Source organism: Lampetra fluviatilis, chromosome 53 (assembly GCF_964198595.1).
Source record: "Lampetra fluviatilis chromosome 53, kcLamFluv1.1, whole genome shotgun sequence".
NCBI classification, from domain to species: domain Eukaryota; kingdom Metazoa; phylum Chordata; class Hyperoartia; order Petromyzontiformes; family Petromyzontidae; genus Lampetra; species Lampetra fluviatilis.
Genome location: NC_136327.1, coordinates 9,214,637 through 9,357,183, shown reverse-complemented (window position 1 = coordinate 9,357,183; position 142,547 = coordinate 9,214,637). Strand labels below are relative to the sequence as shown.

The window sequence follows — 142,547 nt, the reverse complement described above, 5'->3', positions numbered from 1 at the left end:
CAGGTAGGCAGGGGTGCTGGCCAGGGAGGCAGGTGTGCTGGGTTGGCAGGTGTGCTGGGTAGGCAGGTGTGCTGGCCAGGGAGGCAGGTGTGCTGGGTAGGTAGGTGTGCTGGGTAGGTAGGCAGGTGTGCTTGGGTAGGTAGGCAGGTGTGCTGGGTAGGCAGGTGTGCTGGGTAGGCAGGTGTGCTGGGTAGGCAGGTGTGCTGGGTAGGCAGGTGTGCGGGGGTAGGGTGCTGTCTCGACCACGTGAAGTGGGCGTTAGGAGGTGAATTAGCTCCATAAGCGACGCAGCAGTGAAAGTGAAAATCATTCGGTGTTAACCGAACCTGTACCCCGCACAGATCACACCGCCGACAACCGCAGGAGCCCATCCCCATCTGAGTGTGGGACTTTGGAGAGAGAAGGCTGAGCAACATCAAAACCGATCGTCGTGGTGCATAGCAACACCCTCTATTTGTTGCACGCATCCTTTGAGCTAATTGTCTGGATTGTATGGATAGTCCCTGGACTGCACGGGTTGTCTATGGAATCTCTGGACTGTCTGGGTTATATGGATAGTACCCAGACTGCATGGACGGTCCCTGGACTGTTTGGAACGTCTCACGTGTCCGTCCCACGCGTTAATACCACGTGTCTGTACCGCACGCTCCGGGGGCTGCGTCTCACTGGAGCCACTGGTGCCATGACCATGAATTATTCATCCCCTGCACAATGAACGTGCTGGGGTGGGGGGGGGGGCCTCCTTCCCCTCTAATTGTGTGTGCGGGGCCGACTCCGTCTCCACACGGGGCCAGTCTGGGTGGTGCCGGTCTGGGTGGTGCCGGTGCCGGTCTGGGTGGTGCCGGTCTGGGTAGTGCCGGTCTGGGTGGTGCCGGTGCCGGTCTGGGTGGTGCCGGTGCCGGTCTGGGTGGTGCCGGTGCCGGTCTGGGTGGTGCCGGTGCCGGTCTGGGTGGTGCCGGTGCCGGTCTGGGTGGTGCCGGTGCCGGTCTGGGTGGTGCCGGTGCCGGTCTGGGTGGTGCCGGTGCCGGTCTGGGTGGTGCCGGTGCCGGTCTGGGTGGTGCCGGTGCCGGTCTGGGTGGTGCTGGTTTGGGTGGTGCCGGTGCCGGTCTGGGTGGTGCCGCTGCCACGCGAGGGACGAGGGGAGGAGAAAGAGAAGATCTCCGCTGGCACTGCGGCCCCCCGACTCGTGGCACGCTCGCTGCTTTGCGTGCTCCCCCCCCCCCCCCACTGGGCCCGGGATGAGGGGACCCTGGGTAGCGGGCGGGGCCCCGTGAGCTTCCCTGCACCTGGTAGCGGCTGTGGCTCTACATCTGAGATCGTTTCGCAGAGAAAGTGTGCGGCGGCTGTGGCGGCGTGCAGGCACTCGCTACATGGGGAGCGGTGGTTGCAGCGGTGAGTGCGCTGCACTACGAACCCGGCGACCCGAGTTCGATTCCCGCTCGTGGGAAAGCACCAGTGACGATTATTTGAACTCGGCCTCTCCTAGGTCGGCTCGGCCTTAAAATAAGTAGCTGGTACAACGTGTACACATCAGCACTGGGGAGACAAAGGTGGCCGGGCGTGGTGCTGGCCACCCACCCCTGTCGTGTGCTGTTCCAGCCTTCACAGGTGCTACTCGCTTAACAGCACTTGCCCCAACAGTCTGTTAAGGCTATATGGAGCATGTTATTGTGTAGGCTGGGTGGTGAGTGTGTTGTTGAGTGCCAGGCATTGTTTTACACTCTGCACTTTAAGCATCCAGGAAGCTGAGGAGGCTCCACTCTTTCAGCTTCACCACAGCCCCCACCCGAACCCTGCCTCCCCAACAGCCACGGGGCCCAGCCACAGCCCAGCTCCGGTCACGCAGATGCTCTGAACACAACCCGTGCCCCGATTACAGACGTCGTCGGAACCCATAACGTAACGCTCCCTAACCCTGACCCAACTGCTAACCATGACCCCATTTCTAACCTAGCTGTAACCCTAAACCATAACCCTAACCCTCTGGCCCCGGGTCCGCCGTCACCCCGGTGCTCGTTGCGTTTGGGCTTTGTTGCCGTGCGTAGAAATTGCTCGGGAATCGACTCTCAGGCCGAGGCCAAACGCACAATGGGAGGAGGGCGCACCGTCACTTCCTGCTGATGTCCGCGGGTGGGGTGTGTATGCGTGCGTGTGTGCGTTTTGGGAGCAGTGGTGTAGCGGTCAGCGCGCTGCGCTACAAACCTGGCGACCCGGGTTCAATTCCCGCTCACGGCCAACACCAGTGACAATTATTTCAACCGGCCCTGGGACTCCCCTAGGTCGACTCGGCCTCAAATGAGAACCTGGTGTGATGTGTAAACATCGCTGCTTGGGAGAGAAAGGCAGCCGGATGTGGAGTTGGCCACCCACGCCTTTGTGTGCCATGCCGGCCTTAGTAGGTTGCTCGCTAGCAGCACTTGCCCCAATAGTCTGTTATGTTAAAATGGAAGATCTTTGTCATTGTATTTGTGGGGGTTTGTGCGCCTGTGGGTTTGTGCACGTGGGGGTTTGTGCACGTGCGAGCGCGCGTCTGTCTGTGATTCCCGCACGTGACGCGTCCACGGGAAATGCTGACTGCGCTCCACTCGGCCTTCCTCCTCCATTTCCTCCTCGTCCACCGCCCTCGCTCCCAGAAGGAAATCGCGTCAAGGTTGTGGTTCTGGTCATAACGACATGGCAACTGTGCCTGACCCCACCTGTGCGTGTGTTTGTGCGTGCGTTCGTGCGTGCGCGTGCAGTGGTGCTGATTGGAGACTCGGGCGTCGGAAAGAGTAATCTGCTGTCGCGCTTCACGCGCAACGAGTTCAACCTGGAGAGCAAGAGCACCATCGGCGTGGAGTTCGCCACGCGCAGCATCCAGGTGGACGGCAAGACCATCAAGGCGCAGATCTGGGACACGGCCGGGCAGGAGCGCTACCGCGCCATCACCTCCGCGTGAGTCGCCTGCGTGGGAGCGCTGGTGGTTGCGGTAATGGCGGAGAAGGTGGTGGCGCCGCCGGTTGTGGCTGTCGCTGCGGCGGTGGTGGTGGTGGTGGTCGCAGAGATGATAGCTGTGACGATTCCTCGGTGGTAGTCGACCCCGTTACGCGATAGTCACCCCAAATCGGGCAGTGGCGTGACGGAGACAACACACGCGGCCAGTAATCCATGCTGTGCCGCACCGGCAGGTACTACCGGGGCGCGGTTGGCGCGCTGCTGGTGTACGACATCGCCAAGCACCTGACGTACGAGAACGTGGAGCGCTGGCTCAAGGAGCTGCGCGACCACGCTGACAGCAACATCGTCATCATGCTCGTCGGCAACAAGAGCGACCTGCGGCACCTGCGCGCCGTGCCCACCGACGAGGCCAAGGCCTTCGCAGGTGACACCAGCCACCGCACCACCACACATCTCCGCGACTACCGCACCACCCCGCACCTGCACCGCACCACCACACATCTTCACCACCACACATCTCCACCGCAGCACCCCGCACCTCCTCCACCACCCCACACCACCGCTGCACAACCCCACTACCCCACACCACCAACGCTTGCCACTCCACCCCCTACAAGGGTCCTGCCGTTCTGCACCCCATCGCACTACCCTCTCAGCCGCATCGCGCAACTATAGCCGCGCCCCGTGGCGCCACGCTAACCGCACAGCACGAGCGCTGCTGTGCCACCGTTCCCGGGTGGGCAGCAACCCCTGGGGCGGGCGTTGGCTCGGCTGCCTCTCAGCTGTCGCCCCTTCTCCCACTCCCTCTCGTGCCTGCCGCGAGTTCCCAACTCGGTGATGAGTGCCTCAGTCTGGCTCCCTGAGCCGACGGCGCCGTCCCACAAATAATTCTGGCCCGGCCACAGCCACCGGGGCCGCGTCACGGCCGCCCACGCGCCTCAAGCGCGTGCAGCAGCTGAAGCCGCACCCCGGCTGTAGTTCAGTTGCCACCTCCCGAGGCTAAATAACCATGACACAGCCGTGAGAAGAATAGAGGTGTATTCTGTGAAAGCCAGGACAGGTGGCAACCCCGCAGAGTGTCATTTCCAGCAGCTGGTAGCTTCAGGAGCCTGGGTGGTGCGGTGTGTGGGTTGTGTGGACAGCATGGCACGTGCGTATGTGGTGTGCAGGTGGCGTGCAGTGTGCTATGGACAGTGTATCTTTGGTGTGATCATGCTGAATTGATCAGGGAGAGATGGCTTCTCATTCTGGAATGTGGAACGACCAGCCGGGATGACGCCGATGACGCATCCGCAATTAAATTTCCTTGCCCGAGTTTCCCAGCACTGGAAGAGGGGGGGGGGGGAGCTGAACGGCAGGGAGGCAACAAGTGACTTCAACAGATCCCTCACCCCGCCCTCACCGCACTCACCATTGCCTCGTAACAATTATACCGAAGGGCCGGTTTCTGGCTCATGCAGCCAGCGTTCTTCCCATGGTGAAGTTCTGCCGACTCGGTCACGGCAGCCGCTCTCAACCTGGCGATGAATGAAGGCCTCCTCCACACGGGCGAGGTCCCCGTTCCGTTCAAATGCGTTCGGAGTCGTGTCAGAAGTTGCGTCGTAAATCGATCCATAGTTGCAATATATAAACGTAAATGTGGATCGTTGTAAATTGGACCGCCCTAAACCGGAGACTGCCACGCTGGCCAGTCGGTGAAGGTGGGCAGAGGGGCGTTTGTAACGGGACCGGTTCTCAGATCACTGACCACCTCCGCCAACGTTGCCGTGGCCGGGCATCGAACTTGGCCCGCCGGGTTCGCAGCGCGGCCGCTTCAGAAGCTTCCCCCACACAAACACACACGCGCGCGCAAGCGAGCTCGCGTCGTGTTCGCGTGCCCACCGCTCGCAAACTCGGCCACTTGTTCCGTGTTTGTGAAACTGTCGGTTGTCACCTGACCTATCGTGAGAGTGCCATCTCTCATTAAATGTCAGCCTCGACGCCCTCTCGCTCTGTTGTGAGCGATGAGTCGTGCACGTGTCCGTTGCGTGACGTGCGCTCGGGTTGTGCTGCGTGCTGTTCGGCGCGAAGTCTGACGTTTCGCTCCCCTGTACCGGGAGCTTTCTTCAGGAACCGTTCGGTTCTTGTTCCTGAATTAAACTCCCAGCGCACAGGGGGAAAAACGTCATGCGTCGAGCCCAATGGCGATCGTGCTTTGTGTTTGTGCTCGGGTAGCACCGCTGAGCTCGCTCCGTCCCGGAGTTGAATTCAACAGCGCAGCGGTGGCTAAAGAAGGGGATTGCGATCCACGGGTGGGTGATCCGCAATAGATAGGTCTCGGCACAAATCAAAACAGACATTTCTAACATCAGCACACAACAGAAATTCTCAATATGGCTGAAGGCTAATAAACAATCGCGACAAGAATTCATACATTAAACGCAGACTGACTTCTACCGATAGATGGCGCCAGTACTCTAGTTTTACTATTCTACCAGGTAAGGCCCACTGAGTTATAAAGCGCTTTTTCAGAAACTCAACGAAGTGGCTTATGTGGACGTTTATAGCACTCAAATGCTCTAAATGCATGTTGAATCTAAATGTGGAGGGAAAAACAGGAGGACCCGGAGAAGAATCCACGCGTCTACGGGGAGAGACACGCAAACTCCAAATATAAAGCAGGCATCAAGGTCGGGATCAAACTCGCGGCCTCCTGCATGCCAAGCGAGGGATTTAACATCTCGCCATGGCGCCCAGGGGATCGGGAGCTACTCTGGACAGATCCACCTCCACCTCTTTTTACACGCTTTTTATTAACTCACTCTGTTGTTGTTGTTATCGTATCCTCAAATCTTGTAACTCAATTTTAACCCACTTCCCAATGTGGTATCGACTGTAAAATTGGTATACTTATGTCATACTGATGACAATACTATATTCTATCATAAAAAAAGAAAACATTTTTAAACAATCTTTTTACACGCTTTCTATTAACTTACTCTGTCTGTTGTTGTTGTATCCTCAAATCTTGTAACTCAATTTTAACCCACTTCCCAATGTGGTATCGACTGCAGACTTGGTATACTTATATCATACTGATGACAATACTATATTTTATCATAAAAAATATATTTGTAAACATTATTTTTTATATGTTACTAGCATAAGTACCCGGCGTTGCCCGGGTGAAAAATATATTTCTTAATAACCTTACATATATACACAGATGGGCTGCTACCCCTGCCCCCCCCCCCAGGCACGATCTCCTCGGCCGCTGTGCAGTAATATGTACGGCCTATAGTGTGGTGGGGTGTCGAGGCCTAGTACCGTGCAGAGCCTCCGGCCTCGCCTAGATTGCCCACCCGGCTGAGGCTGGGTACCGGGGCCGTTACCCCCCCCCCACCCCGCGCTACAATAATACTGTCTAATCGCTATAATTTTATAATCTACCGACCCTATAATAGTAATTGCACACATTGTGGTGGGGGGGGGAGTGAAGAGGACGTGAAACTTTGATGAATTTACCTCAGAGTCGCGTGTTAATGCGTGCGCATATTTTTAACGGGAATTAGAAATGGCGTCCACCCCGCAGCGAATGCGTCGCTACCCGTTGCCAGGGGCAACCGCCGTCCAATGAAACTGCGTATGGTCCGGCGACACACAGACAGACAGATTTGCGATTTTATATATATAGATGTTTCGGTTTGGGTCTAATTTTCCACGCTCAACTGATGTTAGCTGTAAATGACCACGGCCCCTTACGTTATGGCAAGCTTCGGGGCCACTTCCTGGAGTCTCGTGGCGTTCTGCCATTACGAGTACGGTACATTTCATGAAAGCGTGTTTTAAAAAAAAGTTTTTTAAAATATTACTTATTTGTAATGCTCCGAGTGAAATGGAGCACCCCATTCGTCGCTGTGGTTTGTGATCGCGTGCAGACAAGCGGAGGGTGAGCAAGTAGGGGTGCCGGTCACAGCAGGTTGTGGGTCACGGTGCAGGTCACAGCAGGGGTGTGTGGGTATTCATTAGCTGTGGCTTTCTGATGGATCGCATGCGGAGTAGCACCCACCCCCCCCCCCCCAATGATATTCACCAGAGTGGAGCACCACAGCACTTTGGGGGACTGGCCACCATCCGTTGCAGGAGTGACTGGAGCCCCCCATGGCACCACACCTTATCGGAGGGATACGTGCGCACGAGGCACTGACGCGGCGTGGATGTGCGCGCGTTTGTGTTTTGCAGAGAAGAACAACCTGTCCTTCATCGAGACGTCGGCCCTGGACTCCACCAACGTGGAGACGGCCTTCCAGACCATCCTCACAGGTCAGAGGGTGGTGCACAGTATCCACCTCCTCGTCGCCCCGACCTCTGCCTTCTCTTCCCTCTGTAGCGTTCCTCTCGCCACCTGGTTTTGATTTGCGATTGTACGGTACCAAGGGTTAAGAGGCAGAAGCGGATGGGACGAGCTGGCGGTGGTTGGGGTGGTGGGTATTGAGCTGGTTGTAGTTGAGGCGGTGGTAGTTGGGGTTGTGGTGGTGGTGGTATTGAGCTTGTGGTGGTATTGAGCTTGTGGTGGTTGAGGTTGAGGTGGTTGGTCGAGGTGGTGGTGGTTGGGTTGGTGGTGGTTGCGTTTTACGATCGTGACGATGTCACTGCTCCTGTCTTGGGGGGTGAGGAGACTCACCTTTCCCGTCTGCCCACCCTCATCCCTCTCCCCATCACGCAGAGATCTACCGGATAGTCTCACAGAAACAGATGTCGGACCGCGCCGGCCACCACGACTCGCCCAGCAACAACGTGGTGGACATCACAGTGCCGCCCACCGATCCCAGCAAGACAAACAAGTTCCAGTGCTGTCAGAACATGTAACACTCATCCTCCCGTTCCCCTCGCTTACACACTCACGCGCGTCGAGAGCCCCGTATAGATCCCCGCTCCCACTCCACACCCCCACGCACACGAGAGCACATGCACCCCCGAGCGCACAATGCCGTGATGGAACGGCAGTGCCAGACACGACGGCTCCCGGGCACCACGTGTGGAGGTCAATTCACTCGACGACGTCTTTGGCCTCGTTTCCTCGCCGGTGACGTTGCGAGGGGGGGGGGGGGCAGGATTTTTGGCCAGGGTCCCCTTCTAGTGCTCACCCTCCCACCCGCCACTTCGTCTCATCGTCCATGATTCTCACTCGTAGCTTCGCGCACCAATTAACCCCGGGCTCGCCCCGTCTGCTTGGGGTTGTACATATTCTTGTGAGGGCGGGTGGCTGATGGACTGTGCCACTCTGCCGTGAGGAATAAGGGGTTTGTGCCACCACTTAAAAAAGCTATGGGAACCGAGTGTGGTGCCTGCTAGCTGCTTTCCATCAGCTCAATTGGTACAGCCCAATAGGTCCTATGGGCTGTGACCTCAAGTTGGTAGAGTCCAGAAGGGACCATGGGCTGCGATCCCCAAGCTGATCCCATGCACCACCCCGTGGTCTCGGCCATCTGTGCTTTGCATTGGAACCGTTTTGATCGTGTGTAACCAAGTGACTATACACCTGCAAATATATTGATTCGTATCCACAGCTCACTGCCTCTCTCTCTGTGGGGTGCCACTGCCTGTGTCGAGTGCATTATGTACACAAAGCACCTCGCTTGCACACAATTCCACAGCAGTGAACACCAAGACAACCAACTAGAGGCTACAATTTACAGTAATTTTAAGTACACATCTTTTATGCCTTCCATTAGCTTTGGCACCTGCTGGGAGTGCTTTTTCATCAACTGTATCGTTATACAAGGTGTTTCAAAAAGATGGACCCGATTTGAAATCGCTATATCTCTGCAACCACGAACCACCCATGAATGAAACGTACCACTTGAAAGGGCGGGGCATAGAGTTTCAAATGATTACTGCAAGATGGCTCTCCCAGCGCACAAACAGCCCCTAGCCTCAGTCATTCGCAAGATGGCGACCCTGCAACACAAGGCGTTTTGCAATTCAGCAAGACTGAATCCGTAATTGCTGTGCAGAATGTTTTTCATCACACCCTGCAACTTTCTTGTGGGGATACGTCAAAGACCGTGTTTTTGTGCCATTAGTGACTAATCTAGAAGACCTCAAACAGAATCATGGCAGCGGTGACTTCAGTGGAAGACACTTTGAGTGGCGTTTGGGACGAATTCAACTATCGTCTCGATGTTGTCTGTACAGCAGGTGGAGGGCGCATAGAGCATTTATAAAATGGTTAGTAAAACTTGATAACTCAAACCGTTTGTAACTTTTCGTATAATTGTAACATGTTGCTATCGTAAAATATACTGCTTTGAAATTGGGTCCATCTTTTTGGAACACCCTGTATTAATCCAATACCGATTCATAATTAGTATTCATTTGGGTTAGATGGTTGGGCAAGTGTGCCAATTTTTTTTAAGTAGTCCACAATGACAAGATGGCCGCCTCCTCGCTCGCTGTGGATAGTGAGCGAGGAGAAGACCCGAGTGGCAAATATGTAAGGAAATGAGTGTGAGGGAGCGTGGAGGGAAATGAGTGTGGAGGGAGCGTGGAGGGAAATGAGTGCGGAGGGAGCGTGGAGGGAAATGAGTGTGAGGGAGTGTGGAGGGAAATGAGTGTGGAGGGAGCGTGGAGGGAAATGAGTGCGGAGGGAGCGTGGAGGGAAATGAGTGTGAGGGAGTGTGGAGGGAAATTAGTGTGAGGGAGTGTGGAGGGAAATGAGTGTGAGGGAGTGTGGAGGGAAATGAGTGCGGAGGGAGCGTGGAGGGAAATGAGGTTGTGAGGGAGTGTGGAGGGAAATGAGTGTGGAGGGAGTGTGGAGGGAAATGAGTGTGGAGGGAGCGTGGAGGGAAATGTGTGCGGAGGGAGCGTGGAGGGAAATGTGTGCGGAGGGAGCGTGGAGGGAAATGAGTGTGAGGGAGTGTGGAGGGAAATGAGTGTGAGGGAGTGTGGAGGGAAATGAGTGTGAGGGAGTGTGGAGGGAAATGAGTGTGAGGGAGTGTGGAGGGAAATGAGTGTGAGGGAGTGTGGAGGGAAATGAGTGTGAGGGAGTGTGGAGGGAAATGAGTGTGAGGGAGTGTGGAGGGAAATGAGGTTGTGAGGGAGCGTGGAGGGAAATGAGGTTGTGAGGGAGCGTGGAGGGAAATGAGTGCGAGGGAGTGTGGAGGGAAATGAGTGTGAGGGAGCGTGGAGGGAAATGAGTGCGAGGGAGTGTGGAGGGAAATGAGTGTGAGGGAGTTTGGAGGGAAATGAGTGTGAGGGAGCGTGGAGGGAAATGAGTGCGAGGGAGTGTGGAGGGAAATGAGTGTGAGGGAGTTTGGAGGGAAATGAGTGTGAGGGGTTAGGGGGAGTGTGAGGGAATGAGTGAGGGGTTAGGGGGTGACAATAGTCGTGGAGTCCCAGCTCTGCGGCCTGGTGTTTCGGGGAGCCTCAGTCACGCCTGGGTTCAGCTCGAGCTCTGAGGCCGCTTCGGGCTTGGAGGATGAGGGATAAGGCGCTGGGCGTGCGTGCGGCCTCGCAAGAGGCAGCGGCTCCCGCATCTCTCTGCAGAAGCTCCTGCAACGACGCAGCCTCCTGGCCGTGATGGCGTGCAGTGGGCGAGAGCCAACGGAGCCGGGGAGCCGAGGCCGTGATACACTCACTCGTATCATACTCACAACCACGGACTCATTCACTCATCATGCACTAATTCACTCATCATACGCTGACTCACATCATACACTGGGAGTGTAATGCTGCCAGCTATGGCTGCAAAGTTTGGTCGTACATGTTATATATGGTTTATTGTTCAATTTAAATAATTTATTACTGTTGTTTTTATAGCATTATTTTGATTTTAAAAACATGGGTAATCTAAATTGTTATGGTTATTGTTTGACTAGCATCACACTGGGATCTTTGCACACAGCGTTTTTTTTTTAAAGATTTGCTGGTTTATCCAGGATGTTTCTGTTGCGCGTCGTCGCTTTAAAGCTTTCGTGACTGCAGGGTTTCATCTTCTTGACTTTACCGAAAGAACCAAGATGTTCATATTTTGTTTGCAGTTGCACCCGACTTAAGAGCCGCATGGCTCACAGGGCTATACCAAATAAATGAAACTTGACAAATGAAATTTGACACCACAGGGACAGAGCAAATCAAATTGTCTGTGGGAAAATGTCAATTTGATTTTTTTACAGAAAAAATCGAATTGACATTGTTGACAACGTTGTGATTGCATCCAATACCCAGTTCACAATCTCAGTCCACATTTAGATTGTTTTCATCTTAACACACAGACAAGCAGCATAGCAAGCTTCCAATAGTCCACGGTTTTTATTGAAGAGTGGGGGGGAGGGGTGGGACTTCACTCCTTCTTGGAGGCGGCCTTCCTCATGGCGGCCAGGATGTTGCTGAGCTCCTCACGCTTTCTCTTCCCACGGGTGTGGGTGCCAAGCTGGTGGAGACAAACGGCACGGATCGGACACAGCACAAATCCCGAGCAGCGCAACTGAGGAGGGGGTGAGTGTTTGGAGGAGGGCGTGGGAGGAGGGGACGAGTGGAGGACAGAATGGGGGGAGTGGGTGTTTGCAGGAGAGCGTGGGGGGCGAGTGTTGTGAGGAGAGCGTGGGGAGGAGGGGGCAAGTGTTTGGAGGAGGGCGTGGGAGGGCGTGGGGGGGGAGGAGGGGACGAGTGGAGGACAGAATGGGGGGAGTGGGCAAGTGTTTTGAGGAGAGCGTGGGGAGGAGGGGGCGAGTGTTTGCGCGGAGGGTCAGTAGCCGGGGCCGGGCCCTCACCCGCTTCTTGATGAACTTGAGCGCGCGCTTGTCCTTGGACACCTTGAGCAGCTCCATGGCGCGGCGCTCGTAGGGCGCGTGGCCGCACACCTCGCGGATCAGGTCGCGCACAAACTTCGTGTGCTTGGTCAGGCGCTGCGGGAGGCAGGGGAAGGCCACGTTTCACAACGCAGAGAGTTACTATCGCGCCAACGTGGGGAACGCATCTCGCCACTCAGAACGGCTCGAGGAGGAACCACAAGAGAGGGGAAGTAACAGCAGCCACGTGGTCGAGGAGCCAGTGCTACCAACAATTGCCCAAGCTCTGCGGTTTTATAAATATCAAGGTGTTATCAGCCAATTAATTACATGCATGGGAGGAGACCGAAGCACCCAGAGAAAACACTATCCCATCCAGGCAGAACAGGTGGCATCCACATTTTGCTGTACCACCACCTCCTGGCGAGTCAGGGTATGGATCACTCCACGACGCTAAACGGAAGGAACTTTGACATTGGTGTGTGGTCCACCAACCCTGGGCTGCCTCGACAGTGCTGTATTACAGGCCTCAAATGAGCATTGGTGATCATCTCCCCCAATCTAACTCAGGCCTAACTTGAACCGGCCGATGGCTATTACATGACCAAGCCCCCAACCGTTCAGATGTTTGTCTCCGTCATTGGTTGGTAATCGATCACTTGAACAATCAGAATATGCCGCAGCTGTAGTGCCAATGGCAGTTTCTATTCCATGATGGCAGCAGCAATATGTACAGGAGCTAGATGCCATTGTCGATGTCATGCCATCTGCTGCTACTGCTACAACAATAGGGGTGCAGGAGAGTTTCGTGCAGTTTTGCTATTCCTCCTCCACTTAAGGAGTTACATGACCACAAGCGCAAGACTGTGGTTTGTCAATGTATGTTTGGTCTCTATTAAGTCTTTATGGGACTGTATCTGTGAGTCTGTTTCTGGGTTTACTATTTGGTCCACAGTTTGGGCTGCATGGCCACAATCGCACGACTGTGGCTTGTATTTAAAGCATCTCCATGTATCTGTACGAGTCTACGTATTTTACCTCTGTATCTGTGCCTCTATGGGTTTAACTATATATGATCCACAGTTTGGGTTGCATGGCCACAACCGCACGTGTCGCTTGTCTTCAATATATCTGTCTCTACGGGTCACTCGTGTCTTTAATGGCAGAAAGGACCACGTGTAGTGAGAGGGCCTTCAACTCTGCAGCCATGTGGAGCAGCCCCTCGGCTGTTCCAATTAACAGCCGAGGGGAAATAATCTACAGAATCAATTAAAAATGTCTTAAGCCTTTAAACAATTCACACCCTCATCGCTGAGACAGAACTTCCTTCACCCTGTGTAACCGATTCCATCCAATCGCAGTTCGAACTAAAAAGCTCAAACATTCAATAACACTGCGTGGTCTCACAATGAAACATATGTAATGGACAACGTTTCGCGCAATGACCCTTCTTAACAGCGCAGTTATCATTCAATAACCGTGCAAATCACAGCGCCGCGAGAGGCGTGATGGAAGAAGCCGCTCTACTTCTCAGTGTAAACCCATTGGTGAGTGAGCGAAGGCAGAGAGTTAAGAGGGGTGAGCGTGGAGTCACGTGTGTGTGGACCATGGTGAGCGGTGGGCAGCAGTGCGCCGAGGGCGTTCTCAGTGTGGGCGATTGAAGAGGTGAGCGTGGAGAATATTGTTGGAACGGACGACGGTGATCGGTGGATTAGTGAGTAGTGATGTTCTGTGTGGTCAACTTTTTTCATACGTAGCCAACCGTGCTAATTGGATGTGCAATGTCCAGTGGTTTATAGCGAGGGTGGTTTACGGTTATTTATTTGATGGGGGTAGTCGATGGAGAGTATCTGAATGCATAACCGTTGAATGCGCGTGGTAGTGATGGCGAGTGGTGCTGGTAAGTAGTTGAATGTGTGTCGTAGAGGACGGCGAGTGGCGAGTAGCTGAATGCGCGTGGTAGAGGATGGTGAGTGGTGGTGATGGCGAGTGGTGGAGTTGATCGCGCGCCACTCACCCCACGGCGGCGGCACTGCCGCGGCTTGGCGACGTTCTTGGTGGTCGGGTGGCCTTTGTTGAGGCCAACGGCCATCGGGTAGCGGATCGCCATCGTGCTGCTCGCGAGGGACACACGAGGGGGAGGAGGGTTACACGTGCGGCCCCTCGTAGGCCCAGTCACCATCTCGAGCTCGCGAGGCAATCACCAAGCGACGGCGCGGACGATGTTAATGCCACAAGAATCAGGCGATCCGATTCTCCCCCCTCCCATCTACACATAAAACCCTATCAATGCCTTTCCCTCTACACATAAAATACACATTTTGAAAGCATGCCATCAGCCACCCGGAATTTTAAAATGGAGTGCGTCTCATCGGCGGCAAAGCAAAAACTACGGGAGCGGTTTTGACCGTCTGCGTCTCAGCAGCAATTTAGTCAGGCTCGTTTGACCCAATGCCGGCGAACGGCCACAGCTGCGGATGAACGAAGAGCCTCGCTGTTGTTAGTGGCCGGAGGGGGGGGGGGTCCCAGGTTCCCCGCACACAGCAACGAGCCCTTAACTCCCGCGACTCCTTCCCGCAACCGTCGCCAGTTAAGTCTCTCCGTCCACATCGAGCCCCAATAACCGCGCGCCCCACGTCCCCATCCCATCGCGGTGTTGCCCGGGGCCCCCAGGATCCCCGTGGGGGGAGGATGGCGCGGATTGAGCTCGGATCCCGCGCCACGGACACGCTACCCGCACCTGGTGCTGATGGCGACGATACCGGAAGAGAGGGTTTCGCGTTGCACGCTAGGTTAAGTCACTTCCGGCGGCGGCGGAAGTCGTCTGAGCGGAAGTGCGGCCATGTTGGGTAGGGGTGACGTCACCGTGATAAGATGGCCGCCACGTCAGCCGTGATGAGGGGATGGGTCACGTGACGCAGGGTGAGAATCACCAGCGCTGATTGGCTGATACACGTGGCGCGAGCTCGTAATCCGCGAATCCTTCGTGGACTTTGTCGCGTGCTCGCGGATTCGTGGACTGGTGGAATCCGATGAGCTATGAAGCTCTATTTCACATGTCCAGTCGGGGCCGGTCAGCAAGTTGCCACACATTTTTTAAAAACTATATGAGTGCAAAATGCAGAACAAGGTAAGCTATTTACCAAATATAAATACTTAAAATACACATTCATTATATAAGTTAGATTTTTCAACACTAATGCAAGCTTGAGTGAGGCAGCATAACAATGAAATCAGCCTCAGACCGCACCAAGACAACGCACAGTCCCTCAGTTGAATTGTACATTAACCATCGATGCACTTGTTAGGAACAAAGTAACAAATTACATTTGCAAATTTAGCCTGTATCCAGCAGTAATCTTCTGCTGGATCAGCCGGAAGGTGGTACAGGGTACAGACAAAATGTATACAGTACGTACTCCACTGGTACCGTATGCACGACATAGTGTTTCCCGCTCACTAATATGGGTGAGTTTTCCCCGCGTGCTCCGGGTTGCTTCCACATGTGTGAATACTCGTTTTATTGGCCGATAAAATCTAAATAAAAATAGACAGCAGAGCTTAGACAATTGTTGGTAGCGCCGGCTCACCGTGTTGCTGCTGCAGTCTTCCCGCTCGTCTGATTCATCCTAATCGCGCCTCTGAGTCGTCAGTTTGAAACGCATGGCGCCACGTTACCAATCGACGATTTAATTCCCAAAATGCGCGACGCATTGCGCCGGCGCAACAACAACAAATTGCGCATTGCGGGACTAAAAATCTTCTTGATGCGCCGCGGATTATGGGATCCATGATATGGTCCGGCCCACCGTAATACCACGACCGAGTCGTTATGTGGCATTGCTCCGACATGTAGTACAGTGCGTGCATTCTCTCTGGTTCTTTCGGTAAAGTCACGTTGATAGAAAAAATAATAAAAGAAGACACGACGTTTCGGTCTTCAGGTGAGAAAAACAAGCTGCTGTTGTGGCTTTATATAGGCACGGGAGGGGGGGGGTGTTTTGTCGAGTCGTGGCTATAAGAGTTCACGGGGGAGAGGGGGGAGGGTTTGTGGCGTGCAGGGAAGGGTGGGGCTGGAGAAATGAGCAAGTAAATGAACAAGACACACGGGTGGTTGAGTGAAAATCACAGCAGTTAAAACTTGACTCGATTGATCACATCCTTCCAATGATTGCTCAATTTAAATCCATCTTCTCGATTAAAGTTTTGTCTGTGTTTGTATATCTGGATAGCTTCATGAACAAATCTCTGATGGTGGCCCGAGGGTTTGAAGAGCACCTTGGTCTCGGAGAAAATGTCACGTGTGCCCACAGCGTTGAAACAATGATCCGTCACCACCGAGGTGTTGGTTCTGCCGTGTTTCAAATCCGCTTTGTGTTCGCAAACCCGGTCTGAGACACGTCGCTTCGTTTCACCAATGTAACTCCTCACATCATGATGGCGGCCAGCGGCGGCGTGTGAGTGCGCTATGGGTGAGCTGCGTGTGAGTGAGTGAGCTGTGTGTGTGAATGAGCTGTGTGTGATTGAGTGTGTGAGTGAGCTGTGTGTGTGAGTGAGCTGTGTGTGTGAGTGAGCTGTGTGTGTGAGTGAGCTGTGTGTGTGAGTGAGCTGTGTGTGTGAGTGAGCTGTGTGTGTGAGTGAGCTGTGTGTGTGAGTGAGCTGTGTGTGTGAGTGAGTGTTGAAACTGAAACTGCTGTCGCAGACACAACTCAGCTTATAGACACCAGGACATTGCATGTCCGGAATCGCATCCTTCACCGATGGGATAAGATCACGGATTTTGTGTACTGTATTGAACCGAACTTGGATCTTGTGTTTGTTCAAGATTGTGGCAATCCTTTTGGTAACCCCTGCTATGTATGGTAAGGTAATGGTTTTTATTGGGTCCTCAGATGGTTCTCTATCTATGGTTGGGGATGCAGCTTTGCGGATTGTGCGGTCAGAATATCCATTCCTCCTGAGAGCCTGGCATACGTGTTCAAGCTCACTGGCTAGGTGGTGCTGGTCAGAGATACAACGGGCCCTATGGTGTAATGTTTTGATTAGGGCATTTTTCTGGGCTGGATGGTGGTGGGAATCAGGCTTTATATAGGAATCCGTGTGGGTGGCTTTCCTATAGACAGAGTTTCCCAATGAGCCATCAGGTCTCTAGTCGATCTAAATATCTAGGAATGGTAGCTTGCCATCATTTTCCACTTCCATGGTGAATTTGATAGATGGGTATATGGAATTGATGTGGTTGAGAAATTGGTATAGTGCCATCCGGCCATGTGGCCAAATGACGAACGTGTCACCTATGTATCTCTTCCACAAGGACGGATGTCGGGTGGATGTCTGGATGGCATCTGTCTCAAATTTCTCCATGAGAATGTTCGCTACCACTGGGAAGAGCCCATTGGGGTACCTTCATTATGTTTGTAGAAAGTACCATTCCAGGTGAAGTAAGTGTTGGTAAGGCAGTGCCTTACCAACGAAGGTACATCAGGATCCAATCCCTGTTGGACTAGGTCTTCAATGATTGCAATAGTATCAGGTACCTTGGTGAAGAGGGAGACTACATCGAAACTGACAAGCAAATCCTCCGGGTAGGCTGTAAGGTGAAGACATTTTACATTTAATCCCGTTCCCATATATGGGGCACTAAATTCTTTTCATTCTAATAAAAATATCTATTGTTTTTGGGTGTGAAAATAAAAGTTCTCCATGTCTAATCCTGCAGTTTATTTTTTATTACTGTTTAAAGTCGGCAATATTTCTTTCCTCGCCTAATCATATTTTGATCATCAGTGATGAGGCTTCGCGGAACAATCGTCACGTGCTTCCCGCTAGACCAATAAGGTGGCCGCTTTTTTGGGACGAGAGGTAAACATTAGTCCAAGATGTCTGCGCCCTTGTTGTCAATATCGAGTAGTGAAGAGGAGGAAATTACGGCCAGACCTCCTTCAAAAGTCCGTAAAAAGTATTTTAAACAATGCTACATGCATCTCACGTCCATAAAGAAAGAAGAAACAAAGGATTTTACACGCACACGGTGGGATACATTCAGAAACTGCGTCAAACGGTGGCTTTTTTTGCAAGGTGAGAATCGGAGAATAGCAGAAACATACAAACATTGTCTAGAAATCGAGTTTCACAATGTTCCCGAAGACGCTGGGTTTCACTCCACTTGCTACAGGCGTTTCATTGACAAATAGCGCTTGGATGCGGCCGAGAAACGGGCCACACAGCGTCCTGAAGCTCAAGATCAAGGCCAGTCTGTGCCATCGGGTAGTAACGTTAGTATCGCTGCAGTTGATTGTCCCGCAAAAAAACTTTGGTCCAGGACCGGCCTGCCTGTAGCTTGTGCTGGTCCTGTGCTTTCTGCCTTGTGCATAATTTGTAAGAAAACGGACAAGTACATTACTGTGGGAGGCAAACGCCAGAAGGACCATCTTTCACAGGTAGAAACGTTGTCAGCAGGTAGGTAAAAACAAAGCACACACACAAACACACACGTTTGAACTTTTATTCCCTTATGCTGGGTACCATGACTAACTTTCAATTACAATTACATAATTTATGTAATGTTTATTTTACAGTCAGAGACAGATTTGCATTGTTTTGCATACAGCTACAGCCAGAACACTCAATATTGTTTAACTCTTAACACAGTTTTTTATTAGTTGAATAAGTATTTATTTATTTACAGGCAATTTGCTGAAAGCTGCTGAGATGAAGGAAGACACTAACATTTTTGTGCATATTCGAGACAAAGACTGTTTGTCTCTGGAGGTGCGATACCACAAGTCCTGTTATAGACAGTACACCAGGTTCTTGACAAAGTCTAGTACATCAGTTACTGTGACCTCAGAAGCACAGTGAGTTAGCAATATTTTATATTAATAAATATTAATTAATAATTCCCTCACATTTCAAAAGTAGGAGGTTGGCCCGTGATTTCCCCCAGCTGGTGTTTCACTCCCCCAAGATGCGCAACATAAGTGAGATGGTTTTCGTGGAGACATTGTCTGCAGATAAGCTGATAGACAGGCTACCTCATCCATCAGGTACAGAAACAACAGAGTCAACTGAGGTAACTAGCGAAAGTGACTGTGAAAACAGGGCTAGTGCAAAAGCTGGTCCACAAAGACCAAGTTTAATGGCCTCCATCAATACTGCAGAGGACACGAGGACATTTTACAGTGCAGCATTAATATTAAAGATGCATCTGTGTGACTCTCCCGGTATGAAATGCCCGTGGCCACCCACATCAGATTACCTAAATGTGAGCCAGGCAAAATCTGTCGTTCCAATTGAACTGTACAATCTGATTTCCTGGATTATTGGTGCAACTAAGGACCCAACACTGGCCCATTATGTTGATATTCCAGATTATTTGAACCTAAAAGTGATATCTATCTGTCAAGATATTGTGTATCTTGCATCTAAGGGTCGGAGGCAGACCCCTACATCATTGTGTCTTGGTCTAACGGTTCGCCATTTAACAGGTTCATCACAAATTGTGTCACTTCTAAATAGACTAGGACATTGTGCAGCATGGGACACAGTTGTCAGTCTAGACACTAGCCTTGCCCAACTTCAACTAGTAGAGGGCAGAGACAAAATACCAAAGGGATTCTCATAGAAGGTTACTACAGTACTTGTGTGGGACAATATTGACTTTGGGGAGGAGACACTGTCAGGTCGTGGAACTATCCACCACACAAATGGGATTATGCTGCAAAGTTCTGTAGTTGAACCTGTGTCAACAACAAACAGACAACCACTACAGAAGGGAAAAACCTCATTGAAAGTACATCCTAGCATCCCTGTCGAACAGTACCATCAGTCTAATAGACAAGGACCACAGAACTTGTTTCATCAGGAAAGTGTTCCATTACAGGCGGACACATACAAATTGAACACGGTGTCTGCTATACAAACTGAACTGGCATATGTTTTTGTAAAGTCCATAGATGCTGAAAGATGCACAATACCAAGCTGGACAGGTTTACATACATTACTTCAAGGTGATGGCACTCTGCAAAAGTCAGCACTGTATTATCTTCCAGTCATTGAGGCTTCACCGACAGAGATGTCAACAGTAAACACAATTCTGAAGCGAAGTGTCCACATTTATAATCAGCTAGAACTGGACCATATAATGTTAGTTTTTGACAAAGCTATATATGCCAAAGCTCAGCAAATCCATTGGAAAGATGATGACTTTACTCAGCGTAAAGTGATTAGACTCAGTGAATTTCACACATGCATGTCCTACCTGAGCATTCTAGGATAAAGGTTTGGAGATGCAGGACTGCAAGACATACTCATTGAGTCCAAAGTTGTTGCCCCAGGATCCATCAATGGAGTGATCAGTGGTCATCATTACAACTGCAGCATGAGGGCACACAAACTTCTGTATGAGAGTCTGCAACGCATGAGACTTCTCACATTATTAGATTCTCTGCCACAAGAGGAGAGATATGAGTGTCTGGATGTCATCAATGAGATCAAATGGGCATTGCCGGACAGAACAATGGTTGTTTTGTGTGCAAATGAGATATTTGACAAAATGTGTTCGAAATATGAAGACTTTGTTAAAAGAAGAAGTGCAGAAAACCCGTTTGCCTTCTGGAGTTCATACATCGACATGGTACAGATACTCCTTCTATTTGTGAGAGCAACACGAGAATCGGATTGGCAGCTTCACCTGTCAACAGTGCGCTTGATGATGGCATGGTTTTTTGCGTACGATCGTGTAAATTATGCTAGGTATTTATCTTCTTACTGGCTGGAAATGATCAATTTGCCCCTCACACATCCTTCTTGCCACAGTGAGCTCAGTGTTAAAGGCCAGTGGACTGTCCAACGTCAAAGTGTCCATGGATTTGCCTCGATTGCTTGTGACCAGGCAAATGAGCAAACATGCAACAGAGATTCCAAGACAAAGGGTGGTTGGACAGGGTTAACACAGAATCGGGCTGCAGTATATCACTGGATATTGTCGCAACATGAAAGGGCTGCCATAGCAAGACAATGTTAGGCAATGGCAGGTAAATCTCCCGATATAAGGAAACGAAAAGACCTTGACAGCACACGAATTCATGCTGATGAAAGGGCTGTGACCAGAATAATTTCCACCCTGGATTTCATGCTGAATCCTTTTGACACACACCAAGATTGTATTGTGTGTCTTAGCTCTGGGACAGTAGCAGCTGAATAAATCATGTGGGATTTGCTCGCAGCTCCGGAAAAGGGGGAAAATGCTGTCAAAGAGTTTATGGACCAAAGACTGTTATCACCATCAGTTGACATATTTGCTCCCATCAAAATACAAAAACTGAAGACCTTTAGTGACCAAGCAAAGACAAAGAAGAAATCTGCAAAAGGCAAGGAAGTGATTCTACGTGCCGACAAGAAACTATTCTCCAGATTACTCGTCATAGGTCAAAGTAGAAAAATTGACCTGCGGGAAATTCTGTCTTACTCCTTGGGAACTGTGTCATATCCTTTAGCCAGTGCTGATGGTTCACTTGCTAAAACAAACAAATCAGCTCTTATGGATTTATTGGAAACCAAAGGTGGAGACTGTTTAGTTGACAAAGTTCCGACAGATGGAGCTATTCTCTTTGATGGCATGGCAGTCATTCAAGCCATTCGATCAATACCAAGTACCTTTGGAGAGCTTGCAGAGACCATACTGCAGTACATAGTCAAACTTGCTCTGAAACACAACTGTACACGGATAGACTTTGTGATTGACCAGTATCCAAAAATGAGTATTAAAAACCTAGAACGGTCACGTAGAGGTGGTACACAACTGGTGAAAATTTATGGACGGGATCAGAAGACACCAACACAATGGAAAAAGTTTCTATCAGATGGAACAAACAAAGAAGCACTGGCAGAATTCCTCTATGTTGTGTGGCGAGAGGCTGATCTTACCACTGTGGGAAAGGACTTAAGCTTGTACATAGCACATGGAGACCTGTTTCACTGCGTGACTGTAATGGAGGGTTTACATACTCTCAGTGCTGTTGAAGATCTGACATGTGATCATGAGGAATGTGACACCAGGGTGTTTTTACATGCACAACATGCTGCACAGGAACATCAAACTGTAGTCATCAAAAGCCCTGATACTGATGTGGCAGAGATTGCTTTAAGTCTGCAGCCAGATTTACCATGTAGGTTGTATTTTTTCACGGGAGTTGGCAACAAAACAAGGTTCATTGACTTAGCTAAGGTGTCATCAGCTCTTGGCACAAGTGTCTGTTTGGCACTTATTGGGATCCATACCTTCTCAGGTTGTGACTCTACAAGTGCCTTTTATGGCAAAGGCAAAAGAAAGGCATTTTCTGTTGCTTGTGAGAAAGAGGAATATCTAACTGCTTTTACAAATCTGGGTAGCAGTTTTAACCTAGACCAGTCTACCTTTGAGCTGCTTTGCACATATGTGTGCCACCTGTATGGCCAGTCGGCTTTTCCAGAACTATCCATGCCCCCGACAAGTGACAACCTGTACCAACACTGCAAAAGGGGCAAACTACCAAGCGGCCATAATGAGACATTCTCTGAAAGGTATAATGTGTGCCCCTTCACCCGTTGGCAATGGATGGCACCTCGAGGATGGTGAGTTAACAGTGACCTGGATGACTAGAAATCCTGCCCCTGAAAGTGTGTTGCAGGCAGTCCACTGCAGTTGCAAGCATAGCAAATGTGAGACTGGAAGATGTTCCTGTATGTCTGCAAGACTGTCTTGTACTGATTTATGTCGGTGCCAATATTGTGCAAATGTTTCACAGGAAACAGAAGAAAGACCTACATGGGATGATGGCTCTGATAGTGATAGGGATGATGAGTAAATATGCGCTGTGTTATAATTGAAGGTGATTTTGAGCTGTAAAGAATCTGTGGTAGAATTGTAAAAAAAATTTTGGCAGCATTCCAAAACAAGGGGACAGTGTAGCATTTCGAGTCATTTCAGCCAACTTGGGCCAAAGTGTGCTTATATTTGTATATTTCTGTGATTACACAGTACTTACTGAAAATTTTGATGTACAAAACATCACAGTTTTGCTAAATTTATAATGTTTATGTTTAATTTTGCTTAGTGCCAATACGTGAAGTTGAAGCATATTTTCTGAAAATGTGCCATATTTCATGGTCTACATTCACACTTGAGTATATAATGCACCAAAACCTGTCTCAAGTGTTTAGGTACATGTATAAGTGTCAGTTTGAGAGATATTTGGTGTTGCTAAAATGTATATAAATAAAGTTACAAACAAAACCAGCAGCATAAGATTTTCGTTTTTTCCAATTCACAATTATATACATTTATGGATTATGAAAAAAAACTGCAGGGTATTTTGCGGAGAACTTTTAACATAAAGTCGAAAATGGTTTTGTCTATGAAAAAATTCATTTAAAAAGTAGTTCCCAGGTGTGGGAACGAAAATCATTTTTAGCCACTTTTTCCTAGTTCACCTTACGGCCTAGGGGACAGTGATATGTCCTTGATTAGTGAAACCATGTGGGCCGAATTAAGTAGAGCTGAGGCGGTCTTGCCCGTGAAGGGAAGCAGTCTCAGACAGAAATTGTGCCAGTCTGTAAGTGGGTGAGTTAATGGTGGATACGATACGATGGAGTGGAGTACCCTCTTTATGGATTTTTGGAAGGCCGTAAAATCTGGGATGGTCTAGCAGCTGAAGGTTTTAGAGAGAGCTGTTTGGTGCATTCGATTAGGGAAGTCGAATTAGTGATGATTTTGTTGGTTTTAGTAGCAAAGCTATTGGTAGGAACTCCTACAGCCACGAATTGACAAAACTCCCCCCCCCCTCCCGTGCCTATATAAAGCCACAACAGCACATCATTTTTCTCAACTGAAGACGGACGCTTGTGTTGTGACCGAAACGTTGTGTTTTCTTTGATTATTTTTTCTATTTACGTGACTTTACCGAAAGAACCAGAGAGTATGGATTCCTGCAGTCACGAAAGCTTCAAATCAAGTGCGTGCATTGTATATTTTTTAGTGTTTACAGTCCCAGCTCGCGGCACCGAGGGCAGCCGCCTCCTCATACTGCCTCCCAACTACAACAACAGCAGCCGCCATTCGCCACAAAGTGGCTGTAACGTCACCACGGCACTTGTGCCAGGCTATGTGCACTTTAAGCCCACCGTGAAGTGTCGATCGCCTGCTGGCAGGTCAAGGGACAGACCCAGGTGCCACGAGTTGACTGACTGAGATGACCGGCCGACGCACCACCTGTGCCCCCAACTTTACCAACTTGCTGTGTTTTATCCGCCTGGCGCTCCGCTCGTTGTTGTGAGCATTGCTCCTCCACCCTCCGTTGTTGTTGGAGGGTGACTGCCTCCAACTGCCCAGTAGCGGCCTTCACGAGCCTCCTCCACGTCCTCCTGTACCACATCACTCCATCTCTTCTCTAGCCCATGCCGTGCCCGCTTAGCCCCCTCGATCCGGCCGAACAAAAGCTGTTTAGGCATGCGGTGGCTGGGCATGCGGGCTACATGACCCAGCCAACGCAACCTTGCCTGCCGGAGGAGCTCACCAATGGGACTTTGTCCACATCTTTCAAGGATTTGTGAGCTCCTCACAATCCCGCCTGGTTAAACCCAGGATGGATCGTAGGCAGGCCAACCTAAATGTTTCTAACCGGCGAAGATGTTCCATTAGGGGGATCCACATTTCGCAAGCGTAGAGAAAGGAGGGAATGACCGTGGCCGAGAAGACCTGAAGCTTCGTGCGGAGTGATAGACCAGGTAGCTTCCACACAGCGTTACGCAACCGATGAAAAGATAATGCCGCTCGACTGATTCGGAGTGAGACCTCTGATGTTACACCGGAGCCGGTCATGAGCACACTGCCCAGGTATGAGAAACTCTCCACTTTTTCTACAACTGCCCCATCACCGATTGGGAGTTGTGGGGGTGGAGTGCCCGATGGTACAAAATACCCAGGCAGGTGCTTCGTTTTGGTGGGGCTGATGGTAAGGACCCACCTCTTAGTGGCACACTCCAGTTTCAGCAGCAGCGCCTCCAACTCCTCCTCTGAGTGAGCCGCAATTACCAGGTCATCGGCATACATAATGTAGTTAACCAATAAGGAACCATCCCTTGACCGCACCCGGGCATCGATCAGCCTCCCATTGTATCTGTACCAGATGGAAATTCCTCCGATACAGCTACTGAAGGCTTCATGAACTACGTGGTCAAAATAGATGTTAAATAATGTTGGAGCCAGAGGACATCCCTGTCGCACCCCGAAGTTGAGCAAGGAATGGCTCCGACTCCCGGCCACGTAGTTTTACTTGGGCCCGCTCAGCATCATGAAGATCCTTAATGATCGGGAGCACGAAGAACAACCCAGAGCCCAGGCCTACTGATGGTATCATAGGCCTTGACCAGGTCAATAAGCAGAGATGTAGGTCTTGTTGGAATTCCCTACACCTCTGCTATAGCAAACGGACAGAAAATATGGCATCTGTGCAGGACCGCCCTTTCCTGAAACCACATTGGGGCTCCACAAGCCTCTGCTCAGCGTGCCTGGCAAGGCGGTGTTGAATAATCCTTGCCAGGACCTTTCCCGGCACACTGTGGAGTGAGATTCCCCTGTAGTTGTTACAGTCTGTGCGGTCTCCCTTCTTAAAGATGGGGACCACCAGGGCATCCTTCCAGTCCTGCGGAACCTGTCCAGTGCTGCAGACTGCTGTTATGATGTCATGTAGGCAGTCTGTGCACAAACGCCACCCTCTCTCAGCATTTAGCTTGGGAGATCATCTCTGCCCGGTGCCTTTCCTGGTCTCAGACTCTGGATCACCTTCAGTACTTCCTCAACAGATGGCACCTCATACAGCCACTTACAGGGGGTGACTTCCAATATTTGAGGCACCGCAGCCTCAGCAGGGTCATCCCCACTTTGTCCCACGATTTTACCATGTCGAGGGATTTCCCCTCCCCCAGGACTTCACAGAAATGCTGAGCAAATCTGCAAACCTGTTCCTGGGGGTCGGAGATTGGATCACCGTTTTTCCCCCTAATGATGGTAATAGGTATGGCGCTGAAGGTTATTTTTTTTATGGAATTAAATGGGGATTAGTGATCGCGGGCCATTGAGGCAGACTCCATCTCTTCTAGATTTGAAGCTTTCGTGACTGCAAGGATTCATACTCTTAGTTCTTTTGGTAAAATCACGTAGGTAAAAAATTAAATTAAAATTAATAAAATTAAACAATAAAATCACGACGTTTCGGAGGCAACACAAGCTTCCGTCTTCAGGTGAAACCGTTACAGCAAAATATCTGTACCTTATATAGTGGTTAAGGGGGGAGGAGCCAGGAAGAGCAGCGGGGGAGGAGGAGTTGTGAAGTGGTCAATTACTGCTTTTTGTTATACTGCTGGGTGGGTAAATGAATTAGATACGATTAAGCCGCTCTTTGTTATGCTGTTTGTGCGCAAGTCACTGTGGGATGAATGGACTCGTGGTCACGGACGTGTTGCACAAGTAACTGTGGATGTACATAATAGAAAAGGAGCGGAAATGCCCATGTTTATACCAGTGTTGGCTGACAATAAAGAGTACTGTTAAACGTTAGGGATGTTAACACTCGGTGAAGTAAAATAGTGCCTGTCAGATAAGATGGTCCAAAAATGTGTAATTAAATCTTTTTTGCATGGTTGATAACATCTTTCCAATGATTACTAAGTTTGTACCCATCATCACGGTTGAAATTATGTCTGTATTTGTATATCTGAATGGCTTCATGTACAAACCTTTGATGGTAGCCAGAAGGCTTGCAGAGCACCTTAGTCTCGGAGAAAACAATCTCATGAGAGCCCACCGAGTTGTAGCAATGATCGGCAATGGCGGACGACTAAACATGGGCATTTCCGCTCCTTTTCTATTATGTACAATAACAGTTACTTGCGCAACACGTCCCTGACCACGAGTCCATTCATCCCACAGTGACTTGCGCACAAACAGCATAACAAAGAGCGGCTTAATCGTATCTAATTCATTTACCCATCCAGCAGTATAACAAAAAGCATTAATTAACCACTTCACAACTCCTCCTCCCCCGCTGCCCTTCCTGGCTCCTCCCCCCTTAACCACTATATAAGGTACAGATATTTTGCTGTGACGGTTTCACCTGAAGACGGAAGCTTGTGTTGCCTCCGAAACGTCGTGATTTTATTGTTTTATTTTTATTAATTTTAATTTCATTTTTTACCTACGTGACTTTACCGAAAGAACTAAGAGTAAGACTCCATCTCCTCAGCAGCCCGCGAACACCACTCATCCTTGCACCTCACGGCTCTCCGAACCTCCGAGCGAAGGCTGCGGTAAGCCTTCTCATTCACCGATGTGGGATGCTGTAGCCAATGAGAGTGGGCCTGTCGCTTTTTCTCAGCCAGCTTGAACACCTCCTCTGTCAGCCAGGGTCTCTGGGGAGGTCTGGACCGCGTACTCAAAGCAGCCATTGCAGCTGCATGAGTCACAGTCCTAAACCTCGCCCATTTACCTCGACATTAGGAGGAGTGGGGGACGATGCCAACCCCAGCTGCAAGCGATGATTAAATTCTCGCTTGCAACTTTCATCAGCTAGCTGAGACCAGGCCACCTTAGGTTTGAATGGGGTCCTGGGTGTACACCCACCACCGGAGTGGACGAATGGCAGGCGCATCTTACAGATGACTAGTCGATGGTCAGAGGGTAGATCAGCTCCACGGTAGGTCCTGGTGTCAAGGACATGGGCTCGCATCCGCTGGTCCGTCACCATGTAGTCCAGCAGATGTTTTTGCTTGGACCCGGCATGCATCCATGATGTTGTGTGAATGCGCCGATGCCAGAACAGCTTATTTGTAATTACAAGCCCATGGGCTGCACAAAAATCTACCAGTCTCCTACCGGTGTTATTCAGCTGATCTGGCCCATGCCTTCCAATCACTCCAGACTAGGTGCCAGCATCATGCCCAACTAGGCATTGAAGTCACCCAACAAGATTACTTTATCCCGATGGGCCACTTTAGCCAGCACCTGTGACAGGAGGTCATAGAAGGCATCTGACTCATTGGCCTAGCCTGCATCCCTCCATTGATGTTCATCTTCGGTGGGGGCATAAGTAACCACGACCACCACTCCTCAACCTCTGGTTGGCCATCCATAGTGGCTTTTTGTTGTTTCTGGAGGAGCCCCGAGGGTAAAGATTCAATCTCCTGGCTCCACCAAATGGGGTTTGGCCAGGAGACGTCATAGACGCCTGTCCCCCCGGGGCCTCTGGCACAAGCTTGTTAATTAAAATTTTCGGTTGTAGTCTAGTGGTAGTTTGATTGAAGGTGGAGGGGTTACCGGCCCCTTGCACCCGTCCAGAGCCCCCTTTTAGCTGCTGTGGTGGTCACAGACGCCATGAGGGGAAAAGCCAATCGGAATTGGCCCTCCCCCCCACAGCACTGTCCACGACAGCGTTGCCCTTCCGGCACCACGGGGAGGTAGGGGGTTGTTTTACTGGACATAGACATACACACACGCTGGCACACACACACATAACTATTAGACACACACAAAATTACACACATGCATTCTCGTCGTTTATTGATTGATAGATTGTGTAACCCTGCACAATCCGCAGCGTAGCGGCAGCTCTCGAAGGCAGACAAGTGCGACGATGTGGACTGCGGTAGGGTTGTGGATGTTCCCGGGGCTCCTCTCCTGGCTCGTCAGCCCAGGTGTCTGCCCCCAGCCTCAGGTGAGGGAGGGGCTGCGCACCACCTCCACATCACCTGTGTGCTCAGCTGGCTGTGCTGGCTGGCTATGCGAACTGTCCTAGCTGTGTTGGCTGTTCTGGCTGACCTGTCTGTGTTGGCTGTACCGACGGTGTTGACTGTACTTTCTGTGTTAGCTCTACTGGCTGTACTGGCTTTGTTAGCTGTGTTCTCTGCTTTTGGCTGTCCTGGCTCTAATGGCTGTGCTGGCTGTTGGGTGTGGTGGCTGTCCTGGCTCTACTCGCTGTACTGGCTGAATTAGCTGTACTGGCTGTACTGCCTGTGTTGCCTGTGCTGGATGTGCTGGATGTACTGGATGTGCTGGATGTACTGGATGTACTGGATGTGGTGGATGTGCTGGATGTGCTGGATGTGCTGGATGTACTGGATGTACTGGATGTGGTGGATGTACTGGATGTGGTGGATGTGGTGGATGTGCTGGATGTACTGGATGTGCTGGATGTACTGGATGTGGTGGATGTGCTGGATGTGCTGGATGCACTGGATGTGGTGGATGTGCTGGATGTACTGGATGCACTGGATGTGGTGGATGTGGTGGATGTGCTGGATGTGCTGGATGTGCTGGATGTGCTGGATGTACTGGATGTACTGGATGTGGTGGATGTGGTGGATGTGCTGGATGTACTGGATGTGCTGGATGTACTGGATGTACTGGATGTACTGGATGCACTGGATGTGGTGGATGTGCTGGATGTACTGGATGTGCTGGATGTACTGGATGGGGTGGATGTGCTGGATGTGCTGGATGTGGTGGATGTGCTGGATGTGCTGGATGTGCTGGATGTGCTGGATGTACTGGATGTGCTGGATGTGCTGGATGTACTGGATGTGGTGGATGTACTGGATATACTGGATGTACTGGATGTGCTGGATGTGGTGGATGTACTGGATGTACTGGATGTACTGGATGTACTGGTTGTACTGGATGTACTGGATGTGCTGGATGTGTTGCCTGTGCTGGATGTACTGGATGCACTGGATGTGGTGGATGTGCTGGATGTACTGGATGTGCTGGATGTACTGGATGGGGTGGATGTGCTGGATGTGCTGGATGTGGTGGATGTGCTGGATGTACTGGATGTGCTGGATGTGGTGGATGTACTGGATGTACTGGATGTGCTGGATGTACTGGATGTACTGGTTGTACTGGATGTACTGGATGTGCTGGATGTGTTGCCTGTGCTGGTTGTACTGGATGTACTGGATGTACTGGATGTGGTGGATGTGGTGGATGTACTGGATGTACTGGATGTACTGGATGTGGTGGATGTGTTGCCTGTGCTGGTTGTACTGGATGTACTGGATGTGGTGGATGTGTAGGATGTACTGGATGTGGTGGATGTATTGGATGTGCTGGATGTGCTGGATGTGCTGGATGTACTGGATGTACTGGATGTGGTGGATGTACTGGATGTGGTGGATGTACTGGATGTACTGGATGTACTGGATGTGCTGGATGTGGTGGATGTACTGGATGTACTGGATGTGCTGGATGTGGTGGATGTGCTGGATGTACTGGATGTGCTGGATGTACTGGATGTACTGGATGTGCTGGATGTGGTGGATGTACTGGATGTGCTGGATGTACTGGATGTGCTGGATGTACTGGATGTACTGGATGTGGTGGATGTACTGGATGTACTGGATGTGGTGGATGTACTGGATGTACTGGATGTGGTGGATGTGCTGGATGTGGTGGATGTACTGGATGTACTGGATGTACTGGATGTGGTGGATGTACTGGATGTACTGGATGTGGTGGATGTACTGGATGTACTGGATGTGGTGGATGTACTGGATGTACTGGATGTGGTGGATGTGGTGGATGTGCTGGATGTACTGGATGTACTGGATGTGCTGGATGTACTGGATGTACTGGATGTACTGGATGTGGTGGATGTGGTGGATTTACTGGATGTACTGGATGTGTTGCCTGTGTAGGGGTGTTAGAGAGAGAGCCGTTATGCATGGCAGCTTATGGGAAACAAACACAGTGGGCGGGGCTACGTGAGTGCACGGGGGGGGTGCTCTCAACGACGTCCGCACCAGGCAGCCCGGGGCCCCACCCCTCAGCGGGGGTGGAGTATAAAGGGGGATGTGTCAGAGGGCTCGGGGCAGAATGTTAAAGCTAAACCAGTGAAGACCGAAGATCGTCTAGCTAGAGCCCTGGACTCCCCTGGGACGCCGCCCTTGTCAGATCCGCGCAGGACCGAGCCAGCGGCGTGGTCCCGAGAACCAGAGCTAGTGCTCTGGGACTCTGGGTACCGTAGCCCGACTTACCAGTGTCGGGCCAGACAGCCTCCCCTAGCCCATTAGTGGAGGACTAGGAGGTAGGTCAGAGATAGCTAGCAGTGTATTCCCAGATAGCCGGGTGAGGGGGCCGATACCCCCTCTAGTATTGTATGTCCACAGTTGTGACTACTTGTACGGAATAAATACGTGTGCCTAACCAACGGTGTCCAAGAGTCATCAACGGTACTTCATCTGGTGTCAGAACAACTACGAACATGGACACGCGCCGGACAGCTCGAGCCGGAGTACCGCAGGTGGAGGACACCGCTGAAATTGTCGAGCCCGAGACGGCTCAACAAGACATCGTGCAGCCGGGGCCGGACGCATTCTTACCGGGGCATCAGGATGAAGAGGAGCCGCCATCAGAAGGGCTGAGGCTGGCTCACGCGAGGCTGGCGGAGCTGCTTTACGCCGCTGCCGCCACACTCGAACACATCACGCGGCTGGGGGCTGGTGGACCACCACGGGGCGAGGAGAACCGACGTCCGATGCGCCTTCCCGCCATCTCAACGGATTCAAACTTTGAATCTCCCGCCATCACCGCAGCAGCTGCTGAGGGCGTGGCCGGCCTGAACCTCGGGTCCAACATCGCTCTCGCTGGGGCTGCCGCGTCACCGCCAGCGGATGGAGCGTCATCACGGCTGCGACAGGCGATACCATCTGCCGTTCGCGCCGAAGCGCAGCTGAGTTACGGGGACAGCAGCCTGCAAGCTTCCATGGCGGCCGCTGCGCTGCACCAACGGCTGCCTCCGCTCAAAGAGTTTGTTGGCGCGGAGGGCGACTGGGGCGGCTTCCAGCGACGCTTCCTCGCCCACCAAGAAATGGCACGGTGGTCGGATGCTGAGGCTCTCTGCACGCTGCCGGCGCTCCTCGACAGCGACGCACTCGCCGCCCTTACATCGTCGCCGAGGGAGAAGCGCTCCACGCTACAGATGGCGCTGCAGTTGCTGGCCGGGGTCTACGGACCTTCAGCGGAATGCAGGCAGCAGTTTTACGATCGCCAGCGGGGTGCAAAGGAGTCGCCCCTGGCGTACAGGACGAGTCTCCTGGCACTGGCGAAGACGGCCTTCCCTCGAATGGACGACGACGGCGTGGACGCCATGGTCACAGAAAAAATCCTCCTGCTGGCAGACGACCTGGACATCGCCGTCGTTGCACAGGAGGACACGGAGATGAGTTCCCTCCAGGCTGCGCGGCTCCTCCACGCCAACCTGCTGTCACAGCGTCGGAAAGCCAGCAGGGCAGCGGCCGGGCGTGCGGTGGCTGCAGCCACCCTCCCGGCGGAGGAGGTTTACGCCGTCGACCGTCGACGGCAGCAGGGGACGGGAGCATGGTCGGGCCGGGATGGGTCGAGCCGCTTCGACCGTCCGTCATCGCCACCGGCGCTCCCGCGTTGCTTCAACTGCGGCGTCCGGGGCCATGTCGCCTCGGGGTGCCGCTCTCCTCGGCAGCGCGGGACGACGCCTCAACAGGACGCCGGCCCTCCTCCTCCCAAGCTCCATCAACATAATCCGGCGAGTCGCGGCACCCCTCATGTTTGGCCCAAGCACACACTCGTCACACACTCGCACACCGCAACGAACGGGGGGCCGACATTGCGCTGCGACGGGCCAACACGCACCACTATGGGGACTCAAATCGAACCCAGGCAGTGGTCCATGTTGGCCCATCGCGTTGTGGCCGCGTCGTCGGGGTCGTCGGCCGTGGTGGGACACATTGACGGGGTGGAGGTACGCATCCTGGTCGATACGGGGGCATCGGCGACCATCATTTCCGAACTCATTTACAATATTCTACCTGTCCAGAGCCGTCCTTTACTGCCGGTTAACGTCCCATTCTATGCTGCTAATGGGGGCTCTCTTGGCATCATTGGACAGATTCGAGCGCAAATTTGTATCGGGGATATCAAATTGTCGGGCCCGATTTTTGTTTCCTCCTCGCTGGCGGTTCCGTGCCTGCTGGGGACGGACTTCTTGGGCAAAATGCCGATTCGTATTTTAATAGACCAGGGATGCATTGAGCTCCCGTCGGGACGACGCATGGCGTTCCTGCCTTCCCCTACTGCGGCTCGGACGGCGTTCGTAACAGTACCAGCGTTCGTCGTTAAAACAGTTCGTGTGCCGCCGGGAGCTCAAATGTTGGTCCCTCTAAAACTTCGTCGGCCCTTCGCTGAGGGCATTGGGGACCAGGGAATTCTGCTGGGACCATCTAGGGCCGGGGTTAGTGGACCTCATTTGATTCCGGCCCAGACCGTCGTAAGAGGGGACGGGGAACCTTTCATCGCGGTCCTCAATGTGGGGTCGCAGACAGTGGTAGTTCCTCAAGGGACGGTGCTTGCTCACGCGACGCCGGTGCCCTGCGAGGAACCTGTTGCGAATCACGTCGGCACTGCTCCCCGGCCGCACCCACATTCGGACAGCGATGGAGGGTGGCTCGATGCGCTTTGTGCGGGATCGACGGACCTGTCAAATTCAGAACGCCAACAGCTTAGAACGCTACTGCGGGAATTTTCCGACGTTTTCAGTCGGGACAAATACGATTTGGGTTGCACTCATCTGCTGCGTCACCATATTGACACGGGTGACAGCGCGCCAATACGCCAGAATCCGTTTCGGTTAAGTCCCGCCGAAAAGGACCATGTCAAATCGGCTATTGATGACATGTTAGCCGCCGACATCATTTCTCCTTCCACCAGCCCTTGGGGAGCGCCGATCGTCCTGGTTAAAAAGCAGGACGGCTCGTTGCGATTTTTGCTTTGATTTTCGGCGCCTTAACAAAATTTCGGTTGCCGACGCATACCCGCTCCCACGGATGGACGAATCGCTGGACGCCTTGGCGGGAGCGCGATTCTTCTCCACACTGGATTTACTTTCGGGATTCTGGCAGCTTCCTCTGGACGATGATTCAAAGCCTAAAACTGCTTTCCGTACACCGCACGGCCTGTTCCAATTCAACCGGTTGCCGATGGGCTTACACTCAGCGCCAGCAACTTTCCAGCGTTTGATGGAATTGGTTTTGGCTGGATTGCAATGGGAGTCGTGCCTGATTTATTTGGATGACGTTATCGTCTTTAGTAAAACTTTTGACGAACATCTCCAGAGGTTGCGGGCGGTTTTCCTAAAGATGCGGGCTGCTAATTTGAAATTCAAACCCCAAAAATGTCATTTGTTACGCGATTCGGTGCGTTATTTGGGGCACATCGTGGGGCGCTCAGGTATTGCTACCGATTCCGCCAAAACGCAGTGTGTCAGCTCCTGGCCGACTCCCACTTCGGTGGGAGAGGTCAGGAGTTTCATTGGCTTCGCATCGTATTACCGACGGTTCGTCGTTGATTTTGCGACGATTGCCAAACCCCTACACGCTTTAACATCAAAAGGGGTTCGGTTCCACTGGGGTCAGGAGGAGGAGGCTGTTTTCTGCTCCCTTCGGGACGCCCTGGTAAAAGCTCCTCCCTTGATTTACCCCGATTTTTCGGAACCATTTTTGCTCGACACCGATGCGAGCAACACGGGTATTGGGGGCGTGCTTTCCCAGGTGGTTGACGGCGTGGAATGGGTGGTTGCGTATGGCAGTCGGGTGTTGTCTCCAGCGGAGCAAAGATATTGTGTCACCCGTAGGGAACTGTTGGCAATTGTCTATTTCATCCAACAGTATCGCCCATATCTGTACGGTCGGCATTTCACCGTCCGCACAGATCATGCGGCACTGCAGTACGCCCTGCGAGTTCAACAGCCATCGGGACAATTGTCCCGATGGTTGGAGATCCTCCAGGATTTTGATTTCGAAACCACCTACCGTAAGGGCGTTCGCCACACCAACGCGGACGCTCTGTCGCGCATGCCAACCACCTCCGAATGTGCATGCCTCCTGGGGTCGGGACGTTGCAAGCCAGCAGGGGACATGCCGGTTCCGGTCCTGGCGGCCGCCGCCGACGACGAAATATTGCTTCCAAATTCTATCGCACAACAGGGAAAAGATTCCCTGCTGGGTTTGCCTGTTAATGAATGGGGGCGCCTCCAGATGGAGGATACCTCCCTCCTCGCGTCGCGTCGTCGCGCCGGGGAGGCGGGGCGGGGGACGGATGATGCCGACGCATGGGAAATGCACGCGGGGTTGCTGATGCATTGGGACGGGAAATCCCATCGACACCGGCTGGTGGTCCCTTCTGGGTTACGGGGTAGGGTGGTGTGGGCTGCTCATGAGCGCCTCCTCCACCTGGGTACCCAAAAGACCCTCGCCTTGCTCCAGCTTGATTTTTTTTGGCCAGGCATGACGAGGGATGTCGCAGATCTGTTGGCATCATGCCCTCGGTGTGCGCAGCGAAAACCACCAGCACGGGAGTCAAACCCGCCTTTGCAGTCTATCAGAGTCTCCAGAGTGAACGAACTTGTCACGCTGGATATTCTGGGGCCATTTCCCGCCACCCCTAGGGGCAAAAGATATTTGTTGACCGGGGTGGAATACTTTACGCGCTGGCCTATGGCCTGGCCCCTGGCCAACCAGCCGGCAGCAGCCATCGTGGAGGCCTTTGTCCAAGGTTACGTCATGGACAAAGGTGCTCCGGAGCGGCTGCTGACCGACCAGGGAAAATTTTTTTCCAGCAAACTCCTCCAACAGGTCTGTGAGCTCCTGGGAACGAAAAAAATTCGTACCTCTCCCTATCACCCGCAAACTGACGGGATGGTCGAGCGTCTGCATCGAACCATCACGTCTATGTTGTCGCAGCAGGTTTCGGACTCACAGACCGATTGGGACTTGCAAATTCAAGGGGTCCTGGCAGCATACAGATTGGCCCCCCATGCTGCGACGGGATTTTCACCCTTCTTCCTCATGTATGGCCGCGAACCTGACCCACCTGTTCGGGCACAGCTGCAGATCCCCGCGCCGCTGGGAAAAACTAAATTGGCCGACCATGTTAAATTTAACCTTGCGAAATTGACTGAGGCACGGGATGCTGCCATGCTAAATTCCGACAGGCGTCAGAAAGCGAATGAGCGCCTCAGACTGGGTCGCGCGCACGTGCTACAGTGGAAGCCGGGGGACAGGGCATGGCTGCACTGTCCCCAGGTACCACTCGCGACCTCCTCAAAACTGGTGCGGCCGTGGCGGGGCCCCGTTGAGGTGGTCGAGGTTTTGCGGCCTCAGTGCGTTCGCATCAAATGGGGGAAGCGCCGGTGGTTTGTGCACCCCTCTAGGCTGAAACCCTTCGTTGCGTTGCGATGCCCCACTCCACACACGCGTGGCCAAACATGTGGGGGGTCGGCCGACTCAAAGGGTCCGTCTCTGCTACTCTCGCCTGACGTGTTGCCGGCTGTCCCGCCCCCAGGTGCACCAGGAATGACGAGCTCCCGCCCAACAACCCCTACGGGGGATGCCGAGGGTCTCGCGACATCAAGCGCAGACTCACTTCGAAATGGACAGCTGCCACCGGATGGTCCGCCATCCGGGGTTGCCCCGTGTGACGGGCCTGCGGCAAGGACGCGCGCAAGAATGCGCAGACTCTTGTGATGCACAAAAAGAAGAATTTTTTTTTATTTTTTATTTTCACGTGTATGGTTACTGTGCGCTGCGTCGGTGGTGTGCTCCTGGCACATTGTGTTGTGTTGTGTGTGTGTTGGGGGTTCCTTGCGATTTGTATATACGTTGCTTTTACGGAATTCGTATTTATTCGCGGCGTGGCCCCGAGAACCAGAGCTAGTGCTCTGGGGCTCTGGGTACCGTAGCCCGACTTACCAGTGTCGGGCCAGACAGCCTCCCCTAGCCCGTTAGTGGAGGACTAGGAGGTAGGTCAGAGATAGCTAGCAGTGTATTTCCAGCTAGCTGGGTGAGGGGGCCGATACCCCCTCTAGTATTGTATGTCCACAGTTGTGACTACTTGTACGGAATAAATACGTGTGCCTCACCAACGGTGTCCAAGAGTCATCAACGGTACTTCACCTGTACTGGATGTACTGGATGTGTTGCCTGTACTGGATGTACTGGATGTACTGGATGTGCTGGATGTACTGGATGTGCTGGATGTACTTGATGTACTGGATGTGGTGGATGTACTGGATGTGCTGGATGTGGTGGATGTACTGGATGTGGTGGATGTACTGGATGTGCTGGATGTGGTGGATGTGCTGGATGTGGTGGATGTGCTGGATGTACTGGATGTACTGGATGTGGTGGATGTACTGGATGTGCTGGATGTACTGGATGTACTGGATGTGGTGGATGTACTGGATGTACTGGATGTGGTGGATGTACTGGATGTGGTGGATGTACTGGATGTGGTGGATGTGCTGGATGTGGTGGATGTACTGGATGTGCTGGATGTGGTGGATGTACTGGATGTGGTGGATGTACTGGATGTGCTGGATGTGGTGGATGTGCTGGATGTGGTGGATGTGCTGGATGTACTGGATGTACTGGATGTGGTGGATGTACTGGATGTGCTGGATGTACTGGATGTACTGGATGTGCTGGATGTACTGGATGTACTGGATGTACTGGATGTGGTGGATGTACTGGATGTGGTGGATGTACTGGATGTGCTGGATATACTGGATGTACTGGATGTACTGGATGTGCTGGATGTACTGGATGTACTGGATGTGGTGGATGTGGTGGATGTACTGGATGTACTGGATGTGCTGGATGTACTGGATGTACTGGATGTACTGGATGTGGTGGATGTGGTGCCTGTACTGGATGTACTGGATGTGCTGGATGTACTGGATGTGCTGGATGTACTGGATGTACTGGATGTACTGGATGTGGTGGATGTACTGGATGTGGTGGATGTGGTGGATGTACTGGATGTGCTGGATGTACTGGATGTGCTGGATGTACTGGATGTACTGGATGTGTTAGCCTGTACTGGATGTACTGGATGTGCTGGATGTACTGGATGTGCTGGATGTACTGGATGTACTGGATGTACTGGATGTGCTGGATGTGCGGTGCTGGCTGGACTGGATGTGCTGGATGTGCTGGATGTCCTGGATGTACTGGATGTACTGGATGTGCTGGATGTGCTGGATGTACTGGATGTACTGGATGTGCTGGATATACTGGATGTACTGGATGTACTGGATGTGCTGGATGTACTGGATGTACTGGATGTGGTGGATGTACTGGATGTACTGGATGTACTGGATGTGGTGGATGTGGTGCCTGTACTGGATGTACTGGATGTGCTGGATGTACTGGATATACTGGATGTGCTGGATGTACTGGATGTACTGGATGTACTGGATGTGGTGGATGTACTGGATGTGGTGGATGTGGTGGATGTACTGGATGTGCTGGATATACTGGATGTACTGGATGTACTGGATGTGCTGGATGTACTGGATGTACTGGTTGTGGTGGATGTGGTGGATGTACTGGATGTACTGGATGTGCTGGATGTACTGGATGTACTGGATGTACTGGATGTGGTGGATGTGGTGGATGTGGTGCCTGTACTGGATGTACTGGATGTGCTGGATGTACTGGATGTACTGGATGTGCTGGATGTACTGGATGTACTGGATGTACTGGATGTGGTGGATGTACTGGATGTGGTGGATGTGGTGGATGTACTGGATGTGCTGGATGTACTGGATGTGCTGGATGTACTGGATGTACTGGATGTGTTAGCCTGTACTGGATGTACTGGATGTGCTGGATGTACTGGATGTGCTGGATGTGGTGGATGTACTGGATGTGCTGGTTGTACTGGATGTGCTGGATGTGCTGGATGATGCGCTGGATGTACTGTACTGGATGTACTGTACTGGATGTACTGTGCTGGATGTACTGGATGTACTGGATGTACTGGATGTGGTGGATGTACTGGATGTGGTGGATGTGGTGGATGTACTGGATGTGCTGGATATACTGGATGTACTGGATGTACTGGATGTGCTGGATGTACTGGATGTACTGGTTGTGGTGGATGTGGTGGATGTACTGGATGTACTGGATGTGCTGGATGTACTGGATGTACTGGATGTGGTGGATGTGGTGGATGTGGTGCCTGTACTGGATGTACTGGATGTGCTGGATGTACTGGATGTACTGGATGTGCTGGATGTACTGGATGTACTGGATGTACTGGATGTGGTGGATGTACTGGATGTGGTGGATGTGGTGGATGTACTGGATGTGCTGGATGTACTGGATGTGCTGGATGTACTGGATGTACTGGATGTGTTAGCCTGTACTGGATGTACTGGATGTGCTGGATGTACTGGATGTACTGGATGTGCTGGATGTACTGGATGTACTGGATGTGCTGGTTGTACTGGATGTGCTGGATGTGCTGGATGATGCGCTGGATGTACTGTACTGGATGTACTGTACTGGATGTACTGTGCTGGATGTACTGTACTGGATGTACTGTGCTGGATGTGATGTGCTGGATGTGATGTGCTGGATGTGATGTGCTGGATGTGATGTGCTGGATGTACTGTACTGGATGTACTGTACTGGATGTGCTGGATGTGGTGGATGTGCTGGATGTGCTGGATGTGCTGGATGATGCGCTGGATGTACTGTACTCGATGTACTGTACTGGATGTACTGTACTGGATTTACTGTACTGGATGTACTGTACTGGATTTACTGTACTGGATGTACTGTACTGGATGTACTGTGTTGGATGTGATGCGCTGGATGTGCTGGATGTGCTGGCTTCTGTGACTTCAAGTGATGACGAGGGATGTTCCTGAGGTCCTGGCAAACGAGGAGGCGACCGTTCTCCTCGATTCGCGAGACTTCCAGTAGGGTTGCAGCGCCACGGTGGATGAGTGGGGGAGAGATTCGTGTGACAGCAACGGGCAGCCAGGGTGTTGGTGGTGATGCCTACGCTGCACGTGACCTTTGACCCAGCGCCGTGGAGGCAGCAGCGAGGGTTGGCGGATCACGTGCAGATGTTGTGAAACTCCCTTTCTAGCCGTGGGCATTGGGGAGGAGCCGTACCCTGGCTTGCCACAAGGCGGCGGTACAGAAAAAAGTGTGGACTAATCTTCATCTGCTGCATCTGTGTGGGACACAGTTTCCCTGATTCTTGGTTCTTTCGGTAGTCACGTAGATAGAAAACAAAACAAAATTTCCAATACAAAATTTAAATAATAAAATAAGAAATTGAAAATAATAAATGCAAAAAAACCCACAATAAAAATATTTTTTTTTACTTAAAAATAAATTGAAAATAATAAAAGCAAAAAAATCCACGACGTTTCGGTCGCAACACAAGAGGGGACAAGCCCCCAAATGCAACTGCTTATAAGGGTTCCAAAGTGAGTGGGCGGTGGAAAGAGCTGCGCAGCAAGCAACACGCTAATGCAGGAGCAAAACAATGGGGGAGTCGGGAGGAGGAGGAGAGCTTGTGCAGCACAAACCGCATGGGCGGGGCAACCAGTCAGCCAGCGCTAATGTAGGAGCAGACAATGGGGGGAGGGGGCAGAGACAGGGGGAGAGAGAAGGGGAGTAGAGATAGGGGGGGAGAGGGGGGGTAGAGATGGGGGGGGGCATTGCACCTCGCTACACACATCCACACTGCTGATGGTAGAGGTTGACAAGAAAACACAAATCAAGGCATGACCCAAAGTGGTTGATGACATCTTTCTGAGTTTGCTGAGTTTAAAACCATCGTCTCGGTTGAAATTGTGTCTGTATATATGTGTAATGCGAGCGTAAACGGGGTTCGCTGCTGGGCTCTGGCCTAATCATACGGCCCGGGGTATTGGGGGGCGGAGCCCAGTATGGGGGCATATGGGAGGGCCCGCCGTTCACCTCGGGTCCAATTGGAAGCGAGGTGAATGGGGGTGGAGCCAGCAGGGCGCTATGGGAAGGCCGGATTTGACGGTCTGGAAGGGAAGGAGACAGGATCACGTGGTAAAGGGAATATAGGTGGGAGCCTGGAAGGGCTCCGGGTCAGTTGTTGGAGTAAAGAAGCTGAACCACGTTGGGTGGCCGGAGGGGATCCGCGCCATCAGCCACGTGGCTGGAGGAGCTTCGGCACACCGTCGGCCAGCGGTGTGCAGAGTGGGGGAGCGGAAGGACTGATGAGGAAACGCATGTGGGACGCGCGTGAGGAGACGCTGGTCCGCTGTCAGACCAGCGGGGTGCGAGCAAGAAGCTAAATAAAAGAGCAACGCAGACCAGCAGTGTGTGACGAAGTCTTTTATTACATATGGATGGCTTCGTGAACGAATCTTTGTTGATAGCCAGTCGGCTTGCAAAGTACCATTGTCTTAGATAAATAAATTTCGTGTGAGCCAGCCACATTAAAACAATGATCAGCCACGGCAGAAGTATTGGTCCTACCATGTTTCAGATCTGCCATATGTTCACGAACACGGTCCAAGACATGTCGTTTAGTTTCCCCAATGTAACTGCTGCCGCAGATACAGCTTAGTTTGTAGACGCTGGGATATTGCATGTCAGGAATCTTGTCCTTCACAGATGGGATCAGGTCACGAATTTTATGCAGTGTGTTCAATCGGACCTGGATCTTGTGTTTGTTCAAGATTTTGGAAATATTTTTGGTTATCCCTGCTATGTAAGGTAAGGTAATGGTTTTAATTGGATCTTCAGATGGCTCCTTCCTCACGGTTGGGATGATGGCTTTGCGGATTGTGTAGTCAACAGTGTTTCCCCCTCGATACGCTTCGGGTTCCCCCCCCCTCCACACACATAAACTTTCATTAATTGGTCGATAACATCTTCCTATATAAGAGGACCACAGAGCTTGGACAGTTGTTGGTAGCGCCGGCTCCTCTCCACATTGTGGCTTCTGCTGCTCCTGCCTTCCTGCTCCTCGTCCGTGGTTGCTGTTCCACGCGTCCCCGAGGAGTCGCCCCCCCCCCCCCCCTCTTTCGGAGAGCAAAGAGCGAACTCTGCGCGCGTTACGAGTTCACCATTGTTATTTCGGGCTTAATGTCTCTCTCGATGTTGGAGCTGGGATTGCGTGGAGCCCCCTGGCGCAGTTGCACCGCCTGCACGCTCGCATCGCGGCCATCGCCTTCAGTCGGGTGATTGATGATGATGATGATTGGGGGGCGCCACTGCTTTGGGGTGCCTGTTGATTTTGGACTCGATTCAGCGCACGTTTATAATGTGGATCTTCCGCAGGGATTGCGACATTGTCCCCCAATCTTGAGTAAATATTGAATGTCCCATCGGTGTGGCACAGCGTGCCCATACGCAGGCAGCATGCCACACAGCATACCACACGCAGGCAGGGTGGCACACCGTCTGCTACACAGTGTATGTGTGGGTGAGTGTGTGGGACAGTGAGTGGGTGTGTGAGTGTGTGGGTCAGTGATTGGGTGTGTGAGTGAGTGGGTCAGTGATTGGGTGTGTGTGAGTGAATGGGTCAGTGAGTGTGTGTGAGTGTGTGTGCGAGTGCGGTTAGCGCCGCGCTATGAACCTGGCTACTCGGGTTCGATTCCCACTCACGGCCAACACCAGTGACGATTATCTGAACCGGTCGACTCAGCCTCAAATGAGTACCTGGTGCGATGTGTAAACATCGTCACTAGGGAGACAAAGGCGGCCGGGCGTGGTGTTGGCCACCCACCCCCTCGTGTGCCGTGCCGGCCTTCATAGGTGCTCGCTAACAGCACTTGCCCCTACAGTATGTTAAGGCTACACGGGGAATCTTTGTCTTTGTTTTGTGCGAGTGCGTGTGAGCTGAAACAATGATAATTATAATCGGGTGCGTCGTTAAACGCTTGTAAACCGCGTGACTATCATTAGTTTGATCATTAGTTTGGCTGTATCGGGTGCTGGAGGGTCTTAGTGACACGGCCAGGTAACCCAAACATCAACTCTGAATCATGGTCACATTGGCTGCTGCATGTCGAGTTACCACATGTTGCCCATCTGTCCGTGCCTTGCAGGTCCAGCGGTCGGTGCTGGTGGCACCTCCTCCCGGTGAGTTAGCGCCCTCACTGCCAACTGCATGCCGTGAGAGTCACGCTCCGCATTGCGGTGGGGTGCTCGCGGCCAGCAGCGGCCGTAGCCACGACGCAAGCCGCACGATGAACGCACGAGCTGCTTGCCTGCGATTGGCTACCACTGCACGCGTGCGCGAGCGTGCGGAGCGGTCGAGCGTAGCGGTTCGCGCGCTGCCTCGACGAAACCGGTGGTGGATCCGAGTTCTATTCTCGCTCACGGCCATCACCTGTGACGATTTATCTGAACTGGTCCTGGGCCTCCTCTAGGTTGATTCAGCCTCAAATGAGTACCTGGTGCGGTGTGTGTAAAATACCAGGAGTTGGAAGACAAAGGCGGCCGGGCTAGTTGCTGGCCACCCACGGCCGGCCTTCATAGTCGCTACTCGCTCACAGCACTTGCCCCAACAGCCTTGTGTTGGCTACACCGGGGGACCTTTGTATTTGCCTGCACGTGTGTGTGAAGCCGGCGTGAAGCAGTCGACGGATGGCACGGCCGTGTGCCACTTCCCGTTCGTCTACCGGAACGAGTCGCACCTCGAGTGTCTGCAGGACACGCTGGGCCTCCAGTGGTGGGCAGCACAACACACAGCACACAGCACCCACATACCACGCAGTACAACACACAACACACCACGCAGCACACCACGCAGTACATCACACCACACAGCACGCAGTACAGCACACCACACAGCACACGACACAGCACACCACACAGCACACCACGCAGTACACCACACAGCACACCACGCAGTACAACACACAGCACACCACGCAGTACAACACACCACAGCACACCACGCAGTACAGCACACAGTACAACACACAGCACACCACGGAGTACAACACATCACGCAGTACAACACACACCACACAGCACAGCACACAGCACACCACGCAGTACAACACACAGCACACCACGCAGCACCCCACGCAGTACAACACACCACACAGCACACCACACAGCACACCACGCAGCACAGCACACAGCACCCCACGCAGCACAGCACGCAGCACAGCACGCAGTATAACACACAGCACCCCACGCAGCACAGCACGCAGCACACCACGCAGTACAACACACCACGCAGTACAGTACAACACACAGCACACCACGCAGCACACCACGCAGCACAGTACAACACACAGCACAGCACACAGCATCCCACGCAGCACCCCACGCAGCACACCACGCAGCACAACACGCAGCACACCACGCAGCACCCCACGCAGCACCCCACGCAGCACACCACGCAGCACCCCACGCAGCACACCACGCAGCACAGCACACAGCACCCCACGCAGCACCCCACGCAGCACACCACGCAGCACACCACGCAGCACACAGCACCCCACGCAGCACCCCACGCAGCACACCACGCAGCACACCACGCAGCACAGCTCGCAGCACCCCATGCAGCACACCACGCAGCACAGCACACAGCACCCCACGCAGCACCCCACGCAGCACACCACGCAGCACACCACGCAGCACAGCACACAGCACCCCACGCAGCACCCCACGCAGCACACCACGCAGCATACCACGCAGCACAGTACACGGCACCCCACGCAGCACCCCACGCAGCACAGCACACAGCACCCCACGCAGCACAGCACGCAGCACCCCACGCAGCACCCCACGCAGCACAGCACACAGCACACCACGCAGCACAACACGCAGCACCCCACGCAGCACAGCACGCAGCACACCACGCAGCACAGTACAACACACAGCACAGCACACAGCATCCCACGCAGCACCCCACGCAGCACACCACGCAGCACAGCACGCAGCACACCACGCAGCACCCCACGCAGCACCCCACGCAGCACACCACGCAGCACCCCACGCAGCACACCACGCAGCACAGCACACAGCACCCCACGCAGCACCCCACGCAGCACACCACGCAGCACACCACGCAGCACAGCACCCCACGCAGCACCCCACGCAGCACACCACGCAGCACACCACGCAGCACAGCACGCAGCACCCCACGCAGCACACCACGCAGCACAGCACACAGCACCCCACGCAGCACACCACGCAGCACACCACGCAGCACAGCACCCCACGCAGCACCCCGCGCAGCACACCACGCAGCACACCACGCAGCACAGTACACAGCACCCCACGCAGCACCCCACGCAGCACAGCACACAGCACCCCACGCAGCACAGCACGCAGCACCCCACGCAGCACCCCACGCAGCACAGCACACAGCACACCACGCAGCACAACACGCAGCACCCCACGCAGCACAGCACGCAGCACACCACGCAGCACAGCACGCAGCACACCACGCAGCACAGCACGCAGCACACCACGCAGCACAGCACACAGCACCCCACGCAGCACAGCACACAGCACCCCACGCAGCACAGCACGCAGCACACCACGCAGTACAACACACAGCACCCCACGCAGCACAGCACACAGCACCCCACGCAGCACAGCACACAGCACCCCACGCAGCACAGCACACAGCACCCCACGCAACACAGCACACAGCACCGCACGCAGCACCCCACGCAGCACCCCACGCAGCACAGCACGCAGCACACCACGCAGTACAACACACAGCACCCCACGCAGCACACAGCACCCCACGCAGCACAGCACACAGCACCCCACGCAGCACACAGCACAGCACACAGCACCCCACGCAGCACACAGCACAGCACACAGCACCCGACGCAGCACAGCACCCCACGCAGCACAGCACACAGCACCCCACGCAGCACACCACGCAGTACAACACACAGCACCCCACGCAGCACAGCACACAGCACCCCACGCAGCACAGCACACAGCACCCCACGCAGCACCCCACGCAGCACACAGCACCCCACGCAGCACAGCACACAGCACCCCACGCAGCACAGCACACAGCACCCCACGCAGCACAGCACACAGCACCCCACGCAGCACAGCACACAGCACCCCACGCAGCACAGCACACAGCACCCCACGCAGCACACAGCACAGCACACAGCACCCCACGCAGCACACAGCACAGCACACAGCACCCCACGCAGCACAGCACCCCACGCAGCACAGCACACAGCACCCCACGCAGCACACCACGCAGTACAACACACAGCACCCCACGCAGCACAGCACACAGCACCCCACGCAGCACAGCACACAGCACCCCACGCAGCACCCCACGCAGCACACAGCACCCCACGCAGCACAGCACACAGCACCCCACGCAGCACAGCACACAGCACCCCACGCAGCACAGCACACAGCACCCCACGCAGCACAGCACACAGCACCCCACGCAGCACAGCACACAGCACCCCACGCAGCACAGCACACAGCACCCCACGCAGCACAGCACACAGCACCCCACGCAGCACAGCACACAGCACCCCACGCAGCACAGCACACAGCACCCCACGCAGCACAGCACACAGCACCCCACGCAGCACAGCACACAGCACCCCACGCAGCACACAGCACACAGCACCCCACGCAGCACACAGCACAGCACACAGCACCCCACGCAGCACAGCACCCCACGCAGCACAGCACACAGCACCCCACGCAGCACACCACGCAGTACAACACACAGCACCCCACGCAGCACAGCACACAGCACCCCACGCAGCACAGCACACAGCACCCCACGCAGCACCCCACGCAGCACACAGCACCCCACGCAGCACAGCACACAGCACCCCACGCAGCACAGCACACAGCACCCCACGCAGCACAGCACACAGCACCCCACGCAGCACAGCACACAGCACCCCACGCAGCACAGCACACAGCACAGCACACAGCACCCCACACAAGTGCGGCTTCGCGTCTCCCCGCCCGCCTGCTTGTGGCTGCCTGGACATCTCCACGTGACGAGCCACTTCATTGAGCTGTCGTCTGCGGCCACATCGCTCCTCGAGAAGAGCTCCACGGCTCAGTGGCCCTTAGCCGGCTACGGTGAAATGAGAATCGTCGATAGTTTGTGGGGTTGGCCTCTGCTGCCTGCCCGCTCCTCTTCTGTGGTCCCCCTCTCTCTACGAGAGCGAGGAGCGGACACTGCTGGGCGGCGCCGCGCTACAAGTGGACGCGACTCTATTTCATCACCACATTGACTCTTGCTCTTACGTCTCACATCGACTCTTTGCTCTCTTGTTGTCGGGGAGCTCGTCCACACGGATTCCCCGATGGGAGGCTGCATCGTGGTGGTGGTGGTGCAGCACCGACCACCAGCCCAGAGTGGTGGTGGCTGCTGTGTGGTTGTGATGGTGGCTGTGGTGGCCGCTGTGTGGTTGTGGTGGTGGTTGTGGTGGTGGCTGTGGTGACTTTGGTTGTAGTGGTTGTGGTGGTGGTTGTGGTGGTGGCTGCTGCTGTGGTGGTGGTGGCTGTGGTGGTGGCTGTGGTTGTGGTGGTGGCTGTGGTGGTGGTTGTGGCTGTGGTATTGGCTGTGTTTGTGGTGGTTGTGGTGGCTGTGGTTGTGGTGGCTGCTGCTGTGTGGTTGTGGTGGCTGTGGTGGTGGCTGTGGTGGTGGCTGTGGTGGTGGCTGTGGTTGTGGTGGCGGCTGCTGTGTGATTCAGGCGAGGGTTGGTGGATCACGCAGAGATTGGTGGAACTCTCACAAGTGGATCGAGTGACTTCCCAGGGTGGGGGGGGGGTCGAGATGTCTCAACACGCGGCGCGTTCTCTCTGGTCAATATCCCCCCCCCTCGGACTATGATGGTCTCCTCCCTCTCTCTCCTCTCGCACGTGCGAGGGAGCTCACATTTGGTCAAACAATCCCTTCTCACAGCAGAATCCTGGACGAAGCAGAAGTCAAAACCCCATCCCGGGGCTCAGTGAGAGAGGCCTCCGATAGCGCGGGGCAGCGCTGTGATGCGACAGAAGGCGACTGAAATAGAAGCGGACACCAATGAAGTGTCGCCACTGATAGCGCGTTGTTAGTAAATTCGCTCAATGACTTAGCCCGCGGAATTGATCTGAAGATTATTAATTACAAGATTATTCATTACAATCTTCCCCACGGCGCCGCGAGATCGGACATGGAAAGAAACATATTTTTAATGGCCTAATGTTGTTTTGTCGTAGCGAATCAACAACATGGCAGTCTGTTGTAGTGTTAGAAGAGACTCGCGTTAAACATCTCATTTACAACCATTCACTTTGGCCTGCGCGAGTTCCACAGCAGCGTGGAGGCCGTGTCGCCGCTGGGGTGTGCGCGCTGCCCAGCGGAGTGACTCTCAGTCGTGAATGAGAGCGATAACAACACCACGAGAGAACCAAGGAGTCACAATGACGATGATGCGGTTCAGAGCGGCAACAGATCGCCGTTGGACTGGCGACAGAGTGGGACAAGCCCGAGGGAGGGGAGCGGAGCCTTGCGAATCTCGTCGCTGAGACGGGGACACTGAAAGACTCCGTGGGCGCAGCGAGACGATCACCCCCGATGATCACGCGCGACTCCATCCCCCCCCGTGCCCCCCCCATGCCCTCCCCCCATGCCCTCCACACCCCCCACCCCCATGAGCCCCCCAGGTGCGGCATCACCGCCGACCTGGACTCTGACAGGAGGTGGCGGTACTGCGCGCGGGCGCCGATCGCCTTGGCTGGAGGTGAGAGAGAGACGGGCGGGGAGGGGGGGACCCGCTCGAGGGGCGCCGGGGTCGTCTCGTTCCCCGGCTGACATTTGAGCGCCACCTTCGCCCACCACCACCACCACCTTCGCCCACCACCACCTCCGCCCACCACCACCACCTTCGCCCACCACCACCTTCGACCACCACCACCTTCGCCCACCACCACCTTCGCCCATCACCACCTTCGCCCATCACCACCTCCGCCCACCACCACCTCCGCCCACCACCACCTTCGCCCACCACCACCACCTTCGCCCACCACCACCACCTTCGCCCACCACCACCACCTTCGCCCACCACCACCTTCGCCCACCACCACCTTCGCCCACCACCACCACCGTCGCCCAACACCACCTTCGCCCACCACCACCTCCGCCCACCACCACCTCCGCCCACCACCACCACCTTCGCCCACCACCACCTCCGCCCACCACCTTCGCCCACCACCACCTTCGCCCACCACCACCACCACCACCTTCGCCCACCACCACCTTCGCCCACCACCACCTCCGCCCACCACCACCTTCGCCCACCACCACCTTCGCGTCCCCCCACCTTCACCGGAGTTCCCGGCCACAGCTTCCCGCCAGCGACGAGCGCGCCCCACACGCCGGGGATGCCGAGTGGGCGGCGGCGTGCCGCCTGCTGCCTGTGTTGTGGGGTTGGCTGCGTGAGTCTGCCGACTCGAGTGTCTGCGATGTTCCGTTCGTTCAGCACGGCTCCTACATCCACCGGTCATTCTTGTAAAGCGGCTTAAGGCTGAACGTTGCTTATGCACGTCAACAATTACAATCAATCAATCAAAACACAAAGATACTCTCTCCCAACTGTCACGTGCCTCTGATTTCTAACCGTGATTGTATCCTCTCGTTAAGATGATTACAATTATCAAGGCAACAATGACGACTACGACGATGATGAAGAGGACGATTCGAACGTGCTGAATGTGTTGGATCACTCCAGTAAAGGTAATGGCCCATCATAGCAGGCAAAGACAAAGATCCCCCGTATAGCTTGAAGGCCGGCACGGCACACGAGAGGGTGGGTGGCCAACAACCACGCCCGGTCGCCTTTGTCTCCCCAGTGGCGATGTTTACTACACACCTCACCAGGTACTGATTTGAGTCTGAGTCGACCTAGGGGAGGCCGAGGACAGGTTCAGATAATCGTCACTGGTGTTGGTCGTGAGCGGGAATCGAATCCGGGTTACAGGGTTCGTAGCGCAAGTTCTAACCACTCCCCATATCATAGCAGGCACACACACACAGACACACAGACACATACACACGGAGTATACTCACAGACACATACACACAGACACATACACACAGACACATACACGCAGACACATACACACAACAACAACCGCCATTCACCACTAAGTGGCGGTGACGTCACCACGACGCTTGTGCCAGGTCATGTGCACCTTGAGACCACGTGAAGTGTGGGATGCCCACTGGCAGGAGGTCGCGGGGCAGACCCAGGTGCCACGGGTCGACTGACTGAGATGACTGGCTGATGCACCACCTGTGCCCCCTACTGTACCAACTTGCTGTGCTTTAGCCACCCGGTGCTCCGCTCGTTGTTGTGAGCGTCGCACCTCCGCCCTCCGTTGTTGTTGGAGGGCGACTGCCTCCAACTGCCCAGTAGCGTCCTTCACGAGCCTCCTCCACAGATGCCGATCTTGACACCGCTGGTACCAGTCATCGGCAAGTCCACTCAGCTCCACTTCCTCCTGTACCGGAGGAGCTCACCGATGGGACTTTGTCCAGATCTTTCAAGGATTTGTGAGCTCCTCACACGATCCAGCCTGGTTAAACCCAGGATGGATCGTAGGCAGGCCAGCATAAATGTTTCTAACCGGCGAAGATGTTCCATTAGGGGGGTCCACGTTTCGCAAGCGTAGAGAAGGGAGGGAATGACCGTGGCCGAGAAGACCTGAAGCTTTGTGCGGAGTGACAGACCAGGTAGCTTCCACACAGCGTTACGCAACCAATGAAAATATATTGCCGCTCGACTGATTCGGAGTGAGACATCTGCTGTTAAACCGGAGCCGGTCATAAGCACACTACCCAGGTATGGGAAACTCTCCACTCTCTCCACAACTGCCCCATCACCGATTGGGAGTTGTGGGGGTGGAGTGTCCGGTGGTACAAAATACCCAGGCAGATGCTTAGTTTTAGTGGCACGCTCCAGTCTTAGCAGCAGCGTCTCCAACTCCTCCTCTGAATGAGCAGCTATTACCAAATCATCGGCATACATAACGTGGTTGACCAATAGGGAGCCACCCCTTGATCGCACCCGGGCATCGATCAGCCTCCCATTATATCTGTACCAAATGGAAATTCCCCCGGTACAGCTATTGAAGGCTTCACGAACTATGTGGTCAAAATAGATGTTAAATAATGTGGGAGCCAGAGGACATCCATGTCGCACCCCAAGGTGTAGAGGGAAAGGCTCTGACTCCCGGCCACGTAGTTTTACCCGGGCCCGCTCACCATCATGAAGGTCCTTAATGATCGTGAGCAGAGGGTCAGGGACTTCGAAAGCATGAAGAACAACCCAGAGCCCAGACCTACTGATGGTATCATAGGCCTTGACCAGGTCAATAAAGCAGATATGTAAGTCTTGTTGGAATTCCCTACACCTCTGCTGTAGCAGACGGACAGAAAATATGGCATCTGTGCAGGACCGCCCTTTCCTGAAACCGCATTGGGGCTCTGCAAGCCTCTCCTCAGCGTGCCTAGCAAGGCGATGTTGAATAATCCTTGCCAGGACCTTTCCCGGCACACTGAGGAGTGAGACGCCCCTGTAGTTGTTACAGTCTGTGCGGTCCCCCTTCTTAAAGAGGGGGACCACCAGGGCATCCTTCCAATCCTGCGGTACCCGTCCAGCGGTCCAGACTGTTGTTATGATGTCATATAGGGCAGTCTGTGCACAAACGCCACCCTCCCTCAGCATTTCGCTTGGGAGATCATCTCTGCCCGGTGCCTTTCCTGGTCTCAGACTCCGGATCGCCTTCAGTACTTCCTCAACAGATGGCACCTCAGCCAGCCACTCACAAGGGGTGACTTCTTCCAATATTTGAGGCACCAAAGCCTCAGCAGGGTTATCCCCACTTTGTGCCATGATGTTTTCCTGGCTGAGGGATTTCCCCTCCCCTAGGACCTCACAGAAATGCTCAGCAAATCTGCAAACCTGTTCCTGGGGGTCGGAGATTGGATCACCGTTTTTTCCCCTAATGATGGTAATAGGTGTGGCACTGCAGGTTACTTTTTTGATGGCGTTAAATAGTAATTTGTGATCGTGGGCCACTGAGGCAGACTCCATCTCCTCAGCAACCCGCGACCACCACCCATCCTTGCAGCGCCTTACGGCTCTCCGAACTTCCGAGCGAAGGCTGCGGTAAGCCTCCTTATTCTCTGACGTGGGATGCTGTAGCCGATGAGAGTGGGCCTGTCGCTTTTTCTCAACTATCCTGAACACCTCCTCTGTCAGCCAGGGTCGCTGGGGAGGTCTGGACCGTGTACCTAAAGCAGCTATTGCAGCTGCATGAGTAACAGTCCTAAACCTCGCCCATTTATCCTCGTCATTAGGAGGAGTGGGGGACGATGCCAACCCCAGCTGCAAGCGATGATGAAATTCTCGCTTGCAACTTTCATCAGCCAACTGAGACCAGGCCACTTTAGGTTTGAATGGGGTCCTGGGTGTACACCCACCACCGGAGTGTAAGAATGGCAGGCGCATCTTACAGATGACTAGTCGATGGTCAGAGGGCAGATCAGCTCCACGGTAGGTCCTGGTGTCAAGGACATGGGCTCGCATCGGCTGGTCCGTCATTATGTAGTCCAGCAGATGTTCTTGCTTGGACCCGGCATGCATCCATGATGTTGTGTGGATGCGCCGATGCCGGAAGAGCGTGTTGGTAATTACAAGCCCATGGGCTGCACAAAAATCTAGCAGCCTCCTACCGTTGTTATGGAGCTGATCTGGCCCATGCCTTCCAATCACTCCAGACCAGGTGCCAGCATCATGACCAACTCGGGCATTGAAGTCACCGAACAAGATGACTCTGTCCTGAGTGGCCACTTTAGCCAGCACCTGTGACAGGAGGTCATAGAAGGCATCTGACTCATCGGCTTTGTCTGCATCCTTCCATGTTCGTCTTCGCTGGGAGCATAAGTAACCTCGACCACCACTCCTCGCCTCCGGTTGATGGGAAGGGGAGCCTAGTAGCCTGGGGCTTACAGCTTCCCACACCTCACCGCCACGCTCCCACGCCCCCTTCATTCTTTTGTTCAGAAGAGCCACACCCTGTTGTTTGGCAGTCTCTTGCCCCGAGTAGAGGACTGTCCACCCCTCATGGTGGCAGGAGCCAGAACCAGTCCACCGGACCTCCTGAATGCCACAGAGATCCAGGCGGTACTGGTCCAGCTCCCAACAGAGGAGTGACAGCCTCTCCTCCGCAGTAAGCGTTCGAACATTCCACGTGACCACACAAAGTGGCTTTTCGTTGTTTCTGGAGGAGCCCCGAGGATGATGATTCAATTTCCTGGCTCTGCCAATTGGGGTTTGGCCAGGAGACGCCATAGACGCCTGTCCCTCCGGGGCCTCCGGCACAAGCGAATTAGTTCCATATTTATGTTTAAGTCGTGGTTTCGTGGTAATGAATTGAAGGTGGAGGGGTTACCAGCCACTCACACCTGTCCAGAGCCCCCGATTAGCCACTGTGGTGGTCACAGACGCCATGAAGGGAGAGGCCAATGGGCATTGGCCCTCCCCCCACAGCACTGTCCACGTCCGGCACCGCGAGGAGGTAGGGGGTTGTTTTGCCGGACATACACAGACACATACACACATACACACAGACACATAGAGCATACACACAGACACATACACACAGACACATACAGACACATACACACGGATACATACACATACACACAGACACACAGACACACACACACATACACACAGACACACAACTCTTGAGTTCAGGTGGTGACCTCGGAGGAGGATCACAACAAATCATCCCCTAATTTGTGGAGTTAATCTTTTCATTTTTTACCAAGTAAGGCCCACTGAGCTGTGTAGCTCTTTTTTTCAGAAGCGACCTGGGCACAAATGATAGCTCAAGGAAATGGCTTATAATGTGGCAATGTTATAGCAGCCAAATGCTCTAAACACATGTTGATTCTAAATTTGAGGACCACGAGAAAAATCCACGCATCCACGGGGAGAAACATGCAAATAAATATTCAGCAGTTGTCAGGGTCGGGGTCGAACCCACGACCTCCTGTACACAAGGCGAGGTGGTAAACATCTCCTCGCCACCGCGGCGCCCCGGGGATCGGGGGCTCCTCTGGGCAGACCCCCGCCTCCTCCTCTTTGTCTTTATTTGTAATGGAGCATCCCAGCCGTCCCTGTGGTTTGTGATCGCGTGCAGACAAGCGGAGGGCGAGCAGCGGGAGGGTGTAGGTCAGGGTGCAGGTGACGGCGGGGTGTGTGTCAGGGTGTGTGTCAGGGTGTGGGTCACGGCAGGGTGTGTGTCAGGGTGTGGGTCACGGCAGGGTGTGTGTCAGGGTGTGGGTCACGGCAGGGCGATGTGTCAGGGTGTGGGTCACGGCAGGGCGATGTGTCAGGGTGTGGGTCACGGCAGGATGTGTGTCAGGGTGAGGGTCACGGCAGGGTGTGTGTCAGGGTGTGGGTCACGGCAGGGTGTGTGGCAGGGTGTGTGTCAGGGTGTGGGTCACGGCAGGGTGTGTGTCATGGTGTGTGTCAGGGTGTGGGTCACGGCAGGGTGTGGGTCACGGCAGGGTGTGGGTCACGGCAGGATGTGTGTCAGGGTCAGGGTCACGGCAGGGTGTGTGTCAGGGTGTGGGTCACGGCAGGGTGTGTGTCAGGGTGTGTGTCACAGCCGTTACACTCACCAGGGGTCGCATTACAGTCACCAGGTGCTGAGTCACCTCGTGCTGCACTGGGCCATCTGCCCCTGGGGGTGCCCTCGGCGAGACCACACAGCAGCAATCACCGCCACTCGCAGGTCAGGCGCCGAGACACCGTGTGGCGCATGGAGACAGCTGCCACTGGGGGTGCACTTTGAATGTCTCCCTGATGAGTGAGGTGCGACTCTCCTCAGGTATCTGCACGTGATGTACGATATCGTGTGCGCATCGCTTTCATGAATGGAAATGTTATAATAATGTAAAGACACAAATCATAGTAGTGTGATTGTGGCCATGCAACCCAAAGAGTAAACCCACATCGATTGATAGATACACGTAGAGTTATACAGAGACCCATAGAGATACAGAGACATATAGATATACATAGAGACTCAGAGACACGTAGAGATACATAGAGACTCAGAGACACATAGAGATACGTTAAAGCCAGGCCACAATGGTGCAATTGTGGCCATGCAACTCGCACTGTGGACCGTGTAGTCAACCGGCTGTGGTCTGCGCCCCTTCAATGGAGGAAGAAGAGCGACATGACACGAACTCTTTCTCTCTGCTGAAACTCTCTCTGTCTCTCTCTCTGTCTCTCTCTGCCTCTCTCTCATCGTGACGAGCAGCAGCATCTGACCTCGACATTGGCATCGAGATCCTGGACCACAGCGCTGTTGCTGCTGCCACCATCGTGCACCAGAGCAGATGAGTTCAACACAGTCTTTGTTGAAGAGGGTGTATCTGTGTGTGTGCGTGTGTGTGTGCGTGTTAACGTAGACCGCCCCTGCAAGGGGATGACGTGTCTGTTTGGAGGGGTCTGCAAAGTGGAAGTGGGGCGCCCTGGGCGGAACGGAACGGGCGCGGAACCGGTCTGCACGTGCCGCCCACCCTTCCATGGGAAAAACTGCCACATGGGTGAGCCGATCACAACCACCTCCACTACGTCCATACGTCCACCACCACCTCTCCCACAACCTCCACAATCACCACCTCCACAATCACCACCTCCACCACCTCTACCATCACCTCCACAACAACCATCTGCACACTTCCACAACCACCACCTCCACTACTACCACCACCACCTCCACAACCAGCAGCACCTCCACAACCAGCACCACCTCCACAACCGTCACCTCCACTGCAACCACTCCCACCTCAACCACCATCACCACTTCCAACACCACCAAATCTGTCCACAATGCTGCGTGGCCTTCAACGACAACACAAACCCCCTCTCTCGTCCATCACAGCTGGCAGCTGTGATACCGGTGCTGTTTGTTGCTGTCCCCTCGATGTTGTGGCCCTTTGGTCCGTGTTCAGCGACTGTGTTTACATATATATTTTTTAACTAAATTTTTTTTTATTTTACCACCTAAGACCAGCTGAGCTGCTATATTAGCTCTTTTTCAGAAGCGGCCTTGCTATCATTAGTGACAGCTCAACGAAGTGGCTTATCATATGGAAATTAATAGCAGCCAAATACTCTGTAAACGCGTGACGTTGATTCTAAATGTGGAGAGAAAAACCGGAGAGACCGGAGAAAAAATCCACGCGACCACGGGGAGAGACACGCAAACTCCAAATATACAGCAGCAGGCGTCAGGGTCGGGATCAAACCCACGACCTCCTGTGCACCAGGCGAGGTAGTTAACATCTGACCACCGTGGCGCTCACTAATACATTTCTAAAATCTAAATAAAAAATAGTAACAACACGCCGCGCACGTAGTTGCATGAACGTCATCTTTGGGAGCCATTCCCTGAACACACTGGGGTGGGGGGGGGCGCCGCTCGCTCTCTTCGGCACCCGTCCGGCCGGACGTTGTGCCCGTGGCGTGAGCCGGCGAGCCCCCTCCTCCGCTTGCCTTGCAGTGAGGAACCCGTGCCGGCGAGGGACGTGCCACTTCAGAGGGGCCTGCCTGTTCCGCTTGGACGACCCGGCACGGCCCAAGTGCCGGTGCCAGCTGGGTTTCTGGGGCTCGTACTGCGGGAAGAGCGAGTCCGTCACCCCCTCCAACTCCACCTCCACCGTCCCCCCACTTGGGTCGCCCGCGTGGGTCGCCAACGTGAGCGATCCCTTCCCTGGCTCCGCAGTCCAGAGAAACCCGTGCGTGCAGCCCAACCCTTGCCTCAACGGCGGCGCCTGCTTCGTGGTGCGGGACAAGTGGCAACGCAGTGCCGTCACGTGCACCTGCCCTAGCAAGTTCCACGGCTTCCACTGCAACTTACGTGAGCCACGCCGCGCACGCACGTGTGTGTGTGTGCACGTGCGTGTGTGCACGTGCGTGTGTGTGCGCACGTGTGAGCGCGTGTGTGAGCGTGTGTGTGCGTGTAGGACAGTACGTGAGTGGGGAGTGGTAGTGTATCGATTCCCGCTCACGACCAACATCAGTGGCGATTATCTGAACAGATCCTGGTCTTCCATTAGGTCGACTCAGCCTCAAATTAGCACCTGGTGCGGTGTGCAAACATCACCGCTGGGGAGACAAAGGCGACCGGGCGTGGTGCTGACCACCCACCCCCTCGTGTGCCATGTCGGCCTTCATAGGTGGTCGCTAACAGCACTTGCCCCCAACAGTCTGTTAAGGCTACACGTGGGATCTTTGTCTTTGATCCACAGTGAAGGGCGACTGTTACCAAGGGAAGGGCTCCAACTATCGTGGCACCATGAGCGTCACGGAGGGCAGGAGGCGGTGCCTTCACTGGAACTCCCCGCTGGTTCTACGGCAGCAACACAGCGCGTTCAGCGCCCAGGCACGGGACTCTGGGATCGGAGACCACAACTACTGCCGGTGCAATCACGCCACACAGCCACGCCACACCGCACAGGGTCGGCCACAACGCACAATCCTGGCCACACCGGACACACCGGACACACCACACAGCTTGGCCACGCCACACAGCCGGTCATACTGCAGAGTTTTGCCGCACCACACAACGGGATCACACCGCGTAGAACGGCCACACCATATAGTCTCGGCCACACCGCACAACGTCGGCCACCCCGCACAGCCCTGGCCACACCGTACAGCCAACGTCACTTTGCACACCACAATGGGCAGAGCGTCACACACGCGCGTGCGCACGATGCGGCCGCGTATGGATCGGCGGGGGCCGACGCGGCGGCCGCACATCGGAGCGGCTCGCCGTTCCGCGCTCGTTCCCCGCGCCGCCGCTCGCCGCGGTCGTTCCCACGGGGACCGGAGCACCGTGTACCACGGCCGGACGGCGCCGCACGCAATAATTTTGTTTTCACATTCATGAAAATAGCTTCATGGCTCATCGGATTCTTCCGGGATCAGTGTAGATTCTGTGGCGAGGGAACACTCGACGGGCAGCCATAGGAGGGAGGACTGCCCGTCTGGAAGGTTCCTTGGGCCCGGGTGCAGGATATGGATGGCTGCGATTGGCGGTGGCCACGCTGCAACGTGGCTGCCTATAACCCGGTGCTACGGAGGCAGCAGCGAGGGTTGGTGGATCGCACATGGATGTTGTTGTTAAACTTCCTTCCCGTGGGCTCCCTCGAGCCCCCCCCCCCCCCCCCGTGTCTCGGTGCAGGAACCCCGATGGCAACACCAGGCCCTGGTGCTACTTTATAAACAGGGACAGCCGCAAGGTCGACTGGGCTCACTGCAAGCTGCAGCAGTGCCAAGGTCTCACACGCAGCATCGCGTCGCCCGTTCTCGCGATATGTGCACCTAGCCTGGTACGAGGGCTGTGATGACGTCACCGCAGGTTCGTCGTTTCTCGGCCTCAAATGAGCACTGGGGAGGCAAAGGCGGCCGGGCGTGGTAGTGGCTGCATCATCCCCTCGTGTGCCGTGCTGGCCTTCATGATAGCTGCTACTCGCTAAGAGCACTTGCCCCAACAACCTGGTTAAGGCTATACGAGTATCTTTGTCTCGTCGGTTCTTTACCTGGTTTGGAACCAGAAGAACCGAAGACTGTTTGTTGTGCAGGCTATGACGTGTGCTGTGCGTGCATTTGCTGATTGGAGAGGATGTGGAGCTGAGCGGACTTGCCGGTGACAGGTACCAGCAGTGTCAAGTTCGACCTCCATGTATTGAGGAGGCTCGTGAAGGACGCTGCTACTGGGCAGTTGAAGGCAGTCGTCCTCCAGCGATAGCGGAGGGCGGAGGAGTGACGCTCACAACAACGAGCGGAGCGCCGAACGGCTAAAATGCAGCAAGTTGGCACAGTAGGGGGCACAGGTGGTGCATCTGCCGGTTATCTCAATTAGTCAGCCCGTGGCACCTGCTGGGTCTGTCCCGTGACCTCCTGCCAGCATCACGAGCCTTCGACACTTTACCGTGATAGCCTCAAAGTGCACTTAGCGCTGTGGTCACCGCCGCATAGTGGCGAACGGCTGTTGTTGGTGGTAGTGTAGCAGGGCCAGCGCGCTGCCGATGAACCCGGCGACCTGGGTTCGATTCCCGCTCAGTGACAATAATTAGAACCGATCCTGGGCCTCCACTAGGTCGAACTCAGCCGCAAACGGGTAGCTGGTGCGGTGTGTAAACATCGCAACTGGGGAAGACAAAGGCGGCTGGGCGTGGTGCTGGCCACTCACCCCCTCGTGCGCCGTGCCGGCCTTAATAGGTGCTCGCTAACAGCACTTGCCCCCAAACAGTCTGTTAAGGCTACACGGGGGATCTTTGCCTTTTTGTCTTCGTGAAGGGCAGAAGCAGCAGGGGTCTTTTGGCGACGGCGCGGCCGCCACGTGCGGGCGCACGTGGCTGGGGACGCTGCACGTGCGCGTGGTGAAGGGCCGTGACGCCGGCCTGGGCACCCGGCCCTGGCAGGCCTCGGTGCAGCTGCGTGGCGAGGGGGTGCCGGTGCACCGGTGCGGCGGGGCGCTGGTGCACCCCTGCTGGGTGCTCACCGCCGCCCACTGCTTCTCTCCCAGGTGCACGCTGCGCCTCGGCAGAGCGGCCAGCACCTGATCTAAAATAACTAAACTTTTATTTTTATTTTTACCAGGTAAGGCCCAATGAGCTGTTTTTAGCTCTTTTTCAGAAGCGAGTGATAGGACAACGAAGTTGCTTCATCATCAAGAGAAAATTTATAGCAGCAGCCAAATACCCTGAACGTGTAACGTTGATTCTAAATGTGGAGGGGAAAACCGGAGGACCCGGAGAAAAATCCACACGACCACGGGGAGAAAGAGAGACACGCAAACTGCAGATATGCAGTAAGCATGAGGGTCGGGATCGAACCAAAGACCTCCTGCATACCAGGCGAGGTAGTTAACATCTCCTAGCAATTGCAGCGCCCCTCCGCTGTCGAAGCCCTCCCCAAACTCGAGCGAAATCACCAACAGCGTTGCTCAGATAATTCTGAAGGCCACGATCCACTCGGGCAACTTCAGGGGAATCACCATCGGTAACCGTCACCGGTAATGGTTGCCAGGGCGGCATTTCCCATTGTAAACATCTCGTTAAAGCTTCCAATTCGGTCGGAGGCAGAGGGTCATGACACGGTTGCCTGATGGCATCGCCCCTTCCGTGACCTGAAAAGAATGGATGAAGGGGGGAAAGCCTTCTGATTCATTGTTCTTCTGATAAGTAACGGCTTTTATTGACTGACTGGCTGACTGACTGACTGGTGATAATGGACTGCATAGAGAAATGACCATCACTTCGTCACCAGCACTGGACCTACCTGGCGCTGTGCCGTGTGCAGGAAGCCTGCGGGCAGCTACTTGGTTCGTCTGGGCAAGAGGAAGCTCCACACTCACGAGAGCGGCGAGCAGGACTTCAACGTCTCCAAGGTCATCGTGCATCCCAACTACTCTGAGGGGACTCACGACGCCGACATAGGTAGGTGCTGTGCTTGGCACGGGGACGACGCTGGCACGGCAAAGATGCTGGTACAGGGACGACGCTGGCACGGTCCGCACGGCTGTCTGTTTGCGTGCGCGCTTCTGCGCTGCGCTCTTCTGCGCTGCGTGCTTCTGCGCTGCGCTCTTCTGCGCTGCTGCGCTGCACGCTTCTGCGCAGCTGCGCTGCGCACTTCTGCGCTGCGCGCTTCTGCGCTGCGCAACCCTTCTGCGCTGCTGCGCTGCGCGCTTCTGCGCTGCGCACTTCTGCGCTGCGCGCTTCTGCGCTGCGCAATTCTGCGCTGCGCGCCTTCTGCGCTGCGCACTTCTGCGCTGCGCGCTTCTGGGCTGCGCACTTCTGCGCTGCGAACTTCTGCGCTGTGCGTGGTGGTGGGGGAGCGGTGGCGCAGCGGTCAGCGTAGGCCGTGCTACGTGGGTCGGCGACCTGAGTTCGATTCCAGCTCACGCCACAAACATCGGTGATGAATATCTCAACCGGTCCTGGGCCTCCCCCGAGGTCTACTCGTCCTCTTATGATTCCCCGGTGCGGGGTGTAAACATGAACATTTTGCAGACAAAGGCGGTCGGGTGTGGTGCTGGCCACCCACCGCCTCATGCGCCGTGCCGGCCTTAATAGGTGCTCGCTAACAGTGCTTGCCCCTACAGTCTGTTAAAGCTACACGGGGGATCTTTGTGTGTGTGTGCGCGTGTGTATGTGTGCGCGCGTGTGCGTGCGTGCGTGCGCAGCGCTACTGCGTCTGTGGGGGGACGCGGGCGAGTGTGCCCATCGCACGACCGTGGAGGTGGTGCCGGTCTGCCTGCCCGAGGCCACCGAGCCAGCGCGGCCCGGGACGCTGTGCCACATCTCCGGCTGGGGCACCGTGGGATACCACGGGGGTCAGTGCACCACCACGGCCATCCACACAGAGCAGCCGGGACAGGATTGCGGCGTGTGTGCGTGCGTGGGGTGTGTGTGTGTGCGTGCGTGGGGTCATCTGTAAGATGCGCCTGCCATTCTTCCACTCCGGTGGTGGGTGTACACCCAGGACCGCATTCCAACCAAAAGTGGCCTGGTCTCAGTTAGCTGATGAAAGTTGCAAGCGAGAATTTCATCATCGCTTGCAGCTGGGGTTGGCATCGTCCCCCACTCCACCTGATGTCGAGGGTAAATGGGCGAGGTTTAAGACTGTGACTCATTCAGCTGCAATGGCTGCTTTGGGTACGCGGTCCAGACCTCCCCAGAAACCCTGGCTGACAGAGGAGGTGTTCAGGTTAATTGAGAAAAAGCGACAGGCCCACTCTCATCGCCTACAGCATCCCACGTCAGGGAATGAGGAGGTTTACCGCAGCCTTCGCTCAGAGGTTCGAGAGCCATAAGGCGCTGCAAGGATGGGTGGTGGTCGCGAGTTGCTGAGGAGATGGAGTCTGCCTCAGTGGCCCGCGATCACAAATCACTATTTAACTCCATCAAAAAAGTAACCTGCAGCGCCACACCTATTACCATCATTAGGGGAAAAAACGGTGATCCAATCTCCGACCCCCAGGAACAGGTTTGCAGATTTGCTGAGCATTTGTGTGAGGTCCTAGGGGAGGGGAAATCCCTCAGCCAGGAAAACATCATGGCACAAAGTGGGGATAACCCTGCTGAGGCTGCGGTGCCTCAAATATTGGAAGAAGTCACCCCTTGTGAGTGGCTGGCTGAGGTGCCAGCTGTTGAGGAAGTACTGAAGGCGATCCGGAGTCTGAGACCAGGGAAGGCACCGGGCAGAGATGATCTCCCAAGCGAAATGCTGAGGGAGGGTGGCGTTTGTGCACAGACTGCCCTATATGACATCATAACAACAGTCTGGACCGCTGGACGGGTACCGCAGGATTGGAAGGATGCCCTGGTGGTCCCCCTCTTTAAGAAGGGGGACCGCACAGACTGTAACAACTACAGGGGTATCTCACTCCTCAGTGTGCCGGGAAAGGTCCTGGCAAGGATTATTCAACATCGCCTTGCTAGGCACGCTGAGGAGAGGCTTGCGGAGCCCCAATGCGGTTTCAGGAAAGGGCGGTCCTGCACAGATGCCATATTTTCTGTCCGTCTGCTACAGCAGAGGTGTAGGGAATTCCAAAAAGACCTACATCTCTGCTTTATTGACCTGGTCAAGGCCTATGATACCATCAGTAGGCCTGGGCTCTGGGTTGTTCTTCGTGCTTTCGGAGTCCCTGACCCTCTGCTCACGATCATTAAGGACCTTCATGATGGTGAACGGGCCCGGGTAAAACTACGTGGCCGGGAGTCGGAGCTTTTCCCTGTACTCCTTGGGGTGCGACAGGGATGTCCTCTGGCTCCCACATTATTTAACATCTATTTCGACTGCGTAGTTCGTGAAGCCTTCAATAGCTGTACCGGGGGAATTTCCATTTGGTACAGATATAATGGGAGGCTGATCGACGCCCGGGTGCGATCAAGGGATGGCTCCTTATTGGTCAACCACGTTATGTATGCCGATGATTTGATAATAGCTGCTCATTCAGAAGAGTTGGAGACGCTGCTGCTGAGACTGGAGCGTGCCACTAAGAGGTGGGGCCTTACCATCAGCCCCACCAAAACTAAGCACCTGCCTGGGTATTTTGTACCATCGGACACTCCACCCCCACAACTCCCAATCGGTGATGGGGCAGTTGTGGAGAGAGTGGAGTTTCCCATACATGGGCAGTGTGCTGATGACCGGCTCCAGTTTATCAGCAGAGGTCTCACTCCGAATCAGTCGAGCGGCAATATCTTTTCATCGGTTGCGTAACGCTGTGTGGAAGCTACCTGGTCTGTCGCTCCGCACGAAGCTTCAGGTCTTCTCGGCCACGGTCATTCCCTCCCTTCTCTACGCTTGCGAAACGTGGACCCCCCTAATGGAGCATCTTCGCCGGTTGGAAACATTTAGGCTGGCCTGCCTACGATCCATCCTGGGTTTAACCAGGTTGGATTGTGTGAGGAGCTCACAAATCCTTGAAAGATCTGGGCAAAGTCCCATCGGTGAGCTACTCCGGCAGGCAAGGCTGCGTTGGCTGGGTCATGTAGCCCGCATGCCCCGCCACCGCATGCCTAAACAGCTTTTGTTCGGCCGGATCGAGGGGGCTAAACGGGCGCGGCACGGGCTAGAGAAAAGATGGAGTGATGTGGTACAGGAGGACGTGGAGCTGAGTGGAATTGCCGATGACTGGTACCAGCGGTGTCAAGATCGGCCTCAGTGGAGGAGGCTCGTGAAGGACGCTACTGGGCAGTTGGAGGCAGTCGCCCTCCAACAACAACGGAGGGCGGAGGAGCGACGCTCACAACAACGAGCGGAGCGCCGGGTGGCTAAAGCACAGCAAGTTGGTACAGTAGGGGGCACAGGTGGTGCATCAGCCAGTCATCTTGGTCATCTCGGTCAGTCGACCCGTGGCATCTGGGTCTGCCCCGTGACCTCCTGCCAGCGGGCGTTCGACACTTCACGTGGCCTCAAGGTGCACTTGGCCTGGCACAAGCGTCGTGGTGACGTCACCGCCACTTAGTGGCGAATGGCGGTTGTTGTTGTTGTGTGTGTGTGGGTGAGTGGGGTGCGGGTGCGTGCGTGGGGTGTGCGTGCGTGGGGTGTGCGTGCGTGGGGTGTGTGTGCGTGGGGGTGGGTGCGTGGGGTGTGTGTGCATAGCGTGTGTGCGATTCATGTGTGTGGGGTACGTGTTTGCGAGGTATGTGTGCGGCGCGTGTGTGGGGAGCGAGTGTGTGGGGTGTGTGTCGCCAGTGAAACGGCACCTACACTCGTGAGTCAGACACGCACGCACACACACACGGGTGCGTCGTGGGCCTGGTGCATGGCGCGTGGATCACGGCGCTCGACCCGTGGAGTCACAGTGGTGCATGGCGTGCACCGTGTGCGCGCCGCGTCGCTCGCGTCGCTTTGTATCGCGCCGTGTGCGTCGGTGCCACAGCCACGACGCCGGTGCTGCAGGAGGCCGAGGTGCCAGTCGTCGCCATGGACGCTTGCAACAGCAGCCTGGGCTACAATGGGCAGCTCACGGCCGGCATGCTGTGTGCCGGCAACTGGGAGCAAGGGGGACCTGATGCCTGCAAGGTACACACACATCCCACTCACGTGCTGCCCCCACCGCTCCCACCGCTCCGTCTGCCCCCTCCGCCCTCGTTGCTCCCCCACCGCCCCCACCGCTCCACCCGCTCCCATCGCCCCCACCGCCCCCACGTGCACTCGACGTGTCCACCGCCCCCTTCCTCCCCACCCAGGGAGACTCGGGGGGCCCGCTGACGTGCGCCGTGCAGGCCGCGGGAGGCGAGGAGTCGAGCGTGCTGCACGGCATCGTGTCGCACGGCCGGGGCTGCGGGGAGAAGTACCGGCCCGGCGTGTACACGCGCGTATCCGCCTTCGTCACGTGGATCCACAGCAGCATGGCCGACAACGGCACGGCTGCCACGGGGAGCGCCGCCGGCGGTGCCGCCGGCTCGGCGCAACTCGCGCCGCGTTCATCTCCGTGACGACCGAGCACGGGGACGAAAGGCGACTTCCGAGCGAGCGGCCGGGTTCCCGGGGCCAGTGTCACGAGATTCATAATTGAGTTTTGAGTCGGGCCACTTCGTAAAACGGTCCGGCCAAATCTGTGTCGTAAGACCCTCCACCACCCAACACGGCCAAACTAATGATAATGCTCACGTGGTGACGCGAGCGCTTCACGACACGCTGAGTCACGCGCCACAGCTCGCCTAAAATATCTCCGCCCAGGATGATCTTCGGATGCACCTTCAATTGCTGTGTTGACCTGGATGGAGGGTTTATGTGTGTGGGGTGTGTGGTGCGTGCGTGTCACCACAGTGAAACGGCACCAACAGTTATAATTCAGACACACCGCTAATACGTCCATATGGTCCAATAGCGCCAATACAAAACGTACTAAATAATTCTCAGCGACTTTAACTCTCACTAAATCACAGCGTCCCCAGGCGGGAGAGACGCTGGGTCTGCGGAGAATATTTTTACCAGGGTGCCTCTGGTGCTCCCCATCACTACGGACGTTGAGGATTTGCTACGGGGAGACTTTCACATCAAGAAACCACGCGCGATGATTTACACCAGCGCTTTGCTTTTATTGCAAACCTTCAGCCGGACACAAGACACGCGTGGGGTTCCTGTCGAGTCTCGTCTTCGTTTAAAAGCCCTCGGAATACTCTCAAGACGCGCAGAGAGATATATCCGTTTCTCACCCCCCTACACTGCATACACGAGCGTGAGTGTGACTGACGGAACGGGAGCCCAAATGACCAGTTCAGTGGCAAGCCACCACATCGCAATGTCGGTTTTGTGCACTCTCATCGAGGGAGAACGACACAAGAGGCGCGTGGTTTGCAGCTGTGAGAGGGCAGCTGCAACCCGCGCCGTGAACCTGCGCTCTTCTGCATAGTAGTGAGTTGTCGCCCATTTAGTGAGTGTTTACACGTGTGGTAGGAAACCGCCGCACCTGGAGAAAACCACACCTGTGGGAAGGGGCAACGCTCAATCCCCTACAGACTGGACGGGTGGAGTCCACATGTTTTGCTCTACAGCTTTCTTCTGGCAGCGACGGGGCAAGGGCTCCTCCTCGACGCCCACGAGACGTTTCACACCATCTGTGTTTGATCGACCAACCCTCGCTACTGCCTCAACACAGCTGGGTTACAGCAGCAGCGTAGCCACCATCACCACGACCACCTACTGGCCTAGGCAGCTGCTCGCGTCCACTCTTCCTCTCCGCACTCCCGTGGACCAAAGTGCAGAGTTGGTTCACATGGCGAGCGCCAACGAGCGCCGGTGCCTCGGGGGGGTCGGGGTGGGGGGGCTCGCCGTGGCAGGGAGGAGGTGGGGGGAGATGCTCCGGCGCCCGCTGTGCCGTGCGCCCGGCTCGGGGTGGGGGGGGGGGCTCACGGTCGCCTCTGGGACAGAGTGAGCGGAACAAAACCGTTCCTGGCGGGTGGGCGAGGAGGCCGCTGTGCCCACGCGGTGCGCCAGGCGGCGAGGATCGTGCAGGAGGATGGAGGAGGGGGGGAAGGAGGCGGCGACGCCGTTCTTCTCGAGGCGTCCGTCGCGTGTGATGCTGTCGCGTCAGGTTGTCTCTCGCTGATCGCCGTGGTGCTCCACTGCCTCTAGTGGGGGTCCTGCCGGTACGTCTAGGGGGCGGCCGGTACGTCTAGGGGGCGGCCGGTACATCTAGGGGGCGGCCGGTACGTCTAGGGGGAGTCCTGCTCGCGTCTTGAGGGGGTGGCCAGTGGCGCAGAATGGAGGTTTCTGCTCCGCCTCTATGAGCTCCTCCAGGCGCACCATCACACTCTCCATGAGGTCAAAGGTGAAGAGGGCCGACTGCAGAACCTGCACACACATGCACGGGAGCAACACTTTGACCCACAGCCTGACCCAAACCCTACCCATACTCTGACCCAGCCTTGTCCACAGCCTCCTCGACAGAGCCTCCACCCACACAGCCTCCACCCACACAGCCTCCTCCACACAGCCTCCTCCACACAGCCTCCTCCACACAGCCTCCACCCACACAGCCTCCTCCACACAGCCTCCTCCACACAGCCTCCACCCACACAGCCTCCTCCACACAGCCTCCCCACACAGCCTCCTCCACATACAGCCTCCACATACAGCCTCCTGAACACAGCCTCCTCCACACAGCCTCCTCCACACAGCCTCCTCCACACAGCCTCCACCCACACAGCCTCCTCCACACAGCCTCCTCACACAGCCTCCTCCACACAGCCTCCTCCACACAGCCTCCTCCACACAGCCTCCTCCACACAGCCTCCACCCACACAGCCTCCACCACGCAGCCTCCACCCACACAGCCTCCACCACACAGCCTCCTCCACACAGCCTCCACCACACAGCCTCCTCCACACAGCCTCCACCACACAGCCTCCTCCACACAGCCTCCACCACACAGCCTCCTCCACACAGCCTCCTCCACACAGCCTCCACCCACACAGCCTCCTCCACACAGCCTCCTCCACACAGCCTCCTCCACACAGCCTCCACCCACGCAGCCTCCTCCACGCAGCCTCCTCCACGCAGCCTCCTCCACGCAGCCTCCACCACGCAGCCTCCACCCACACAGCCTCCACCACACAGCCTCCTCCACACAGCCTCCACCACACAGCCTCCTCCACACAGCCTCCATCACACAGCCTCCACCACACAGCCTCCTCCACACAGCCTCCACCCACACAGCCTCCTCCACACAGCCTCCTCCACACAGCCTCCTCCACAGCCTCCACCACAGCCTCCTCCACACAGCCTCCACCCACACAGCCTCCACCCACACAGCCTCCACCCACACAGCCTCCACCCACACAGCCTTGTCTGCTATTTCGTCTGCTCTGGCTGTCCCGTCTGTACTCTCTCTCTCTCGCACCTTCTGCACCGCGCCCCATCCCCACTACTCCGCCCTGTCCTTGTACTGGGTCCCAGAAGCAGATCTAGAAACTTCTCAAGGAGGGGGTTAGATTCTGTGGTGCGTATCAATAAAATATGAAGTCTCCGTCACCTGCCCTCCACTTGGGTTCCCCACTGATGCTACTGCCTTCTCTCTCGCTCGCAGTTTCGTTCCGTCTCGATCGTTCTAACCTTTGGGCAAAGGGGGATTTTTTGTTGTTGCACGAATTATAAAATAAATCTCGATTCGCCAGCCCGAGCATCGGTTCCTTCCTCGTTAAAAACACTCTGAGGAACGTGGATTTGGGAGTTGATGTTCATGGAGAGCGGCGTGCTCGCTACACGGCCAGTGTCAACTTGGAACAACAATGACGTCAACTGGCAACGCGGCGCTGAACGGTACAGACTTGCGAAGAGAGAGAAAAGGACTCGGAGGAGCGAGGAGGAACAACAGATGAGTGGGAAGGCGGCCAGCCGGCGCCAAGATCCGCTCTCCCCAAGCTCTGCAGTCCTCGATATGTGAAGGTGCTATCAGCCAGTTCATGAGCGCCTAGAGAAACCCACGCGTGCAAGGGGGAAACACTCTATCCCATGCACATGACCCGGCATTCGTCTGCCAGTAGGGGGTGATGATTGCTGCTGTGTGTTGTAGCCTAGAGCAAAGACAAAGGTCCCCTGTATTGCCTTAACAGATTGTTGAGGCAAGTGCTGCTAGCGAGCACCTATGAAGGCTGTCGCAGCACACGAGGGGGTGCATGGCCCAGCACCACGCCTGGTTGCCTTTGTCTCCCCCGTGGCGATGTTCGCACACCGCACCAGGTACTCATTTGAGGCCGAGTCGACCCAGCGATGGCCTAGGACCAATTCAGATAACCGTCCCCGGTGTTGACCGCTACCCGCTGCGCCACCCCTGCCCCAGCGGCAGCTGTCCCCGTGCAGCACAAGGTGACCCGGGGGGACCCGTCCCTGCGAGCGGGCGTTAGTCTGCCAGTAGTGGGGGGGGGGGTGGGGAGGCGAAGATCGCCATTGCTTCTGCGTGATCCCAGTTGAGTGTCGCGGCCCACTGGGGGTGCAATCGCGCGTGGGTGCGGGGGAACGTTGGTACCTGTGCGCGTTGCTTCGGGGGCATGCTGGGAAGGGGGTCGCCGCCCACGCTGACGGAGAGCCCCGCGCCGTCCGCGACCGAGTCTGCGAGGCGCACGAGAAGCGCTCACATGCACAGCTCCACACGTGCAGCGTTCACCGCTAACTACTGAACTGTGTTTTACTTTACGAGGTAAAAGGCCCACTGAAACACGTAGCTGTTTTTCAGATGCAATCTGGCCTCAAATCATAGCTCAACGAAATGGCTTATCATGTGGAAATGTATAGCGGCCACATACTCTAAACGTGTGATGTTGATTCTAAATGTGTAGGGAAAAACCGGAGGACCTGTTTGTGAGTGGGGGTGTGTGTGAGTGTGTGAGTGAGTTTATGTGTCAGTGTGTGAATAAGTATGTGAGTGAGTATGTGTGAGTGTGTGAGTGTGTGAGTGAGAATGAGTGAGTGAATGTGTGAATGAATGTGTGAGTGAGTGTGAGTATTTGAGTGCGCGTGTGAGTGAGTGAGTGTGAGTATGTGAGTGACTGAGTGTGTGAGTGAGTATGAGTGAGTGAATGTGTGAGTGTGAGTATTTGAGTGAGCGTGTGATTGAGTGAGTAAGCGTGTGAGTGAGTGAGTGTGAGTGAGTGTGTGAATGTGCGTGTGTGAGTGTGAGTATGTGAGTGACTGTGTAAGTGAGTATGAGTGAGTGTGTGAGTGTCAGTACATGAGTGAGTGTGTGAGTGAGTGAGTATGTGTACGAGTGAGCATGTGAGCGATCGTGTGAGCATGAGTGAGCGTGTGAGTGTGTGAGTGTGAGCGTGTGAGTGAGTGTGTGAGTGAGCGTGTGAGTGAGTGTGTGAGTGAGTGTGAGTGAGCATGAGTGAGTGTGTCAGTGAGTGTGTGAGCGAGCATGTAAGTGTGAGTATGTATGTGAGTGAGTGTGTGTGAGTGAGTGTGTGAGCATGTGAGTGAACATGTGAGTGAGTGTGTGAGTGAGCGTGTGAGTGAGTGTGTGAGTGAGTGAGCGTGTGAGTGAGCGTGTGAGTGAGCGTGTGAGTGAACGTGTGAGTGAGTGTGTGTGTGAGTGAGCGTGAGTGAGTGAGTGAGTGAGCGAGTGTGTGAGTGAGCGTGTGAGCGTGTGAGTGAGTGAGCCTGAGTGAGCGTGTGAGTGAGTGTGAATGAGTGAGCGTGAGTGAGTGAGCGTGTGAATGAGTGAGTGTGAGCACATGAGTGTGTGAGTAAGTGAGTGTGTAAGTGTGAGTATGTGAGTGTGTAAGTGAGTATGCGCACCTCTCCGCGCGTCCCCACTGCGCGCGCGCGTCAACTCGTTGTCGTAGTGCGCCCGCGACAGCGACAGCCCCGTGCGCAGGGGCCGCAGGAAGCGCTCCTCTAGGCGGCTCAACTCGGTCCACACACACGTCTACGCGGCACACCACCACCAGCAGCAGCGTCACAACACCACCGGCAGCAGCATCGCAACATACCACCAGCAGCATCACAACACAACAGCAGCAGTGTCACAACACCAGCAGCAGCAGCGTAACACCATCAGCAGCATCACTACACCACCACCAGCAGCGTCACTACACCACCAGCAGTGTAACAACACCAGCAGCAGCAGCGTAACACCATTAGCAACATCACTACACCACCACCAGCAGCATCACTACACCACCACCAGCAGTGTTACAACACGCCACCAGCAGTGTCACAACACGCCATCCGCAGCATCACATATCACGTGCCACAACAAATCACCAACATCACGTGTCACAATACACTATCATCAGAAGTACCTGTGTCACAACACGTCACAAACCACCACCACCACTGTCAAGGACCATGCGTCATAACAGACCACCACCACCACTAGCATCATAACACACTGCCAACGGCATCAAAAAAGCGCGTAGCCGCCACACCACACCATTGTCACAACACACCACCACCAGCGTCACAGCACATCACAACACTCTACCACCCCCACAACACACCACCACCAGCGTCACAGCACATCACATCACTCTACCACACTCACAACACACCACCACCAGCGTCACAGCACATCACAACACTCTACCACCCTCACAACACACCACCACCAGCGTCACAGCACATCACAACACTCTACCACCCTCACAACACCACCACCAGCGTCACAGCACATCACAACACTCTACCACCCTCACAACACACCACCACCAGCGTCACAGCACATCACATCACTCTACCACCCTCACAACACCACCACCAGCGTCACAGCACATCACAACACTCTACCACCCTCAGAACACACCACCACCAGCGTCACAGCACATCACAACACTCTACCACCCTCACAACACACCACCACCAGCGTCACAGCACATCACAACACTCTACCACCCTCACAACACACCACCACCAGCGTCACAGCACATCACAACACTCTACCACCCTCACAACACACCACCACCAGCGTCACAGCACATCACAGCACTCTACCACCCTCACAACACACCACCACCGCCACTATACGTCAGGACACAACACCACCACCAGCGTCACAGCACGTCACAACACCACCACCGTCACCATACGTGGCATCACAACACTTTGCGGGTATGAACGAGGCGAGGCTGAGTGGGCGAGTGATTGTGTCGAGTGACCTGCTGTGTGGTGGGTTCGACGCAGTGTCTGGCTGACCCGAGGGCTCAACACGGGTGCAGGAACCAACGAGCGCGGTGCATGGGGCCGGTAGCCGTGGCAGTGGCGATCGGTAAACCGGGAGCCGCTCACTCACCCGATTCTCCCACGGGGGGTCGCGTATCACCAGGTACCTCAGCAGATTGAGCCCGGCCATCACACTGCAGGGACACAGACGACACACAAACCAAGGGGGTGAGGGTGGCCTTTACCACAAGTGTATACATTGGGGGGGGGGGGGGGGGCTGTGTTACTGACCCTGCTCCTAGCTCACTCGTGCCCGTTGTGAACAAAGTTCATGAACCTTCCGTGCCAATGCTTAGTCCGTGGCCAACGTAGGAATGTTTAACTTCTTTGACACCGTACGTAGCCAACCGTGCCAGTCGGAGGTGTGCGAGCCCTTAACCCGTACCGCCGGCGCCCATGCGGTCCCCCGAGACCCGCCCCCCCCCCCCGCGTTATCTCACCGGTCGGATCCCTGCAGGAGGTCAGTCTCAGCCCCGCGCTCCAGGGAGAGCGCCGAGTGCAGCAGCGGCACGAGCGAAGGGCCCAGGAAGCAGGCCCTGTCCCCGTCGGCGGAGCCCTGCGGCCAGCAGAGTTGGCGACGGGGTTCAGCGTCACCGCACGTCCGCCCACGGACCGCGAGGCCGCCCCACCTCTCTCCCTGTATCACCGCAGGCCCTGGCTACCTCAATCCTGACGCCCAGGGCCCATGAACCACACGGCCCCTCATCGCCATCTTTTGTGTCAGTGACTCTGGCTAGCAGCAGAGAATATTAAATCCTAGAGCAGTCACAGTGACCGTCGATCCAGCACCCACTCATTTCGCTCTTGTCACTCGTTCACCGGTCGCCAGTTCCTTACTTGTCCCTCTTCTATCGCTACCACCATGGTTACCTTTACCGTGAATTTGATTCCTCCACCCACACTGCAGGTCACAACAACACTCACTCATCCACTCACCTCGAACTGTAAAGGTTGTGGGCTTACTCTACAACACACCGGTGTGCTGAACTAAAAACTAATTGGCATGTTTTGCTTACGTGACAAACCTTACTAATTGGCTGTGTCGGGTGGTGGCGGGTTTAATGACACATTTATATTTACGCGATATAACCCCAAAAAAACTGTTATTATGGATCATCATCATCATTGGCTTTGGATGTTGAACTTATTTCGCACAGTATGTAGCCAACCGTGCTAATGGGAGGTGCTTTCCCAAGCTCTTACGATCGTAACCTCGCTCAACTCTAGACACGTGTCAATGCACCCTTCATCTGTCAACAGCAGTGCCGTTTGCCGCTGGCCACTTGAACGCTGCTGGGCCACCGCATTCATCGCAAAGGGTGGCGGAGCGCCGAGCGGCCGCTCCTCCCGCAGGGCGCCCTCCTACCGCAGGGCGCTCTCCTACCGCAGGGCGCTCTCCTACCGCAGGGCGCTCTCCTACCGCAGGGCGCCCTCCTACCGCAGGGCGCTCTCCTACCGCAGGGCGCTCTCCTACCGCAGGGCGCTCTCCTACCGCAGGGCGCTCTCCTACCGCAGGGCGCCCTCTTACCGCAGGGCGCTCTCCTACCGCAGGGCGCTCTCCTACCGCAGGGCGCTCTCCTACCGCAGGGCGCTCTCCTACCGCAGGGCGCCCTCCTACCGCAGGGCGCTCTCCTACCGCAGGGCGCTCTCCTACCGCAGGGCGCCCTCCTACCGCAGGGCGCCCTCCTACCGCAGGGCGCCCTCTTACCGCAGGGCGCTCTCCTACCGCAGGGCGCTCTCCTACCGCAGGGCGCCCTCCTACCGCAGGGCGCCCTCCTACCGCAGGGCGCTCTTCTACCGCAGGGCGCTCGCTCGCGCCGTGCGCACCTGAAGCGCGAGGTCGACCTGCGTCTTGACCGCGTGGATGAGGAGGCCGGCGACCCCCGCATGGGAGCTCGTCCTGAACAGCACCCTGCGGCACAGGCAGGGAGCGCCGGGGCGGGGGGGTCCCGGGGAGATGGACATTGAGAGAGATGCGGGGAGGCTGTGTTCTGCAGATTGTGAGAGTTTGTATGTTCTCTCCCTGTTCTACAGGGTGTGAGTGAGTGTAGTTTGTATGTTCTCCTCCTGTACTACAGAGAGTGTGAGTCGAGTTTGTATGTTCTCCCTCTGTTCTGAATGGGCTTCCTCTGGGTTTTCCACTTCCCTCCCACACACACACACAATGTAACTGGTATTGGCCAAATCATCGCAATGCTGAAAGATTAGACTGCATATTACTCAAGCAGCAGCAGCAGCAACATCACCCCTCTACTGTAAAATCTTGGCAGGACCCCCCTGAGAAAAGAGTCTGCGTTGCAGAGCGGCACCTCCGCGGGCGACACGGGGGGCACTCACCTGTACAGCGTGTGCGTGGCAGCCGGCTCGAAGCGCTCCAGGTACGACTGGAACAGACTCAGGCTGCGCCTGCGCTGAGGGTCCACACACAGCACGCACACAAGAGAATAATGAGTACTGTTGTTGTTGTTATGGCACTTGTGTACCCGGGGAGGGCTCGCCGAGTCTCAAGGCTCTTTTACATGCGGGTCGTGCCAAGATTTTGCAGTAGGGGGCGATGTTGCTACTGTGTAGGGGGCGATGTTGCTACTGTGTAGGGGGCGATGTTGCTACTGTGTAGGGGGCGATGTTGCTACTGTGTAGGGGCGATGTTGCTACTGTGTAGGGGGCGATGTTGTTACTGTGTAGGGGGCGATGTTGCTACTGTGTAGGGGGCGATGTTGTTACTGTGTAGGGGCGATGTTGTTACTGTGTAAGGGGCGATGTTGCTACTGTGTAGGGGGCGATGTTGTTACTGTGTAGGGGGCGATGTTGTTACTGTGTAGGGGGCGATGTTGCTACTGTGTAGGGGCGATGTTGTTACTGTGTATGGGGCGATGTTGTTACTGTGTAGGGGGCGATGTTGCTACTGTGTAGGGGGCGATGTTGCTACTGTGTAGGGGGCGATGTTGTTACTGTGTAGGGGCGATGTTGTTACTGTGTAGGGGCGATGTTGTTACTGTGTAGGGGGCGATGTTGTTACTGTGTAGGGGGCGATGTTGTTACTGTGTATGGGGCGATGTTGCTACTGTGTAGGGGGCGATGTTGTTACTGTGTAGGGGCGATGTTGTTACTGTGTAGGGGCGATGTTGTTACTGTGTAGGGGGCGATGTTGTTACTGTGTAGGGGGCGATGTTGTTACTGTGTAGGGGGCGATGTTGCTACTGTGTATGGGGCGATGTTGCTACTGTGTAGGGGGCGATGTTGTTACTGTGTAGGGGCGATGTTGTTACTGTGTATGGAGCGATGTTGCTACTGTGTAGGGGCGATGTTGTTACTGTGTAGGGGCGATGTTGTTACTGTGTAGGGGGCGATGTTGTTACTGTGTAGGGGCGATGTTGTTACTGTGTAGGGGGCGATGTTGCTACTGTGTAGGGGCGATGTTGCTACTGTGTAGGGGGCGATGTTGCTACTGTGTAGGGGCGATGTTGCTACTGTGTAGGGGCGATGTTGTTACTGTGTAGGGGGCGATGTTGTTACTGTGTAGGGGGCGATGTTGCTACTGTGTAGGGGGCGATGTTGTTACTGTGTAGGGGGCGATGTTGCTACTGTGTATGGGGCGATGTTGCTACTGTGTAGGGGGCGATGTTGTTACTGTGTAGGGGGCGATGTTGCTACTGTGTAGGGGGCGATGTTGCTACTGTGTAGGGGCGATGTTGCTACTGTGTATGGGGCGATGTTGCTACTGTGTAGGGGGCGATGTTGCTACTGTGTAGGGGGCGATGTTGTTACTGTGTAGGGGGCGATGTTGCTACTGTGTAGGGGCGATGTTGCTACTGTGTAGGGGGCGATGTTGTTACTGTGTAGGGGGCGATGTTGCTACTGTGTAGGGGGCGATGTTGCTACTGTGTAGGGGGCGATGTTGCTACTGTGTAGGGGGTGATGTTGCCACTGTGTAGGGTGCGATGTTGCTACTGTGTAGGGGGCGATGTTGCTACTGTGTATGGGGCGATGTTGCTACTGTGTAGGGGGTGATGTTGCCACTGTGTAGGGTGCGATGTTGCTACTGTGTAGGGGGCGATGTTGCTACTGTGTAGGGGGCGATGTTGCTACTGTGTATGGGGCGATGTTGTTACTGTGTAGGGGGCGATGTTGCTACTGTGTATGGGGCGATGTTGCTACTGTGTAGGGGGCGATGTTGTTACTGTGTATGGGGCAATGTTGTTACTGTGTAGGGGCGATGTTGTTACTGTGTATGGGGCGATGTTGCTACTGTGTAGGGGGCGATGTTGCTACTGTGTATGGGGCGATGTTGCTACTGTGTAGGGTGCGATGTTGTTACTGTGTATGGGGCGATGTTGTTACTGTGTAGGGGGTGATGTTGCTGTGTAGGGGGCGATGTTGCCACTGTGTAGGGTGCGATGTTGTTACTGTGTAGGGGGCGATGTTGCTACTGTGTAGGGTGCGATGTTGCTACTGTGTAGGGGGCGATGTTGTTACTGTGTAGGGGGCGATGTTGCTACTGTGTATGGGGCGATGTTGCTACTGTGTATGGGGCGATGTTGCTACTGTGTAGGGGCGATGTTGTTACTGTGTATGGGGCGATGTTGCTACTGTGTAGGGGGCGATGTTGCTACTGTGTATGGGGCGATGTTGCTACTGTGTAGGGGGCGATGTTGCTACTGTGTATGGGGCGATGTTGCTACTGTGTAGGGGCGATGTTGTTACTGTGTATGGGGCGATGTTGCTACTGTGTATGGGGCGATGTTGCTACTGTGTATGGGGCGATGTTGCTACTGTGTAGGGGGCGATGTTGCTACTGTGTATGGGGCGATGTTGCTACTGTGTAGGGGGCGATGTTGCTACTGTGTAGGGGGCGATGTTGCTACTGTGTATGGGGCGATGTTGCTACTGTGTAGGGGGCGATGTTGCTACTGTGTATGGGGCGATGTTGCTACTGTGTAGGGTGCGATGTTGCTACTGTGTAGGGGGCGATGTTGTTACTGTGTAGGGGGCGATGTTGCTACTGTGTAGGGGGCGATGTTGCTACTGTGTAGGGGGCGATGTTGCTACTGTGTAGGGGGCGATGTTGCTACTGTGTAGGGGGCGATGTTGTTACTGTGTAGGGGGTGATGTTGTTACTGTGTAGGGGGCGATGTTGTTACTGTGTAGGGGGCGATGTTGTTACTGTGTAGGGGGTGATGTTGTTACTGTGTAGGGGCGATGTTGTTACTGTGTATGGGGCGATGTTGCTACTGTGTAGGGGGCGATGTTGTTACTGTGTAGGGGGCGATGTTGCTACTGTGTATGGGGCGATGTTGCTACTGTGTAGGGGGCGATGGCGAGAGGTTACAGAACAGACTCCAGGCATTATCGGTGAACTGACGTGACCAACACGACTCACCAGCTGCTCTGCAGGACACAGCGTCATCACCTTGATCAGGTCCTGCATTGATGTAAACACACACGCACACACACGTACAGCGCACACACGTACTGTAACAACACAACAACAACCGCCATTTGCCACTAAGAGGCGGTGACGTCACCACAACGCTTGTGCCAGGCTATGTGCACCTTGAGGCCACGTGAAGTGTCGAACGCCCGCTGGCAGGTCACGGGGCAGACCCAGGTGCCACTGGTCGACTGACTGAGATGACTGGCTGATGCACCACCTGTGCGCCCCTACTGTGCCAACTTGCTGTGCTTTAGCCACCCGGCGCTCCGCTCGTTGTTGTGAGCGTCGCTCCTCCGCCCTCCGTTGTTGTTGGAGGGCGACTGTCTCCAACTGCCCAGTAGCGTCCTTCACGAGCCTCCTCCACAGAGGCCGATCTTGACACCGCTAGTACCAGTTATCGGCAAGTCCACTCAGCTCTACAGCCTCCTGTACCACATCACTCCATCTCTTCTCTAGCCCATGCCGCGCCCGTTTAGCCCCCACGATCCGGCCGAACAAAAGCTGGATCGTAGGCAGGCCAGCCTTAATGTTTCTACCCGGCAAAGATGTTCCATTAGGGAGTTCCACGTTTCGCAAGCGTAGAGAGGGGGGGGGATGACCATGGCCGAGAAGACTTGGAGCTTCGTGCGGAGCGAGAGACCAGGTAGCTTCCACACAACTGATGAAAAGATAATGCCGCTCAACTGATTCGGAGTGAGACCTCTGCTGTTAAACCGGAGCCGGTTATGAGCACATACAGCACACACACATGCACACGCAATAAAGCATATATACACACGTGCACCTGTACACACAAACATGCACGCACGCACACACATGCGCAGCACACACACGCGTGAGCACACACACAAACACAGACACGCACACACGTGCGCGCATGTTGGTAAGTGAGCAGGTCTGCAGTAGCAACATCGGAGCAACATAGGAGACAAGAAGAGACCCAGAAAACCTGGCAGCTATTGCTCCATCCCTCAATCCCAACGCCTGACGGTGCCTGGCATGGCTCGGTGTGCGTGGCGTGGGTCGGTGTGCATGGCGTGGCTCGGCGTGGCTTGGTATGCACACTGCGGCTCAGTATGCGTGCCGTGGGTTGGTGTGCACGGTGTGGTTGGGTGTGCGGTGGCGTGGCTCAACGTGGCTCAGCGTGCCTGTGGCAGCTGTAAGAAGACCGGCAGCTCCAGTAGCGGCCGTCCCAGCGCCCGCGGCGCCGCTTGTCCCAGCGCCCACTCCAGCAGGGCCTGGATGCAGGGAACACCGTGCGTCACAACCGTGAGTCACAACCGTGATTCACGACACACGTGTCACAACCGCGTGGCACAACCCAAGCATCACAACCGCGTGGCACAACCCAAGCATCACAACCGCACGCGACAACCACGCGTCACAACCGTGAGTCGCGACCGTGAGTCACGACCCACACGTCACAACCCAAGCGTCACAACCATGTGCCACAATCACACGTCAAAAATGTGTGTCAGAACTGCGAGTTACAACCACGCGTCACAACCCACGTGGCACCGCCTCACGCACGCAGCTCACCATTCCCTTCAGCGTGACGGCCTCTTCGTTCCTGCGGAAAGAGTCAACGATATTTGCGTGAGCATTAATTCTCGTTACCTGTGCTTGCTTACCGAGGAAGGCCTCACCGAGTCTCCAGACTCAAAGTAGGGGGGTGATGTTGCTGCTGTGTGTAATCCCAATTGAGTCGTTTGCATGTGATCTTTCCACCATTGGCGGTGTTTTGGCCGATGCCAGTTGCATTATGTCTGTTTAGCGAGGGGCGGAAACTGGAGAACCCAGAGCTGTGGTGGGCAACCTGCGGCCCATGGAGGCCCCCGTGGTGGCCTGGTCTCGATGCGTCTCGGGTGCTGCGTGGGGTCACATGTGCTTGTGCACGATGGGGTGAAGGAGGGCCGCTAATGTGGCCCACTGACTCTTCTGGGTTGCCCATCACTGACCCAGCGGAGACCCATGCAGAACTGGGTAAGAACATATAAACTACACTTACTCACTTACTCTCACTCACAAGAAGACAAAAACAAAGATTCCCCGTATAGCCTTAACAGACTTTTGGAGCAAGTGCTGTTAGCGAGCATCAATGAAGGCCGCTTTTGTCCCCTGAGTGCTAATTTTTGTACACACCGCACCAGGTACTCATTTAAGGATGTTAAGACCTAGGGGAGGCCCAGGACCGGTTCAGATAATCGTCACTGGTATTGGCCATGAGCGGGAATTGAACTCGGGTTGTCGGGTTCGTAGCACTGCGCGCTAACCAAGACACTACCGCTCCCAATAACAACAACCGCCTTTCGCCACTAAGTGGCGGTGACGTCACCACGGTGCTTGTGCCAGGCTATGTGCACTTTAAGGTCCGTCACGTGAAGTGTAGAATGCCCGCTGCCAGAAAGTCACGGGGCAGACCCAGGTGCCATAGATTGACTGACTGACCAATGCACCACCTGTGCCACCTACCCTGTCAACTGTTGCTCCCCCACAAAAGTAAAAGACAAACATCCCCCGTATAGCCTTAACAGATTTTTGGGACAAGTTCTGTTAACGAGCACCTATGAAGGCTGGCACGGCACACGAGGGGAGGGTGGCCAGCTCTGTGCCCGGCCACTTATTACCCCTGAGTGCTCTTGTTTACACACCGCACCAAGTCCTCATTACAGGCTGAGTCGACCTAGGGGCAGCCCAAGACCAGTTCAGATAATCGTCACTGGTGTTGGCCGTGAGCCGGAATCGAACTCGGATCGCCGGGTTTGTAGCGCTGCGTGCTAACCACGACACTACTCTATGAGACCTCTTTTACCAGTGGCAAAATATAGTAGTAGGTTTTTACCCTTTTAAACTGGTACAAAACTGACACCTTTATACAAGGCATCATGTTTGCAATAACCACAACACAAGTAGTCAAAAATGCAAACAAAAAGAAGCAACTCTGATAATGATAATAATATGCACTGTCCTTGAAGTTGATTGGTCCACACCCGAGACAGCTTTCTTTAGAGCCTAGTCCCCATTGGTGTTGGACCAGATGACACCAGAAGGCGTACAACTCAAACACAGTGCAATATCAGAGTATTGAGAACTCGGGGTAAGCATTTACACTATGAGACCTCTTTTACCAGTGGCAAAATATAGTAGTAGGTTTTTACCCTTTTAAACTGGTACAAAACTGACACAAGGCATCATGTTTGCAATAACCACAACACTTGTGGTTATTGCAAACATGATGATATACACACTCACACTAATGCAGAACAAGGGGAGAACATACAAACTCCATACAGTCGGGATGGAACCCAGGCCCCTTTTTGCTGCGAGGTGCGCGCGTGACCACTGCCCGTCGCCATCACCCTGCCGCCCCACTACACAGTCAAGCGAGATCACACGTGGGTGCGCGTGGCTTTAAGATGCGGAGTGGATTCTCAGTGAGCGGACCGCCCTTGCCAGCTCGTGACGTCCCAGAAGAACAACATCAAGGGAGGAAGGTGCCCAGAGGGAGGGGGAGCACTCACGTCTGCAGCATGGCCGACATGTAGCAGAGGGTCCTCTGCAACAGGAACTCCGGACTGAGACGCACACACACACACCCACACACACCCACACACACACACCCACACACACACCCACACACAGGCAAGCAAGGACAAAGATCCCTCCGGTATAGCCTTTAACAGAATGTCGGGGCGAGCACCTCTGAGCGGGAATCAAACTCGAGTTACCAGGTTCGTAGCATAGTGTTACGTTACTGAATCACAAAGATCACTTGCCCGAACAGCCTGAACAGACTGTTGGGGCAAGTGCTGTTAGCGAGCACCTATGAAGGCCGGCACAGCACATGAGGGGGTAGGTGGCCAGCACCACGTCCGGTCGCCTTTGTCTTCCTAGTGGTGATGTTTACACACCGCACCAAGTACTCATTTGAGGCTGAGTCGACTTAGGAGAGGCCCTTGACCGGTTCAGATCATCGTCACTGGTGTTGGCCGTGAGCAGAAATCGAACTCGGGTCGCAGGGTTCATAGCGTAGCGTGTTAACCGCTACACTACCGCTCCCCCACAACACCAATCACACACATACACACACACAGATACACACAGACACACACCTGTACACAGCTGGGAACACGTGGAGGCGCTGCACCAGTAGCAGGTGAGCCAGGCAGCAGAGCACGTCGCTGCTGAACCGCGGCTCCCCCTCCTCCGTCTTGCCCCCCACCACGCCCACGCTGTGCCCCCCGCCCCTCCTGGTACCCTCCCCTGCCATCACCAGCTCCGAGAGAGACACTCCCAGCGCCGCCATGTGGCCCTGCAACAGACACAGCCCTCATTAGCTACCTCCGCTGCTCGATGAAGGATCCCACTGCTCCTGGCGCACTCACGTGACGATCATGCCCGAGCGAGATTTGTCCACGTGTAGTATCACCTCGCCGTCACTACCACCATCGTCACCATCATATTAAACTAATCAAAGGTGACATAGGACACTTGGTATTGGCGCTGTTGTTCTCATCGTGCACGGCTATCGCCGCGAAGGAAGGCGCCGCTGCGTGTCACAGATGCGTATAGTCTGCCAGTAGGGTGGTGATGTTGCTGTGTGTAATCACTATTTATTAATTTGTAGCTTAACTTCAGCATTGGGATGTTTTGGCCGAATACCAGTTACACTGTGTGTGTGTTTAGCTATGGGAAGAAACCCAGAAAACCCGGAGGAAACATGTGGAGATAACAGACAAACTCCACGTAAAAAACGGTGCCCGAGTCGGGAATCGAACCCAGGTACTTCTGGCTGCGAGGCGCTAGGCGCGAGGTAACTTATCAAATTTGGCAAAATTTTTATGGCGACGTGGGCACACAATAGTCTACCGAACGACGATCTTTGCTGCCCACCGCGCAGCAGACGACTCGCGTATGTTGTGCGGTAACAAGGCGTGGCAGTGACCGGCAGGGGGGGGGAGGCCCGCCGGATTAGAACCGCGAGCACCGAACTGGTATCCGCACCAGCAGCGCCTGTGCCGTGTCGCACAGGGGGGACTCCTCGGCCTCCTCCTCCTCGGGCAGCGCGTCCATCACGGCCGGCAGCAGCGGGTACTCCAGCACGCACGCGCAGCTTCACACACGCAGCGCAAACACAGAGACCCCCCCCCCCCACAACCGTGGGAGCCTCTCAACAGCTGCTTGGGGATGTCAGCGAGCGCCTACGAAGGCCGGCACGGCACACGAAGAGGGTGGGTGGCCAGGAACCACGCTCAGCCGGCCGCCTTTGTCTCCCCAAGCGCTGATGTTTGCACACCGCACCAGGTACTCATTTAAGGCTGATTCGACCTTGGGGGGGCACAGACCAGGTTATATATTCATCACCGGGGTTTGCTGTGGGCAAGGATCGAACTTGAGTGGCAGGGTTCGTAGCGCAGTGTGCTGACCACTGTGCCACCGCTCCTCACACAAAGACAAAGATCCCCAGTATAGCCAAAATTACTGTTGGGGCAAGTGCTTTTAGCGACCACCTATTAAGGCTGGTATGGCACAAGAGGGGGTGGGTGGCCAACACCATGCCTGGCCGCCTTTGTCTCCTCAGTGGCCAGGTACTCATTTGAGACTAAGTCGACGTAGGGGAGGCCCAGGACCGGTTCAAATAATCGTCACTGGTGTTGGCCGTGAGCGGGAATCGAACCTGGGTTGCCAGGTTCGTAGCGCAGCACACTCACCATGACAGTACCGCTCCCCACTCCTCTATTGTACACACACACCCTCACAGGCACAGTAGAGGGGTAACACTTGTAAGTACTCTGAGGCTCAAGACAGTCACGAGGGTTTAGTGGTGCCAGCACCTAGCCCTGCAATAATAATTCAGAAATGAGTACACGTGGCATTGGCGCTGTTGTTTTTATAACACAGGGCAATCATCACAATGGAAGGCGCCGCTGCGGTGTTTCACACACAGACTGCTGCAGTCAGGGGCAATGTTGCTGCTGTGTTGTTAATCCCAATCGAGTAATCTGCAAGTAAATCTTTTAGCGTTGCAACGTTTTGGACAATTCCACTTACATTGTCATATTAGCTATGGGAGAAACCCAAAGAACCCAGAGGAAACCCATGCAGAACAGGGAGAGACAACAGACAAAGGCTCCCGGGTCGGGTATCGAACCCAGGTGCCTTCCTGCCGTGAGGCGCGAGCTTCACCACTGTGCTACCGCCCGGGTGGAACGTCGCTCCCGCTCCGCACGTCGTCCCGCTCACTCACTAACGCAGCAGCTCCTGTCTCAGCTCCTCGCGCTCGGCGCTGGCGCCGGGAGGCGCGTCGCGGCCCGCGGGGGGGCCGACGGCCCGCATGACGTAAGGCCGCACGGCATCGGCGAGGGCCGCGTGGGCCCGCAGCAGGGAGTGCGCGTCGGCCCGCCGCTGCTGGGCCGTGTGAGGCAGCGGCAGGGCCTTGGTGGCGCTCACGGCCCCGGAGAGAAACAAGCCCAGCGAGTAGGCCCGGCCCGTCCGCAGCCGCGACAACACTGCCCGCGCGGAGGAGAGAGTCGCGCGTTATCAGCGGCGCCGGCAGAGTGAGTTTGCAGGCACCAGGTTGTCCCTGCAGGTTCTCTGATTGCGTTTTATTCTTGACAGCGGCCATTCGCATCTCACCTCTGTGCGGGATGCAGTCGTGCACAGGGAATCTAATCTGGCTCCCCCTTCTCACGGGTGGAGGAGAAACCGGGCTGTGGTGACTATGCCTGTAATCCAGCAGTGTGGAAGGCGGCGAGGGTCGGTGGATCGTCACTCAAATGTCGTGAAACTCCCTTTCCGTGTGCGTCGAGGAGGAGCCAGGAGAAGGCGTGACAAACAAATGTGGTCTCAATCTGTTGTCCGTATGGGATAAAGTGTTTCCCCCTCACATGCATGGGTTTACTCCGGGCGCTCCGGTTTCCTCCCACATGTAAACACTCATGAATTATCCGATATGACCTGAATAGATAAAGGACCGCAGAACTTGGGCAATTATTAGTGTGGGCTCATCACGTGGCAGCTGTCCTGCCGCTTGTTCTATGGTTCCTCATCGCTCTCTCTACGAGAGTGACCGAGTACTCTGCGGTGACGCCGGATTAAAGGTTTACATTATTATGATATTCCTTTGTTTCAAGTCACCCATGAGCCCCAGACGCCCAACTATACAAATGATGCTCAAGTTATCTTTATTAGACCCAACAATGGCTAACTCCCAAGGAGAAATCTCTGCTGTAGGAATCCTTGGTTGCCGAGTTCGTAGCACAGCGGGCTGCCCGCTACACTACCGCTCACCCCACACACTCACCGCTCCACACGTTACATATAAATATATAGACAATACGCACACACGCACCTGTGTTCACATGTGGCAGCAGCAGCAGGGTGGTGCGGGCGCTGGACTCCACCGGCGAGGCCTCCAGGGCCTCCAGCAAACCCAGCATCAACTCCCTCGGGCTGCACTCCTGAGCACCGACACAGGCCCCAAACACACGCGCCCATGCATCTGTACGTAGACCTGCAGTGGTGTGTAAAGCCGTGTGTGTAAACCCCGTGTTTGTCCGTAGCCCTGTAGTGAAAATCTTACCTATAAACGTAATTTTTTGTCTGTCCGTATGTCTGTCTGTGGACGCACACTTGTGAAGGATTTGTCTCGCAAACCGTGGGGTTTACGTTTAAAAAAAGTAGTCAAGTACCACGCCGTAAGCCCCGTGGTGAGCCAGCGCTATTCCGTTTTCCCATCATCAACTTTAAAGTAGTAAATTTACAAAAAAGCTTTTACTTATTTATTTACTTACGCCGCCCCTGGCAATGCACACGCGTCATCAGTGGAGGGGGGGATTCCTCATTCGCGTTCAAAATGCTAAAAAAACGCTGAGGTAAATTCTTCAAAGTGTCATGTCCTCTTCTCCCCCCACCCCAATGTCTTTCTACTTATAGTGCTTACATAGTATTATTGTAGTGCGGGGGGATGGTGGGGGGGGGGGGCGGGGGTAGCGGCCCAGCCCCCAGCCTGCCAAGGTGCCATCTCGGCCGGCTGGGCAATCTAGGCGAGGCCGGGGGCTCTGCACGGGACTAGGCCTCACTCACCACGCCACTCTGTCAGGTCAGTAGTTTGTGCTATAGAGTGGGTATATTCTCCTATAGAGTCAGCATGTACTACTGTAGTCATAGCAGGTATCACCACAGTCAGTATGCACTGCTGTAGTGATAGCAAGTACCACCACAGTCGGTATGCGCTGCTGTAGTGAAAGCAGGTACCACCACAGTCGGTATGTGCTGCTGTAGTGATAGCAGGTACCACCACAGTCAGTATGCACTGCTGTAGTCATACCAGGTACCACCACAGTCAGTATGCACTGCTGTAGTGAAAGCAGGTACCACCAAAGTCGGTATGCGCTGGTGTAGTCATACCAGGTACCACCACAGTCAGTATGCACTGCTGTAGTGATAGCAAGTACCACCACAGTATGCACTGCTGTAGTGAGAGCAGGTGCCACCGCAGTCGGTATGCGCTGCTGTAGTCATAGCAAGTACCACCACAGTCGGTATGCACTGCTGTAGTGATAGTAGATACTGCTATCGAGTTGGTAGATACTACTATAGAGTTAGTAGATACTAAAACAGTCAGTATATACCACGACAGTGAGTAAATACTACTATAGTCAGTAGATACTACTACGGTCAGTAGCTCCTGCTATAGAGGCAGTAGATACTACTATAGGGTTAGTACATACTATAGAGTCAGTAGTTACTACTATAGAGTCAGTAGATACTACTGTAGGGCCAGAAGATACTACTACGGTCAGTAGTTACAACAGTCAGTAAATACTACTATACAGTCAGTAGCTACTACTGGCTCAATAGATACTACTGTACAGTCAGTAGATACTACTACAGAGTCAATAGATACTACTTACTCTGTTGTATGTAGGGTGTGTAGGTATATATACCTACGCGGGGGTAAATATTTTTTCTGAGGGGGGGGGTCGACAATTTTCGCAAACCTTTTAGGTCAACTATTTACCCCCGGTAAATAGACAAACGGCCCACCAAACTAAACTATTTTAATTTTACCAGGTAAGGCCCACCGAGCCATATAGCTCTTTTTCAGATGCGACCTGGTCACAAATGATAGCTCAACAAGGTGGCTTATCACGTGGTAATTTATAGCTGTAGCCAAATACTCTAAAAGCATGTTTCTAAATGTGGAGCATAAAACCGGATGACCCGGAGAAAAATCCACATGACCATGGGGAGAGAGACACCGCAAACTCCAAAAATACAGGCGTCAGGGTCGGGATCGAACTCATGAACTCCTGCATACCAGGCGATGGAGCTAATATCTTGCCACTGTGGTGCGTGAAGCCGCACGTGTAAACCCTGTGTCTCTACGTAGCCCTGTAGTGGTGAGTAATGTCTCACGTGTAAACCCTGTGTCTCTACGTAGCCCTGTAGTGGTGAGTAATGCCGTGCGTGTAAACCCTGTGTCTCTACGTAGCCCTGTAGTGGTGAGTAATGCCACGCGTGTAAACCCTGTGTCTCTACGTAGCCCTGTAGTGGTGAGTAATGCCACGCGTGTAAACCCTGTGTCTCTACGTAGCCCTGTAGTGGTGAGTAATGCCGTGCGTGTAAACCCTGTGTCTCTACGTAGCCCTGTAGTGGTGAGTAATGCCGTGCGTGTAAACCCTGTGTCTCTACATAGCCCTGTAGTGGTGAGTAATGCCGTGCATGTAAACCCTGTGTCTCTACGTAGCCCTGTAGTGGCGAGTAATGCCGTACGTGTAAACCCTGTGTCTCTACGTAGCCCTGTAGTGGTGAGTAATGCCGTGCGTGTAAACCCTGTGTCTCTACGTAGCCCTGTAGTGGTGAGTAATGCCGTGCGTGTAAACCCTGTGTCTCTACATAGCCCTGTAGTGGTGAGTAATGCCGTGCATGTAAACCCTGTGTCTCTACGTAGCCCTGTAGTGGCGAGTAATGCCGTACGTGTAAACCCTGTGTCTCTACGTAGCCCTGTAGTGGTGAGTAATGCCGTGCGTGTAAACCCTGTGTCTCTACGTAGCCCTGTAGTGGTGAGTAATGCCGTGCGTGTAAACCCTGTGTCTCTACGTAGCCCTGTAGTGGTGAGTAATGCCGTGCATGTAAACCCTGTGTCTCTACGTAGCCCTGTAGTGGTGTTTAATGCCGTGCGTGTAAACCCTGTGTCTCTACGCAGCCCTGTAGTGGTGAGTAATGCCGTGCGTGTAAACCCTGTGTATCTACGTAGCCCTGTAGTGGTGAGTAATGCCGTGCGTGTAAACCCTGTGTCTCTACGTAGCCCTGTAGTGGTGAGTAAAGCCGTGTCTCCCGTGTCTATACGTAGCCCTGTTGCTGTAGTCTTACGGCTTAGTGTGACTGTCCTGGATAAACAACTAAATTATTATAAAAATGATCGATTATCAATATTTAGCAGTTTGTGAAGCCGCGTGTGTTAAATCCCTGTAACGAGATCGGTCTAGAGGAAACTTTGGGACAGATGTCATCCGAGGTCCCCCTGCAGATATAGACAAAAATCTGGTGGACCCCTCAATGTGGCTCAAGATCGTTGCCACTGAGGCTTATCCAGTTTAATCACATGCATGGCACCTACATGACCAATGAGAGCAGAGCAAAATTCATGTAGGTATCCCCAGATTGTCCCAGATGCTCTCTGGTTACATCCAGACATAGCAACACTTCATCGGGATATCACGGACTTTTTTGTTACAGCATTTGTGGCACTTGTCTCACCCTTTCAGTTCACACTACTCTGTGGGGCATGAAACCAGATTATCTATCGAAACATCAACACGCTCGAGTTCAAACCTTTAACATTTAACCCAGGAAGGTCAAATTGCCCAATTGGAAAGATCATGAACCTCCTTCGTGGAAACAGTGGCGCAACACCCTTCTGGCCCAAACAGGCATTGAGCACTTGAGCCACAAGCTTAAAGGGAGGGGAATGGGAGTTCGAGACCAGATAGTCCCCTCCCCATACGGAGCTTAAAATGAGGTGCATGGGTGAAGAGGTCGGGTGGCGGGGATGGCCGTAAGGGGGGGGGGGGTGGCTGCACCACTTGGCCAGAAATGGGCAGGGGGGAGCATTTATCGGAGGGAGGTTGGTACTTAAGTTCATATCCAGCGTGTTGATTATTTTATTTGCAGGGCTTTTCTCACCTTTACAGGCTGCTCCCTCCCTCCGCCCCTTTTTCTCCTCACCAGTATGTTAGTTACCGCCCCCCCATGTAAATCTTCATGTCGCCGCATGTGGTTCCCACTTGGGTGGGGCAGTGAGCCCAATTTCCGCCCCTTCACAGGGCCCTGCCGCGCTGATAGCGGTTTGTTGCTCGCCGAGTTTCTGTTCGTTCCCCTCCGTTTTGCGATCGGCGTACCGGGCTCGCGTTGAGTTGCAATGAAAGAAAAATCCCCGTAACCCCCGAGCGACCCCGTGGCGGGCGAGTCAGCCTGTAGCCGTGGGATCCGGCTCTCGCGCGGCGGGGACTCACCTGAACCACGGCGTGCAGGCAAGCCTCGCACACCTCGTGCCTGTCGGACGCGGCCGCTTCACGTGACAGCTGCTCCACGAGGGGCGAGACGAGGCTCCATGCGGCGCTCCTCACCACACCCTGCCGTGGGGGCAGAGGCCGGCGTCGCGTGCGGGACGCGGGGAGGGGCGGCGGTCGGTTACGTGAGGTCGCGCAGAGACAAAGATCCCCCGGTGTAGCCTTGAACAGACCGTTTGGTAGCGAAAAGCATCTAAGCAGGCCGGTACCGCGCACGAGGAGGTAGATGGCCAACGCCACGCCCAACCGCCAGTGGTCACGTTCATAAAACACGGCCAGATACTTATTTAAGGCTGAGTCGACCTAGGGGAGGTCCAGGACCAAGTCAGACATTCGTCACCGATGTTGGTTGGTCGTGAGCGGGAATCGAACACGGGTCGCCGGGTTCGTACAAGGGAACAGTGACCAATGTATTCCTCGCCACGTGGACCAGACTAGCGCAATAGCCACTTGCTGCCGGGGTTCTGGTACGAATCTGAATGGTCGCTCTGGTTAAAAGGGGGTGAGATGTTAACTACCTCGCCTGGTATACAGGAAGTCGTGGGTTCGATCCCGACCCTGACGCCTGCTGCATATTTGGAGTTTGCGTGTCTCTCTCCCCGTGGTCGGGTGCATTTTTCTCCGGGTCCTCTGGTTTTTTCCTCCACATTTAGAATCAAAGTAAACCGTTTAGAGTATTTGGTTGCTTACAATTCCACATGATAAGCCTCTTTGTTGAGCTGAGCTAACATTTGTGGCCAGGTCACTTCTTATAAGGAGCAATATAGCTCAGTGGGCCTAACCTGGTGAAATAAATTTTGTTTTAAAGTAGTTTTAATAATGCAGGGTGCATTAACCTTTAAAATGCTACGCGCCGTCTGCATCAATGGACGTTAAAGATCCTGTGACGTCATTCGAAGCGAGCCATTGTGTGCCAAATGTAACAACTTTGAAAAAGAATGCTGCAGATGACTCAATTTGGGTTACACACAGCACAGCAATCGTAGCCTCCTGCTGGACAGGATCACGCCTGCTCAAGTGCCAGGTGCTGAGTCACCACGAGCCACACAGCCACAGCTGCTGCCAGGGGTGCCCCTTTAAAGCACGTTGAGATGAGATGCGATGGTGCAAGTCGCTCATAGCGTGTAAAGCTTTCTCTGAGACGCCACCGGGGTAGAGGAGGGCAATTATTTTCGAAGGAAACTCATTCTCATAATTAAGATCATCATTACATTGTGCCACGGTCTTTCAAAGCCTGGTTGGCTTTCCAATAGCCTTGCAGCCGTATGAATCCAACTGTTGAACTGGTGCAGCTTCTGCACTGCAGGTATTATAGGGATTAGGGTTAGGGGTTTGCGGCCAAGCCTAATCCAACTGGAGAAGCTTAACCGTGGAGTAACCAAACCAAGACGGCAAAACAAACCCTCGGCATTTCCCGTGCACTGCACTGCCCACTGAGTAGGGAATCGCAGATTTGAAGCTTTCGTGACTGCAAGGATTCATACTCTTAGTTTTTTCGGTAAAGTCACGTAGGTAAAAAATTAAATTAAAATTAATAAAAGTAATAAAAATAAAATAATTAAAATCACGACGTTTCGGAGGCAACACAAGTCTCCGTCATCAGGTGGGACCGTCACAGCTAGATTTGCTGTATCAAGTGAGGCAGGGATTCCAAGATGCAAGTTCTTAAATACAAGTTAAGGGGGAAGAGGGGGGGAGCTTATCAGAATGTGGTAGCCAATGAATGGAACGTATTGGGAGGGGGGGCGGGGCTAAAAGAGCACGAGGTGTACGTGTACGTGTTTGTGCGCATGCGTTTTTATGTACTGTACTGAATCGAACGTGGATCTTATGCTTGTTTAGAATTCTGGTTAGGCCTCACCAACACTTATTTTACCTGGAATGGCACCTTCTACAAACAGAATGAGGGTACCCCTATGGGCTCCCCCTTGTCACCAGTGATAGCCAACATGTTCATGGAAAAGTTTGAAACAGACGCCATCCAGACATCCACCCTGCGTCCTTCCCTGTGGAAGAGGTATGTGGATGACACTTTCGTCATTTGGCCACATGGCCTCCCAGCATTGAATCACTTCTTGGACCACATCAATTCCAGACACCCATCCATCAGATTCACCATGGAAATGGAGAAAGATGGCAAACTACCATTCTTAGATATTCTGTTTGAGAGGAGACCTGACGGATCCTTGGGACATTCTATCTACAGAAAAGCCACCCACACAGATTCCTACTTGAAACCTGATTCCCACCACCACCCATCTCAAAAGAATTATCTCATCAAAACGCTATACCACAGAGCTCATGGCATTTCCGATCAACACCACCTGGCCAGTGAATTAAGACATGTACATCCGGCCCTCAGGATGAACGGATACTCTGACCGCACCATCCACCAAGCTGTTTCTCCCACCATACAGAAACAGCCACTTGAAACTCCGATCAAAACTATCACGTTGCCATACATAGCAGGCGTGACCAAAAAGATCTCCAAAATTCTAAACAAACATAAGATCCAAGTCCGATTCAGTACAGTACATAAAATCCGTGATCTAATTCCATCTGTGAAGGATGTCATCCCTGACTTGCAATACCCTGGAGTCTATAAACTGAGTTGCAGCTGTGGTGATTGTTACATTGGGGAAACGAAACGTCATGTCTCTGATCGTGTCCGCGAGCACAAGTCAGATCTGAAACACGGCAAAATTGAGTCTTCCGCCGTTGCCGATCATTGCTACAACGCGGTGGGCTCTCATGATATTGTTTTTTCCGAGACCAAGGTGCTCTGCAAACCCTCTGGCTACCATCAAAGGTTTGTACACGAAGCCATTCAGATAATCAAACACAGACATAATTTCAACCGTGATGATGGGTACAAACTTAGTAATCATTGGAAAGATGCTATTAACCATGCAAAAAAGATTGAACTACACATTTTTGGACCATCTTATTTGACAGGCACTATTTTACTTTATCGAGTGTTAACATCCCCAGCGTTTAACAGTACTCTCCTTTTTCGTATTTGATTGTCAGCCAACACTGGGTAAAACAACATGGGCATTTTCATTCTCTTCTATCATGTGCACCAACAGGTGCTTGTGCACAAACATGTCCACGTACACCTCGTGTTCTCTTTTAGCCCCGCCCCCCCTCCCAATACGTTCCATTCATTGGCAACCACATTCTGATAAGCTCCGCCCCCCCTCCTCCCCCTTAACTTGTATTTAAGAACTTGTATCTTGGAATCCCTGCCTCACTTGATACAGCAAATCTAGCTGTGACGGTCCCACCTGATGACGGAGACTTGTGTTGCCTCCAAAACGTCGTGATTTTAATTATTTTATTTTTATTACTTTTATTAATTTTAATTTAATTTTTTACCTACGTGACTTTACCGAAAAAACTAAGAGTAGGGAATCGCACTCGATCAACATTCGCATGTTCACAAACCAAACACGCGTGTTTTTCACGTGCGCCAGGGTACGGTGGTGTAGTGAAGATGGGTCCTGCCAAGTTTTCACAGTAGTAGGGGGCGATGTTCCTGCTGCCGCTGTGTGATCCCAATTGAGCAACTTGCAGTGTCATTTTATTATGAATAATATTGGTTGCGAAAGCATACGTGTTATACATTGTGTGTGTTGGTTTGGCTGTAGGAGGAAACTGGAGAACCCGGAAGAAACCCACGTCGAAAAGGGGGAGAGATCATACAAACTCCACTCACACTCACTCTGTAGAACAGGGAGAGATCATACAAACTCCACTCACTCTCACTCTGTAGAACAGGGAGAGAACATACAAACTCCACTCACACTCACTCAAGAGCCGACTGGCTCACAGGGCTATACCAAATAAATGAAACTGAAAACTGAAACTCTGCAGAACAGGGAGAGAACATACAAACTCCACTCACTCTCACTGTAGAACAGGGGGAGATCATACAAACTCCACTCACACTCACTCTGTAGAACAGGGGGAGATCATACAAACTCCACTCACTCTCACTCTGTAGAACAGGGGGAGATCATACAAACTCCACTCACTCTGTAGAACAGGGGGAGATCATACAAACTCCACTCACTCTGCAGAACAGGGGGAGATCATACAAACTCCACTCACTCTGTAGAACAGGGGGAGATCATACAAACTCCACTCACTCTCACTCTGCAAAACAGGGGGAGATCATACAAACTCCACTCACTCTCACTCTGTAGAACAGGGGGAGATCATACAAACTCCACTCGCTCTGTAGAACAGGGGGGGAATCATACAAACTCCACTCATTCTCACTCTGCAGAACAGGGGGAGATCATACAAACTCCACTCACTCTCACTCTGCAGAACAGGGGGAGATCATACAAACTCCACTCGCTCTGTAGAACAGGAGGGGATCATACAAACTCCACTCACTCTCACTCTGTAGAACAGGGGGAGATCATACAAACTCCACTCACTCTCACTCTGCAGAACAGGGGGAGATCATACAAACTCCACTCACTCTCACTCTGTAGAACAGGGGGAGATCATACAAACTCCACTCACTCTCACTCTGCAGAACAGGGGGAGATCATACAAACTCCACTTACTGTAGAACAGGGGGAGATCATACAAACTCCACTCACTCTCACTCTGCAGAACAGGGGGAGATCATACAAACTCCACTCACTCTGTAGAACAGGGGGATATCATACAAACTCCACTCACTCTGCAGAACAGGGGGAGATCATACAAACTCCACTCACTCTGTAGAACAGGGGGAGATCATACAAACTCCACTCACTCTGTAGAACAGGGGGAGATCATACAAACTCCACTCACTCTCACTCTGCAGAACAGGGGGAGATCATACAAACTCCACTCACTCTCACTGTAGAACAGGGGGAGATCATACAAACTCCACTCACTCTTACTCTGTATAACAGGGGGAGATCATACAAACTCCACTCACTCTGTAGAACAGGGGGAGATCATACAAACTCCACTCACTCTCACTCTGCAGAACAGGGGACATAAAGCTGCATGCACTTACACTGAGTGAGAGTGCATCAGTCGGTCACATTTGCCGGCATGTATTTTGATGGTTAGCTCGGGAGAGAGGACCGCCATGCACTTCATCAGGAAATGCTGATGCTTGTTTGCATATTGCACAAAGGCTGCATGTGTGCTGTTTACACAATCTTGCCTCTGGTTATTTCGAGGATGTGCCTCATGTACTTTCACCAAGATGTCACTGCATCTTTCCGTCTGCCGCATATTTTGCAATGCAGCAAAAATTGGTGGAAAGTGCCGTCTGCTAGAATGAGGACATCACGGTGTCTCTGTAAATGTTAAGATAATGCTGCTGGTTTTTTATCTACAAGTGTTTATCTTCATTCTTTTTAATTTACAAAAAAACATCTTGATCGTTTTTGGTTCATAAATTAGAAGCGTAGATTAAAATAATTGTTTTAATTCATCGTGATCACAGCAAGTGTCAGAGCTGTTAAGCCGCTTATTGCTGTGCCAGGGAAATCCATCTGTCCATGCGTCCGTCTGTTTATCTCTCGGTCTATTTGTTGACCTTCCCCTGTACCTCCGACTTGCGCAGGTGGCCACGTACAGTGCAAAAGAAGGTCAACATACAACATATGTCCGTGTGTCTCAGACAGGCGGGGGTGGCTATGCTACACGTGGCTGCTGTAATCCAGCAGTAGAGACAGCGAGGGTCGGTGGATCATCGCACACGAATGATGTGAAATTCCCTTCTCACGTTCGTCGAAGAGGTGCCATATCCTGACTTGTCAGAAGGCAGTGTTGAACGGCTAGTGGACTAATCTGCATCTATTTCCAACTGCACGGGGATAGAGCGTTGACCCCTTGCGCAAGGCGTGGGGTTTTCTCCGGGTGCTCTGGTTTCCTCCCACGTGAATAATAAACACAATTCATCATTGATTGTCTGTAAAAACTTCTTTAAATAAAACCCAATGCAGCAGCAGGATCCTCCTGAAAAATCTGTGCTGTTCCCATCCAGCTTTAGTGTGCACTGATGTCTACTTTATTGAGGGCGATATTGGCACATAAAATGAATATTAATTGTCTGATTGATAATCAACAGAACATGGGGAAAACATATAAACTCCACTCACTCACTACAGAACAGGGGGAGAACATACAAACTCCATACAGAAAGGGACCCGAGTGTGAGGCGTGAGCATTACAACTTCACCACCCAGCTGCCCCATGATGTATCACGGTGTGGTATGATGTGCACGGTGTGCTGTGCCATGACATGCGCTGGTGTTATGCGGTGTGACGCCTCCCACCGTATAGCGCGGATCCCGCAAGGCATCCAGAACCAGCGCCACTTTCCCCTCCGTCAAGCAGTGCCCGGCGGCACCCACGAAGCCCTCACTGGCAGCAGGCGTCACCTCATCCTCCGGGATGCCATCCTGCAGTACAACCCGGCACACGGTCACTCACTCACAGGACCACTCACTCAGAGGGTCACCCACTCACGGGGTCACTCACAGGGTCACTCACTCACGCGGTCGCTCACTCACACGGTCACTCACTCACAGGACCACTCACTCAGAGGGTCACCCACTCACGGGGTCACTCACTCACACGGTCAGTCACTCACAACACTCTCACTCACAACACTCTCACTCACACCACTCTCACTCACAACACTCTCATTCACAACACTCTCACTCACAACACTCACTCACAACACTCACAACACTCTCACTCACAACACTCTCACTCACAACACTCTCCCTCACACCACTCTCACTCACACCACACTCACTCACACACTCTCACTCACACCACACCAACTCACAACACCTCACACACACACCTCACTCAACACTCTCACTCACACCACTCTCACTCACAACACCTCACACAACACCCTCACACCACTCTCACTCACACACCCTCACAACTCTCACTCACAACACTCTCACTCACAACACTCTCACTCACACTCCACTCACAACACTCACACACTCCACCACACACCTCACACCACACCCACTCACACCACCTCACCACACACCCCACACCACACCCTCACACCACCCTCACACACCCACACCCACAACACCACACACTCACCACCACACTCCACCTCACCACAACACCCTCACACACACACCACCCACTCTCACCACCAACACTCCACACACCTCACACCACCTCACACCACACCCACACCACACACCACACACCACCACACCCTCACCACACACCCACTCCCAACCACCCTCACCACACCCACTCCACCACACCACCTCACACACACCACTCACACACACCCACTCTCACTCACACCACTCACACTCACACCACTCACCACACACCCACTCACACCACACCCTCACACACCCTCACCACACACCCACTCACACCACTCCACCACAACACTCTCACTCACAACACTCTCACTCACACACCACACTCACCCCACCACTCTCACCACACCACCACTCCACACACACCTCACTCACACCATCTCACTCACAACACTCTCACAACACTCCCACTCACAACACTCTCACTCACACCACCTCACTCCACACCACACCACACCACTCACACCACTCACCACACACACTCACACCACAACACACTCACCACACCACTCCACTCACACACCCACCAACACTCCACAACACTCCCACTCACAACACTCTTAATCACAAAACTCTCACTCACACCACTCTCACTCACACCACTCTCACTCACAACACTCTCACTCACACCACTCTCACTCACACCACTCTCACTCACACTACTCTCACTCACAACACTCTCACAACACTCCCACTCACACCACCCTCACTCACAACACTCTCACTCACAACACTCTCACTCACAACACTCTCACTCACACCACTCTCACTCACACCACTCTCACTCACAACACTCTCACTCACACCATCCTCACTCACACCACTCTCACAACACTCTCACTCACAACACTCTCACTCACACCACCCTCACACCACTCTCACTCACACCACCCTCACTCACAACACTCTCACTCACAACACTCTCACTCACAACACTCTCACTCACACCACTCTCACTCACAACACTCTCACTCTCACTCACAACACTCTCACTCACAACACTCTCACTCACACCACTCTCACAACACTCTCACTCACACCACCCTCACTCACAACACTCTCACTCACACCACTCTCACACCACTCTCACTCACACCACTCTCACTCACACCACTCTCACTCACACCACTCTCACCACTATCACACCACTCTTACTCACAACACTCTCACTCACACCACTCTCACTCACAACACTCTCACTCACACCACTCTCACTCACACAACACTCTCACACCACCCTCACTCACAACACTCTCACTCACAACACTCTCACTCACACCACTCTCACTCACACCACTCTCACTCACAACACTCTCACTCACACCACTCTCACTCACAACACTCTCACTCACACCACTCTCACACCACTCTCACACCACCCTCACTCACAACACTCTGACTCACACCATTCTCACTCTCACTCACAACACTCTCACTCACAACACTCTCACTCACACCACCCTCACTCACAACACTCTCACTCACAACACTGTGTTGTGAGTGAGAGTGTTGTGAGTGAGAGTGGTGTGAGAGTGTTGTGAGTGAGAGTGTTGTGAGTGAGAGTGTTGTGAGTGAGAGTGTTGTGAGTGAGAGTGTTGTGAGTGTTGTGAGTGAGAGTGTTGTGAGTGAGTGGTGTAAGTGAGAGTGTTGTGAGTGAGGGTGTTGTGAGTGAGAGTGGTGTGAGTCAGAGTGTTGTGAGTGAGAGTGTTGTGAGTGTTGTGAGTGAGAGTGTTGTGAGTGAGAGTGTTGTGAGTGAGAGTGGTGTGAGTGAGAGTGGTGTGAGTGAGAGTGTTGTGAGTGAGAGTGTTGTGAGTGAGAGTGTTGTGAGTGAGAGTGTTGTGAGTAAGAGTGGTGTGAGTGAGAGTGGTGTGAGTGAGAGTGGTGTGAGTGAGAGTGTTGTGAGTGAGAGTGGTGTGAGTGAGAGTGTTGTGAGTGAGAGTGTTGTGAGTGAGAGTGTTGTGAGTGAGCGTGTTGTGTGAGTGAGAGTGTTGTGAGTGAGAGTGTTCTGAGTGTGAGTGTTGTGAGTGAGAGTGGTGTGAGTGAGAGTGTTGTGAGGGTGGTGTGAGTGAGCGTGGTGTGAGTGAGAGTGTTGTGAGTGAGAGTGTTGTGAGTGAGAGTGTTGTGAGTGAGAGTGTTGTGAGTGAGAGTGGTGTGAGTGAGAGTGGTGTGAGTGAGAGTGTTGTGAGTGACAGTGTTGTGAGAGTGTTGTGAGTGAGAGTATTTTGAGTGAGTGTTGTGAGAGTGTTGTGAGTGAGAGTGTTGTGAGTGAGAGTGAGAGTGTTGTGAGTGAGAGTGTTGTGAGAGTATTGTGAGTGAGAGTATTGTGAGTGAGAGTGTTGTGAGTGAGGGTGTTGTGAGTGTTGTGAGTGAGAGTGTTGTGAGTGAGGGTGTTGTGAGTGAGAGTGTTGTGAGTGAGAGTGGTGTGAGTAAGAGTGGTGTGAGTGGTGTGAGTGAGAGTTTTGTGAGTGAGAGTGTTGTGAGTGAGAGTGTTGTGAGTGAGAGTGTTGTGAGTGAGAGTGGTGTGAGTGAGAGTGGTGTGAGTGGTGTGAGTGAGAGTGGTGTGAGTGAGACTGTTGTGAGTGAGAGTGTTGTGAGTGAGAGTGTTGTGAGTGAGAGTGTTGTGAGTGAGAGTGGTGTGAGTGAGAGTGTTGTGAGTGAGAGTGGTGTGAGTGAGAGTGTTGTGAGTGAGAGTGTTGTGAGTGTGAGTGGTGTGAGTGAGAGTGTTGTGAGTGAGAGTGGTGTGAGTGAGAGTGTTGTGAGTGAGAGTGTTGTGAGTGAGAATGTTGTGAGTGAGAGTGTTGTGAGTGAGGGTGTTGTGAGTGAGAGTGTTCTGAGTGAGAGTGGTGTGAGTGGTGTGAGTGAGAGTGGTGTGAGTGAGAGTGGTGTGAGTGGTGTGAGTGAGAGTGTTGTGAGTGAGAGTGGTGTGAGTGAGAGTGTTGTGAGTGAGAGTGTTGTGAGTGAGAGTGGTGTGAGTGAGAGTGTTGTGAGTGAGAGTGTTATGAGTGTTGTGAGTGAGAGTGTTGTGAGTGAGAGTGTTGTGAGTGTTGTGAGTGTGAGTGAGAGTAGTGTGAGTGAGAGTGTTGTGAGTGTTGAGTGAGAGTGTTGTGAGTGAGAGTGTTGTGAGTGTTGTGAGTGAGAGTGTTGTGAGTGAGAGTGTTGTGAGTGAGAGTGTTGTGAGTGAGAGTGGTGTGAATGAGAGTGTTGTGAGTGTTGAGTGAGAGTGTTGTGAGTGTTGTGAGAGTGTTGTGAGTGAGAGTGGTGAGAGTGTTGTGAGTGTTGTGAGTGAGAGTGATGTGAGTGAGAGTGGTGTGAGTGAGAGTGGTGTGAGTGAGAGTGGTGTGAGTGAGTGTTGTGAGTGTTGTGAGTGAGAGTGTTGTGAGTGTTGTGAGTGAGAGTGTTGTGAGTGTTGTGAGTGAGAGTGTTGTGAGTGAGAGTGTTGTGAGTGAGAGTGGTGTGAGTGAGAGTGTTGTGAGTGAGAGTGTTGCGAGTGTTGTGAGTGAGAGTGTTGTGAGTGAGAGTGGTGTGAGAGTGTTGTGAGTGAGAGTGTTGTGAGTGAGAGTGTTGTGAGTGAGAGTGTTTTGAGTGTTGTGAGTGAGAGTGTTGTGAGTGAGAGTGTTGTGAGTGAGAGTGTTGTGAGTGAGAGTGTTGTGAGTGAGAGTGGTGTGAGTGAGAGTGGTGTGAGTGAGAGTGTTGTGAGTGAGAGTGTTGTGAGTGAGAGTGTTGTGAGTGAGAGTGTTGTGAGTGAGAGTTTTGTGAGTGAGAGTGTTGTGAGTGAGAGTGTTGTGAGTGAGAGTGTTGTGAGTGAGAGTGTTGTGAGTGTTGTGAGTGAGAGTGTTGTGAGTGAGAGTGTTGTGAGTGTTGTGAGTGAGAGTGTTGTGAGTGAGAGTGTTGTGAGTGAGAGTGTTGTGAGTGAGAGCGTTGTGAGTGTTGTGAGTGAGAGTGTTGTGAGTGAGAGTGTTGTGAGTGTTGAGTGAGAGTGTTGTGAGTGAGAGTGTTGTGAGTGAGAGTGTTGTGAGTGAGAGTGTTGTGAGTGTTGTGAGTGAGAGTGTTGTGAGTGAGAGTGTTGTGAGTGAGAGTGGTGTGAGTGAGAGTGGTGTGAGTGAGAGTGTTGTGAGTGAGAGTGTTGTGAGTGAGAGTGTTGTGAGTGAGAGTGTTGTGAGTAAGAGTGGTGTGAGTGAGAGTGGTGTGAGTGAGAGTGGTGTGAGTGAGAGTGTTGTGAGTGAGAGTGGTGTGAGTGAGAGTGTTGTGAGTGAGAGTGGTGTGAGTGAGAGTATTGTGAGTGAGAGTGTTGTGAGTGAGAGTGTTGTGAGTGAGCGTGTTGTGTGAGTGAGAGTGTTGTGAGTGAGAGTGTTCTGAGTGTGAGTGTTGTGAGTGAGAGTGGTGTGAGTGAGAGTGTTGTGAGGGTGGTGTGAGTGAGCGTGGTGTGAGTGAGAGTGTTGTGAGTGAGAGTGTTGTGAGTGAGAGTGTTGTGAGTGAGAGTGTTGTGAGTGAGAGTGGTGTGAGTGAGAGTGGTGTGAGTGAGAGTGTTGTGAGTGACAGTGTTGTGAGAGTGTTGTGAGTGAGAGTATTTTGAGTGAGTGTTGTGAGAGTGTTGTGAGTGAGAGTGTTGTGAGTGAGAGTGTTGTGAGTGAGAGTGTTCTGAGTGTGAGTGTTGTGAGTGAGAGTGGTGTGAGTGAGAGTGTTGTGAGGGTGGTGTGAGTGAGCGTGGTGTGAGTGAGAGTGTTGTGAGTGAGAGTGTTGTGAGTGAGAGTGTTGTGAGTGAGAGTGTTGTGAGTGAGAGTGGTGTGAGTGAGAGTGGTGTGAGTGAGAGTGTTGTGAGTGACAGTGTTGTGAGAGTGTTGTGAGTGAGAGTATTTTGAGTGAGTGTTGTGAGAGTGTTGTGAGTGAGAGTGTTGTGAGTGAGAGTGAGAGTGTTGTGAGTGAGAGTGTTGTGAGAGTATTGTGAGTGAGAGTATTGTGAGTGAGAGTGTTGTGAGTGAGGGTGTTGTGAGTGTTGTGAGTGAGAGTGTTGTGAGTGAGGGTGTTGTGAGTGAGAGTGTTGTGAGTGAGAGTGGTGTGAGTAAGAGTGGTGTGAGTGGTGTGAGTGAAAGTTTTGTGAGTGAGAGTGTTGTGAGTGAGAGTGTTGTGAGTGAGAGTGTTGTGAGTGAGAGTGGTGTGAGTGAGAGTGGTGTGAGTGGTGTGAGTGAGAGTGGTGTGAGTGAGACTGTTGTGAGTGAGAGTGTTGTGAGTGAGAGTGTTGTGAGTGAGAGTGTTGTGAGTGAGAGTGGTGTGAGTGAGAGTGGTGTGAGTGAGAGTGTTGTGAGTGAGAGTGGTGTGAGTGAGAGTGTTGTGAGTGAGAGTGTTGTGAGTGAGAGTGGTGTGAGTGAGAGTGTTGTGAGTGAGAGTGGTGTGAGTGAGAGTGTTGTGAGTGAGAGTGTTGTGAGTGAGAATGTTGTGAGTGAGAGTGTTGTGAGTGAGAGTGTTGTGAGTGAGAGTGGTGTGAGTGGTGTGAGTGAGAGTGGTGTGAGTGAGAGTGGTGTGAGTGGTGTGAGTGAGAGTGTTGTGAGTGAGAGTGGTGTGAGTGAGAGTGTTGTGAGTGAGAGTGTTGTGAGTGAGAGTGGTGTGAGTGAGAGTGTTGTGAGTGAGAGTGTTATGAGTGTTGTGAGTGAGAGTGTTGTGAGTGAGAGTGTTGTGAGTGTTGTGAGTGTGAGTGAGAGTAGTGTGAGTGAGAGTGTTGTGAGTGTTGAGTGAGAGTGTTGTGAGTGAGAGTGTTGTGAGTGTTGTGAGTGAGAGTGTTGTGAGTGAGAGTGTTGTGAGTGAGAGTGTTGTGAGTGAGAGTGGTGTGAATGAGGGTGTTGTGAGTGTTGAGTGAGAGTGTTGTGAGTGTTGTGAGAGTGTTGTGAGTGAGAGTGGTGAGAGTGTTGTGAGTGTTGTGAGTGAGAGTGATGTGAGTGAGAGTGGTGTGAGTGAGAGTGGTGTGAGTGAGAGTGGTGTGAGTGAGTGTTGTGAGTGTTGTGAGTGAGAGTGTTGTGAGTGTTGTGAGTGAGAGTGTTGTGAGTGTTGTGAGTGAGAGTGTTGTGAGTGAGAGTGTTGTGAGTGAGAGTGGTGTGAGTGAGAGTGTTGTGAGTGAGAGTGTTGCGAGTGTTGTGAGTGAGAGTGTTGTGAGTGAGAGTGGTGTGAGAGTGTTGTGAGTGAGAGTGTTGTGAGTGAGAGTGTTGTGAGTGAGAGTGTTGTGAGTGTTGTGAGTGAGAGTGTTGTGAGTGAGAGTGTTGTGAGTGAGAGTGTTGTGAGTGAGAGTTTTGTGAGTGAGAGTGTTGTGAGTGAGAGTGTTGTGAGTGAGAGTGTTGTGAGTGAGAGTGTTGTGAGTGTTGTGAGTGAGAGTGTTGTGAGTGAGAGTGTTGTGAGTGTTGTGAGTGAGAGTGTTGTGAGTGAGAGTGTTGTGAGTGAGAGTGTTGTGAGTGAGAGCGTTGTGAGTGTTGTGAGTGAGAGTGTTGTGAGTGAGAGTGTTGTGAGTGTTGAGTGAGAGTGTTGTGAGTGAGAGTGTTGTGAGTGAGAGTGTTGTGAGTGAGAGCGTCGTGAGTGTTGTGAGTGAGAGTGGTGTGAGAGTGTTGTGAGTGAGAGTGTTGTGAGTGAGAGTGTTGTGAGTGTTGTGAGTGAGAGTGTTGTGAGTGAGAGTGTTGCGAGTGTTGTGAGTGAGAGTGTTGTGCTCACGCTGAGAGACAGCGCGTGGCGGAGCTGCTCGTCCGCCGTGGTCGCCGCCTCCGAGGCGGCCTCGGCCTCCATCGCTGCCCCGACGCTCACGGCGGGCGCCTCCTCCTCCTCTGCTTCCCCTCGCTCCCCTCTTCTGACGGGCAGGCTGAGTGACGTGCGGGGAGGGTCGAGGCGGTGAACGACAGCGACACCAGCAGCACAGCGCACGGCTTTGCACGTCCACGACTCACGGCCGCGCTTGGCGCTACTGCAGCACCCCTCTCCCCTGACCTCTCCCCTCACCTCCCCTCTCACCACCGGTCTCCCCTCACCACCTGCCTCACCACCGCTCTCCCCTCACCAGCTGCCTCACCACCGCTCTTACCTCACCAGCTGCCTCACCACCGCTCTTACCTCACCATCGCTCTTGCCTCACCACCTGCCTCACCACCGCTCTCACCTTACCACCGCTCTCACCTCATCACCGCTCTTCCCTCACCACCGGTCTACCCTCACCACCTGCCTCACCACCGCTCTCCCCTCACCACCTGCCTCACCACCGCTCTCCCCTCACCAGCTGCCTCACCACCGCTCTTACCTCACCACCGCTCTTACCTCACCACCTGCCTCACCACCGCTCTTACCTCACCACCGATCTCCCCTCACATCTCTGTGGGCACCGCTCGCGGGGTCAGGGGTCACCGCTGCCATCCGCACCACGTGCGTGCGCGCGCCCCGGTCACGTGACGGCGCGACCGTCATCGGCAAGGGAGCGAGGCGCGAGCGCCGCGTGGTGACGTCACCCTGGGCGCTCCCAGGGCGATGCAAATCCACGTGGAGTGGCGATCCCGTTAACTCCAAGTTGGCTTCGTAATCGTCGCTGTCGTATTCACAAGGCAATTTAAATATTGTGCGATAGGGAACATCAACTCCTATATTGATGAAGGGTCTATTAAGGCCACACTGTTGTTGACGAATGTGTTGCGTTTCCCCCCTCACTAGGTAGCGTGTGTACTCTGTGTGTAGTTATATTGTCGTGAGTACGGTCGTTTGTGCTCCGATTAAATTCATTTTATTAGTAAAGTGTTGAACTTCTTTCGCACTGTACGTAGCCAACAGTGCTAATCGGAGCTGCAGGGGAAGGACAACAAACTAACACGAACTATAAATTTTTATTTTACCACTGAGCTCTACTCCCTTTCAGAAGCGACCTGACCACAAATGATAGCTCAACGAAGTGGCTTATCACGTGGAAATGTCATACTCTAAACGCATGTTCATTCTAAATGTGGAGGGGAAAACCGGAGGACACGGAGAAAAATCCACGCGACCACCGGGAGAACACGCAAACTTCAAATATTCAGCAGCAGCAGGCGTCAGGGTCGGGATCTAACCCATCACGACCTGCTGTATACCAGGCGAGGTAGTTAACATCTCCTAGCCACCGTGATGATGATGAGAGAGAGGGACACGCAAACTCCAAATATACAGCAGCAGGCGTCAGGGTCGGGATCGAACCCACGACCTCCTGTATACCAGGCGAGGTAGCTGACATCTCCTAGCCACCGTGATGATGATGAGAGAGAGGGACACGCAAACTCCAAATATACAGCAGCAGGCGTCAGGGTCGGGATCGAACCCACGACCTCCTGTGCACCAGGCGAGGTAGCTGACATCTCCTAGCCTCCAAATGTCAAATGTTTGAGACGAGTCGAGGAAGCGCATGGGGCGCAGTGACTACGAGATGTCACACTGCTGACGACGAAGCCAACAGGACCGAGGGTGGCTCCGTTGTCACCAAGAGCCAGAGGGGCTCAGGCTGGAAGAGGGCCGAGGTGGGCGGCCTGCGAGGGCTCGGGAGCAGCGCGCGGCTCTTCGACGACTTGCCACGTGCCATCCCGTCTCCACGCGCACCGCCACGAGCACGCTTGGCTACGTACGGTGCGAACGAAGTTCAAGATACATGCGTGGCGGCACTTGAGATAAGGAGGGGGTTTTACTGGTAGGAACGAAGTGGACCAGACCACCAATAGATTATATCGTCCGTCCGTCCGTCCGTGTATCAACATCGCCCCCTACTGCAAACACTTGGCATGACCCTGTCCGACAAGATGGCCGCCCGCTCCCCCTGTGATGTGAATTAAACAAGATGGCCGTCGCTTCCGGCGCCTCACGGCGAAACTTTTTGATCGACTGACTATGGGCGAACTCATTTATTCTGGTGGGTGAACAGTGGCGGGGAGGGGTGGAGGAGGAATTGATGATAAAAACAAACTTGCACCATCGTTACAGCTGCCGCGACGAGAGATGTGGGAGGAGAAGCGGCGACCGCTGCCTTGCAGGTGAGAGGTGCGTGTGTGTGTGCGCGCGTGTGTGCGCGTGCGTGCGTGTGTGTATGCGTGTGTGTGTGCGTGTGTATGCGCGTGTGTGTGCGTGTGTGTTTGCGTGCTTGCGTGTGTGTGCGTGTGTATGCGCGTGTGTGTGCGTGTCTGTGTGTGCGTGTGTGCGTGCGTGTGTGTATATGTGTGACTGTGTGCATGTGTGTGCGTGCGTGTGTGCGTGCCCGGCCCACTCGAGCGACGTGATGAATGGGCGCTATTGGGCTTCGGATCGTTATTCACGGCGAACTGGAAGCGTAGCAACACAACTTCATTACGTGTGCGTGCGTGCATGTGTGTGTACGTACGTGTGTGTGTGTGCGTGCGGTTTGTGTGCGTGTGTGTGTGTGCGTGTGTGTGTGTGCGTGTGTGTGCGGTCGATATCCCTGTACCGGTATTAGTATTATTCCTACCAGCCCACCCCGCAGGGTCCTGTTACTGGTAGGAACGAAGTGGACCAGACCACCAATAGATTATATCGTCCGACCGTTTGTCCGTCCGCGTCCGTTTGTCCGTCCGTCCGTCCGCGTCCGTTTGTCCGTCCGTCCGTCCGCGTCCGTTTGTCCGTCCGTCCGTCCGACAAGATGGCCGCCCGCTCCCCCTGCGCGTGTGTGTGTGTGTGCGTGTGTGTTTGCGTGCGTGCGTGTGTGTGCGTGTGTATGCGCGTGTGTGTGCGTGTCTGTGTGTGCGTGCGTGTATATGTGTGACTGTGTGCGTGTGTGTGTGTGCGTGTGTGCGTGTCCGGCCCACTCGAGCGGCGTGATGAATGGGCGCTATTGGGCTTCGGATCGTTATTCACGGCGAACTGGAAGCGTAGCAACACAACTTCATTACGTGTGCGTGCGTGCATGTATGTGTGTGTGCGTGCGGTGTGTGTGCGTGTGTGTGTGCGTGTGTACGTTTATGCGCGTGTGTGCGCGTGTGCGTGTGTGTGCGGTCGATATCCCTGTACCGTTATTAGTATTATTCCTACCAGCCCACCCCGCAGGGTCCTGTTTATACTGGTAGGAACGAAGTGGACCAGACCACCAATAGATTATATCGTCCGACCGTTTGTCCGTCCGTCCGTCCGCGTCCGTTTGTCCGTCCGTCCGTCCGCGTCCGTTTGTCCGTCCGTCCGTCCGACAAGATGGCCGCCCGCTCCCCCTGCGCGTGCGTGCGTGTGTGTGCGTGTGTATGCGCGTGTGTATGCGCGTGTGTGTGCGTGTCTGTGTGTGCGTGCGTGTGTGTATATGTGTGACTGTGTGCGTGTGTGTGCGTGCGTGTGTGCGTGTCCGGCCCACTCGAGCGGCGTGATGAATGGGCGCTATTGGGCTTCGGTTCGTTATTCACGGCGAACTGGAAGCGTAGCAACACAACTTCATTACGTGTGCGTGCGTGCGTGCGTGCATGTATGTGTGTGTGTGTGCGTGCGGTGTGTGTGCGTGTGTGTGTGCGTGTGTACGTTTATGCGCGTGTGTGCGCGTGTGCGTGTGTGTGCGGTCTATATCCCTGTACCGGTATTAGTATTATTCCTACCAGCCCACCCCGCAGGGTCCTGTTATCTTTACAGAATTTGAAAAAAATGGCTCTTCTTGTTAATTTCGTTGCCGACCCCTGGAATGGGGCATGGGATGAGATGCAATTTGTTAATTGCGATTGTAAGATCTTCTCAAAGATCTTGAGGAGAGGGCCGAGATAGGGTGCCAGTTGTTCGGGTTGTCTGCAGCGCCGCCTTTATGAGGGGCGCACGAGGAACGGATGCCTCGAGAATGGAGAGGTTGAATTATGCGGCCATCGGTTTTACGATGGGAGATCCCCACACAGTGGAGGGCAAAGGCAGGCAGGACACGGGCACCATCAACACCCGAGGACGGTGTTGTGGAGCGTGGAGAGCAAGGTTAGGACCTCATTACGAGATTGGGAGGAAATTACATTTCTGATTGGGGGCAATGGGGAGGATGGGTCAGGAGGTGGGTGATCGGTTGCATTAGAAAGGCACTGGAGCTGGGCACTTTTAAATCTAGATTGAAATTGCAGCATGTCTTTAGCACAGTTGTGTGTTCAGTTTGTTGTCCTTCCCCTGCACCTCCGGTGAGCGCGGTTGGCTACGCACGTGCATGGCCACAAGGCTGGACCTGCCTGCAGGTGCAGCGTGCGAGTTAAACCCATTGACCTCTAGGCACTAATTGTAGTTTGATAATAAAGGCAACTGCCAATTGAGCAAACGCCTCAGCGGTGCTCCTCGATATTCACACGTGTTTACCATCAAGGGCCTTCATGGCTGTCCATACAAGTTTGGGATCTTTTAAATCCGGCGTGTGTGGGTGGTGATATTAGTGTGAGTGCGATAGTATGCTGTGTGTGGGTGATATTAGTGTGAGAACGATAGTATGCTGTGTGTGTGGGTGGTTATATTAGAGTGAGTGCGATAGTGTATGGTCTATGTGTGTGGTTATATTAGCGTGATTACGGTAGTTAGTGTTATACTGCGCCAATATTAGGATGGGTACGGTGGTGTGCTCTTTGTTTTGGTTGTATCAGGATGAATCTTGACTTAAAGCTTTAGTGACTGCAGGAACTCATATCCTTGGATCTTTCGATAAAGTTACGTGACTCTACCGAAAGACCCAAGGACGTGGTGTGTGTGTGTCAGGGTGCATGCGGCAATGCGTCTGCGATTTGAGTGCTGACGTCCGGGTGAGTGCAGTAGCGGAAGCGGCCCGCGTGGGTGGCGCGCGGTGCATGCTGGGCCAGGTGCTGCCCTCCCCAGGCCGCGGCCGATGTCGCTGCTGCTCCCGGTGGCCTCTGCTGCTGCCTCCCCTCCTGCTGCCCCCCCCTGCTGCTGCTGCTGCCCCCCCCCCCTGCTGCTACTGCCCCCCCCTGCTGCTACTGTCCCCCACTCTCATCGATGTAGCCCCGGCCTCTTCTGCTGCAGCTTTACCCGCGTACCCCCCCGGGCGGAGCGCCGGCTGCCGCGGTCATCGCGCGCCGCCCCGGGGAGCAGCCTCCCGCCTGGCTGACTGGAGGCGGAGAGGCTCGGCCAACGAGACCCCCTGAGAGGCCCCCCGAGAGAGACTCCCTGAGAGACCCTCCCTGGCAGCGTGGGACCCCCCCCCCCAGATCCCTCCCGAAGTTCGTGGGCAAGCCCGAGACGCGGCACTCGCGCCTGGCCCCGCAGCGGAGCCCCGAGTCGTCGTCACCGCCGCCGCCGCAGCCCGCCGGCTCCTCCTGCTCCTCCTGCTGCTCCTCCTGCTGCTGCTCCTTCTTCTGCTGCTCCTCCTACTGCTCCTCCTGCTGCTCCGCGGCGCCCGGGTGAGTGGCTCGTCCCACGTCCACGACTCCCGCTGGCGTAAGGCATCAAACCACTGCACAGGAGAGTCGGGGGGGGCAGGCCTCGACATTGGGGCCTCTGTGTATGTTACCGTATTGTTGAACTTCTTTCGCACCGTACGTAGTCAACCGTGACCAGGCGCCAGACGTCTCCACACTCAGTGAGAGACACCCCCAGCGTCACCCCCCCGAGTGAGAGACACCCCCAGCGTCACCCCCCTGAGTGAGTGACACCCCCAGCGTCACCCCACCGAGTGAGAGACACCCCCAGCGTCACCCCCCTGAGTGAGAGACACCCCCAGCGTTACCCCCCTAGTGAGAGACACCCCCAGCGTCACCCCCCTGAGTGAGTGACACCCCCAGCGACACTCCCCTGAGTGAGTGACATTCCCAGCGTCACCCCCCCGAGTGAGAGACACCCCCAGCGTCACCCCCCTGAGTGAGTGACACCCCCAGCGTCACCCCACCGAGTGAGAGACACCCCCAGCGTCACCCCCCTGAGTGAGAGACACCCCCAGCGTCACCCCCCTAGTGAGTGACACCCCCAGCGTCACCCCCCCGAGTGAGAGACACCCCCAGCTTCACCCCCCCTGAGTGAGTGACACCCCTAGCGTCACCCCCCTAGTGAGAGACACCCCCAGCATCACCCCCCTGAGTGAGTGACACCCCCAGCGTCACCCCCCTAGTGAGAGACACCCCCAGCGTCACCCCCCCTAGTGAGAGACACCCCCAGCGTCACCCCCCCTGAGTAAGTGACACCCCCAGCGTCACCCCCTGAGTGAGTGACACCCCCAGCGTCACCCCCCCGAGTGAGAGACACCCCCAGCGTCACCCCCCTGAGTGAGTGACACCCCCAGCGACACCCCCCTAGTGAGTGACACCCCCAGCGTCACCCCCCTGAGTTAGAGACACCCCCAGCGTCACTCCCCTGAGTGAGAGACACCCCTCTGACTGAGACACCCCCAGTGTCACCCCCCTGAGTGAGAGACACCCCCAGCGTCACCCCCCTGAGTGAGAGACACCCCCAGCGTCACCCCCCTGAGTGAGTGACACCCCCAGCATCACCCCCCTGAGTGAGAGACACCCCCAGCGTCACCCCCCCTGAGTGAGAGACACCCCCAGCGTCACTCCCCTGAATGAGAGACACCCCCAGCGTCACTCCCCTGAGTGAGAGACACCCCCAGCGTCACCCCCCTGAGTGAGAGACACCCCCAGCGTCACCCCCCTGAGTGAGAGACACCCCCAGCGTCACTCCTCTGCGTGAGAGACACCCCCAGCGTCACTCCCCTGAGTGAGAGACACCCCCAGCGTCACCCCCCTGAGTGAGAGATACCCCCAGCGTCACCCCCCTGAGTGAGAGACACCCCCAGCGTCACCCCCCTGAGTGAGAGACACCCCCAGCGTCACTCCCCCGAGTGAGACACCCCCAGCGTCACCCCCCTGAGTGAGAGACACCCCCAGCGTCACTCCCCTGAGTGAGTGACACCCCCAGCGTCACCCCCCTGAGTGAGTGACACCCCCAGCATCACTCCCCTGAGTGAGAGACACCCCCAGCGTCACTCCCCTGAGTGAGAGACACCCCCAGCGTCACCCCCCTGAGTGAGTGACACCCCCAGCGTCACTCCCCTGAGTGAGAGACACCCCCAGCGTCACTCCCCTGAGTGAGAGACACCCCCAGCGTCACCCCCCTGAGTGAGAGACACCCCCAGCGTCACTCCCTGAGTGAGAGACACCCCCAGCGTCACTCCCCTGAGTGAGAGACACCCCCAGCGTCACTCCCCTGAGTGAGAGACACCCCCAGCGTCACCCCCCCTGAGTAAGTGACACCCCCAGCGTCACCCCCTGAGTGAGTGACACCCCCAGCGTCACCCCCCCGAGTGAGAGACACCCCCAGCGTCACCACCCTGAGTGAGTGACACCCCCAGCGACACCCCCCTAGTGAGTGACACCCCCAGCGTCACCCCCCTGAGTTAGAGACACCCCCAGCGTCACTCCCCTGAGTGAGAGACACCCCTCTGACTGAGACACCCCCAGTGTCACCCCCCTGAGTGAGAGACACCCCCAGCGTCACCCCCCTGAGTGAGAGACACCCCCAGCGTCACCCCCCTGAGTGAGTGACACCCCCAGCATCACCCCCCTGAGTGAGAGACACCCCCAGCGTCACTCCCCTGAATGAGAGACACCCCCAGCGTCACTCCCCTGAGTGAGAGACACCCCCAGCGTCACCCCCCTGAGTGAGAGACACCCCCAGCGTCACCCCCCTGAGTGAGAGACACCCCCAGCGTCACCCCCCTGAGTGAGAGACACCCCCAGCGTCACTCCTCTGCGTGAGAGACACCCCCAGCGTCACTCCCCTGAGTGAGAGACACCCCCAGCGTCACCCCCCTGAGTGAGAGATACCCCCAGCGTCACCCCCCTGAGTGAGAGACACCCCCAGCGTCACCCCCCTGAGTGAGAGACACCCCCAGCGTCACTCCCCCGAGTGAGAGACACCCCCAGCGTCACCCCCCTGAGTGAGAGACACCCCCAGCGTCACTCCCCTGAGTGAGTGACACCCCCAGCGTCACCCCCCTGAGTGAGTGACACCCCCAGCATCACTCCCCTGAGTGAGAGACACCCCCAGCGTCACTCCCCTGAGTGAGAGACACCCCCAGCGTCACCCCCCTGAGTGAGTGACACCCCCAGCGTCACTCCCCTGAGTGAGAGACACCCCCAGCGTCACTCCCCTGAGTGAGAGACACCCCCAGCGTCACCCCCCTGAGTGAGAGACACCCCCAGCGTCACTCCCTGAGTGAGAGACACCCCCAGCGTCACTCCCCTGAGTGAGAGACACCCCCAGCGTCACTCCCCTGAGTGAGAGACACCCCCAGCGTCACCCCCCTGAGTGAGTGACACCCCCAGCGTCACTCCCCTGAGTGAGAGACACCCCCAGCGTCACTCCCCTGAGTGAGTGACACCCCCAGCGACACTCCCCTGAGTGAGTGACATTCCCAGCGTCACCCCCCTAGTGAGAGACACCCCCAGCGTCACCCCCCTAGTGAGTGACACCCCCAGCGTCACCCCCCCGAGTGAGAGACACCCCCAGCGTCACCCCCCCTGAGTGAGTGACACCCCTAGCGTCACCCCCCTAGTGAGATACACCCCCAGCATCACCCCCCTGAGTGAGTGACACCCCCAGCGTCACCCCCCTAGTGAGAGACACCCCCAGCGTCACCCCCCCTAGTGAGAGACACCCCCAGCGTCACCCCCCCTGAGTGAGTGACACCCCCAGCGTCACCCCCTGAGTGAGTGACACCCCCAGCGTCACCCCCCCGAGTGAGAGACACCCCCAGCGTCACCCCCCTGAGTGAGTGACACCCCAAGCGACACCCCCCTAGTGAGTGACACCCCCAGCGTCACCCCCCTGAGTTAGAGACACCCCCAGCGTCACTCCCCTGAGTGAGAGACACCCCTCTGACTGAGACACCCCCAGCGTCACCCCCCTGAGTGAGAGACACCCCCAGCGTCACCCCCCTGAGTGAGAGACACCCCCAGCGTCACCCCGCTGAGTGAGTGACACCCCCAGCGTCACCCCCCTGAGTGAGAGACACCCCCAGCGTCACCCCCCTGAGTGAGAGACACCCCCAGCGTCACTCCCCTGAATGAGAGACACCCCTAGCGTCACTCCCCTGAGTGAGAGACACCCCCAGCGTCACCCCCCTGAGTGAGAGACACCCCCAGCGTCACCCCCCTGAGTGAGAGACACCCCCAGCGTCACCCCCCTGAGTGAGAGACACCCCCAGCGTCACTCCTCTGCGTGAGAGACACCCCCAGCGTCACCCCCCTGAGTGAGAGACACCCCCAGCGTCACTCCCCCGAGTGAGAGACACCCCCAGCGTCACTCCCCCGAGTGAGAGACACCCTCAGCGTCACCCCCCGAGTGAGTGACACCCCCAGCGTCACCCCCCTGAGTGACAGACACCCCCAGCGTCACCCCCCTAGTGAGTGAGACCCCCAGCGTCACCCCCCCGAGTAAGTGACACTCCCAGCGTCACCCCCCCGAGTGAGTGACACCCCCAGCGTCACCCCCCCGAGTGAGAGACACCCCCAGCGTCACCCCCCTGAGTGAGAGACACCCCCAGCGTCACCCCCCTGAGTGAGAGACACCCCCAGCGTCACCCCCCTGAGTGAGAGACACCCCCAGCGTCACTCCCCCGAGTGAGAGACACCCCCAGCGTCACTCCCCCGAGTGAGAGACACCCTCAGCGTCACCCCCCGAGTGAGTGACACCCCCAGCGTCACCCCCCTGAGTGACAGACACCCCCAGCGTCACCCCCCTAGTGAGTGACACCCCCAGCGTCACCCCCCCGAGTAAGTGACACTCCCAGCGTCACCCCCCCGAGTGAGTGACACCCCCAGCGTCAACCCCCGAGTGAGAGACACCCCCAGCGTCACCCCCCCGAGTGAGTGACACCCCCAGCGTCACCCCCCTGAGTGAGAGACACCCCCAGCGACACCCCCCTAGTGAGTGACACCCCCAGCGTCACCCCCCTGAGTTAGAGACACCCCCAGCGTCACTCCCCTGAGTGAGAGACACCCCCAGCGTCACCCCCCTGAGTGAGAGACACCCCCAGCGTCACCCCCCTGAGTGACACCCCCAGCGTCACCCCCCTGAGTGAGAGACACCCCCAGCGTCACCCCCCTGAGTGAGAGACACCCCCAGCGTCACTCCCCTGAGTCAGTGACACCCCCAGCGTCACCCCCCTGAGTGAGTGACACCCCCAGCGTCACTCCCCTGAGTGAGAGACACCCCCAGCGTCACTCCCCTGAGTGAGAGACACCCCCAGCGTCACCCCCCTGAGTGAGTGACACCCCCAGCGTCACTCCCCTGAGTAAGAGACACCCCCAGCGTCACTCCCCTGAGTGAGAGACACCCCCAGCGTCACCCCCCTGAGTGAGAGACACCCCCAGCGTCACTCCCTGAGTGAGAGACACCCCCAGCGTCACTCCCCTGAGTGAGTGACACCCCCAGCGTCACTCCCCTGAGTGAGAGACACCCCCAGCGTCACTCCCCTGAGTGAGAGACACCCCCAGCGTCACCCCCCTGAGTTAGTGACACCCCCAGCGTCACCCCCCCGAGTGAGAGACACCCCCAGCGTCACTCCCCCGAGTGAGAGACACCCTCAGCGTCACCCCCCGAGTGAGTGACACCCCCAGCGTCACCCCCCTGAGTGACAGACACCCCCAGCGTCACCCCCCTAGTGAGTGACACCCCCAGCGTCACCCCCCCGAGTAAGTGACACTCCCAGCGTCACCCCCCCGAGTGAGTGACACCCCCAGCGTCACCCCCCCGAGTGAGAGACACCCCCAGCGTCACCCCCCCGAGTGAGAGACACCCCCAGCGTCACCCCCCTGAGTGAGTGACACCCCCAGCGTCACCCCCCTGAGTGAGAGACACCCCCAGCGTCACTCCCCTGAGTGAGAGACACCCCCAGCGTCACCCCCCTGAGTTAGTGACACCCCCAGCGTCACCCCCCCGAGTGAGAGACACCCCCAGCGTCACTCCCCCGAGTGAGAGACACCCTCAGCGTCACCCCCCGAGTGAGTGACACCCCCAGCGTCACCCCCCTGAGTGACAGACACCCCCAGCGTCACCCCCCTAGTGAGTGACACCCCCAGCGTCACCCCCCCGAGTAAGTGACACTCCCAGCGTCACCCCCCCGAGTGAGTGACACCCCCAGCGTCACCCCCCCGAGTGAGAGACACCCCCAGCGTCACCCCCCCGAGTGAGAGACACCCCCAGCGTCACCCCCCTAGTGAGTGACACCCCCAGCGTCACCCCCCTGAGTTAGAGACACCCCTCTGACTGAGACACCCCCAGCGTCACCCCCCTAGTGAGTGACACCCCCAGCGTCACTCCCCTGAGTGAGAGACACCCCTCTGACTGAGACACCCCCAGCGTCACCCCCCTGAGTGAGAGACACCCCCAGCGTCACCCCCCTGAGTGAGAGACACCCCCAGCGTCACCCCGCTGAGTGAGTGACACCCCCAGCGTCACCCCCCTGAGTGAGAGACACCCCCAGCGTCACCCCCCTGAGTGAGAGACACCCCCAGCGTCACTCCCCTGAATGAGAGACACCCCTAGCGTCACTCCCCTGAGTGAGAGACACCCCCAGCGTCACCCCCCTGAGTGAGAGACACCCCCAGCGTCACCCCCCTGAGTGAGAGACACCCCCAGCGTCACCCCCCTGAGTGAGAGACACCCCCAGCGTCACTCCTCTGCGTGAGAGACACCCCCAGCGTCACCCCCCTGAGTGAGAGACACCCCCAGCGTCACTCCCCCGAGTGAGAGACACCCCCAGCGTCACTCCCCCGAGTGAGAGACACCCTCAGCGTCACCCCCCGAGTGAGTGACACCCCCAGCGTCACCCCCCTGAGTGAGAGACACCCCCAGCGTCACCCCCCTGAGTGAGAGACACCCCCAGCGTCACTCCTCTGCGTGAGAGACACCCCCAGCGTCACCCCCCTGAGTGAGAGACACCCCCAGCGTCACTCCCCCGAGTGAGAGACACCCCCAGCGTCACTCCCCCGAGTGAGAGACACCCTCAGCGTCACCCCCCGAGTGAGTGACACCCCCAGCGTCACCCCCCTGAGTGACAGACACCCCCAGCGTCACCCCCCTAGTGAGTGAGACCCCCAGCGTCACCCCCCCGAGTAAGTGACACTCCCAGCGTCACCCCCCCGAGTGAGTGACACCCCCAGCGTCACCCCCCCGAGTGAGAGACACCCCCAGCGTCACCCCCCTGAGTGAGAGACACCCCCAGCGTCACCCCCCTGAGTGAGAGACACCCCCAGCGTCACCCCCCTGAGTGAGAGACCCCCAGCGTCACTCCCCCGAGTGAGAGACACCCCCAGCGTCACTCCCCCGAGTGAGAGACACCCTCAGCGTCACCCCCCGAGTGAGTGACACCCCCAGCGTCACCCCCCTGAGTGACAGACACCCCCAGCGTCACCCCCCTAGTGAGTGACACCCCCAGCGTCACCCCCCCGAGTAAGTGACACTCCCAGCGTCACCCCCCCGAGTGAGTGACACCCCCAGCGTCAACCCCCGAGTGAGAGACACCCCCAGCGTCACCCCCCCGAGTGAGTGACACCCCCAGCGTCACCCCCCTGAGTGAGAGACACCCCCAGCGACACCCCCCTAGTGAGTGACACCCCCAGCGTCACCCCCCTGAGTTAGAGACACCCCCAGCGTCACTCCCCTGAGTGAGAGACACCCCCAGCGTCACCCCCCTGAGTGAGAGACACCCCCAGCGTCACCCCCCTGAGTGACACCCCCAGCGTCACCCCCCTGAGTGAGAGACACCCCCAGCGTCACCCCCCTGAGTGAGAGACACCCCCAGCGTCACTCCCCTGAGTCAGTGACACCCCCAGCGTCACCCCCCTGAGTGAGTGACACCCCCAGCGTCACTCCCCTGAGTGAGAGACACCCCCAGCGTCACTCCCCTGAGTGAGAGACACCCCCAGCGTCACCCCCCTGAGTGAGAGACACCCCCAGCGTCACTCCCCTGAGTGAGAGACACCCCCAGCGTCACTCCCTGAGTGAGAGACACCCCCAGCGTCACTCCCCTGAGTGAGTGACACCCCCAGCGTCACTCCCCTGAGTGAGAGACACCCCCAGCGTCACTCCCCTGAGTGAGAGACACCCCCAGCGTCACCCCCCTGAGTTAGTGACACCCCCAGCGTCACCCCCCCGAGTGAGAGACACCCCCAGCGTCACTTTCCCGAGTGAGAGACACCCTCAGCGTCACCCCCCGAGTGAGTGACACCCCCAGCGTCACCCCCCTGAGTGACAGACACCCCCAGCGTCACCCCCCTAGTGAGTGACACCCCCAGCGTCACCCCCCCGAGTAAGTGACACTCCCAGCGTCACCCCCCCGAGTGAGTGACACCCCCAGCGTCACCCCCCCGAGTGAGAGACACCCCCAGCGTCACCCCCCCGAGTGAGAGACACCCCCAGCGTCACCCCCCTGAGTGAGTGACACCCCCAGCATCACCCCCCTGAGTGAGAGACACCCCCAGCGTCACCCCCCCGAGTGAGAGACACCCCCAGCGTCACCCCCCCGAGTGAGAGACACCCCCAGCGTCACCCCCCTGAGTGAGTGACACCCCCAGCATCACCCCCCTGAGTGAGAGACACCCCCAGCGTCACCCCCCTGAGTGAGAGACACCCCCAGCGTCACCCCCCTGAGTGAGAGACACCCCCAGCGTCACCCCCCCGAGTGAGTGACACCCCCAGCGTCACCTCCCTGAGTGAGTGACACCTCCAGCGTCACCCCCCGAGTGAGTGACACCCCCAGTGTCACCCCCCCGAGTAAGTGACACCCCCAGCGTCACCCCCCCCGAGTGAGTGACACCCCCAGCGTCACCTCCCCGAGTGAGAGACACCCCCAGCGTCACCCCCCCGAGTGAGAGACACCCCCAGCGTCACCCCCCTGAGTGAGAGACCCCCAAGCGTCACTCCCCTGAGTGAGTGACACCCCCAGCGTCACCCCCCTGAGTGAGTGACACCCGCAGCGTCACCCCCCTGAGTTAGTGACACCCCCAGCGTCACTCCCCTGAGTGAGTGACACCCCCAGCGTCACCCCCCTGAGTGACAGACACCCCCAGCGTCACCCCCCTAGTGAGTGACACCCCCAGCGTCACCCCCCCGAGTAAGTGACACTCCCAGCGTCACCCCCCCGAGTGAGTGACACCCCCAGCGTCACCCCCCCGAGTGAGAGACACCCCCAGCGTCACCCCCCCGAGTGAGAGACACCCCCAGCGTCACCCCCCTGAGTGAGTGACACCCCCAGCGTCACCCCCCTGAGTGAGAGACACCCCCAGCGTCACTCCCCTGAGTGAGAGACACCCCCAGCGTCACCCCCCTGAGTTAGTGACACCCCCAGCGTCACCCCCCCGAGTGAGAGACACCCCCAGCGTCACTCCCCCGAGTGAGAGACACCCTCAGCGTCACCCCCCGAGTGAGTGACACCCCCAGCGTCACCCCCCTGAGTGACAGACACCCCCAGCGTCACCCCCCTAGTGAGTGACACCCCCAGCGTCACCCCCCCGAGTAAGTGACACTCCCAGCGTCACCCCCCCGAGTGAGTGACACCCCCAGCGTCACCCCCCCGAGTGAGAGACACCCCCAGCGTCACCCCCCCGAGTGAGAGACACCCCCAGCGTCACCCCCCTGAGTGAGTGACACCCCCAGCGTCACCCCCCTGAGTGAGAGACACCCCCAGCGTCACCCCCCTGAGTGAGAGACACCCCCAGCGTCACCCCCCTGAGTGAGAGACACCCCCAGCGTCACCCCCCCGAGTGAGAGACACCCCCAGCGTCACCCCCCCGAGTGAGAGACACCCCCAGCGTCACCCCCCTGAGTGAGAGACACCCCCAGCGTCACCCCCCTGAGTGAGTGACACCCCCAGCATCACCCCCCTGAGTGAGAGACACCCCCAGCGTCACCCCCCCGAGTGAGAGACACCCCCAGCGTCACCCCCCCGAGTGAGAGACACCCCCAGCGTCACCCCCCTGAGTGAGTGACACCCCCAGCATCACCCCCCTGAGTGAGAGACACCCCCAGCGTCACCCCCCTGAGTGAGAGACACCCCCAGCGTCACCCCCCTGAGTGAGAGACACCCCCAGCGTCACCCCCCCGAGTGAGTGACACCCCCAGCGTCACCTCCCTGAGTGAGTGACACCTCCAGCGTCACCCCCCGAGTGAGTGACACCCCCAGTGTCACCCCCCCGAGTAAGTGACACCCCCAGCGTCACCCCCCCCGAGTGAGTGACACCCCCAGCGTCACCTCCCCGAGTGAGAGACACCCCCAGCGTCACCCCCCCGAGTGAGAGACACCCCCAGCGTCACCCCCCTGAGTGAGAGACCCCCAAGCGTCACTCCCCTGAGTGAGTGACACCCCCAGCGTCACCCCCCTGAGTGAGTGACACCCGCAGCGTCACCCCCCTGAGTTAGTGACACCCCCAGCGTCACTCCCCTGAGTGAGTGACACCCCCAGCGTCACCCCCCTGAGTGAGAGACCCCCAGCGTCACTCCCCTGAGTGAGTGACACCCCCAGCGTCACTCCCCTGAGTGAGTGACACCCCCAGCGTCACCCCCCTGAGTGAGAGACACCCCCAGCGTCACCCCCCTAGTGAGTGACACACGACACGCTGCAGAGCACATGACACGCTGGAGAGCACACGACACGCTGGAGAGCACACGACACACTGCAGAGCACACGACACGCTGCAGAGCGCACGACACGCTGCAGAGCACACGACACACTGCAGAGCACACGACACACTGCAGAGCACACGACATGCTGCAGAGCACACGACACGCTGCAGAGCGCACGACATGCTGCAGAGCACACGACACGCTTCAGAGCACACGACACGCTGGAGAGCACACGACACACTGCAGAGCACACGACACACTGCAGAGCACACGACACACTGCAGAGCACACGACACGCTGCAGAGCACACGACTCGCTGCAGAGCACACGACACGCTGCAGGCACACGACACGCTGCAGAGCACACGACACACTGCAGAGCACACGACTCGCTGCAGAGCACACGACACGCTGCAGAGCACATGACACGCTGGAGAGCACACGACACACTGCAGAGCACACGACACACTGCAGAGCACACGACACGCTGCAGAGCACACGACTCGCTGCAGAGCACACGACACGCTGCAGGCACACGACACGCTGCAGAGCACACGACACACTGCAGAGCACACGACACACTGCAGAGCACACGACTCGCTGCAGAGCACACGACACGCTGGAGAGCACACGACACACTGGAGAGCACACGACACGCTGCAGAGCACACGACACGCTGCAGAGCACACGACACGCTGCAGAGCACATGACACACTGCAGAACACACGACACGCTGGAGAGCACACGACACACTGGAGAGCACACGACACGCTGCAGAGCACACGACACGCTGCAGAGCACACGACACGCTGGAGAGCACACGACACGCTGGAGAGCACACGACACGCTGGAGAGCACACGGCACGCTGCAGAGCACACGACACGCTGGAGAGCACACGACACGCTGCAGAGCACACGACACGCTGCAGAGCACACGACACGCTGCAGAGCACACGACACGTTGGAGAGCACACGACACGCTGCAGAGCACACGACACGCTGGAGAGCACACGACACGCTGCAGAGCACACGACACGCTGCAGAGCACACGACACGCTGGAGAGCACACGACACGCTGCAGAGCACACGACACGCTGGAGAGCACACGACACGCTGGAGAGCACACGACACGCTGGAGAGCACACGACACGCTGCAGAGCACACGACACGCTGGAGAGCACACGACACGCTGCAGAGCACACGGCACGCTGCAGAGCACACGACACGCTGCAGAGCACACGACACGCTGCAGAGCACACGACACGCTGCAGAGCACACGACACGCTGCAGAGCACACGACACGCTGCAGAGCACACGACACGCTGCAGAGCACACGGCACGCTGGAGAGCACACGGCACGCTTGAGAGCACACGACACGCTGCAGAGCACACGACACACTGGAGACGCTTGTGCACCGCGCGACGGTCCCGCGTGTTTGACCACATCAGGTGGTGGAGGGTTCTTAGCCACACAAATTTGTCCGATCATTCATTCATGACGTGGTGGCCTTGCACAAAAACCGACTATGCATCTCACTGTTGCTCTCTGGCCTCCGCTGTTAGGGGATTCTAGTCCACCTGAGTAGGGCACCTCAGTGGCGAGCAGATGTTGACTCCCTCGCTTGGTATGCAGGAGGTCCCGGACGCCTGCTGTATATTAGGATTTTGCACCTCTCTCTCCGTGGTTGCGTGGATTTTTCTCCGGGTCCTCTGGTCTTGCCCTACCCAATTGACTGCGATAAATTTCCACATGACGATAAGCCACTTGGTTGAGCTATCATTTGTGTGAGCCAGGTTGCTTCTGAAAAAGAGAGCGATATAGCAGCTTAGTGGAGCCTTGCCTGGTAAAAAAAAAAAAATAGTCGTGTTGAGCTGCGATGCTGACCACCCCTTGCTAATATTCCCGCAGGCTGAACCGTTCCTGCTGGGATGTCTGAGGAGCTGTTCGTGCAGCAGGCCAAAGGGACGTGCGGCGACGGCGAGATGTGGCCCGAAATCACGGTGAAAATCGAGAAGGATTCCTCGGGTAATCGTTTGCAAAGTTCCCTGTGATTCGGCACTCGATGGCTAACGTCCACGAGGTTTTACTTGCGACGACGGACAAAGAACGAATGCACGGGAGACGTCCTCTTGGTGTGTGCTGTGCGGTTGTTGTGGTGTGCATTGCGTGATGTGTGATGTATGGTACGTGGTGTGTGGTTGGTGTGTGTTATGTGGTGTGTTACGTCTGGTATGTGCTGTGTGGCGTGCGATGCATGTGGTGTGTGTGATGTGCGGTACGTATGGTGTATGTGGGGAACGGTGGCGCAGTGGTTAGCGTGCTGCGCTACGAACCTGGTGGCCGGAGTTTGATTCCTGCTGGTGGCCAACACCAGTGATGAGTCGACCTAGGGCCTCACCTAGGCCGCAAACGAGTACCTGGTGCGGTATGTAAAAACATCGCCACTGGGGAGACAAAGGCGGTCGGGCGTGGTGCTTGCCACCTACCCCCATGCGTACCGTACCCGGCCTTCATAGGTGCTCGCGAACTGCACTTGCCCCAACAGTCTGTCAAGGTTACACGGGGGATCTTTGTCTTTGTACATACGCATGTTGAACGTCTTTCGCGCACCGTACGTAGCCAATCGTGCCAATCGGGAGGCGCGGCGCGTGTGCGGCATACCGTATGCTGTGCCGCGCGGTGTGCTGCAGAAGACCACCACCAAGGCTACACGAGGCCGGACGAGGTGGAGGCCTGTCGGGGCGGCGGAGTGGTGCGGCCTGCGTGGGCGGAGGTGGAGGTGGAGCTGGAGGACACCAACGATGGCGGCAGCCCGCTGTGGGATGGTGCGGGTTGGTGCACCACACACCGCACCCTCACCACACATCACCCTCCTCACCGTACCTCACCGTTCCTCACCATTCCTCACCCTCACCATACCTCACCTTCCTTTTCGCCCTCCTCGCCTTCCTCGCTCTTCTCTGTTCATCCAGCGCGATTCCGTCTTGCGTCGGTAACGGTTTAACAGAGCGCCCCTCCCTCTTTCCCTGTCCCCTCCCGGCTCGTGCAGACACCTTGGGCGCGGTCACAAAGACGCGCGTGTGGTGGTCCGACGCGGAGACCAGGGTCCTGCTGAAGCTCATCCAGGACATCAACGTGGGCACCATCCTCGACGGCAAGCGCCAGCGCAATGCCGCCGTCTTCAAGAAGATCCAGCGCGAGCTGTCGCTGCGCGGCGTCGAGAAGAACTGGGAGGCCGCCCGCTGGAAGTGGAAGGCCCTGAAGGCCAAGTACATCGCGGCCAAGCGCGCGATGGGCCGCAACGGCGCGGGCACCTGGACCAACTTCCGCTTCTACTCCGACATGGACAAGATCCTGGGCGGACGGCCCAACGCCCTGAGGGCGAGCGCTCACCTCCAGGGTACGTCCGCTTCTCGCGCTTTCTCTCTTGCTCCCCGCCCGTCGGCCGAGCGGCGGCGATGACGTCACAGCGACACGGCACCGCGCGGGCCGTGCCTCCGAGGACGCGCGCTGCCAAATTTCTGTCCATGAGAGCCCCTTTCCACCGCCCGACAAGGTCGAGCGAATCGAACTGTCACGTGGTGCACGAGCGTTGTGATGTCACGCCGATTGCGATTGTTTGAGCTCGACCCGCCCGGTGAGTTTGAAAGCAATCCTCGCCGCGAAATTTGTATCGAAATTGCTAAATTGTGGCAGCCGTCAACAACGTGATTCACTGTCGGGACCTCGTTCCTGCTGATCAGGGAACCGCGGTGGGAGAGCGTCGTGTGGGGGACGTGAAACTGAATGTTGGTAGCCGAGGTTACCCTCTGCTCTCCGCGGGAGTGGATTCTGTCCGCTGGCGATGCTTTCTGGCCGACGGATCGCGCGCGAGAAGGACGCGGTTTTGGTTGAGCTTCTCGGAGCGGTCCTCCTTGGGGAACGCAAACTCAAGCGCTCTGTGCCGCTCGCCGGTGCCTCCCGCGGTGTCTCCTGCGGTGTCTCCTGCGGTGTCTCCTGCGGTCTCTCCCGCGGTATCTCCACGCAATTTCCACACGGTGTCTCCTGTGGTGTCCACACGGTGTCTCCTGTGGTGTCCACACGGTGTCTCCACGCGGTGTCTCCTGTGGTGTCCACACGGTGTCTCCTGTGGTGTCCACACGGTGTCTCCACGCGGTATCTCCCACGGTGTCTCCCGCGGTGTTTCTCGCGGTGTCCACGCGGTGTCCACACTCAGATTGTTCGTCGTCCTCCCCAACCCACCGTGACGGTTCTCAGAGCAGATGCTCTGAAGGATCTCGTGCCGTGACCTCCCCCTCCTCCGACGCGATCGCCGTGGCCGTCGGACGACTTGAGCCGTGCTCCGCTTTGTACTTGAACGGGGGATCGGCAGCGTGCGGCTCTTCAAGGGCCGCTTCGTTACGTTATTTATTGACGACCGCCGTCTCGTATTCACCACGTTGCATTGCGGATATTGAAGTGTTGAGTTTTTACCGAATTGTTTTGGTTTGCTGACCCCAGGGCCTGACGGCGGCGCTCGTTTGGTGTCCGCCCTCGATTGGATTTGTGGACGCGGGTGAGAGACGTTCAGCCTCGAGCTGTTTTTGCGAGAAAGATCCACAGAGGGCCTTGGTGAATGAAACGAAATAAATCCGAGCTTTTGTAGACGCTTGAGTAGCCGAACGCATTGGTGCACCACTCGATTAACGCCGGCAGTTGGCGCAGAAACAGCGCCAACTCGTGTGGGCATCGCCAACCTGCACGTGCGAGAGATGGGAGCTCTTAATCAAGGACGGAATATAAAGAGGCCAGAGGGGATTTGAGCCAAAAACCACGAAGTGAGGGAGCGGCAGATCTCGCACTGGTCCGGTAGCCTGGCTGCCTGGTGTCTGTGACCCACGAATGCGTCGCACTCGCATGCCGACAGGCGGGCCCAAGCGCTGTGCCCGGGTCTCACCCCCGATTAGCACGGTTGGACATAGGGTACACGCGTGCAACCCGTACGGCAAACGTCTCGGTGGATCGGCCACCAGGGCCTTGCCCCCGCATCGATCGATTGCCTTGCGCGCTTTCGCGAGTCTCCTGGCCGGCACAGAGCTCCATCCGTGCGGCCCCACGCATCGCACGCTGGGGTCAGGAGGTGCCACGTCCTCTCCGGTTAATCGGACGCGAGGTTCCCCGGTGTCGGCGTCGTAGCGGAGCGCTATGCTGCGCCGGTCACCACCGAGCCGAGGTGGCGATTGGTGCGCGGCGGTTAGCACGCGGCGGTTAGCGCGCGGCTGGCGATCTGCTGCGCGGGGCGAGGTGCTTGCGGAGGGAATCGCGTCGGAGGTGCAGAGAGGAGGGCCTGGGTTCGTGTCAGTTTCCAAAGATTCCCCCCCCCCGTATAGCCTTCACAGACTTTTGGGGTAAGTGCTGCTAGCGGCACACGAGGGGGTGGGTGGCCAACAACACGCCCGGCTGCCTTTTTTTACACACAACACCAGGCAGTTATTTGAGTCTGAGTCGACCTAGGGGTGGCCCAGGACTGGTTCAGATAATTGTCACTGGTGTTGGCCGTGAGTGGGAATCGAACTCGAGTCGCCAGGTTCGTAGCGCAGCGAGTTAACTGCTACACTACCGCTCGGCACACACACATACAATGTAACTGGTATAGGCCAAGACATCCCAATATTGTAAAAATTACCTACAAATTACCCAATTGTAATTCAGAATCTGAATATTTATTTATACTGCAGGAGGAATCCGCTGAGCTATGAAGATCTTTTTCACAGATGTCCTGTAGGTGCGGATCAGAACGTTACAATAACAGACTACACAATAGTAGTGCAAAGTATAGGAAAGGTAAACTAATCACTTAAATTGTCTGACCCATTGGAGGCGAGCTGAGTGACGGCAGATGGCGGTAACAGAGCAGCGGCGGAGATACCCGCGCTGCGTCCGCTCAGCGTGCAGGGACCGTTGGCTGCGGGGAGGTGGAGCCGTCACGCGCGAGTCGTGAGGAGCCTCCACTCGCGAGTCGTGAGCCAGCGGAGCCGGCGAGTTCGCCGTCGCTTATCCGCGGCAGGTTGAACCTGACCGGGGAAGCAGCTGCTGACTCGCTTCGCCGCAGGTGCAGGAGAGGGGCCGACTCGACCTCGGCGTGAGAGACGAAGGGATGGGCCCGAGTCTCGCCGGTGGCCTCGGGCTCCACATGGTTCCGTGCCGGACATCCGAGGTGGGGCAGTCGGGTGTCCTCGCGATGGCATCGCCGCCCCCGTACGTAGGGGAGCGGCCACCGTCGAGGGTTCGTGCTTTCGAGGATTCGTCCGGAGGGACGTACGTCTAGGCGTTCGTGCGGGGGTCTTCCTCGCCGAGGTCCGTTTGGGGTCGGAGTGGATTGCAGGGGTAGACGCGGCTCGCGCGGAGCCACAGAGTCGCGCTTGCAGCGTGGTGAACTCGCCCTCCGATGACCTCTGACGCCGCGTTACGTTCGTTGTTTATGTCGCTGGTACGTACGTGGCCGCAGGGGACACGAGGTGTCCGAGCCGTCTTGTTCCAAGTGCCATGATGGGAGGCATTGATCGCATCATAGATGTTGAAATGCACTGCCAGCAGACGAGCATCCGTCTTCATCAGTCATAAACTTCCTCCGGTTCCGTCGTCCCCATTTCTTCCGTCGTTCAACCCTCATTTGCCCAAGTTCTGCCTGGCGACAGCTGCAACGTGCATGTGTGCGTGCCTGAGGTCATTTCACCCGGACGACCTCTCACTTGGAGTGGACTTAGAAGAAGAGACTGGCTCTTGCGGAATGATGAAGACGCCCCCGCGGGTTTGGGGTGTCAATCGGCCGGACCCAGACATCTTTTCCCAGCCGCAGAAGTCAAATCGCTGCCGCGCCACCGTCGGCGTTTGAGGAGTTTCCTTTCCTACACTGAACGTCTCCAACGTGGTGACATTTCGCCAATGGTGAGAGCTCGGTAAGATTTGATATCTGGTCGTCGGAGTAATTGTAATTATCTTTGACAACAGTCTCCAAGCAGTTTTTATTTATTTTGGTTTTGACTTTTGCAGCGATCGGCAGCAGGCTTTTGCTGAAAAGCCTCAAAAAGAAAAGAAAAAACGCCGCCGCTAATTTCCCCACGTGGAACCGCCAGCGAGCGATGCTGCGCCAACCCACCCAGTGGGCCTCGGAGCTACGGAGCCTTTAAACTGCACAGTGACCTCTCCAAGAGGCGACGACGACGACGACAACGAGCGACGTGTCGGCCCCTCCCCACTCCACTCCCCCCCACCCCCTTCTCCCAACAAACCGCCGGGATTTTGCGTCAGGGGTGACCGTGGAAAAAGAGAGGCGGCGTTCAACGGCACCGGGTAGGTCAACCGCAGAGGGGGGAGGGGTTTGGAGGGGGGGGGCACCTGCGGGCTCGGTGAGGAGAGCGTGAGCGCGACGGTAGAATGAGGGCGATTTCTTTCCCCCCCCCCTCCTCTTGCGTCGTGTCTCCTGTCCAACCGATACGGTCGTCTTCCCAATATTCTGCACAGGCCACCGCTTCTGCGGCGTGGGCATTGCCAAACCTCGAGGAGTGCGTCGTGTGGTGCTGCAGGGCATCTCGGGGAGACGATCCGTGTTGTTTGCTTCTCCTGGCGAGCGCACATTGTCGCTCGGTTGTGTGGACGTCACCCACCCACGATTTCATGAGAGAGCAGCATCCGCCGGAAATCCACTCCCGTCCCGTCCATTTGAAATCGGGAGCCAGACGCGCGCTCCCTCGCTGGGAGGGGGGGGGGAGCGACTCCTTGCCGGCTCCATCCAGCAGCTTTTGTCGCTTTCAATTTTTACCCCCCACCCCCCCCCCCCCCCCCCAATATTTTTATTTTCCCCTCCCCCGCGACGGTTCACTGAGCGCCGCTCTCTGCCTCGCTGTGCAGGGGGCTTGGCCGCGGTCACGAAGACGCGCGTCTGGTGGTCTGACGCCGAGACGAGGATCTTTTTGAGGCTCGTTCAAGACTTTGACGCCGGGCCCGTCCTCGACGGGAAGAGGCAGCGCAACGCGGCGATGTTCAAGAAGATCCAGCGCGAGATGTCCGCCCACGGGGTGCACAAGAGCTGGCAGGTGGCGCGCTGCAAGTGGAAGACCCTGAAGTCGAGGTACATTGCCGCGAAGCAGGCGGACGGACGCGACGACGCCGCCGCAGCCGACGCGGGGAGTTGGATCAAGTTTAGGTTCTATCCGGAAATGGACGCCATCCTGCGAGGATGCCCATGTGCCCTTAGAACGAGTTCGAGCTCTAAAACAAGCGCTAAGACGGAAGGTACGTGTGTGCCCGCCATCTCCACCCGGCGCCACCGCCGACGCGCTCTCTCGCCTCTCCCCGCTGTGAGCTGCGGCCGTGAGTTGCGATCACAGGCGGCGATCCCCTTGTGTGCAAGAGGTCGTGGGTTCGATCCCAACCTGCTGTACATTTGGAGTTTGTGTCTCTCTCTCTCTCTTTTCCCGCGGTCGCGTGGATTTTCTGCGGGTCCTCCGGTTTTTCCCTCCGCATTTATAACCAACGTGCGATCGCGAGTTGCCATCGCGAGTTGCCATCGCGAGCTGCGACCGCGAGCTGCGACCGCAGCCCTGCGACGCTGTCGGCGGTGTCAGTGTCATCCCGGTCCTGGCATGAGCGTCGAGGGGGGCCGCGCGCTCCCCGTTGCTGTGGTTACTCAGGGTTCCACTTCTTGTAGGTGACTGTTCGTCCATCACCTGTCTTTCCTGATGCTGCGGTTACTCAGGATCCCTCTACAGGAGACGAGCGGTGGGATCTGGGGAGATGGAAATCCGCTCTGGCGGTGCTCGTCCGGGTGATGGACGGCACCGGTGCTCGTCCGGGTGATCGTGCCGTCGTGAATGACCGAGAGGGCATTTGTGAGAGATGCGTGCGCGGTGCAGCCTCCATTCGTCGCAGGGGGCTGCGAGCACAGGGAATGAGGCTAATGACGCTGATCTGTTCAAAGTATTTGGCTGCTATAAATTTCCACGCGATAAGCCACTTCCCTGCACGGTCACTTGTGGCAGCCAGGTCGACAAAGAGCTACAGAGCTCAGGGAGTCTTATCTGGTGTCATAAACGTTTAAGTATATTTATTTAAAGTGATTTGTTTACCTTTTTTCTTCTTGGTTCTTTCGGTAAAGTCACGTAGAAGGGAAGTAATAAAATAATAAAAATAAAACATAATAAAACAATTCTCACGACGTTTCGGCCACAACGCAAGCAGCCGTCCTCAGGCGAAGAATGAGAACATTATCAAGCTAGGAGCTTATATAGGTGTAGCGAGGAGGAGCGCCTTAACAAAAGAATGTGCATATGAAGAGGAATTTAGCATACCAATGGGCAATGCATAGGAGGTGGGCGGAGGGGTTTCAAAGTCCCATTATGCCCATGCATTATGCAGGATCAACAGCACCACGGGGGGGCGCAAGGAACAGCGTTAATAAAGGAGAGGAATGTTAGTGATATGTAGCTGCATTTGCCAAACAACCACGTAGAAAACCAAAGTGAAAACTACATAAAAAACTAAAATATAAACTGATACTTACTATACTCTACAATAAGCTGAGTTACTAACAACAAATAATAAATTACAATTCTACGTCGTAAGAAGTATATAATATACTTCCATCTAAACTTTATTCTCTTAGCATATACAGTACTATATACTGCCATAGATAAACCCAACATTAAATTATATACTGTATTGCTGTAAACCACCCTATACTTTATACATTTTAATATAACACTATGTATTATTCAACTCACCCTAATGTGTATCGAAATGGTTTATTACGTCCTTCCAATGATTGCTAAGCCTGAATCCATCTTCTCGGTTAAAATTGTCTCTGTGTTTGTATATGTGGATCGCCTCATGAACGAATCTCTCATGATAGCCAGATGGCTTGCAGAGAACCTCCGTCTTGGAGAAGTCAATGTCATGTGAGCCCACTGAGTTGTAACAGTGGTCTGCCACGGCTGAGGTGTTTGTCCTACCGTGTTTTAGATCAGCTTTATGTTCACGAATGCGGTCTGAGACGTGTCGTTTGGTTTCCCCAATGTAACTGCTACCACAGAGGCAACTTAGTTTGTAGACGCCAGGGTACTGTATGTCTGGAATCACATCTTTTACAGACGGTACCAGATCACGGATTTTATGTACTGTGTTGAATCGGACCTGGATCTTGTGTTTAATCAGGATTTTGGAGATCTTTTTTGTGACCCCAGCAATGTAGGGTAAGGTGATGGTCTTGAAAGGCTCCTCAACAGGATCTTTCTTGATGGTTGGAGTGATGGCTTTGCGGATTGTGTAGTCGGAGTAACCATTAGCTTTAAGAGCTTGGAGTACGTGTTTGAGTTCACTGGAAATGTGTTCATGGTCGGAGATGCATTGGGCTCTATGATATAGAGTCTTGATGAGGGAATTCTTCTGGGATGGATGGTGGTGGGAATCCGGTTTTAGATAAGCATCCGTGTGGGTGGCTTTCCTGTAGACAGAGTGGCTCATTGAACCATCAGGTCTCCTTTTGATTAGGACATCCAAAAAGGGGTAGCTTGCCATCATTTTCGACTTCCATGGTGAATCTGATGGCTGGGTGTATGGAATTGATGTGGTCGAGAAATTGGTCTAGAGCAGGCCGGCCATGTGGCCAGATGACAAAAGTGTCGTCTACGTATCTCTTCCATAAGGTCGGGCGTAGAGTGGCAGTCTGGATGGCGTCCGTCTCAAATTTCTCCATGAAGATGTTGGCTACAACCGGAGATAGGGGGGAGCCCATTGGGGTGCCCTCAATTTGCTTGTAGAAGGTTTGTTTACCTTTCCTATACTTTGCACTACTTGGTGTTGTAGTGTTCTGACCCCATGCCACTACTGGACATCTGTTAATAGTAAAAGCTTCATAGCTCATTGGATTTCTCCAGGATAAATGAAGATTCTGATTCGGAGTCGCACACAGACCGCATCCCCAGCTCATATGAGCGTTTGAGGCTTTGGTGAGAGGCGTCTCCCGTTCACGGCCCCGCTGAGCCGCTGGTGGAAAATCCCCAGCCCCATGGTGGGGGGGCGAGCACTCGCCGCTGATGATGTACGTGTGCGTGCACGTACGTTGAACTTCTTTCGCACCGTACATAGCCGACTGTGACAATCAGAGGTGCCGGGGGAGGTGGGGACCCTGCTTGGCTTGTTGACTTCGCGATGTTGGACGACTGCAGAAATGGAATATGAATGTGTGGCGGAATCCACGACGGCCGTGTGTGATATCGTCCGCTCAGCGCGGAGTGGAATAGAGTTTTGATTTAAAGCGAGGGATTTTTTAAACTTTTAAAAATATTTTCCTCTTTTTTTGGGCCTAACTGCTGGAACCTGTCGCGGGATTGAAGTGCGATTGATCAGCGTGGGTCCTGCTCCGTCCACTGTGGTACAGCTGAGCACTGGACGCCGAGTCCACCTGCAGTGCAGTGGTAATGCTTGAGCCTCACAGCAAGAAGGGGCCCAGGTTCGATTCCCGACTCGGATGTCTCTGAGTGGAGTTTGTGTGTTCTCTCTCACCCTGTTCTGTTTCTTCCCATAGCAAAACTAAATACACCACACACCACACCACACACACGCACCACACGCAGACCACACACACGCACCACACCAGACCACACACGTACCACACACGCACTGCTCGCACCACACGCACCACACATGCACCACACCACACATGCACCACACGTGCACCACACCACACACCAGCGCACCACACATACGCACCACACATGCACCACACATGCACCACACCACACACCACACACACACCACACACGCACCACACGCATACCACACACATGCGCCACACACACGCCACACACGTACCACACACGCACGACACCACACACCACAACAACAACCGCCATTCGCCACTAAGTGGCGGTGACGTCACCACGACGCTTGTGCCAGGCCATGTGCACCTTGAGGCCACGTGAAGTGTCGAACGCCCGCTGGCAGGAGGTCACGGGGCAGACCCAGGTGCCACGGGTCGACTGACCGAGATGACCGAGATGACTGGCTGATGCACCACCTGTGCCCCCTACTGTACCAACTTGCTGTGCTTTAGCCACCCGTCGCTCCGCTCGTTGTTGTGAGCGTCGCTCCTCCGCCCTCCGTTGTTGTTGGAGGGCGACTGCCTCCAACTGCCCAGTAGCGTCCTTCACGAGCCTCCTCCACAGAGGCCGATCTTGACACCGCTGGTACCAGTCATCGGCAAGTCCACTCAGCTCCACGTCCTCCTGTACCACATCACTCCATCTCTTCTCTAGCCCGTGCTGCGCCCGTTTAGCCCCTCCGATCCGGCCGAACAATAGCTGTTTAGGCATGCGGTGGCTGGGCATGCGGGCTACATGACCCAGCCAACGCAGCCTTGCCTGCCGGAGGAGCTCACTGATGGGACTTTGCCCAGATCTTTCAAGGACTTGTGAGCTCCTCACACAATCCAGCCTGGTTAAACCCAGGATGGATCGTAGGCAGGCCAGCCTAAATGTTTCCAACCGGCGAAGATGCTCCACTAGGGGGGTCCACGTTTCGCAAGCGTAGAGAAGGGAGGGAATGACCGTGGCCGAGAAGACCTGAAGCTTCGTGCGGAGCGACAGACCAGGTAGCTTCCACACAGCGTTACGCAACCGATGAAAAGATATTGCCGCTCGACTGATTCGGAGTGAGACCTCTGCTGATAAACCGGAGCCGGTCATAAGCACACTGCCCAGGTATGGGAAACTCTCCACTCTCTCCACAACTGCCCCATCACCAATTGGGAGTTGTGGGGGTGGAGTGTCCGATGGTACAAAATACCCAGGCAGGTGCTTAGTTTTGGTGGGGCTGATGGTAAGGCCCCACCTCTTAGTGGCACGTTCCAGTCTCAGCAGCAGCGTCTCCAACTCCTCTTCTGAATGAGCAGCTATTACCAAATCATCGGCATACATAACGTGGTTGACCAATAGGGAGCCATCCCTTGATCGCACCCGGGCGTCGATCAGCCTCCCATTATATCTGTACCAAATGGAAATTCCCCCGGTACAGCTATTGAAGGCTTCACGAACTACGCAGTCGAAATAGATGTTAAATAATGTGGGAGCCAGAGGACATCCCTGTCGCACCCCAAGGTGTACAGGGAAAGGCTCCGACTCCCGGCCACGTAGTTTTACCCGGGCCCGCTCACCATCATGAAGGTCCTTAATGATCGTGAGCAGAGGGTCAGGGACTCCGAAAGCACGAAGAACAACCCAGAGCCCAGTCCTACTGATGGTATCATAGGCCTTGACCAGGTCAATAAAGCAGAGATGTAGGTCTTTTTGGAATTCCCTACACCTCTGCTGAAGCAGACGGACAGAAAATATGGCATCTGTGCAGGACCGCCCTTTCCTGAAACCACATTGGGGCTCCGCAAGCCTCTCCTCAGCATGCCTAGCAAGGCGATGTTGAATAATCCTTGCCAGGACCTTACCCGGCACACTGAGGAGTGAGATGCCCCTGTAGTTGTTACAGTCGGTACGGTCCCCCTTCTTAAAGAGGGGGACCACCAGGGCATCCTTCCAGTCCTGCGGAACCCGTCCAGTGGTCCAGAACGGGTTCCGCAGGACTGGAAGGATGCCACCACACGCACCACACACATACCACACACACCACACCACACACACCACACACACACCACACACACACGAACCACACCACACACCATCACACGCACCACACGCACCACACCACACACACCACACGCACCACACCACACACCACCACACGAACCACACACATACCACACGCACCACACACACCACACACACACCACACTCCACACGCACCACACCACACACCACCACACGAACCACACGCATACACACCACACGCACCACACCACCACATCACCACATGCGCCACACCACCACACACGCACCACACCACCACACACGCACCACACCACACACACCACACACACACCACGCACACATCTGGTCCAACACCAGTGGAGATTTGGCTCTATGAAAAGCCGTCTTGGGTGTGGACCAATCAATTTCAAGGACAGTGTATACATCATCAGAGTTGTCTCTTTTTGTTTGCATTTTGACTGCTTGTGTTGTGGTTATTGCAAACATGATCCCTTGTATAAAGGTGTCAGTTTTGTTTGCAGATAAAAGGGCAAAAACCTATTACTATATCTTGCTACTGGCAAAGGAGGTCTCATAATGACAGACAACGATCCCCCGTGTAGCCTTAACAATCTGTAGGGGCAAGTGCTGTTAGCGAGCACCTATGAATGCTGGAACGGTACACGAGAGGGTGGGTGGCCAGCACCACGCCCGACCGTCTTTGTCTCCCCAGTGGCGATGCTTACACGCCGCACCAGGTACTCGCCCTGGGACTCGCTGACCTGCTGACTTAACATGGAGGTCAGAGTCCTGCGGACTCGTTCCACCATCCCGTCCGTCTGGGGATGATGGGGCGACGTTTTTTTCTGTGCCCAGCAGAAGACAGACCTCCTGCAACAATTTGGAGGGAAATGTTTCCCCTTGATCAGTATGGAGGCGCTCCGGAGAGCCCCCTTATTTAACACGTTCCCGTGGAGGGATGCCTCAGTGATGGCCGCAGCCGATTGGTTGGGGAGCGGCCAGAACCCTGACAGTAGGTCGAGTGTTGAAAAAAAACGCGCCCCTGCCAGAGCATCCAACGAGTCGTCCATACGTGGGAGAGGGTACGCGTCAGCCACGGAGATCTTATTCAACTTGCGAAAGTCAACGCAAAAGCGCAGACTCCCGCCATGTTTTTTAACAAGTACGATAGGCGCTCCCCACGGACTGTTGGATGGGGAAATTTCAGCTGCCAACATTTCGTCGACCGCCTGACGTACATGTTCCTTCTCTGTGGGGCTCAACCTATAAGGGTTCTGGCGAATGGGGGCGGTCTCACCCATGTCGATGTGGTGGCTCAAGAGAGTCGTGCGGTTGATATCAAATTTAGCTTTACTAAAAACGTCCGAAAACTCCCGTAAAAGTCCCTCTGAGCGTCCGACACCTCAGGATTTTCGGAGCAGAGTGCGTCCATCCACCTCTAATCGCAACCCTGCTCCGCCCCCGCAACGATGTTCCTATTGCAACTCGCGGCCGACGCGTGGGCTATCACAGCGCCCTCCTGAATGACCACCGCCCTCAACTCTGCGTTCAGGATCTGGATGAACGGCTCTTGGTCGCCAGACACCAGGGTCTGGGCCCCCACCAACGTCAGCCCACGAACCGCCTTGTTTGAGGGTCCCAATAGGACGCCTCCCGCGATCGCTTCCCGGTCGAGCTGCTTACGCGGTCGCAAGGGCACCAGCATTTGTGCCCCGGGGGGAATCCAAACAGCTTTGCTTGACGGTGCTTGAACCGCGATGGCAGTCGTGCGGAATCGAGTGGGGGAAGGTAAAAATGTCATGCGACGGCCCGACGGCAATTCGAGACTCCCCTTGTCCACCAAGATTTTCAGAAATCGGTCCCCAGTAGCCAGGGCACAGCTAGGGATGTTGAAACCAGGACCGGCCCCGTCAATTTCACGTCCCCGATGCGCACTTCAGCCGATATCTGTTCGACGATACCCAATGAGCCGCCGTTCGCGGCAAAGCACGGAACCGCGACAGGGCAAAGGGAACGATAATTCTGGGGCAAAATGTTGCAAATCGGTTCCGAAATAATGGTAGCGGATGCTCCGGTGTCAATGGGCACCCGTACCTCTACCCCCTCTATTGTCCCAACCGCAGCCAACGATCCCGCCGCCGCGGCGACCACTCGGTGAGCAAACTCCGACCCCTGACCAGGACGGTGTGGGTAGCCAAAACTTCCCGCCCCGAAACCCGGCAAGAGCGTCCGACGCCCGAACACGAACTGATAGACGAGCGCGACGAGTGAGGTTGTTGCAAGGGCTGAGCGTGAGGTGCACCGCGGCTCGCCTTGGGACCCGGCGGAGACGAAGGCGTCCAGGAGGGCGACGACGACGGTCCGGAGGGTCCACCTCGTCCGGCACGGCGTCCCGGCAACCGCAGTTGTAGCAGACGACGGGGCTGCTACCAGGGCGAGGGAAGGTTCCCCGCCGTCGGTTGCGTCCCCCTCGCCGCGTCGCCCCTCTGCCAGCCTCCGCCGTCGACCGCAGCAGCGCAAGCTCGGGGCGAGCTCGTCCTCTTCGGCTGCACCCGGCACCATCGCGGGCGCGGTGCACGCCACCAACCTCGTATGCAGATACACCGGGGGGACGACAGATCGTCCTCTTCTGAAGCTGGTAGGGAGACGTTCAGCTCCTGCGCCGATGCCACCAAGCGCCCCAGCACCAGCGAATCCACCTCCGCCTGTGCCATATTGGGGTACGCCGTCTGAGCCAGCGACAACAGAGCGCTACGGAAGGCGAGGGGCGTCTCGGCCTCCCCCCGCCTCTGCGCGGCAAACTTGTGCCGATCGTTTGATGGCGGGTCGTAGACCGCCGCCATCTGGGCGAAGGCCTGCGGGAGCGTGGCCCTCTCCCCCAACGGGATGGCGTAAAACGCCGCCAAAGCGTCGTCGTCCAGGACGGTGGGAAGTGCACGCAGCGCCTCCGTCCAGCTCGCCAGCTTGCAGTTTGCAGAGAAATGCCGCTTAAATGCCTCCCAATCCCCCCCTGATGCCAGGAACTCGTTGAGGAAAGGGAGTCGGCATTGCAGGGATGGGTTCTCTCGCGGTGTTTTGGTGGGAGATCGGAAGTGGCAGCTGGAGATTCCCGCGCGCGGAAAGCAGCCGCGGCGAGGTCGATGCCTCGCGGCCAAGGCGCTCCGCTCTCCCCTCCATCGAGCTCGGCGACTGGCACGGCCGCGGCGCTCGGCAGCTCGGCGAGGCGTGCGCGGAGTGAAAGGCGCTCCCTCCCCGATGGTGGCGAAGCGGCGGCGCGTTGGTCTTCCCGCTGCTCAGCCAGCGACGCCGGCTCACTCGTCATCTGGGGTGACGATTCCCGGGGATGTCGGGGGAATAACTTTTGTTCAACCGCTTGTCCTACTCAGGCAAACTTAATTCTGTTCACTCGATCGCGTTCTATCCAATTCGCATCCGCGTTATAAAAAATGTGTTCCTTTAAACATGTATCGCGTTACATCCAATTCACGTAAGAACAACATGCGACGTTACTGGAGAACGGGCTGTGCATGTTATCTGAGTCTTAATTTGTGTGTACACGTGTGTGTGTGTGTGCTTATCTTTTCATCGGTTGCGTAACGCTGTGTGAAAGCTACCTGGTCTGTCGCTCCGCACGAAGCTTCAAGTCTTCTCGGCCACGGTCATTCCATCCCTTCTCTACGCTTGCGAAACGTGGACCCCCCTAATGGAGCATCTTCGCAGATTGGAAACATTTAGGCTGGTCTGCCTAAGATCCATTCTGGGTTTAACCAGGCTGGATTGTGTGAGGAGCTCACAAATTCTAGAAAGATCTGGGCAAAGTCCCATCGGTGAGCTCCTCCGGCAGGCAAGGCTGCATGCCCAGTCACCGCATGCCTAAACAGCTTTTGTTCGGCCGGATCGAGGGGGCTAAACGGGCGCAGCACGGGCTAGAGAAGAGATGGAGTGATGTGGTACAGGAGGATGTGGAACTGAGTGGACTTGCCGATGACGGAGGAGCGACGCTCACAACAACGAGCGGAATGCCGGGTGGCTAAAGCACAGCAAGTTGGCACAGTAGGGGGCACAGGTGGTGCATCGGCCACTCGTCTCAGTCAGTCGACGCATGGCACCTGGGTCTGTCCTGTGACCTCCTGCCAGCAGACGTTCGACACTTCACGTGGCCTTAGCGTGCACATAGCCTGGCACAAGCGCCGTGGTGACGTCACTGCCACTTATTGGAGTTATGGCGGTTGTTGGTTGGTGTGTGTTAGTAGTTGGCGCACTGCGCGATAAACCCGACCATCTGAGTTGGGTTCTCCCTTGGGGCCAACACCAGTGGCTAATGCCTGAACCGGTACCTGGGCCCGCCTCTAGGTTGACTCAGCCTTGAATGATAAGTATCTGGTGCAGTGTGCAAACATCAGCATTCGGGGGAGACAAAGGCGGCCGGGCGTGGAGCTGTCCACACCACCCCTTCGGTGTACCATACCGGCTGGCCTTCATAGGTGCTCTGTACGGAGGGGATCTTCGTTTGTGTGCGTGTGTGCAAACAGACAATTTCCACATAACCATATGTGCCAGTCAAGTAAGTTTGCCAAACGTACAATGAGCCTGAGCCGCGTGCAGGGTTTCCGTCGCACGGAGCTTAACGCAGTTGCTTTGTAAATTGTCCCGTTTCAGATGCCCGCATGGAGCCCTCCGAGGAGCACGCTGAGGCGGAGGAGTGCAGTGGTGAGCGAGCCCCCTCCATCTCACACACCATCTCTCACGGACGTCTCCCTGTCCCGCACTCCATCTCTCACGGCCGTCTCTCCGTCTCACACACAGCAGCACTTCCGATTAGCAAAGAAGTTCAACACACATGCATACAGCAGCATCGTCATCCTACTGCTGTGAAAACTTGGCGGGACTCTGCTATAAAACAGTCTTCCCCCGGGTAACCAAGCGCAGTAATACTCAGCGTTTGTTTTTAAGATGTTTCTGCGCCTCTTAAGTCTGCGTCGTCATCCCCGCGCTCCCCTGCTCACCCCCCCCCCCGCTGCCCAGACGCGTCTCAATTGGCGGACATCCCGCTCGCCGTGAACCCTGCCGCAGGAGCGACGCTCGAGTCGGCCCCCAACCTCTTCGGCTACGAGAGCAACGCTCCGGAGCAGCCCGCCGGTTCTCCCGCGGCGACGGCCGCCCCCCCGTTCATCGGCCTGCACCAGCAGCAGCAGCACCAGCAGCAACAGCAGCAGCAGCAGCCCTGCGACCTCGCGTCGTCGGCAGCGGCGGCGCTCGCCGCGTCGCCCTCCCCCCACTCGTCCGCCTGCTCCTCCCCGTCCGTCTCCTCCGCCGTCGTGGACACGTTCGCGCAGCCTGCCCGCGACGGCCCGTCCGGCGCCCACGCCACCGCCACCGCCGTTGCCGCGGCGACGGCGGCCGCGGCCGGCAGACTCAGGCGCCACTACCAGACGCGCAAGCTGGACTCGTACATGTCGGATTTCAGGCGCATGCACGAGGAGAGCATCAGGGCCTTCAGGGAGTCGGAGGCGAAGGACGCGGCGTGCATGCAGTCGGTGATGAGGCTGATGGAGAGGGCCGTCGCGTGCCTGGAGTCGCCCGCTGCCAGGCCGACGCCGCATCCTCCTCCTCCACCCTCGAATAACGAACCCTTCGGTTCCTCTCCGGGAGAGTAGCCTTCCCGGCGCAAAGGATGCCTACCTCAGCTACCGGAGCAACGTTCGCCAGCACCTCGCTCGCTCTGCGCTCTCGAGGCTGCCCCCCCCCCCCCGTACGGCCGAGGGGGCGGCCGATGGTGTTCACGGCCCTCGGCGTCTGCAGTGGGGGGGGGGGGGCGGCTTCAGCCCTGTGTGCGCCCTTTAATTGTTTTATTTTGTTCGAGTGTGCAAGGTGGCAAGGCGTTGCGAGCGTTGAGTTTGGTGGTGACGGTGTGCGGGCGTGTTTGTGAATGAAGAAAGTCGCTGTGGTGTGTGCCGTGGCGCGGTCGTGAATGACCTTCCGGGAAATCAGCACACAGCCAAACCTCATCTGTGCTCTTCTGTTGTTCGGGAAAATAACGACCGGGAATGCCGCATTTTGGTGACGACGCCTTATTGGTCAGCGCACTGCCGCCGCAAGCCCTGGCGAGCCAAGTTCGATTCCCGCTCGCAACCAATAACCAGCGGGGGGTGACTCTTGGACCGGTTCCTCAGCCCTCCCGCTAGGTCAGCTCAGCCTTAAATGAGTAGCCGGTGCAATGTTTAAACAACATCATCACTGGGAAGACAACGGTGGTGGCTGGCCGTGGTGTTGGCCACAAACCCCCCACCCCATGGTGTGCCACAGTGCCGGCCTTCATAGGTGCTGCTCACTTAACAGCACTTCCCCCGACAGTTTGTTTAAACGCTATACAGGGTGGGGGGGGGGGAGCTTTGTCCTTCATATCGAGGTTTTGATTTGATTGTAAATTGTAACAATTTACACAGCGGGCATTTACAAATTCAAGGATAAATTTCGATTAAAAGCTTTCGTGACTGCAGGGATTCATCTTCTTGGTTCTTTCGGTAAAGTCACGTAGAATGGAAATAATAAAATAATAAAAATTAAACAATAAAATAATTCTCACGACGTTTTGGCCACAACGCAAGCAGCCGTCCTCAGGTGGAGAGCAGTAGACAGAGTCTGAATATTCAGACTCTGTCTACTCGACAGACCTGATCTCCACCTGAGGACGGCTGCTTGCGTTGTGGCTGAAACATCGTGAGAATTATTTTATAATGTTTTATTTTTATTATTTTATTATTTCCATTCTACATGACTTTACCGAAAGAACCGAGAAGATAAATTCAAGGATCTCACCACCACCGCAGTAGAAGCAGCGGTTTATTGGGATAACGACCGTGACTCATGCTGTTGATGCTGCTGCTACTGCATCAAGACACTCGGGATATCATTAAGACTTTACAAGTGAACCCCATGTTTAAAAATAACAAACACTTCCCATGCATTTTGGCGTATCCCAGGATTGCCGTTTAGCTTTGTCAGTTTTGGTGACCCCCCCCACCTCCCCGCGACAGCCGGAGAAAAATCCACGCACCAAGGGGAAGACATGCAAACTCCGATCGCACCCACGACCTTCTGCATACCAGGGGAGGTAGTTGACATTTGGCGCCCCATTCATCAGCCATCACAGCAGTTGTCTGCGGATGAAATGTGATGCGCCCATCATATTCATCATGGTTAAAGTTTTTTGCGCAAATCAGGAAAATGTACAATTTTTTTATCCCGAGTATAAATATGTATATTCTTTAACTTAATAAAGGCGACGGGTGGCATAAAGTGTTTCCTTCTTTTGTGAGGTCTGATAATGGGGCACTGCCCATGCCTAATAATGGTAGACCCCCCCCCCCCCCCGTGCGGTCCGCGAGGGCCCCCCGGATGGTCCTCAACGGCCCTCTGGGCGTCTGAACGCAACGAGGCGCGGTGCGACAAGTTCAAGGTGTGTGGGGTGTCGAGGCGCAGGCCCCTGCAGATCGCCCGCTGACGCCACTGCGGGCGGGGAAGGAAGGGGCCTTCACTCGAGAGGAGCTCCTCTTGACGAGGAGCTCCTCTCAACTCTGCGGGGAGTTCGGGCCAAGTCTTCCACTGCTGGCCAGACGTCTTGGAAGGGAGTCGATACGGCAGAGGGAGAAGCAGCGCCACCACCACCACCCTGCTGCTGCTGCTGGGCACAGGCGTGGGTCGAAGTAGCTCCACCCTCGGCCTGTCCCCAACACCCCTAACATCCTGACCTCGAACCCCCTAATCCCAACACCCTAACACCCCTAACACCCTTATCCCTAACCCGTAACATCCTTCCCCCTAACACACTGACCTCAACACCCCTACCCCTAACACCCCTATCCCTAACCCGTAACACCCCTACCCCTAACATCCAGACCTCGCACCCCCTAATCCCAACACCCTAACGCCCCTAACACCCTTATCCCTAACCCCTAACACCCTTACCCTAACACCCTGACCTCAACACCCCTACCCCTAACACCCCTATCCCTAACACCCCTGACCCCAACACTCATTCCCCAATACCCCTAATGCCAACACCCTTACCCCCTACCCCTAACACCAATACAGGAAGTCCTCCACTTACGAGCGCCCTACTTACGAACGCACGTACTTACGAACCAGCTTCCGTGAAATATAAAACTAGCGGGAAGTACCCAGCATTGCCCGCACGAAAAATATACTTCAAAACTTCTCTTAAAAACCTTACATATACATACACAGATTGTAAGCTATTGTGGAAGCCCGGTGGGCCGTTTGTCCATTTCTCCACCAAGTCCAAAAGTAATAGAAAGTGGGGGGTAAATAGTTGATCTAAAAGGTTTATGAAAATTGTCGACCACCCCCCCCCCCCCCCCCAAAAAATAGATTTACCCCCGCATAGGTAAATATACCTACATACAACAGAGTAAGTACTCTCTGGGTCTTTCGGTCAAGTCACGTAGATAGAAAAATAATACAAAATCACGACGATTCGATCGCAACACAAGCAATTGTCCTCAGGTGAAAAAATATGCCTAAAGTAAAACCTTGGATTGCGAGCATAATTCGTTCCGGAAACGTGTTTGTAATCCAAAGCACTCGTATATCAAAGCACTTGTATATCAGTTGTGATCACGTGACGCTCGGCAGACAAAGCGTATACACGTACTACTCGTATTGCAAGACTTCGCTCGTTTATCAAATTAATTATTTAAACAATTTGCTCGTCTTGCAAAACACTCGCAGACCAAGTTACTCGCAATCCAAGGTTTTACTGTATATAAGTATTTTTTCACCTGAGGATGATTGCTTGTGTTGCGATCGAAACGTGATTTTTTATTATTTTTCTATCTACGTGACTTTACCGAAAGGCCCAAAGAGTATGAATTCCTGCAGTCACGAAAGCTTTAAGTCATCTATTAACTCTGTAGTTGTATCTACTGACTGTACAGTAGTATCTACTGAGCCCGGAGTAGCTACTGACTGTATAGTAGTATTTACTGACTGTTGTAACTACTGACCGTAGTAGTATCTACTGGCCCTACAGTATTATCTATGGACTCTGTAGTAGTAACCAGGGGCGGTTTCTTCATTAGGGCGATTGGGCGACGCACCACCAAAGTGTGAAAGGAACTTTTTCAATCACATTCACAATCTCATTCAACCACAGAATTACGCTAGCCGTCACTGTGCCTCTGGATATAGTCCAATCAGCGTCATGTCACGTTCTGTGGAGTACCGCCTCTTTTTGGGCGATTTCACTCTGGCTGAGAATCGCCCAGAGTGTTCCCATAGACTTACATTCAAATATGTTTTTTTTTCGAACTGCAGGCACTGCAATGCATTCTCTATGGGTTCCGGGAGGGCTCGTACTAACGTGCTTACGTCACCATACGTATCCTTAACTTGTGCAGCGATTGGTGGGAACAAACATTGCTGTCGGACAGAAGCCTTGTATGTTCAAAACTGTTACTTTTCAGGAAACGAAAGAAAACCTGTTTTTTCTCCAAAATAATTTCCAAGCTCTTTTAATGCTTTTCATTGGTTAAATATTTGTAAAACACATTGACAGATGTAAAGGGTGACCAATAGCATTAATTTTTTTAAAAATATGGAGATATAAAATATGGATTCTGCCTGATACATTGTTGCTGTCGGGATGGAAACCTTGTATCTCCATATATATATTATAATAAATAATTTATTTTATAACTAAAATAAATGTATTTATTTTGTCAGGTCTGCGACACAATCTTGGTCCACACCAAAAAGAAAGGTTCTCCTTTACCGACCACCTTGTAAGTGCCACGCTGCTACAAGGAGAGATGTTTCAACAGTATGGCCATACATTCCCTGTTGAGGCTCTGAACATCACTGTCAGGGCATACCCTACGTTAAATAAGGCGAAGCTGAAGACTGAACTGTCTCTCATTTATGAGAGTCCAGAATTCAAGGGCTGCTGTGGTACACTGGCGCTGTACCAGGTTTTGCTGAAGTACAACCTTCAGGATACTTTTTCAGAGACTGTTGCTCTGTTGAACATCCTCATAACCACTCCCATGACAATTGCTGAAGCTGAGAGGTGTTTCTCAACCTTAAAGAGAATCAAGACATTCCTGAGAAATGTAATGGGACAGGAACGTCTGAATGCACTGGCTATGCTTTCCATGGAGAGGGAACTAGTCAGGAACATGCCTGCTTTCAATGAGAGAGTAATTGATCACTTTGCTACTGTTAAAGAGAGAAGAGCAAAATTTCAGTATAAGTAAGCAGTGTATTAAGCGAGTAATGTGATGTAAGCAGTGTAATAATAGTGAGTATAGAAACAAACAAGGAGATGTATTGTAAGAGTCACTTTATTTTTCATTAATATTAAAGTAGTGAAGTTGCCTTTACATGCTTAAGCTGTTAATTTATCCATTGCATGGGTGGACCTTATCCTTATCAATCATCCAAACATTTGCCCCCCCTGAGAGATTTTGCAGGAGCCACCACTGGTAGTAACTAACTGTATTGTCGTATCTGCTGACAATAGTAGTGTAGTGAGTCCAACTGAGTCTCAGACGTTCCTTTTAAAGGCAACACATTTATTGTAACACTAATACAAAGGGGTAACTGCCCCTTTACCAGATTCAGCTTAGGGTGGGGACCACCCAGCTAACTACACTATACAGAGGAGTTACTGCGACGAAGGGTCTGACCCTCACTCGGGTCTCCGACCACGTGGTTGCCTCGTAGGACGAAAAGCTTCAGCTTGAGATGTAGAGCTTCCTGCTTGTAGATGTTGAGCTTCCAGCTTGTAGGCGTTGAGCTTCCAGCTTGAAGGTGTTGAGCTTCCAGCTTGTAGAATGCAGCGACCCCGGTCCTTCTCAGGGACCCGCCTTA

The 142,547-nt window shown here is 55.2% G+C and overlaps 5 protein-coding genes across 8 annotated transcripts in view; 3 read left to right on the top strand and 2 right to left on the bottom strand.

Annotated features, from left to right (window-relative positions):
- Nucleotides 1–8,485, top strand: part of LOC144949373 (ras-related protein Rab-11B-like) — a 13,371-nt gene extending 4,886 nt beyond the window's left edge. Inside the window, exons 2-5 of the mRNA XM_078879375.1 lie at nt 2,739–2,934; nt 3,168–3,361; nt 7,159–7,239; nt 7,643–8,485. Of these exons, the coding sequence (XP_078735501.1) occupies nt 2,739–2,934; nt 3,168–3,361; nt 7,159–7,239; nt 7,643–7,785 (614 nt within the window). The 3' untranslated portion in view covers nt 7,786–8,485. The remainder of the gene's footprint in view (nt 1–2,738; nt 2,935–3,167; nt 3,362–7,158; nt 7,240–7,642) is intronic.
- A 2,725-nt stretch (nt 8,486–11,210) lies between these two features.
- Nucleotides 11,211–14,549, bottom strand: RPL36 (ribosomal protein L36). The gene is made up of 4 exons (XM_078879372.1): nt 14,449–14,549; nt 13,726–13,822; nt 11,691–11,825; nt 11,211–11,350 (listed from the first exon to the last, which is right to left on the bottom strand). The coding sequence occupies exons 2-4, from the start codon at nt 13,816–13,818 to the stop codon at nt 11,261–11,263; spliced, it is 318 nt and encodes a 105-aa protein (XP_078735498.1). The 5' UTR covers nt 13,819–13,822; nt 14,449–14,549; the 3' UTR covers nt 11,211–11,260.
- A 40,533-nt stretch (nt 14,550–55,082) lies between these two features.
- On the top strand, nt 55,083–64,748 carry LOC144949216 (urokinase-type plasminogen activator-like). Its single transcript, XM_078879105.1, has 10 exons — nt 55,083–55,203; nt 56,163–56,519; nt 56,911–57,082; nt 57,849–57,943; nt 58,967–59,195; nt 59,972–60,108; nt 60,289–60,519; nt 60,855–61,004; nt 64,062–64,204; nt 64,372–64,748. The coding sequence occupies exons 1-10, from the start codon at nt 55,083–55,085 to the stop codon at nt 64,618–64,620; spliced, it is 1,884 nt and encodes a 627-aa protein (XP_078735231.1). The 3' UTR covers nt 64,621–64,748.
- A 397-nt stretch (nt 64,749–65,145) lies between these two features.
- Nucleotides 65,146–102,865, bottom strand: GLMN (glomulin, FKBP associated protein). Of its 2 annotated transcripts, none has more exons than XM_078879370.1 (19): nt 102,777–102,865; nt 102,154–102,298; nt 94,651–94,776; nt 88,298–88,417; nt 84,130–84,238; nt 83,026–83,287; nt 81,783–81,891; nt 80,891–81,090; nt 80,300–80,353; nt 78,318–78,348; nt 77,927–78,016; nt 76,725–76,766; nt 73,682–73,755; nt 73,172–73,256; nt 71,785–71,900; nt 71,415–71,478; nt 69,923–70,052; nt 68,655–68,737; nt 65,146–66,481 (listed from the first exon to the last, which is right to left on the bottom strand). In XM_078879370.1, exons 2-19 carry the CDS (start codon nt 102,223–102,225, stop codon nt 66,323–66,325), a joined length of 1,926 nt encoding a protein of 641 aa, XP_078735496.1. In that variant the 5' UTR covers nt 102,226–102,298; nt 102,777–102,865; the 3' UTR covers nt 65,146–66,322. The 2 variants fall into 2 exon arrangements, with proteins under 2 accessions (XP_078735496.1, XP_078735497.1); XM_078879371.1 differs by lacking the exon at nt 102,777–102,865 and adding an exon at nt 102,748–102,768.
- Nucleotides 102,866–107,052: 4,187 nt separating this feature from the next.
- Nucleotides 107,053–138,305, top strand: LOC144949368 (uncharacterized). Of its 3 annotated transcripts, none has more exons than XM_078879367.1 (7): nt 107,053–107,804; nt 119,932–120,048; nt 120,714–120,848; nt 121,073–121,423; nt 125,914–126,297; nt 136,317–136,367; nt 136,683–138,305. In XM_078879367.1, the coding sequence occupies exons 2-7, from the start codon at nt 119,952–119,954 to the stop codon at nt 137,312–137,314; spliced, it is 1,650 nt and encodes a 549-aa protein (XP_078735493.1). In that variant the 5' UTR covers nt 107,053–107,804; nt 119,932–119,951; the 3' UTR covers nt 137,315–138,305. The 3 variants fall into 3 exon arrangements, with proteins under 3 accessions (XP_078735493.1, XP_078735492.1, XP_078735494.1); XM_078879366.1 differs by having other exon boundaries at nt 107,053–107,905; XM_078879368.1 differs by lacking the exon at nt 125,914–126,297 and having other exon boundaries at nt 107,058–107,905.
- Nucleotides 138,306–142,547: the final 4,242 nt, after the last annotated feature.

Bases quoted from the DNA above. Each gene is read 5' to 3' on its own strand.
- RPL36 (XM_078879372.1), bottom strand. From the start codon at position 13,818: ATGGCGATCCGCTACCCGATGGCCGTTGGCCTCAACAAAGGCCACCCG. The intron at 11,826-13,725 runs GTGAGTGGCGCG...TGCCTCCCGCAG, and splicing joins GGCAGTGCCGCCGCCGTGGG to CGCCTGACCAAGCACACGAA. The intron at 11,351-11,690 runs GTGAGGGCCCGG...TGTCTCCACCAG, and splicing joins TCAAGTTCATCAAGAAGCGG to CTTGGCACCCACACCCGTGG.
- LOC144949368 (XM_078879367.1), top strand. From the start codon at position 119,952: ATGTCTGAGGAGCTGTTCGTGCAGCAGGCCAAAGGGACGTGCGGCGAC. The intron at 121,424-125,913 runs GTACGTCCGCTT...CTCGCTGTGCAG, and splicing joins GGCGAGCGCTCACCTCCAGG to GGGGCTTGGCCGCGGTCACG. The intron at 126,298-136,316 runs GTACGTGTGTGC...GTCCCGTTTCAG, and splicing joins AACAAGCGCTAAGACGGAAG to ATGCCCGCATGGAGCCCTCC.
- LOC144949216 (XM_078879105.1), top strand. From the start codon at position 55,083: ATGACGTGTCTGTTTGGAGGGGTCTGCAAAGTGGAAGTGGGGCGCCCT. The intron at 57,083-57,848 runs GTGCAATCACGC...GTCTCGGTGCAG, and splicing joins GGAGACCACAACTACTGCCG to GAACCCCGATGGCAACACCA. The intron at 60,109-60,288 runs GTAGGTGCTGTG...GCTTCTGCGCAG, and splicing joins GACTCACGACGCCGACATAG to CTGCGCTGCGCACTTCTGCG.
- GLMN (XM_078879370.1), bottom strand. From the start codon at position 102,225: ATGGAGGCCGAGGCCGCCTCGGAGGCGGCGACCACGGCGGACGAGCAG. The intron at 81,091-81,782 runs GTGCGGATACCA...TGTCTGTTGCAG, and splicing joins ACACGGCACAGGCGCTGCTG to GGCCACATGGCGGCGCTGGG. The intron at 73,257-73,681 runs GTGAGTGCCCCC...CCTGTGCCGCAG, and splicing joins GCCACGCACACGCTGTACAG to GGTGCTGTTCAGGACGAGCT.